Source organism: Porites lutea, chromosome 6 (genome assembly GCF_958299795.1).
Source record: "Porites lutea chromosome 6, jaPorLute2.1, whole genome shotgun sequence".
NCBI classification, from domain to species: domain Eukaryota; kingdom Metazoa; phylum Cnidaria; class Anthozoa; order Scleractinia; family Poritidae; genus Porites; species Porites lutea.
In genome coordinates this window covers 22,345,898-22,478,122 of record NC_133206.1, presented here as the reverse complement: position 1 = coordinate 22,478,122, position 132,225 = coordinate 22,345,898, and the positions used below count along the sequence as shown (strand labels likewise).

The 132,225-nt window shown below is 39.5% G+C and overlaps 5 protein-coding genes and 2 long non-coding RNA genes across 7 annotated transcripts in view; 3 read left to right on the top strand and 4 right to left on the bottom strand.

Annotated features, from left to right (window-relative positions):
- LOC140940524 (DNA damage-regulated autophagy modulator protein 2-like) overlaps positions 1 to 3,084 on the top strand; it is a 19,801-nt gene extending 16,717 nt beyond the window's left edge. The window contains exon 8 of the mRNA XM_073389510.1: positions 1 to 3,084. This exon is cut by the window's left edge and continues 369 nt beyond it. The gene's annotated coding sequence lies outside the window, so the exon portion shown is untranslated.
- An 8,646-nt stretch (positions 3,085 to 11,730) lies between these two features.
- On the top strand, positions 11,731 to 65,985 carry LOC140940282 (tectonin beta-propeller repeat-containing protein 1-like). The gene is made up of 18 exons (XM_073389209.1): positions 11,731 to 12,137; positions 17,392 to 17,538; positions 19,999 to 20,121; positions 20,628 to 20,750; positions 21,394 to 21,571; positions 23,278 to 23,393; positions 25,181 to 25,297; positions 43,792 to 43,969; positions 44,384 to 44,667; positions 47,617 to 48,293; positions 48,836 to 49,012; positions 50,044 to 50,100; positions 53,043 to 53,211; positions 59,027 to 59,162; positions 60,092 to 60,181; positions 61,832 to 61,938; positions 63,150 to 63,239; positions 63,723 to 65,985. The coding sequence occupies exons 1-18, from the start codon at positions 11,859 to 11,861 to the stop codon at positions 63,948 to 63,950; spliced, it is 3,276 nt and encodes a 1,091-aa protein (XP_073245310.1). The 5' UTR covers positions 11,731 to 11,858; the 3' UTR covers positions 63,951 to 65,985.
- Positions 28,756 to 33,514, bottom strand: LOC140940651 (uncharacterized). The gene is made up of 2 exons (XM_073389642.1): positions 32,047 to 33,514; positions 28,756 to 31,332 (listed from the first exon to the last, which is right to left on the bottom strand). Exons 1-2 carry the CDS (start codon positions 33,112 to 33,114, stop codon positions 28,771 to 28,773), a joined length of 3,630 nt encoding a protein of 1,209 aa, XP_073245743.1. The 5' UTR covers positions 33,115 to 33,514; the 3' UTR covers positions 28,756 to 28,770.
- On the bottom strand, positions 37,256 to 40,868 carry LOC140940285 (uncharacterized). The gene is made up of 3 exons (XR_012166335.1): positions 40,772 to 40,868; positions 40,012 to 40,051; positions 37,256 to 39,100 (listed from the first exon to the last, which is right to left on the bottom strand). It is a non-coding gene; the product is annotated as an uncharacterized lncRNA (long non-coding RNA).
- Positions 45,506 to 47,176, bottom strand: LOC140940284 (uncharacterized). The gene is made up of 3 exons (XR_012166334.1): positions 47,061 to 47,176; positions 46,814 to 46,966; positions 45,506 to 46,660 (listed from the first exon to the last, which is right to left on the bottom strand). It is a non-coding gene; the product is annotated as an uncharacterized lncRNA (long non-coding RNA).
- Positions 65,986 to 68,195: 2,210 nt separating the features above from the next.
- LOC140940959 (transmembrane protein 186-like) lies at positions 68,196 to 69,560 on the top strand. Its single transcript, XM_073389920.1, has one exon. It carries the CDS (start codon positions 68,218 to 68,220, stop codon positions 68,950 to 68,952), a length of 735 nt encoding a protein of 244 aa, XP_073246021.1. The 5' UTR covers positions 68,196 to 68,217; the 3' UTR covers positions 68,953 to 69,560.
- Positions 69,561 to 82,441: 12,881 nt separating this feature from the next.
- Positions 82,442 to 102,259, bottom strand: LOC140941288 (organic cation transporter protein-like). The gene is made up of 12 exons (XM_073390270.1): positions 102,146 to 102,259; positions 99,402 to 99,651; positions 98,569 to 98,715; positions 96,449 to 96,729; positions 92,455 to 92,697; positions 89,418 to 89,555; positions 88,732 to 88,811; positions 87,509 to 87,617; positions 87,020 to 87,092; positions 86,253 to 86,455; positions 84,818 to 84,907; positions 82,442 to 83,650 (listed from the first exon to the last, which is right to left on the bottom strand). The coding sequence occupies exons 1-12, from the start codon at positions 102,223 to 102,225 to the stop codon at positions 83,530 to 83,532; spliced, it is 1,815 nt and encodes a 604-aa protein (XP_073246371.1). The 5' UTR covers positions 102,226 to 102,259; the 3' UTR covers positions 82,442 to 83,529.
- Between the last annotated feature and the right edge of the window lie 29,966 nt (positions 102,260 to 132,225).

Genomic DNA, 132,225 nt, shown 5'->3' with positions numbered 1-132,225 from the left:
ACAAGGGTCGCGAGAAATTTTTGAACTGACGATTTTTTTACTTGGACAACCCGTGACACGGAACCGTACAAATTGAGTTCAAAAAAGATAAAGACAATTTTTGTTTTGTGTTCCCGTCCTGTATAAACCTGAAAATAGGAAAATTCACTGCATAGTTGTGCAACATCGGCAAAGAAATGTTAAAAAAACCGTAATGCACTACCGCCCCCCAAAATTGTTGTTTTGCTTATCTAAACTTGTGGTTTTTGCCGTCCTTTTTTCCGTCGCCGTCTTCGTTGCGTAAGCACAGGTACCCCAAGCTCACGAGTGACAATCGTTGTATTATAAGGGTTTGTATGGGGATTTAAGCGATCGTTATTCAGGGGTCAAAAATAGTAATAAAGATACATCAGAATTTCTGACCTTGTCTCCTTGTCTAAATTCATGGCTTTTTCTTAGCATTTTTGGCCGTTTCAGGGCGATTCAGCGAGTTTAAGTTCTGCCAAGGCAGAATCTCCATACAAATTCTTACAATATTTCTGTTACACTCACTCGTGTGCTTGGGGTACCTGTGGCGTAAGCTGCCTAATGTTACATTAACACTCACTTTGCTGATCTTAGTTATTTTTGTTCCATAACAAACTACGACTGCTCTATCAAACTGATTTAAAACGCCACTTTCCTGCAGTAAATGTACCAACCGCAAATTAATCAGCTAGGTTTGGCTCATGCGTGCCACTGCAACCAGGCCTGCATTCTGTTATGTTATTTCCAAAATAGAGACCTTTAGATTCAAGGACGAGAACAACTACGAGTACGAGATTTAGCTTAAAGTTTTTTCGCGTATTCTCAAAAAGTAGACACCCCGGAAAGCTTCATTGTACTTCTTTTCAGTAGAAAAAATAACACTGTTATCTACATTGGAGAAGGTTAAGCCTTCTCTCGACCGCAAAATGATAAAACTTCTAATATTTGATAACTCGTTTCCACCATTACGACATTCTCGCTAACACTCGTAATAGAATGACGACGGCTACCAAGTTTTCCCGCCTAAATGACGCTGGTTCACGCGCGCGCACTACTTACTATTGAGAAAATCTCGTCCTCGTGGTCTTACTCGTCTTAGAATCTAAAGGTCTCTAAACGATCTCTCCGATCGTCATTTTAGAGTTGAATGTCACACAGGAGTGCAGATGGTACAGTGCAATGAGCACCTGATCCGGACAAATTTTCGGAACGGACAAAAACTTGCACGGATCCGCCTTTCGTTAACAAGGGATCCACGGAACCGTGCAAGTTTTTGAACGGCAAACAGTACTGCAATTTGTAATAGAAATTGCACGGTTCTGTGTAAACGGGTTGCACTGATTAAAAAGTCGTCCGTTCAAAAATTTGGCCGGACTCATGTAAACGGACGCAACATTGTTGGCCAACAACTCCCAACATTGCTGGGAGTTGTTTCGTTCGTTTGCACGTAGCTTTAAAGACCAATAAATAAATTATAGATACTGTGTAAAACTTTGTGTTTAGGTACAAAAGAGTTTGTTTAAAAAGGCTACGTTCAGTCAATTCAGCGGAAAATTGTAGGGATTTATCCCTTCAAAGGATTTCAGTTAGCAGCAGACCGAAGTAAAACATTCCTAGTGACCTCCGTAATAGGAGTTTTAATTGAGTATTTATGTAGGATGATTAGAGAATAGAATATTTGTGTACACTACTTTTTAAACCAGGAGTGTTCCTATCTTATTGATAATATTATTCATGCCAAGGAAAGTAGAGAGATAGGAACTTTAAGGAGCAGTGCGCCGTTGTCCGGCATGCTGCTCGCAAATAGACCTTAGGATCGAGGCTTGGTCATTTTACTGCAAACGACAAACCATATTTGGGACTTAAGATTCGCGGGTGGTAGTTTGCGGCTGCCATGTTTCTTTTTATTCATCTACTTACTTCTATTTTAACTGATAAATTGTCTTCAAAATCGTGCGTTTTTTGAAATAGAATTCGATGGTTAATAAGCAAAAGAGTTCCAAAAAGTCGTATTTCTTCTCAAACGTGTGATTTGTGACGTTTTAGGTTGCAAAAAACCTTGCGGTAAATCACTTACCTCTGAAGCCTGGTCTAGCCGTATACAGTGTAAACGTGAACCTCAAACCGCAAACCTGACGGCAAGGCCCTGGTCACGTGACTTTTTGACCTTCGCGGTTCGCGGGAAACGCCGAAAAACCTCAATCTTAAGGTCTCTAATATACGGAAACAAACGAACGGGAGACTGATAACCCTAAACGAGTAAACTAGTAAACAATGGCCTTTACGAAGCCAGGCGCAAAGAATATCCGCCATGAATTCGATGTTATTTCAGTAACTTAGAAATTTTCAATGGCTTGGAAATTCCACTTAAATGCTTAGCAATGATTAAATTCTCAAAGAATTGATTTTTTTAAAAAAAATTATTTAGTAATTTTTAATCTGCGGCTTATAAACCAAAGATGACACCTTTTTTCGCTTACATGAGCAAATGAACATGTATCTTATGAGTAAGAAAAGCAAAATGTGAGAGCGATTGCTTGCCAATTTTCACTATTGAAAGAACTGAAGCGCATATTAAGCCAGGTATATGTGTGTGGATTGTACCGGCATGATTCAAAAACAAAAAGTGAAAAAGACACATTTGGGGATGCAAAAATTTTAGGAACATTTTATTTCAAAAACGCTCTCGTAGATTTTTTCCAATCTTGCCAAGGTAATGGCAACGGCCTAACTATCAGCACACTAGAGGATTTTAACAGATTATTGCTAGATTTCGAGACTCAATTCCCATGCCATCGTTATTTCGTTGCTAAGGAAGTAGCGATGTCAACAAAACATGCTCTAGAATTAAGTTCGATGTTAGTTAAATATGTGGTTATTAGTTTTTTATATCCAAACCTTGTTTGGTCTCTATGATTTGCTACTGTTATTTATGTTTATGAGTTTTTGAAATATTGCCTCAAAAACAAGTACAAAATTTTGAATTTTGAATGAGACAAAAAGGATATATCGTATCGCAGAAGTCTACCTCTGCCATAGGATTTCTTTTTAGACTGTTCATTAAACTAACACTTGGATTTAAAATGAATTCTGTTCTCAGACTTATTTTCTTTCTTGGTGATATTTTAGAGAGATCTGGACAGGTTATTGACTCCTTTCTTCTGTCTGCCCTATCTAAGCTGCGTCAAGAGAGAATAGGGAGCTTAAACAACGATGACAGTGACGTCAGCGAGAAGGGCAAAAAAGCAATAGGTTTAGATTGGCAAAACAACAACTCTGCACGTGAATCACGCTTTTTTGTACATTTCTTTGCCGTCACTGCACGACTACAACGTAAAAATGCCTAATTTCACGTTTTGTAGAGGACGTGAACACAATACAACGAATTTATTTTTCTTTTCCTGAATTTTATAATTCAACTCCAGCAAAAATTGCCAATATTCGACGAACTGAACGAGATGGAATAAGCACGATTAAGTTTGAAGCAGCGCGACTTCACTTTTTAAGTGACATTTTCGTAGCCGTAGCCGTCGCCATCGTTGTTGCTTAAGCTCTCTAATAATGGGACAGAGAGGGAACCTTAGGGTCTCGGCCGCGATAAGCGAATTTCACTTGATTTAATTTTTGAGGTTGTGATTAGACAGAAGTCTAATTACTGGGACGTCCGCAAATGATAATCGATAATCAAGTCCACGCTTGCTTTCACGCTTGCTTTCACGCTTGCTTTCACGACCTGCCTTCATTGTTAAACCACCTAACAGTGGATGATCAAACTATAAGTATTTGTTGGTGAAAAGGTAAGAGCAAAACGATTTTTTTAAATTCGTCTAATAATTCGTTTTTGTTGCACTTTCTCTGTGACTTGATCTTCCTGTAGATCATCTGGGTGAGTTGCTTCTACAGAAGGTAAATTAGGATTGATTTTGTTGTAAAATGTGACTCTGCTACTCGCATAGATCGCCCTCTCTTTCTTTGAATCCTCCGGAGTCCTGTGTTAGAGAAAAAGAAAGGAATGCTTCAGAATAAAGTAATGAAAGGGTCGGGGAGTTAAGATGCTTACGATGTGGAAAAAAAGAGGGTCTGGATGTCAGTTAGCCCCACCCAGACCCTCAAAAAAGGGGTCAAAGCTTTTTGGGTCCAATCGGTCGCAGATCGATTTGAGTCTAAGGCTCTCTGTATATCATATAAATGGAGTTTCCCTCAACTTACTTGTAAGACCTTTGGACTAGGCCCCATCTTTCAGGTTTCCAAACTGCATGAGACTTGAGAAGGAACCAACAACTAAAGGGACATGCACTATGTAGCCAATGGTTGTTTACCATTCATTTAGGCGAACTGGTCGGTTCACGGTTTGTGCAAATTCACTACATTTTCAATTTAGTCCCGGAAAAGCGTTTACCATTGTACAAGCAGTTCCATTTACCGAAAAAATGGCCTCGAAGGCCTGAAACTAGTATCAAAGATGGCTTTGAAGAAAATGGAACACGAATTTCCGTTTGGAACATTCCGTCCGGAAAAAAAAGAGGACTACCTTCTTCAGGAGTTCCATTGCTCTCGGAAATTTTCCACTGGAATGACCCAAAAAGTGGTGTTCCATTTACTTTCCAACCGGATTTTTCGGAATCTTTTTGTTAATGGTAAACCACCAATATCACCAGTAATTTTTCGCACGTACCATGAAAAGAAGACAATTTTTGAGACAGGTCGTCGATCCTCCGTCTCGTACGCAAAGTCGTACAGGGCGTAAAAGCATTCATCGCCCACAAAAAGTTTCAGAAAATCCCCATATGTTGATTGCTTGACTTTTTTCCACACTGCTATGTATTTTCTGTCCTCAGTCACTTTAAAAATAACGTATTTCCACTGTTTACGTTTTATCTCTTTAAAGGCTGCGACACACTCTTCTTTTACTAGGATTCCAGATGGATTCTACCGAAAAAAAGTAATTCCGTTTACAACATAAGTTACCCTTGACCATGTTTATATGGGAGGAGGTTATCTCTCCCAGAAGCTTATTAAGATCAAAAGGTAGCCTTCCTTGACTCTAAGACGGCTTATGAGGCTTACTACACAAGTCAAACCTGTCAAACCTGTCCTCTGTTCTACGGGAAGACTCCGTCCAACAACCCCTCACTCTTTTTCTATACCATTCTTGGAAGGATATGTACTCCTCCCGTATACTTTTCATTAAAACGTGGTACTCATTTCACTCACCTAGCTCTTATATTATTAAGTCGCCTGAAAAGAAACTCTTCTTGCCATTTTCATGTAGCATTTAATAAACTCTAATGATAAAGGTGCGTTTAGAGAAGATAATTTGTGATATTTTAGTTAAAGGCCCTTTTAAAAAAAACCTGAATGAGAGATTTTCCTACGTTTTCATATACCTGAACTTCTAGAATCCTTACTCTGTTAAATATATCTAGACAGGAGCCTATTAACCTTCTGACCTGAAGCCTGAAAAAAGTACCCCTTCCGGAGCCTCCCCGCATTGGAAGTGCCACGCCCCCATTCCCTGGAAACTGCCTCCTTGGTTCATTGCTAAACCTGGTGTTCATAAGATTGTTACAACTGCTGAAAAAAAGTCCAACGAAGGAAATGATGGTAGAGATCTTAATGACTTGAAATAATACTGAAGTCTATTTCGCGATGGCTTTGTCTTCACGATACCGCTGTAATCACTGCGACCGTTGAGGATGCACTTTCCTAATCTCGTACCCAGATCTCCTGTGGACAGAGTGAGATCTGGCTACGAGATAAGCACTTTCCTTACCAATCTTAGGCTGCGTTCACACGGCATTGGACTAATTTTTGACGGGATACTTCGTTCACACGAGAACGTTCAATATTTTAGCTCTGTTTCACAGAACTTTGAACGGCAAAGTGTCTGAATTTTCGAGCGGTTGAGATGGTTAATTCCGTGTGAAAGTAACATTTAAACGAACTCCGAGTTTTCAAACGGTAGAAAATTTGTCAGGCGCCGTGTGAACATAGCATTAGTCGCTGTTTTCTAATAGTTGTTTCCACTGATTTATTGGATGCGATTTCTGAATCTGTCCTACACTTATGGCACTGTTAGACCTCACAGGCCGGACCTCAGGTCCACGCAATAAGACTCCTCAGCTCTCCTATACATGCGAATAAGCAGCGCATTTACTTTAAGTGTATAAATTCAGACCCTGAAAACTAGCTAACTACCTGATTTTTGAGGTCAGAAACCTCTAAGATCAGGTTGGCCCGTAGTAGGATGTTGGAGTACGCCGGTAGAGAAAATGACTTTTTTAGGCCTCTGTGAAGCAAACAACAACACTGCTAGTGCATGCATGACACTGACACTTTTTAATAAATTTCGGTGCTGTGGATCGCTGCACGACTACAACTTTTAACTTCCTAATGCGACGATTTATAGAGGACTTTAAAACATAAAAGCAATATTTTAATTAATGCCTCTCTCTTTCCGAGCTTGGATTTGGTACCTAAATTAAAAAAATTAATTCTACGAAAATTCGCCTACATTTGACAAACTAAGGGAGTTAGAGGAGGCCCTCAGAAACTTCGGTGATCGAGTCAGAGAGCGCCGAGTCCCAAAATCACCGAAGAATAACTTTCCTTAAAAATTGCTCAGTCTTATAAGCCGCTCTTTAAAAGACAAGTTATGTTGTTATAATATTTTGCGCACATCATAAAGAAAATTCATCTTACCATTTTCACTTCAAACTGTCATTTCTTTGCAATAGGTAACAAAGTCTCTAACCACGCTCCCTCAGCGATTTGCAACAACATGACACTTCAGTACTGCATATGATTTGTCCTAAAAACTTTACCCAACAAAAGATACCCCATCGTAAAGTTAGTTAGAACTCCACACCTGCTGGGGAGCTATCCAGAGACTATAGGCAAAAACTAATTTACTTAGTTCAAGATTTCTGTAGTTACGCTCCACTGATTTGTTTGTATATGAGCCTAGTTGTGAAAACAGTTTGTAAAATCGTGTAGAAGGGGAAAACTTGATTATTTTGGATAACACATTATCACCAGTGGCTTGAGCGTACACTTAAGTTGCCTTAACTCATTAGTGCAGCAATCAGTCTATATTCTTGCAGAGCATGAAGTCTTTCCCTCATAGACTGCATAGATCAAAGTATCAATTGTTGCTACCATTTCATTGCCATTTGATTATAATAGGCATCTCTTATTTAGCTGCAAAACTCCCTGGAGAGCGATTTAATGCTAGGGATCATTTTAAAAGAGCTTTACAGTTACTCGTGCTGTTTTCTTTTGTTATTTATTGAAGTTTTATGTTTCGATACAAGATTGTTTTTAATTCTTCCTATTTTTGGCCTTCTACCCCTACGGAAAGCTCATGCAAAATAGAATGGTCTGCCTGTGACTTTAAATAAAAAAGAAACCCTTGTTGTGGCTGAAGCAAAATCAGAGAAATCACTTCTACATGTTTAATTAAGATCATTACAGATGCAGAATTTTAAAATGCAGCCGCTAAATAAGATTACATTAGTACTGTTGGATGGTAAATGTTGCGCCATGATGTACGACTCAGAAAATATATGCTGTACTAAGAAGAAAATAAGACAACGGTATAGTGGTGTCGTATCAGTATGGGCTGTGGGAATTAGCTGTACATAGTATGGAGTTGACTGTATGTTGTATGAATATTTATGTAAGGAGTTATATAAGAAGAGCGTAGCTCTAGCTGAGGAGGGCTAATTTTGTTAGCCAAAATATTGGCCCCATATAAATCAACCCTTTGCCGTATTACCAGTTTTGTTTTAAACGCTTTTCTTTGGCGTCTTGAAATCCACAAATGACCAAGCTTGTTTGTTCAAGATGGCTAGTGACATGTATGAGCTCCTGCTATAGTGACCATTGGCGTCGTTCTTCACTTTTTATTTATGGCGTTTTAAACGCAAAAAAGAACTTAATAATTATAGCCATAGTCAGCCATCCTGACCTCATGCTTGATGAGGGTAAAAACATGACACATGACTGAAGGTCCCGTCGTTTAAAAGTAAGAATTCTCTTGTATTCTGCACATGCATATAATCATAGAATACAGTCTACTCCCGATAAGACCGATAATTCGAACCTTCAAGGGAAATTGAAAAAAGTTCGAGTTATCGGAAGTTCGAGTTAGCGAGGGTAAAATTATATAGAAAATGATCTGAAGGGAAATGAAAATTGCTTCGAGTTAACGGAAGGTTCGAGACTGCATATCATTAGGCCGCCGTTATGAAAGAGGTCTATGTTGTCTTTTCACGTTCTTAGCGGTTATTGGTCTTATTTTTATGTTTCGCTCAGCTTGGCGGTGGTTCCTACTGTTTGAATTTTGATCAATTTCGTGACACAGCTCCTTAAGGCCAAACATCAAATGCAATACTTGTCACCTTCTTTGTCTATGTTGTATTATTGCTAATAACTCTGTCATGGGGATCGAGGAGCCCGGGGGGGGGGGGGTACTCCATATGATGGCCTATACGGGGAGGCTCCGCCCGAAAGGGGTATCTTTTTTAGGCCTCAGGTATATGAAAGGGTAGGGATTTTACTGGTTGAAGTATATGAAAGGGTAGAAACATCTGTCATTTGGACCTGTGAAAGGGCCCAAAAGGGTTAACAGATGAATTTTGTGGGCTTTATAAAGTCGAGAAAACGTTCTATTTTTGTGATTGATTCCTATTTAAATGACAGTGCATTCACAGCAGTTAAAAGGGATGCAACGTTATAAATAAGGTATGTGAAAGAGGTATCATTTGTCAATAGACGGTATATGAAAGGGGTACCTTTTTCGTGAAAAATGGTATATAAAAGGGTAAGGGGTTGGACTTGGACCTCGGGGCGGAGCCTCCCAGTACCAGTATAAACATTTTTTGAGACCCCACCCCTCCCCCGGCAAGGGCCTTCAAATAAGGCTAATTCCGCATCCTGAAAAATCTTTGGGGAACCTCATGACTCTTTAACATGATTCATTAAGGTTTAGTTTAACCTTTTAACCTTACTCAGGCTGAGGGGGGCTTTTGGAGCCCTCTGCGCTCCTCTCGAGAAAGTTGAGTACAGTCGAACCTCTCCACAACGGTCACCTTGGGGACAGATGAAAGTGACCGTTATGGGGAGGTAGGAAGTAATATGAAAATTTTTTCTGAGGAGTAAAACATGTTTATGGTGCTAGGTTCATGCTCACTTTTAGTATTCTCATAATGGTAATCCATTCAAATATAATAATTATATAGACATAAAGTACACAAAAACTTGACTAATGTTTTAAATCAAATTCATGTTCACGTGACAAAACGAGCAAGGTTCGCAACATTTGCCGTAAGTATCGTAGACAATTTATGCTCACTGCAGCAGTAGAAATAACAACACAATCAACTGACTATGATTGCCGCGATTGATCATCGGCGCGCCATACGGATCATATTTGATAACCATTTTCGACTTTTTCATCAGTCGATGAAAAAGCTGCCCGTTGTCGAGAGGTTATTTTGGCAGTTAGGGACATGCTATAGTGACCATTGCCGTTGTAGAGAGGTTTAAACAAGAGTCAATGTACTATATGAATTGTCCGCCGGGACGAAAAAAAGTGGCTGTTATGGAGAGGTGGCCGTTACTGGAGGTTCGACTGTAACTTGAAAACAGTTCAAGTTCTGACCACCAAAATTCGTGACTTCTCCTAAAAATTATCGAGAAACATTTTAAAGTCGTCGGGACGTGTACGTCAACTTGACGTTACCTTGGCAACAAAGCTTTTCTAGCCATGTTTTTAAAGTTTTCATTTTTTCTAAAAAAATAGGTTTTATTTCTATTTTCACTAACTGAATCATTATATTGCACTTAATTTAGCATCATTCTAACAAAGTTATTTTAATAGTTGATGAAATCAAGGCTTTTTAGTGACTAGTTTGAGAAAAAAACATGAGTTAGATATGACATGACCAAATGGCAAATGCTGAGTTTACTTTCAACAGTAGTATTTGATAGATCATACTTTTAAAGTATTCCACCTCTAATATTGTTTTACTAGGTGTTTTACGCATAGCTGGAAACATCAGCAGTTAATTTAAAAAGAATCTTCGTGAAAAAGCAAAAGCAGACACGCGAACGCCCAATTCGTGGCCGAAGCGCGACGTCCAGTCATAACAAAAATAACAAAATTCCAGTTTCCAGTGTATTTTTACCACGGATAATAGTCATGATTTTTGATATAGCGAAGGACTGTACAGAACGACTGTCTGCCGTTCGTGCGTCAGAGAAAAACAGGGAATCGAATGTTACAGATTGACAATGTTTATCGGCAACCTGTTTTACAAACAGTGACATCATCTCTGCTAGTTGTTTCACTAGTATTCTGAGCACACGACCTCCTGAAATCGCAACTATTAATCCCCAGCAAGAAAACCAGATTTTCACCATGGAAAATATAGTTCCCGCAAACATGAGCTCTACGGGAGTCTTGTTTTCCGATCCCCAAGACTCCACGCGGAGTCTTATTATAGGATTCATTACTTCTAGGGTATTTTCTGTTCAGCTGGCTTTCACCATCTGAGTCAAGCAACAGGGCTACTTCCAGATCTAGCTGCTGCTGGGTCGATAAAAAATAATTTTCTGTTTTGCGGCAATTTTTAGCGAGGCGTTAAAGTTTTTAAGGTCAAGTCACCCTAGACCGAACTTCCTAGATTGCTCGTTGAGGTAGGGAACATTTTCTTGTACGGTTAACTCTTTTTACCCTAGACATATTAAATTCTGCAAGCAGAATACTGCAACACTGATCGTACTACGTGAAAATTAACTCTGCAAGACATCCGACACCACACCGAAAGAACTCAAAACAGAGCGGGATTGTAGCTATAGACAGCTGTTTCGCCCTCTTTGGGGCTCGTGAGTATTTACGGTTAACGGTTAAAACTCTTCAATTTTTACGGCTACTGACTAAATTTTTGGCCGTTTTACGCCTATCGGTTAACCCCATAGAGACTCTCAGCTCTAGTGTGGACAGGGCCTAAGGCCCAGTTCAGACGTCGTGCTTCTGCCGTGCCGAACTAAATTCAGGAATTAAGTTCGACAAAAGCACGACAGAAGCACGACGTCTGAATCAAACTTTTGAATTAAGTTCGGCAAGCAATTAAGTTCGACAAGCGCTGCCGTGCTACACGGCTCTGCCACGGCAGCGATTCAAACGTCGTGCTTCTGCCGCCCTAAACAAAATTCATAAATATATTAATGCTGGCGAATTTTAATTTTGGCGAAATTGCGTTTCCACGGGGAGTTGGGAGAAGAATTGTTACGAGGCATCAGTAAATCCTGAATTTGGTTCAACTATGGCACGACGTCTGAATCAAAGTTGTTTTCCTGCCGTGCTACAGTCGAATCAAATTACCATTAAGTTCGGCACCGCAGAAGCAAGACGTCTGAACTGGGCCTAAGTTGTGCGTGAAACTCGAACCCCCTACTGTCCCAACCCCCCCTCCTACGCAGGCTACTCTCTCCCCGAAAAGGACTATTCTATGCGCTCTAAGGTACTCTTGAGGAAAATGAAAAGAAAAATGATGGAACTACTCATATCACAGAGTGAAAATGAAAATGTTTAGTTTTATAACTGAAACTGCGGTAGGACGTTTGTTGACCTGCGGAGTACACCAACCCCAGTATGCGCTTTCACTTTTTAGAGCAGTCCTGGGTTATGTTTGTGTTAAGGATCCGTTTCTCATTCATTTCCTCTGTAGGTATCAAATTTTACCTTTGTTCGAGGATGCTACACAAAAAGCATTTTGTATCCACTTACTTGAGCTCCTGCGGATTGTATCTTAACCTCACGACGCGGTTTTGAACTTTGCACAAAGATGGGAACCAGTCATTTATGGTTCATCGACCGAGACGGAAGAGTCTTCCTGTTTAATTTACGAGACAAATCCTGGCGCCATATCTCTACTCCCAAACTCGGATCAAGGAACTGTTTTAAGCGAATTTCAGCAGTAGAACAGTGCGCGTGGGCGATCAGCGCTAGCCAGCAGCCGTACCTGTTTGTTCACTCCACTGAACTACCGATCAGAGTGAAAGTACAAACATACGAGAATCAAAGATGGGGAATTTATGGAGGATGGAAAGCCACAGAGAAGTCGGTAAGACCCTTATTGCTCTTTTATGATTAAGTCTCTTAAGCTGCAGAGCCTGTGTATAAAAGTGGTACAGGCAATGGATTTCGGAGCTAGCACTTCGGAGTTCGAAGCTCGCCTATGCCACTTAATTTAGTCTCCTTTTTTATTTATTTGGAATCGAATGCTGTTATTCTGTAGAACTTTTGGCGACCGCAACCCACCCTCCCCTGCTTAGGGTTCCAATCAGGGCTCTAATATTCCTCAACAAGAAGACCAGTGCAGTAGTTTCACTTTCTTCAATGCAGGGGGTCTTCGCCGAGTATTCGCTTTGTAAACAGTCATGGAGGATTGAGGATTGCGACTGTAAGCTTTTACTGCCTTTGCTTTGATAATCGCGCAACCCCTGCACATCCCCGACAATAATATACAGAAGATTTAGGTTCAGAAATGTTTTTTGCTAAACCGAGTGTTATATTGTAGTCTTTGTATTCAGATTTTGGAAAAGGTATCTCGACGTTGTTAGTTTACCAGATTCAAGCAAGGATGAATTAGGATTTTAATCATAATCGAGACAAACGCAGTATAACCTTACCATGGAAATCCTCCATGATGCGCAACGTGGCGAAGACCCCCTGCGTTGAAGAAAGTGAAACCAATGTCTAAGTCTCCTTGCTGGAATATTGGAACCATAAGGAGGGTAGGGTGAGCTGCGTTCACCAAAACATATTCATAAGGAAAGTGACTGATATTGCATATACCTCCTACTTTTGCAATAATCATTCACATCCCCCACGTCCCTGTATTTAACGTCGCCGTCCCTGTCCCACACAACCCCGCATCCCATACTTGATGTCCCCAAGTCCTTCGTCTTGCTTCCCCAATTCCCAAGTCCCCATCCCACTTCTATACACAGCGTTAAAGCAGAGGACCAGTATTGACTGAAAGTGAAAACTTCCAATATCTTTCCCCAACTATATTTCTCTTGAACATTTTGGACCTAGTATTGTTCAGTTCTACTAATTTGGTCCCATATTCCTTTGGGTGGTTACTTTCATCCACTGATGAGCAGATTCAAGCTTTCATGTCGTTGATCACTAAGGGGTTGTAGTAGTCATAATTTGTACTGTTAGTGGCCTAGTCCCTACGCATTTTTGGTTCTTTCCAACTTGGATCCCCTTGTGATTGGAAATAATGTATCGGTCAAATCGAAGCCTCCCCCCCCTGGCAACCCCTCCAGGCGTTTGACTTTTTTAAAGATTATTGTTCAAATTCCCCCTCCCCGGAGCTAAAATGCCGTTCAAATGCCCCACACTAGGATCCATTCGGGTGATCAAATGCCCCTACTCTGGGGACATTTCACAGGTATAGAAGGACGGAAAAAACGCCTTCAAGTGTTGAACAAAATCTTAATAAATACAGCAAATAATTCACATTCAATATAATAAAAACTGAGAAACACTGTAGGTGTATGCAACATACAAAGCGTTCTATAAAAAAATCCAACCTACTGAGATCACTACATTCCATACATGCGATTTATGACTATTTCACTGATGTGCATCATAGCGGCACGTTATTAATAAACATACATGCGGGGCAGGCAGTGTGCGACAAACGCAGACTGCAGACTTGCATACTTGCAGGTAAACAAGGTAAACATTGTTGTGAAATGCTTTAAAAGATTCCCTATTCTAAATGTCTTCTAAAAATCTAGTTTAGGGAGAGGAAATCTGTTAGAGCATTTCACAACAATGTTTACCTCATTTACCTGCCAGTCTGTAAGTGTGCAGTCTATGTTTGTCGCACACCGCGTCCCTTCCATGATAGCTTGTCATGTGCAAAGCACTCAGAGATTTCACATGAAATTGAGACTACGGTTCAATTCCCCACCCCCTTCGCATGGGGTTCAAAGTACCCACCCCCTGGAAGACTCTGATAATCAAATTCCCTCCTCCCCGGGACGACAAAGGTGTCAAATGCGCAGGGTATGCCCGGGGGAGGGGGGGGATGTTGAAATGTTGAAGCTTCGATTTCCCTGATACATAATGTGACGTTACTATTATAAATAAATGCACCTCTCAGCGGCCATCCTGGTTATTGACCCTGGGGATTGACCCTTGGGACATACGTGAGCGTGGCATGGGATTTGTGATTTTCAACCATTAATATTACATAACCATTCTATAAAAGAAGTATTTTTAATAAAACAATAAGAAAATGTTATTGAAATTTGGAAGTGCCTTGGAATACTGTGCATTGTGACGTGAGCCTTTATCTGAACCAACTTTTGCCCCAGGGGGAACTTGTTTGTGGAGAAATGTTGTTCTTGGGTGGGGGGATTTGTAAACATTGTAGTGCAAATGCCTAGGGGTTCGTCAAGGGTGACTGCTGATAAAAGTGCATAAGAGAAACTTGAAGACCTCTTCGTGCCCTGATGAGTCAGCTGTACTGTAAGTAGTGAAGGCTAGCACTACAGGCTCTTATATTGGTTTATGTTTGGATGATACTTGGCCAAAGCTTAACCAATATACTCCATCAATCATTTCCGTCAACCACTGGTCAAGTGTTGTTTGAGTACTGGTTGATATATCTGCTATTACTTAGCGTCCTAGCAGGCCCTGGTTATTTTAGTTTAGGGTGAAGGGAGAAATTTATTACAATAGGAGAGGAGGCACTTGCTGCAGAGACCCTGGTTTCCCATTTATGCCCCCAATTTAATTTGTTTACTTGCATCAACTGTAGATTGAAAGCAGATCATCTAACAACATGAAATTGATATATGACCCGATGGAAAATAACCCTATGTATAAAGCAAACAATGCAAGTTTAAATTAGCAGCAAACATGCTTACGTCAGTCCTGTTCGTGCTTTCATTAACAAATATCTCTGCTCTATTTGTGTTAAAAAATGAGGGTTATTTTAATGAATTTGTAAAACTTATGTCTATCGCCACTTCAGCTGATGCTCATATGATGTGTTATACTTTCCTTTCTTTATTTCTCTTGAACAGTCTTGTTTTTCTTTCACCTCACAAGCTGACATTCCCGTAGAAGCAACCCCCCCCCCCTGCTTGATTAGCCTGCGTAGCAAGCATTTCCAATAGAATTATTGTGCAAAAGTTAGAGCGAGAGCAAAAAAAAAGGTGAAAGGGGAGGGGAAGGGGAGAAGAGGAAACGATTGCCTGCTAACCCCTCGATTCTGGAAAATGCCCCTTGATATTTCTCGGTTCGGTTCATTTGTAAATTGACAGTTTGTCAAAATAGAACTAACGAACAGATTACCCCTGGATTACCAGATTTGTAAAATTACTTTGTTCTTTAACAGAACATGTTCCAGGCGATTGCAAGAACCGTAATAAAAAAGGTTTACAATAAAAGAAAGTTAAAACTCTGAACAATTGCTGCAGAATTTCTTGTTTTTTGTTGTGTGGCTTTATCTCATCTGAAACCTAGACAAAATGTCAAAAATGATTTGTCCGGAACAATTCACTCCACCGGCTATAAGTTTTGCAGAGCAGCTGCTCTTCAGCCCGTGTCTCATGCGAAAAAAATGCGCGGAAACTCTTGCTACGCAGGCTACTGCTCGACCCCAAATTTTGCTTTGCAACGGTTGCAAAGCTGTTTCTGGTCTTTGGACACCAGTCAGTAGAACAAATAAGTGGAATATTTAAAACCTTTCTTTTGAACCTGTTATGAGATCTTTACCAAGGCCAAGATGGCACAATGCTTTTCATTGCGCCATCTTTGAACTAAACAATTCAAAAAGTCCCACCGCCATGCGCCATTGTCATCTGTTTCAGAAAACATGCCTCGAATTTCCACCAACTGACTAATAATGCATTGAGGTGACAGACTAATTCCCAAGAGTGAGTGGAATTCTACACACTGTCATAGAACTTAGAAAATGGAAAACTAGGGCCTTCAACCGCCACCTGATTGGCTCAGTTGGGAGAGCGCCGATCTGCTGAGTAGGAGGTCTGATAAGGACGAAAAACCATAGGTCCTGTCTCACAGCACTTACGCTTATCTGGTTCTTGTGGGACGTAAAAGAACCCACACCACTGTTCGCAAAAGAGTAGGGGACGTAGACCCCGGTGGTGGGCTCAACCTTCACACATCAGATCATATACATCATGGGATGGGTGGGTACAGTAAGCTCATAAATGACTGAGAGTGGCTGCCAGTGGCGCCTTTGTATGCCGACGTCAGAGCTTACTGTTCGCATGTTAAAATGTATTGTAAGAAGGCACGTCTGTTGTCCTCTCATACGGGGCTCTTCATTCATTCATTCATTCATTCATTCACTGCAGGCGACTCCTTTTCTCTTCGTGTGTTCTCCTCGTGAACTCTATAAAAACTCACCGAAAGAATAACCGGCACCTGCCAGGCAGGGTAGCCATTATGTCATAAACCAGGCAGCTGCTACTGATTAGACATCATTGATAGTCGAATAACAAACCATTTGTCTTTTGGGGATGGGCTCTCATTTGCTAGTTTTGCCAAGGTTGTCTGTGGGCGCTTATTTGGGAATGACATCTTGTTAGAGCGTAGGCAATATTATTGTTTGAGGAAAGATGGTAATGGAAAGTTATTGACCAAGAAGTAATATCAAGCTTCAGCCATATATTACAGGGCTGTCAGGGGACCAGTCCCCTGACTACTATTGTGACAGCAGCATGACCCCTCAGGCTGCTTTCAGAGGATATCTTTCATACATGAAGGATAAAAGACTGAATTATGGCACTATTACTTTACAAGCAAAAGATGAATCCAGAATAGTGCTTTACATGAGTTATAAGTAAAACAGCTCTGTAACCCATAGACCTTACCCTGGTGATACATATTTCTTTGTTGACCAGTTGAAAATTGTGTTTTATATTTTGCATGAATTAAAGCTGTGAAGGGGTAGTGACATCACTGGATGGCATTAATGCCCAGTGCTTTCAAATTTCTCTCTTGGGAGTGTGTGACTCAAGGAGATGCCTGAAATTCAGGCTAACCTTCTTCAAAATACAGTGTTATTTGATATCCTGTCTAATGTACATGTATCAAAAACAGCATGGTTGGAGCAATGTGAATTTTGAAGAGAGAAAGAGCACATAACAGGCCTTCATTTCTTTGAAGTGCTTTAATTATTGACAATTCTTAATGTTTCATATAGAAATGCGCATTTTATGTGTATTTATTTTTGCAAAAATATTACTTTAAATGTTTTTAATTATTGTCAATTCTCAATGTTTTAAATGGAAATCCACAACTTATGTGTATTATTCTTGCAGATATTGATGAAACACACAGATCGTTGGGGATGGAGCAGTAAAAATGGTAAACTACATTTACCCAAGGAATCTTTTCAGTTGCCATCTGTTGAGTGGATCTGGGAAGGTGACTGGTATATAGATCATGGAATTGAGGTGGACAATGAGGTACATGTAGATGTATTTTGCCATACTGAAACCTTTAAAACTAACTTTAAACTTTATTTTATGTAGAGGGGTGGAGGTTGGGGGGGGGGGGGGGGTAATTAACACTTTAAATAACTGATAAACCTGTGGCTCACTAAGTGTCCTCAACAGGAATTTGAGACACTTTCTAGATCACTTGGAATTTGGATACAGTCAGCTCTCTCTAAGATGAACACCTTCAGGACCGGCCTCTAGTGTCTGTCTTAGAGATATGTCAGGTTTATAGAGAGTCAAGGTAATGCGACTAATTATAAGAAAATAAAGCTGAACCTTTTGGCAATGTATACACATCGGTTTTACTTACTGTGCAAACAGTAAAAATCTGGAACAATGTAATAGAAAAGTGTTTTTGTGATTCTCCACGAGGTGTTTAGAATTGACAATAATGGTTTCAAGATTTGAGCTGTTTGAGATGAACTGTTTTTGGTATGTAAATTTCTTCCCCTAGTTGTAATTATTTTACTGTCATACAGAGCACCTACATTTCCTACTTCATAAATTAGCACTTTTTAAGTGTCAGTTGACAGTTTCAAAAGTGCCCATTGTCCATCTTAGAGAGGTGTCCGTCTCATAGAGAGTATTATTACAGTACAGTAAAATGACTGGAAAACAGCAGTGACCAACATCATGTCTACATCTTAGGAGGTGTCCATCTTAAAGAGGTGTTCATCAGGAAAGAGTTGACTGTATGTTGATTTTTGAGAAGAGGGGGAAACTGCAGTACGTGAAGAAAAACTTTTCAGATCATGCAGAGAAGAGTGCTAACAGCAAAATCTGATCCCAATAATGTTGTTGATGCCAGGATTCAAACCTGGTCCACATTGGTAGGATGCGAGTGCTCTGATCTTTGCACTAGGCAGCCTGCTTCCCCAAATCACTTCTCAAGATCCTTGCCTTGTTACAGAATTACACTTTATCATATGGCTGAATCCACGAGTGGGCATACCCGATCTTGCCCGCTCAGGATACCCTGCTTTGGTCTCATATGCTTGGTCAATAACACATATATATGTATTAAAGTTAGTAGCTGGAATTTGATCCTCCAGAAAAGAAATGTCCTGTATATACAGTGTGGGACTGTTGGTGACAGTGACAGTGTTAAAATGATGTAAGGAAGATCAAACCCAAAGTTTGAAGTTGTAGAAAGAAAGCTTGAAAAAATTCAGGTTTTTACGGGGCTGAGGTAAAGACAGACAATTTTTTTTTGGTGGAAATTTCATAGCCGCTCTTCTGATAGATTGTTTTAGTGGTAGGTCTCAGAAATCCGAGATAAACATCACGAAGGCTGCGTTCCCACGGCGCCAGTCAAATTTTCGACCGGTTTAAAAATTTGAGCGGACACTTAGTCACACGGAACCGCTCAATATTTTCGCTTTTTTCACACGTAATTTTGAACGGCTAAGCGTTTGAAGTTTTGTTCGGTTAAGGAACGTGAACGCACGAATTTTCAACCGGTCGAAAATATGTCAGGTGGCTGTCAAGGTTGTTTCCCTTGAACTTTTTTATGCTTTCTCAGCCTGGGACCTCGTAGCGGGGAAAAAGGGCGAATAACGGACTGAGGTAACCTATTTGAAGCCAATCTGTTACCTCAGCCATACCATGTATTTAGGACCCGTTTATATGGATAAAACCTATCATTAAAAAGAGCGCTGTTGTCAGCTCGTGGCTCGGGCAAAGGGGTCAACGGTTATCCATCTAAATGGGACCTTATTGCAGGCGGCAAGAGGGACCTGCAATGATAATCTTTAGTTTGCTGTTACGCATGCACGGCACGTACGTATATACCCAGCACCTAGCTTCGTTCGGACTTAAACTAAGAATGAATGGAATTCACAGGCACAGAACGCAATCTTATCTGAGGCGCGCGTTTTGACCCTCTATCTCTCCTAATTTTGAGCATCTATCACGCGAGTCTTACGCAAATCGCTTTGAGCAAAAGCGCTCGTCGATCGATGTCACCCGTAGTCTGTAACCTTTGGTTATTACTAGTTAAAGGGGCTGTGTCACGGCAGTCCAGTTCGTTTTGTTTAATTTTGCCAATTACTCGCCCTCAATCGCTATGGAACTTAAAGTAAGCAAAGAAATTACATGTAAATGACAAAATCAGAGATCCGAGACAAACAAATATGTCTCCTGAGCATTATGTTTGAAGTTGCAAGCAGCAGGAATCAACTTTGAAAAACTGTTAGGCTGAACAGTTTTCAAAAACCCTAACTTCAATCCGTTTCAGTCTTCCTCAGTTTTGCCCATCCGTGACACCTGTTGTTTCTGTTATGTTATTTTAACCTATCTTTAAAGTTTTAAGCGGTTATTTTTAATTTTCTCTTAATTTAACGGGCATTTTGTAATTTCCTAATTTGACTGAATTTCGTGACACAGGACTTTTAACAGTGTACGCTTTTTGTGTTTCATTTCCTTTAGGGATGGCAGTATGCGGTTGACTTTCCAGCAACTTACCGTCCAAAAAATTTCGCTTTGGCATGTGTACGAAGACGTTTATGGTCACGATGCTACAGATTCGATGGCTATGATCAGTGGATAAAGGTTGGCTGTCCCTGAAACGTCGCTTAAAAGTGAATTTGCACTGTTTTAATTGCTATTATTCCATTTTGTTTCAATTTTTTAAATATGGGCGAATTTTGTTGTAGTTTTCGCACTTAAGGACCGTATTCAGGTTTAGAAGAAGAAAGCAAAAATATTTATTTGTTTACGTCCTCCTTAAAAATCTCGTGTCGTTGTCGAGCACTGAAGGCTAAGAAAATGTTCAAAAAGCGTGATGCCGAAGCAAAATTATTTTTTGTTTTCTTATTAAACCTATTGCTTTTATGAAGTTCTCCTTGCCGTCACTGGTTTTGGTTGCGTAAACACCCTTACAGGCAAGGTGCGGAGGATTGAACTGTGAAGATTGCGTAACCACCCGTCTGGCACTCTTGATTCACGTGGGTTTCTTATAAATTGTACCCTTATCTCCCTAGCGTCTCTCTGTAAAGTTGAATATGTGACCGTGGGGTATGTGGGTACGAGATTAAGTAAGCATGTGATTGGTTTAGGTTCCTGGTTTGAGCGAGGACCCTGCTCAGCAGCCATTTCAAGATATCGCTGTGGGTGGTACAGCTATTCCCGGACAAGAGCCTGGTTACTTAGCTGTCTGGGCCGTCACGTTTCAAGGCAAGGTTGGTTGTATTTTGATTCTTCTCGCGCACATTCAGTGTGACACTGCTTTCGTTTGGTGAATAGTTGCCTGGAGAATTCCCACAGAGGCGACAGTAAAATGAAAGCGTCCCCTCTTCTGAAAAGAACCCTCTCTTCTTATCCTACCTATAAAGTAATCGCCTGGACGATAATTCCGCCTTTACCGTGTACATCATCCGCCGGCCGGTTAGCTCAATTGGATAAGCGCCTGTCTCCCGAGCGGGAGGTCGCGGGTTCATCCCCGGCCGGACCAACATTTAGGGTCTTAAATAAACTGAGGAGCCGGAATGTGCTGCCTTTGTTGTGACATCTACAAATGGTTAGCCATTCTAGTCTTTTTGGCTGAGGACGAAAAACCGTAGGCCCGTCTCACTGCTCTTTTACTGTTCTCATTCTTGTGCGACGTAAAAGAACCGATACTGCCGTCCGTAAACAGTAAAGGCGTAGTCCTCGGTGGTGTGGTACAACCTTTTATGGGTTGGGTGGATATTGAAGGGTTTGATATTCAATGGAAACGTAAGTCCTGTTTCATCCCCTGCCACCGTATTGAGTCACGGTGGTAAATTCAAGAAAGATAAAGATCGTTATAAATTCCTAACGTTTTCCTGGCCTCTTGTTATTCAGGTTGTATACCGATCAGGAATATCAGAAAAGTGTCCTGAGGGTGATAAGTGGTTCGAGATTCCCTCCCCACAAGTAAGCATCACGCAGCTTTCTGTGAGCCCGTCAGGGGTAGTATGGGGAGTCACCTGGGAGGGTGTGGCTGTTGTACGCAGTGGAGTCACTTGCTATGAACCCTTTGGTGAGTAGTGGCCACTTAAGGAACGAGAAGGAACGGAAGACTTCTGGGACTGTTACTGGGGACCGGAGAGGGGGGGGGGGGGGGGGGGTTGGGGGCGGAAAAGGACCATTAGCTGTCCGGCGCATCCCCATCTAGTAGCGATCCCAGGAAAAAATAGCGGGACACATTTTGCTCCAGTTCCCTCTCGTTTCTTTAATGGCGAATTCAGGCGAGTTGTTCCTCGAGAGCCGGCCTTATTTTCTCGAAGTAGTCAGAGACCCTCTGTGCGAGAGGTTGGGAGTTCGATTCCGACGTATGGCTTCAACCGGGGCGAGGCACTCCCTTATTTGGCCTAAACGGGTATGCCGCTGAATAGGCTATGGTTTTCTGGGTCTTGGATCTTGAACAGGGTGTCTTTTTGGAGTAAAAAGCTTTAAAAAAAAAGCTTTTCCCAAAAATACCTAATTCGTTAATGAATCGGGTCATCAAGAGTTATGAAATGAACGATTTTTTTTTCTTAAACAGGGTCAGAGTTTGAAGGCCTTGGTGGCCGCGGGCGCCTCAAATCCTTGTTTCCATTACTTTCTTTCCCGTGTAGCTTTAAGTAGATTTTGACACCAGTAAAATGGAGCACCGTCGGCCTTAGGTGTGGTAGGACCTGATTAGCCGGGCTGGTCCGCTTTGCCGAGATGACTTTTATCCCGTTATTACCCCATCTCGATAACAGCTAAACAGGCTGGCTGGGTTGTTATGTAATGACAAGTATGATTTTTGATGCATTTAGTTAACGTGACGCAATCTAGGTAAAGTCAGCCAACCCGGCAAACTAGGCCTGTCCACCTCAAGTAATTAAGCCCTTAGGTAATCCGGTTCACACTATACTAGGAGCCGCGTAATCGGCTCCTGACTACACCGGATACCTCTTGCGCTGATACGTAAACCATACCAGATAGGGCTTCTATTCACACATAAGAATGGTTATTTTGGCGCGATTTCTTTGACGGAGCAAAGGTACGCCGCACCGTTCTTGAAGGTGGATCGTCACCAAAAGTAAATAAGTAGGAGCGAGGACTGGAACCTACTGAGACGAAAAAATATTCAGAAGTAAGGACTGGAATTAAGTCCACAAAGCGCTCTTCGCCAATCGCCCTGGCACGATGTTCGATGCGTGTGAACGCCTTGTTTCAGTTCTGTAACGTCGCCGTTTATACTGTACGGATAGCTTTCCATGTCGACACGAAAAGCTATGCGGTAGAGATAATGACTATTTCGAGCTACCGACATTATGACATATATACCTTATCGAATACAGCGCGCCATTTTGAAATGGCTATGTAGGACACATGTATTTGTCCACTTTCGTACTAACGCAATGAGCCAAATGGCGAATTCGTAGGAAAGATAGCAAAATGCTAATCATGAGCTGTTTGATTAAATGACCTTTTTTATGTCAGAAACTTGAAAGTCGTTTAGACGCATTTAACGTCTGAGACGTTATAGTCGACTGGTGTAAAAACGGAACGCAGAAAAGTAGACGACAAAAAAGACACAGCAATGTCTTTTTCCAGTCGTCTCCGGACGAGTTGCCGCGTAAATGCGTCCCAGTTAATTTAAGACGTCCCCTTCTTTTACTAGATGCAATTAAGTCTTATATTTAAACGTCGCCTTACGTTAAATGCGTTTGGCTTAACAAAAACGGCCAACATGTTTGTGAATTTTGATTAAAGGGACAACGTGGGAGAAAGTTGCTTCACCAGACGTGCCACAAGAACTGGGTCCTTGTCGCTTGCTGCAAGTGTCTGCTGGACTGAACAGCGTTTGGGCTCTCACAAAGGATGGACAGGTACACACCTTAAAACGCTTTTCACGTCATGCGAAAAAATCGTTACAATTCAGCCATGTATATTTGCGTTATTGACCAAGCGTGAGGTCAAGATGCTGAGTCAAAAGATTGAACTTCCGAGCGAGTAGAATAGGTCCATCTGCCTGCTCGGGTAGTCAATCAGAACCAAGTTTGGCTTCGTCTTGCGCGCTGTTGTAGTCAACCATGAAATTTTTCGCGATTATTTCAACTCGTCCATTCCTCAAAGTGGGGAAATACGCTGGAGCCGAAGAGAGAGCCAGAGGGGTAGAGTACATTTATCCCCTAACCGTACACGTTTAAAGTGTACTTTAAAATTGGTCATTTCGCGTCGTAGCTGTGTAAGGAAGGCGAAGTAAGAGCGTGATGCACGTGCAGAATTGTTGTTTTGCTCACTTACGTATTGCTTTTTTGACGTTTTCGTTTGCGTCTTCGTCATAGTTTCGGCACTTTCCGTTTATAATCAGAAAATGGATGGTTAGAAATTCACTGTTAATCAGCAGTGTTGAGCTAGATCAATGTATCCATAAATAGTATGCACAGTAGTGATAAGTTTTTAGGGAGAACTCGCGAGAAAAGCCTTTGTCATTTTCAAAACGCTCTTCCTGGCCGGCAAGTTCTGACTTTTAGTAAGAAATTTATTGGTGCATTGGTTTTAACACTCTAAAGTCTTGTGGCGCTGTTCCTCCTGTAGTGACTTTTAAAATGATAGTCTGTTTACTTCTAGTTTATCGTTTACGTGATACAATACTATCTACCGTAACAAGCTCCAAAGTCTAGGGCGTCAAGCTGTCGTTTCCACCAGCCGAGATCTTGCTAAGCCGTCCAGCCTGCTTTCTCGTATAAACACAATGACAATTTTATGAGACAAGGGACCAAGCCAGCGCGGGTAAAGTGGGCCAGCCGGGCTAGCTCAACTCATATTAACAGGCCCTTAGTTAATAGAACAGTAGATTTTCGTCTTAACACTTTTTTTGCGTCAGTCAGTTTAAATGGCACTCTCTTGCTTTCTTTAGAACATCTGAAGCAGATTCGAGGACGTTTTACGTTTGCTTCCAGGCCCTTAAATGATAAGGACATATGTCCGAGTATGTAACAACTGTAGCCGAACAAACCAGAAAAGTTGATGGGCATCATTATATTGACGTGCAATTCTATGCAAATAAAATGGAAAGAGTAATTTTTACTCACCGGTGAAATAGGTACAGTTGAACCTCTCCAGAACGGCTACCTTGGGGACAGAAGAACGTGGCCCTTGTAGAGAGGTCTCCGTTGAGAGAGGTTTTATAAACAAGAGTCAATGTATAGACTGCCCGCCAAAAAAAAGGCTGTCACAAAGAGATGGTCGGTGTGGAAAGGTGGCCGTTAGTGGAGGTTCGACTGTTGTACGTACTATTATGAAATTAATTCCGTTGTCTTCTTTTTGTAGCTATTTCGTAGGTAGTATAGTAGGGATGTTTTACTCCTTTTTTGAAGTGAAATCTCGTTAATTTGAAGTGGAATACATTAAAAAATCAATGACTTCATAGGTGTTAATGTATTCCACTTCAAACTTCAAAAAGGAGCAAAACAACCTTTCTATACTACTTTGGTATCAGTTGTTATAACTGTTGTTAAATCGTTAGCTACAAAGTGATTGCTTGATATTTGATTCGTCCGATCATCACGTCCGACCACAGATAGGATTTCATTGTACGTGGGTAGAGTTTCCGTCGGACATTGTCCGATGTCTGTCTATTATTGCAGCTCTGTCTTTGATTTCTGTGCAGGTTTGGTTTAGGAAAGGTCTGTCAAGAGCAAATGGCCAAGAAAATGCGGTAACTGGATCAAAGTGGGTGGAAATGGTCGGAAAATTTTCTCTTATTACTGTTGGATTGAACGATCAGGTTAGTACTTTATGTATACCGATGCAGACGACATGGCAGCAGGGAGAACGGAAACACCGCTAGAGACTTTAAGCAACCAGGACGGCGACGGAGTTGGGGACGCCCCTTTCAAAGTGGGTGGTTTCTTGGTGTTGCGGACGTGTGCAATCACAAAATGACGTCATACAAAAGATTGAAAAAGCACTGAACAATACAGGCACCACAACACAAAAGCGAACCCACAATGGTTTCCGCAACACTAAGAAACACCCACAAAGTGCATGCGCATTCTTTGAAGATTAATAGTGGTTATTCCAACAGGCTCAATTGGTTAAATGAAGGCGGGTTTTCCTGGAGTTGAATTTTTAAGGAGCATACCAAAGTTAAAAAATAGGAAGAAAATTTTGTCGTCGAGTGTTTTCACGTCCTCTATAATACGTCACACTGGAAAGTTTCACGTCGTAGTCGTGCAGTGTCGGCGGAGAAATGTCAAAAAAGCGTGATGCATCTGAAGAGTTGTTGTTTGGTAATAGGTGCGTTTGTACTAGACCTGTTCCCCAAAGCTGCCCTTGCGGAAATGACTGGGTTTGGGTTCACCTTAGGTTTTGATTTCTTTCATGTTTGCGGTTACACAGTAATAATAATAATAATAATAATAATAATAATAATAATAATAATAATAATAATAATAATAATAATAATAATAATAATAATTTAATATTTATATTGCGCAAAATACATGTAAATATGATCAAATGCTTTGGTTTCCTATTAACCCATAGAACCAACGTCGAGAACTGTCATGGGTAATTCTTTCGTTCCAATTTCCCCGAGGCAATTTTTCCATAGGGAATTCGGTCACACAAAAAATTGCTTCCCCGTGGGTAAGAGCCATTTGCCTGTGGGTAAAACTGCTAGTGTGACCGCACCTTATTAAACCGATTGCTTTCCTCGTTGCCGTCGCCGTCGTGGTTGCTTAAACTCCCCTCTATTAATATAAATTTTGGTATTCTCCAATCAGTCAGTGTAAGACGAAGACTGCGGACTGCGGACTGTAGACTGTGGACCAGGGGTAAGATGTAGACTGCGTGTAAATTGCAGACTGCAGAAGTTTTAAACATTTGTGCTCCTTCTTCTCCAAATAGCTAGCTGGCACATTCGCCAGAAGTATTATTTAACATCCGAACAGCTAAAGTGTGCGGACCTTGATTTGCTTTTTTTTTTTATAGACGGTTATCCAGCAGAACATCTTTCTTTGTCGTTGGAATGATTTACTCCCTTTTTGATCGCCGTTATTCTTTCTGTACAGTAGCTTTTATTTAAGTGTAAACATCGTGGTGTTGTACCAATTCACGGTCACGTGTATCGAAAACTTGGAGCGTGAGGTCTCTAGAACGGAGAAAAGGTTCCAAGATTGCGATTGTGTTTTCGGGTCGTCGACGACGTTGAATGGATTTGTGAAAGCAGATGTCAAGTAAGTGATCGTTTACATGCATTTGTGGGATTTTTTTGCCCTTTAACTCTTCCGCGACTACAGTTTATGCTCGGTCTACATTTTACCCCAGTCAGCAGTCCTCATTCTGCATTTTGCACCCAGCCTGCGTTTTACTCTCAGTCTGCAGTCTGCATTTTACACTCAGTCAGCGTTTTACCCGTGGTCCGCAGTCTGCAGTCCACAGTCCACAATCTGCGTCTAACACCGGCCGATTCTCCAATCGCGATTATTTCGACTCGCTGAAACTGCCATTTATAGGAAATGTTTCGTAGTTGAATTCCCAGTGGCCTCACACATGTTTAGAAAAAAAAATGGTCATTTATATTTGGTGTTTACGTTCTCCATGAGACGTTAAGTAAAGAAATTTCGCTCGTTAGCAGTGTTGTGACAGTAAGGTAGTAAAAAAAAAGTGTAATGCATGAGCAGAGTTGTTGTTCTGCTTATTAAACCTATCATTTTTCTTCGTTATCTTCGCTATTTTATTTGGAGGAGCAGGAACTGAAAGAAGTGTTGTCATGCGTTGTTTTCCCATTCTTTGAAAGTTTATTTTTATTGTCTCTAACCTTTCTCAACTTTCTAAAATGAATTTAAGTTTAATAAATGAGCAAAAGCGCTTTGAGCCTTTAACACTCTCAAACAGTATCTCTTCCAATCTTTCGATTAGTAATACTTCAAACCGTCTTTTGCAGACAATCTGACTGGCAATTACTTGAAATTATTTAACGTCAATTAAAGGGGACTTACTTGAAATTTTTAAGAGGGACTACTGGCATGAGCCCGCTGAGGCGTCTCCTACTTGTCTTATTCAAAAACTGATTTGCAATAGGCAGCTTTCGGTATATTAAAATTCAGCATGATAGCGAGTCTTAGAGGACACAAGCAAAGAAAATGAATAAACATGAAGAATCATGATTTATTCATTTTCTTTGTTTGTGTCCTTTAAGACTCGCTATCATGCTGAATTTTAATATATCGAAAGTTGCCTGTTAAAAAGTTATTAGAAAATATAAAGTCATTTATTTATTTCACACTTAACATTTCCTTGCTAAAAATGGTAAATATGACTAGGCGGCGCTTTGTTTGAGCACTTAATGTTCTTCGATAAACAATTTCTTTTTCAAGTTTAAAATGTCGGGACCGTGTTCAACTGTGCTTACACTGATATATACATTTTATATGTACATTATGTGATCTTGTTGTTTAGAATTGTCTTTGAGTTATCGCTTGATTTACTTATCACGTGGTTTAATGTTCAATTTATCGATCGCCGCCTTGTAGGGAGAAACGTTTGCATTCACCAGTCACTTCTTGGACTTGGTCACTCGCCGAAAATGAGGCTGCGCTTCGGGACTGAGTTTCGTGACTTCCTGCTCTGAAAAATAAAAGTAATAATGATAAACAATAGCGTTCCTGAATTTTCTCATCCGAACACGCCCTCCACCTCTTAAGAAAATCTTTCTCCTTTCTTAACAACTCAATATTACGGCTAAATATTCACTGATAAACATGACTACTTTGAGACTTAGCATCCCAAATTCCAAATTGGGTACAGTTAGTCAGTCTTTTATACGCATTTTAATTTTAGTCAGCATTTTTTTCCTAGTCAGTAGTGTGCAATTTGAAATAATGTCCACGTCAAATGAGGCCCTATAGAAACTTTGTCATACCTGCAGACATATAGCGAGGAATGATAAACGTCTAGCCATTATCATTAACTAATTATTGCAGACTACAAGAGCAACTTTGTGGTTGTGATAGTGGCTTTATGTGCCAATCAAAACAAAAAATTGAATAAATAAAATACAAGCTTCTCCTCTAAGGGAACGTCTTTTCATTTAAGCGCAAAAATGTGGTTTTGTCTACGGAGTTGAAAGTAACCAAGGGCTAGTGCAGTTGAAATGATAAAACCAAACGTTTTTCTTCTAACTGGGCACGACCCAGCACCACAGTTAGTCAGCTGAGCCGGGACTGGACCATCTTCAAGTCCAACCTAGGGATGTCAATAAATGTCTACTAACCTTAACGTTTGAAAATCCAATGTCACGTTATCTCCAATCAGCATAAAAGGAGCCCATTGTTCAACGTCAGAGAAGCCGTTTTCTCTCATCCACTTCATTACCTGGTGAAGAGATTCACTGGCACTTTCCCCACGAACAAGGTGCTCGTAGAAACGACTCATAAACTGCATTGTCGCTTCGTCGTCTATGGCCCACAGTGCCACCAACACTGACCGTGCACCGGAACCTAAAAATGCTCGAGCAGTACCAACCACTCCCTCCGTCTTGATCTGTCCTTTTGCACTGTGACAACAGCTTAGGACTACCAGTTTTGCTCGCAGTCTAACTTGTGAAATGTCAGCCATTGTCAATAAGTAGTCTTCTTCTTGAGGTTTCCTATCAGTAAGAGGTGGAGGGGCAAGAACAATTTCTCCCCTTTCGGCATCGCCGTGACAAGCTAAATGTATCAGAGATACTGAATTTATGTTTTGAAGGACCGCCTTCTTTGTTGCCTGCTTTCCTAGCAGAGGTTGAATGCCGAGATGTTTTTCAATCATCTCTACTTCGTCGCCTGCAAAAGGCAGCCTCGATATTTGCTGAAGATTTCCCTTGTAAAGCACCTCACCCACATCAGGGTCCCCTACTATCAGTGCACCAGTGTGGCTGTGATAATCTGCTGGACTGTCCTGAATCATCTTGAGAGTTGTCAAAGAGGGAATGATGCGAATCCTGAAAGACTCGGATAAATACTTTCCTTTTTCGTCCTTTAACGCTGCAAATGGAACTGTGAAAAGCAAGCGATCAGGAACAATGATGATTTCGGGTTTATCAAGCAGTTCAGCTACAGGAGCGATGATCATTTTGTAACCATCGGCAAAAGTAAGGATGTGCTGCTGGTCGTCTTCACCCTCTTCTACAAGGCGGGACACTGTGAGACTATTTTCTTGAGATGACTTGCGCTTTTGGTGTGAGAAATCATTTGAAGGAAACCAGGATCGATCTTCGCATTGCTCCGGAGCTAAGCACTGTACCTTTCTGTAAATCTCGCTGGAAAAAACGTCAGCCACTCTGCTTGCTGATCGTTTGCCAGCGAAACAGTCATTGACGTTTTTGTGTCGCAAAATTAATTGGTGGTCTGCTTTAACAACAAACAAATTAATACAGTCCTCATAGTATGAAATGTAAAGACAAACACAGTTGTTTTCTTTCTTCATGATTCTCTGAATACCATCCCATGCCTGTGGACAGACTGATATTTCGTTTTGTGTGGAGTATTGGGCTGACATCAAGTCTGCTAGGGCTCTGCCTCGTCCAATTTCCTCTGTGTAAAGACCTACGTAAGGATTCCCAGTAAGACAAAGCAACTGACTCATAAGTCCATAGTAACTACTGGTCTTGTCAAAATACGATATCTTGAATTGGTCCTGATCTTTCAGAAAACGGCGAATAACTTCTCTGTTGTTGATGCTTGCAAAGAAATGTGATTTAGCTTCATGTGTGTTGTCGTTTATCGTGCAATATGAAATAGTTAAGTGGGTTATTAACTCTCGTTCTATCTCCCCAATGTCTTTATATATTGCGAGTTCTCTTTCTAAATAGTCTTTAGTCTTGACGACATGTTCTCTGCAAAACTGAAGTGCTAGAAGTCCATACCATTTTGCTTCTGTTTTCCTGTCGCCGATTTTTTCGGAGATTTCAATTGCTTTTTCTAAATATTCTTTAGCCTGGCCAAATTCTCCACGAATTTGAAAGATTACTCCTAGGTCTCCGTAGCATGTGGCTTCTGTTTTTCTGTCACCAACTTTTTTCGCGAATGTAAGTGCTCTTTCCAGGTATTCTTTAGCCTTAGTATATTTGTTGAGAGACTTAAAGACTTTTCCTAGGTTTGCATAGCATACGACTTCTGTTTTCCTGTCGCCAATTTCTTGTGCGATTGCGAGGGCTTTTTCAGAATATTCTTTAGCCTTGACATACTCACTGAGACAATGGAAGACTCCCCCTAGGCTTACATAGCCTCTTGCTTCTGTTTCCCTGTGGCCAATTTTTTCAGCGATTGCAAGTGCTTTTTCTTGACATTCTTTAGCCTTAACATATTCACCGAGAGAATGAAATACCATTCCTAGGTTTACATGGCACTGGGCTTCTGTTCCCCTGTCGCCAATTTTTTCTGCCATCGGTAATGCTTTTTCTTGATATTCTTTAGCCTTGACATATTCACCGAGAGAGTGAAAGACTCTTCCTAGGATTACATAGCATTTGGCTTCTGTTTCCCTGTCGCCACTTCTTTCAGTGATTGAGCGTGCTTTTCTAAGGTATTCTTTAGCCTTTGCATATTCACAGAGAGACTGAGCGATACTTCCTAGGTTTACATAGCATATGGCTTCTGTTTTCGTGGTGCCAATTTTTTCTGCGATTTCAAGCGCTTTTTCTTGATATGTTTTAGCCTGGTCGTATTCACCGAGAGACTGAAAGACAACTCCTAGGTTTCCATAGCGTTCGCCTTCTGTTTCCCTGTCGCCAATTTTTTCCCCTATCGCTATTGCTTTGTTGAGGTACTTTTTGGCCTTGTCATATTCAGCAAGAAACCAAGAGATACATCCTGGGTTTAAACAGCATTTGGCTTCTGTTTCTCTGTCGCCAATCTGTTCTGCTATTGCAAGTGCTTTTTCTTGATGTTCTTTAGCCTTGTTATATTCACAGAGGCCCTCGAAGACTCTTGCTCGGTTTACATAGCATTTCGCTTCTGTCTCCCGGTCTCCAATTTTTCTAGCGATTGTAAGTGCTTTTTCTTGATAGTCTTTAGCACTATCATATTCCCCGAGAAAAGGGTAGATACATCCTAGGTTCACATAGCACTTAACTACTGTTTGGCTGTCGCCAGTTTTTTCGGCGATTGAAAGTGCCTTTTCTTGAAATGTTTTAGCCTTGACATATTCACCGAGTGACTGAAATATGTTTCCTTGGATAACAAAGCATTTTGCTTCTGTTTCCTTGTCGCCAAATGTTTTTGCGATCGTAAGTGCCTTCTCTTGGTATTCCTTAGCTTTGTCATATTCAGAGGTACATATACATGCTAGGTTTATATAGCATTCGGCTTCTGTTTCCCTGTTGCAGGTTTTTTCTGCAATTGCAAGTGCTTTTTCTTGATACTCTTGAGCCTTGACATTTTCACCGAAAAAATTAAAGACTTTTCCTAGTTTTAGGTAACATGCGGCCTCTGTTTTTTTGTCACCATTTTTTTCTGCCATTGCAAGTAGTTTCTCGAGATATTCTTTAGCCTTTACGAATTCACCAAGGGACTGAAAGACTCTTCCTAGGTTTTCATAGCATGCTGCTTCTGTTTCCCTGTCGCCAATTTTTTCTGCTAACGCAAGTGCTTTTTGGAGACGTTCATTGGCCCTGGAATATTCACAGAGGCACTGAGAGATAGTTCCTAGGTGTGCGTAGCATTTGACTTGTGTTTCCTTGCTGTCAATTTTTAGTGCGATTGCAAGGGCTTTTTCTTGACATTGTTCAGCCTTGTCATATTCATGGAGAGACCGAAAGATACTTCCTAGGTTTACACAGCATTTAGCTTCTATTTCCTTGTCGTCGATCGTTTGTGCAATCGCAAGTGCCTTTTCTTGATATTCTTTAGCCTTGGCATGTTCACCAAGAGACTGAAGGATACTTCCTTGGATATCATAGCATTTGGCTTCTGTTTCCCTATCGCCAATTTTTTCTGCGATTGCTATTGCTGTCTCCTGATATTCTTTAGCCTTGACATATTCACCAAGAAACTGAACGGTAATTCCCAGGTTTCCATAGCAGTTGGCTTCTATTTCTCTATCGCCAATGTTTTCTGCGATTGCAAGTGCTTTTTCTTGACATTCTTTAGCCTTGACATATTCACCGAGAGACACAAAGATTCTTCCTAGGGTTACATAGCATCGTACTTCCACTTCTTTTTCTCCAGTCTCTATCCCAATGCTAATTGCTTTCAAGCAAAGCTCTTTTGCCTTACCGTACTCACGTTGGCATTTATATGATTCCGCCATGAAACAAATTACTTTTCCTTCTAATGTTTTGTTGCCAGTCTCTCTTGAAATGGCGAGAAGCCTTTTGCCACATTTGATTACATTCCTGTGATCCTTAATAAGACGGTACGCTTTAGACATCTGTACATATACCGTTAAATAAGTGCGCCTAACAAACTCCTTTTCATATTTTAGTGCTTTGTGGCCGAGAAGAAGTAAATGTTCTTTGCATAACTCGATGGATTTATGAACACGATTTGTGTTAAGGAGGTACAAAGAAACAAAAACTGTGACCTTGATGGCCCACATAACCTCTTCTATGCTGTACATGACAATATTTTAAGAGCTGAAAAAAAGACAAAAAAAAAAGAAAAGATAAAGAACGTAGACTAGACGAAAAAAAACTGAAATAATGTACAGTTGATTAAATCAATACTTGATCGAAATACCTTCGTGATCGCCTTATCATCATCATTAATTTTATAGTAGTGTCGTGAATGAAATTTTAAAAATGGAATCCTTTTTTTAAAGACGTCGCTGAAAATGATACATAATTATCGATGGCCAACTTTATCGTTCTTCAGAAAAAGTTCCGTCTTTATGCGGGTTTGCGTAGCGTTTAAAAGGAAAAATACAGCAAGGCTTTTATTGCATGTTTTAAGTAAAATGCCGATTGGTGCAGGTGAAGCCGGAAGTTTAAATAAATCGCTTGCTTGAGTTAAATATTGGGACTCTCAATCACTCATTCACCTGATAAACGAAACATTTTGTTAAAAAAAAAGCTAAATATTTGAAAGTAGGCTAAGAAACAGCCGACATAACGTAACGCCGCAACTGGTTTCCCCAACAAATGACGTCTGAGGAACGAGCGCAGAAATTCCATACTGATGACGCGTCACTATCCAGATCTGGGTAGTGCTTCTGATTGGTTGAATATTTTTTTCATCCAAATAGAAGAGGGTGTCTTATTTATTCATTTTTTATCAGAAGCAACACTCAGATCTGCGTAGTGAAGCGTTAGCTAACCTGAGATAACGCACTATTTTTGTTTCGCTTTGTAAATAACATTCCGGCGGGCAAGGCAAAACGAAAAGAGAACCTGATACAAACCTTCTACGAAATGTCTATCGCCCACTTTTTTGATTGATTGACGTTTGCCGAATCTGCCAACCAAAATTACTTTCGTTGCATGATTTTTAGTATGCAAATTTTTCATACGTGGGAAAATGCAGAAAATAGCTTTTATTTTTTTTACAACTAAAAATAAAACAGCACAGTTACATTTAACTTCTTGCGAGATTAAAGCAGATCTTGAAGGTTATTTTTGTGGGCGTAGAAGGTAAAACGTTTTCGAAAAGACGGCGACACGAGTTTTAACATTTTGGCTAGGTGTGCTCGATTTTTAAAATAATGAAATTTCTATTTTTCTTATTGTTCCCCGATTTTCACTTCATGAGTCAGAACAAACCAAACGAGTTCTCAAGTGCATTTAATTTAGTCCTGTGAGTACACTTGCAATTTGCGAATTTACTAAAAACAACCGCCTAGGAAAATATATTTTTCTGTAAATCCAGGTTAATACTATCTGCCTCTTTTGATAGACGAAACGACAATACTAAAACTACATGCGCAACGAAGCTATAAACAAAATGATAAACAACTATTACAAACACACTTTGTAGTTCGGTTGTGTTGTTGTTTGATGCAGTTCTGAAAAGCTCGCTAAATTTAATAACCTAAATTAGCAAACAGCCAACGAGCGAGGACAACAGTTTTTCTGGTTACTTTTTTACAAAAAGCGAAGGCAAACAACAAGTCTGTTACCTTACAACTATAACACTGGCTTTTAAATAATGCCTACAAAAATTCCTTGAACAGCGATGCGATATTTTTCGTCTAATACTTCACAGTTGGCGATTGAGGTTTCTTTGGCAGTGAGCCTCAGCTTGCATACCCCGTTCAGAGAAGTCATTCCCGACTAAACTTTCAAATGAAACCAGTTCTAAGATGGACAGTATTTCGACTTGCAGTCGTTTGTTGGTAAATCAAAACGCACTTTGTTCGACGTTCGAGGTCAACAACCTGCAGAGGGATTAGGCTCCGCGACACACTCACAACAGTTCCGTAAGTAGGCCACTTCCGAGTTCCACAACCTTTCTTGTGAAAATGAGTTTTATTTTCATGAGATTGAAAAATAATTTTCATATCAAAGGCTGAGCACGTACCCTCGTTTTGAAACAGAGGCCCGGGGGGACTCAGAAATGGCCTATTAAGCAAATCCTGAGAGGATATGGACAACATCTGAATTTTCTGAATTTCCATGGCACATATTAAGGTATATTTTCCAACCGGAAGACCGTAAAACAATAAAAAAGACAGCAAAATCCTTCTCTCCGCTCACGGCGGATCATTCGCGAAAACAACCACGCGAGGAATAATAGCTTTCAACTTCCGTTGATTCCAATAGTCAATCAGATCCTGTGGCAGCCAAAATCGGCCCCAGTAAGCATAAACGTGAGAGTTTGTATCGGGCGCAATTTTAGCGGGATTACGTAAGAGAGAATGTATTAGAATTCGCTAAAATTACCTGATCCCAGTTTGAGCGTTAGCTGTAGGTAATTTCTGCGGTCGTTCCTTAGACGGCATGACGCGGGGAGAGCAGTGGTGGCGTCCCGAAATGTCCGCTGTTTATACACGCTAAATTTTACGTTAAAAACCACTTGTCAACAGTATTGTTTAAATTGTTATGCGATGCAAAAATGTAATCATTGACAACAAGCTTTTGAGAAGAAAACTGGCGTGGCGAAATGTAATGGAAAACTACAAAATCTAGTTTCAGAGAGTAAAAATGGAAAACAAGACTAAAAACAGCATGATATGTCGAATCAACAGTGCGTAAAAGGCAGATTGAAGATCAATTCGAAAAACTACAACTTCTTCCCTGTTTTGCGTTAATACTTGAGCGGTTTTGACGGGTGATTTGTTTGGTTCTCTTTTCACCTATTTTTTCTGAATAATAAAATTCATTTGTTTCTAGCTACCTCACAACATGAATTTTTCGCGAATTTCGCGATACAGAAAAAAATCGCGAAATTTAAGTGACGCGAACAATAAGTGTTGCGAACACAACATGACGCGAAAATTAAGTGACTCGCATTTGTCCATAGTCAAGAAAGAACGAGTTTATTACGATCATATTTTTACTTTTCTGAGGAATTTTCAGTGTAAATGGATGTTGTGGTCAGTTGACTCAAGAACAATAATTCACGCACAGGCATGAACTGCTGGCGGACATTGTGAGAACTGCTTTGTTGTTACTGTTGACATTTAGTCCCGCTGTTACGTTTTTCTTAATTTTGACGATATTTTTCCTTTGATAAAGTCGTTTTATTTCATCAATTCAAAGGTATGTTAAATAACATTGCCTTTGAAATGAAAATCGTTGTACTCAAAAACGCGAAATTAAAGTTATCTATACTAATTACATCTTTAGCCCTTGAAAAATGTAAAAAAGAATGCAATATTCTTTAAATTATTCTGGTACAAGGTTTTTGTCCTCTGAAAATTAAAGTTTCTCAATTTCCTGGTGGATTCCATCTATCATGTGAATGAAGCCGCCAACGATTCCTTTCGAAGAAACGCCCGCTCCCGGAACCAATCAGTTTGTAGGATTTGGAGAATTCCGCCCGCTCTCAATGTACGAAAAACTACATATATCTGAATAAAACTTTCACAGAATAAATAGAAAAATAGATTGTACTTACCTGGATGCCTCTCACAGAACTTTGAAAAGTAAAGTCTTAACTGAATTTTCTCAACATACTAAACATGATGCTGAAGGCTTTTTTAGACGTCGTAAGACTATTTCTTTATATAGAAGAGCCTGTTAGGCTTGTTAGTAATATTTTAGTTTCGTCGAGGTAGAAATTGAAATTGAATCTTAAAAAAAGAAATGATGAAATCCGTCGTATCTGAGAAAGCATACATCGGAATCTTTGTTGAAAAAGGTTTCAATAATGGTGCCTTTTTAAAGAAATGTTAGCTGTTTGAGGCCTGTCGAGAGCTCTGAAACTAAAAGTCCAGCGAAACAATAAAAGCAAACCAACAATAACAAAAACCACCGCATCTATGTAAAACCAGTTTTTGGTTGTCTTTAATTCGTAGTCGTTGAAAATGAGGATCACTTTTCGGTTATTAACAAATTTAAAGGGATGTGAGCTTTTCAGTTTATGTTTATACCCATAGAATTGCTAGCAAGGAGACAAATAGCGACTTGCAAACTTAAGGTGATTCCCTGGTTTTGCATTGCGCATTCCCTACTGCGCATAACATTGCGACATCCAATATGGCGGAACAGAAAATTGCCGGCCCGTCTCGCGACAACAAAGGGCGCTTTCGCAGGTGCCTATCCATTCACGAAGCAGGTCGAAGAAAAAAACTTAGGCAAAATTTGGGAACATAAATCGCCAGACCGTGAAGAGGTGTGTTTTGAGAATATGACCAAAATAAGCGGTAGGCGTGTCGTCGAACTTGACTTACTCGCTGAAGCGTTGGATCGTGGATGCAACACTTGTGCCAAACCACTTCAATTATCCCGCATCACAGACGAAACAGTCTCTGGATTGGGTTCTTTCCTGTACATAATGTGCTCTAATCCAGATTGCGGAGAACTAAACATCTGTCAAACAAGTAAAACCCACAGGGTGCCTGGCAAGATGCGTGGACGTCCAATCTTCGACGTAAACACAAAGCTCGCCGCAGGTTTGTTACGTGACTTTGTAACTTATCACACTTACATTTGTACAGATTTGTACCAACTTTTTTCTCGATTATTTACTCTTTATTTACATTCACAGGAATGCTACATGCAGGAATGGGAGCAACACATGTAAATGCTCTATTATCCTCTTTAAACATCCCTCCTGTTCATGGGGACACATTAAAAGCCAGAGAACGAGAAATTGGTCCGGCCATCGAGGACATTGCTAACACATCCTGTGAACGTATGTTAGAGGAGGAAAAGAAACAGTGGGGAAGTACCGAACGTGTAAATGAAACAGTGCCTATTGGAGCGTCCTATGATATGGGGTGGCAGAAAAGAGAGAAGGGTCATAATAGTTTAACAGGTACTTGAAATAAGGTGCTAAGAATAAGAATATTGAATAACTTTCCCACAACATAACTATGTTGTAAACAGTAACCTAACAACTCATGTAAATAATTTGGGGATGGGGTGGCAGAAAGAGTTTATTTATTGAAGGGTGCCCTGAAGTTATCACAAACTAGTTTTAAAGATTTTTCCTTTCAGTAAGATGGCTTATTTATCTGCTGTTATCACAGTTGAAGTACTAATTCTTACCAAGACATCTGTCTAAAATTCTCAGGGAACTACATCCATGACCCAATCTTTCATGTGGCATACTTTTAGTTTTACTGCAGGGGGTATTGGGCAACTCGCTCAAAATACCTTAACAGGTATGTGCTACTCATTAGGCTAATTGAATGTGTTAGGAATACATGTATTAATCTGAAAAGAACAGGATTTCAAATAACTTGTGAATTGCCTCAAAGGGCATCATTTTGCATGTAAAATCCTTCTAAAGTAAGTCCAACACTTTAGGTCTGAGCAGCACATACCCATCCAAAATCTACATGAGGTCCACCCCCTTGATTACACCACTCAGGTTTTTTTTTCTTTGGTTTACTTTTTATATTGTCAGGAGTTGGTTCTCTGATTGGTGTAAAAACAGGCAAGGTGATTGGATTTGGAACAAGGACTAAGAGGTGTGCAACATGCGAAGCAGCGAGTAGAGCTGGAAAGAGGGCTCGCACGCACGACTGCAGATGTAACTGGGATGGCTCATCAAAGAGCATGGAAGCAGATGTATGTGCTCAGGTTGTGAAATCATGTGAGGAAAACGGTGAAGCCCAGATGGCAATCCTTGTGGGGGATGATGATTCTTCAACTATAAAGAAAGTGAGAGACACCCTTGACCATGACGTTGAAAAATGGTCTGACATTGTCCATGCAAAGAGAGCTTTTGCGTCTTCTCTTTATGGTTTACAGAAATCACACAAAAAGTTAACTGCTAAAGTGATTGACTATTTGCAGAAGTGCTTCAGCTATGCTGTTACACAAAACAAAAATGACCCCACTGGAGTAAAAAATGGCCTCCGAGCGATAGTTCCACATGCCTTTGGTGATCATGGCACTTGTTCCATCTCTTGGTGCAAGTACCTAAAAGATCCCGTCAGCTATCGTCACAGCACTCTACCCCATGGCAAAGATCTAGAGGGGGAAGACTTGAAAAAAGACCTGCAAGAAACCATCGAAATTTACTGTGACAATGCAGAAAAGTTGGCTCCACTTGGATCTAGCCAAGCCAATGAAGGACTAAATAATACCATAGGCAGCAAAGCCCCCAAAATCAGGCATTACGGCTCAAGTGAGAGCAATGACTATCGTGTGGCATGCGCAGTGAGCCAAAAGAATATTGGCCATTCATATGTGAGTGAGGTATGTAATGTGGACAAGTACAGTATTACTCCTTGTTACATACCAATACACATTTTGTGTGGCATTAGAAATAGGATCACCTAGGCTTTCTCACCACCAGGTGGTACACGATTAAATATCTTCTGCTTCCTTGTCATTTATTTGAATGCCACAGCTAAAATTTGCAGTTTTACTCCTTGTACTCTTGAGTATTCTACAATAATATATCATTACTTCCAATTAATACATAAAGCACTTAATTTTCAATACATACATGTACAGTGTACAACTAGACATAAGAATCTGTCTACATAAACACACACGTGCACTAAAAAAACACTCCTAATTTTGCACACAGGCCCTTCAGAAAATTCACCTTTCCCCTGGAACACAAGGGATAAAACACTTGACAAGAATGGATGCTAAGATGTCACACCAAAGGGCAAGGCAACAAACTAAAAAATTCAAGCAACAAAGAAGACGGCAGAAGGAGAAGAGGTACAGTGTGTTTGTAGACTTTAATAATATAATAATTATATTGTTTGAAAATATGATTTAGCCTACAATTTTGTCTATGTTCTGCAGATGTATTAACCTAGCCAATAAAACTGGAATCATTTTCATGCACATGCAGCAATTATAACAGACTATGAATTTACACAGGCTTTCAAAGACAAAGCAAACAGAAACCAGGGAGGGTTCCCAGTACAAGAGTGGCATGGGACATTTACCAGAGAATGATGCAGCAGAAATTCCTCCTCCTCCAAAACCCTGTGAATCAAGTACAAAGCAGTTGCGTCAACAAAACCTTACAAATATAGTATTTGATCTAGAGACATCATCTCGAGGTAATATACGGTAAATTATTTCAAATATGATTAAGAGAAATCGTCCAGCTTTACAGAATATATTATTATTGGAATGTGAATTCACATTGTTAATCATTTTTAAACCATTAAATTTTTGCTTTTCTAGCCTTTTCTTGCTCTAGGTTATAGTCGTAATTTTAAATAACATTGGTTGTACTTGTAAATTTTGTTTTTCTAGCCTTTTTAATAACATTAGTCTATTAATTTTGTAAGGCATTTTTCTATTTTAGGGCAGGTTATTATCTCTGTGAATTAGTACAATAGGGCATTTTATTATTTTTATGGATACACAGAGTGCAACATAAGTAATATTATTATTATTATTATTATTATTATTATTATAATTATATAAATGTCCTAACAACAGTAAAGGACATTTTTTCAGCAGGTTGAGGTTCTTGTAACCAGTATTTAGTTTGCATGCAAATGTTCCTGATAAACCTATCAACTATACCAAAATGTATACAATGTACCAAAACCACCAAACAGCTGCAGTTTCTTCTCTTCTGCAGGTAATGATACTGAAATACTGCAAATTGCAGCAACTGATGGGGCAGACGAGTTCGAGGTTTATGTACTTCCAACTAAACCCACCGGGTGCATCATCAGTAAATAAGCTTACCTTTCAGCGAGGCATTCTTTTTCACAAAGGCCGTCCTGTCCAGGCAGTTCCACTGGAGGAGGCATTATCTAGGATGATAGCGTGGCTCAAGCCCAAGTCTTCCTGCCTGTTGATAGCCCACAACTGTAAATGTTTCGATGCAAAGCATCTGATGAAAGACTTTGAGTCCACTGGATTATACAAAGAATTCTCAGCAATTGTTCCAGGGTTTTCTGACACATTAACAGCCTTTAGAGAACTCCTTCCTGCTCGTAAATCACACAGTCAAGAAAATCTGGTGCAAGACCTTCTACTCTGCAGCTATGAAGCCCATAATGCCATAGCTGATGTCCAGTCACTGTTTAAACTTGTCAGCAAGTTCTTAAATTCAAAGCTGCTTGGAAAACATAGCTTTTCTGTAGCATGGGTCAAGGAGCACAATATCCACCTTGCCAAGAGAAGTTTGCTTCAGCAAACACTTCAGCCTTTGATCAATGACAAGGCTATTTCTACTGGAATGGCTACAAAAATTGCTGATTCTGGGCTGGGAATGCAGCATTTGCAGCTGGCATTCCAAAGAGGGGGAGCAGATGGGCTGGAACTTATACTGAAGGAGAAATTTGATGGTAAAGCTCGAGTGACAGCAAACAGGCGGATTCTGTCTCAAATTGTAAACTATTTCTGTCACTGACTGTAACTAAGAACTTGAGCATAACTTGTAGTGATCTTTGGTACAAAATACTACAAATACGTATACCATGAGTGATACTTCAAAACTGTAACATAATTTCATTAGCAATAATAATGGTCAGTGAATTTTGGTGTCATTATTACATACAAATAAGGCTATTTCTTGTTTATACTGCTACCCAGGAAATTTCTGTAATATCATCCATTATTTTGTTTCCCAGGGCTTATTTGATTAGCTCTGATTTGTAAACTATGTGAAGGAAGGCATCTTAATCTCATCACAGAGCTTTTAAGTTTTTTCTTTCATTGAAAATCGTTCAAAATTTTGAACAGCAATAATAAATATTTCCCTAAGTAGGGGGGGAGGATCCTTATGAAAAAAACCTGTGACAAAAAAAATGCAAACAGCTGGAAAATGCAGAATACATACAAGCTAAGAAAATAAACATGCATATAAAGCAAACCAAATAAAAAATAAACGTACAAAGGAGAAACTCTAATCCTCCCACTCTTCCCCTTAACTTTTCTAGTTGTCCATCCCAAATTGCTTTGGGTCTGGTTCATATTTATGGATATGAATTGATTAAAATGTTATCTACGGCCAAACAGGAATGAAGCCACACCCTTGCGGTTTTTATTAAAGCAAATGACTAGCAGTAACAAGGAGATGACCCGCTTGAAGTATTAAAAATATTTACAAAAGGACAATGTTTAATAATATTCCTCGGGCCCCTGAAAGTAGCTGGGATAGTTTTCCTTTTTGTTAGTTCAATAACGACACAGCAGTTCAATAAGTACACAACAGATCAGTAACCACACCAGTAGTTCAATGACTACACATCAGTTCATTGAGCGTAAACTACATACAGCTGCGGGAAAAATAGCCACAAATACGTTAGTTATTTTTTAATAAGAATGCATAGCATTAAGTAAGTGGTAAATACTCATTTAGCTATGGTACGAGAACTAAAAAGATAAATAGCTATGTTACACTGTTATTAAGTTCTAGTGAGCTCACTAATATAGACGGGAACATAGACTGATGTTATTTTAAAAAATTTTAGTCCGCTCAGAAGGTCTGTCATTCTCATCAGGGGCACAGTGAACAGACCTGGAAAGAGAGTCAGCGCCGAAAGGGTAAAGCCAACTTGGCCCGGAGAAAACTTCAACTAAATAACCCGAACACGCGCGTTAATAAAGCAATAATGATTCCTTCCATGCACGTTCGATCGACGGTCGAGAGTCTCGACGGGTATTTCATAGAAACTCGCCCCAGTCCTCACTCAGAAATGGAAAAGTGGACAAAAGGTGGTGCGCACGGTGCGAACATCTTCAACTCTGGAGCACAAACGAGCACGGTGACCCCCATTTTTTATTTCATAATTTTGATAAGAACACGATTTTCAACTTGTGCAAAAAGAATCAGAGAATTTCTATGTTCAGATTTTTTATAAATTCAATTAAATCGTGCGGGGAATCCATAACGGGTCCAGAAGAACATACCCAAATTGAATCTATTTTGGAGCATAAAGTAATCAAGAACGCATTGAAATACATTTTTCTGACACGTAGGTGAATAAAGGAAAGAATAAAGTCAGATTCTACTTGATCTCACTGGTTGCATTTAAAACACTGAGTCTTTTTGCCCAAAATTGGGTGGGTGCGGCGATGGTCAAAAGGGGCAGTTTTAGCCTTATTCGTCAGCATCGTACTGCCGAAACGAGCACGGTGACCCCCCTTTTTTATTACATTTTTATCATCTCCTAGACTTGATACAACAGTGTGGAAATTGTCATCGGAATTCTATGTTAGGTTCTTTTACTAGGGAATCACCTTAAATCGTTTTTCAGTTTCGATGATTTTCATTAAAAATTAATAAAATATTCTTTGTTCTGTTTGATTAAACTTGTTCGCTTTTCAGGGCCTAAGTGACAGCTCTGAAACTAAAAGCTAAACGAAACAAAAAAACGTGCTTCAAAAAGAGCGCCTCAAGAAACTCTTGATAAAATTGCACATCGCGGGAACAATTTTATAAACATCGTACCTTTGCAAATCATTTCAAATTCGTTGTATTTTTGTAAAAAATAACGCCACTTTTCTAAACTATAAGGTTTCATTTTTTTTGCCTTGATATAACTCGAAATGGGGCTTTATTAAACCGCTTTCCCTTGTCCGCGATCTATTGATACGTCCAATATTTCTTGGTCATTTTTTGAACCAATAAATTGGAGCTAAACACTCAGCCGTGTGTTATTAGGAGAAAGGCACTAAAAAGTAATATAAAGTAGTCAAGAGTTTTCCTTCTTTTTTTTAAGTCCCGTAACTCATAAGCCTCCTAAACCCTTTTGCAGGTGTTTGCCCTTAGCACTCTTGGTGACCACATCTATTTTCGTACTGACGTGACACCAGACGAGCTTGTGGGAAGAACTTGGAAAGTGATTGATATTAGTAAGCCACAGATGCCTCGCAGTGAATCCACTGGCTCTGATATGGCCAGCTATGATGGCACCACGTTTGGAAACAATCAAAGTGAGACACTTTGTCTTGTGCTAGTTTTATAAACAAGTAGGAGTGTTTATGAAGTTTTAAACACGAGGTACAGCTGAGTGTTTCACACTCGATGAAACACGACATTCGAGAAAACGGAGAAATGTAAAGGTAATTTAAGGAAGGTTAACATTACGCCAATTTTGTCAGTGCTTGTACTCATCTGTGCACGCGAATTGCTCTCCTGCTAAAGGCTGGCCCTAGAATGTTACACCCTGTAACGGCTGATAGTTACAAACTACAATCCCAGAATACGCTGCGCGACTCGTGCTCATTCCCAGATTTCTTAAATCAGCCGACAAAATAGTACTTGATGCTAATTTTCGATTACGGCATTTAACATTATTCTAAATTTTTATCACGTGTCCTGTTTTTTTTTTCCTTCTCATTACTAAGGCTCCTTTACAGAGTCCGATGACAGCTATAGTGCCCAGTCCACTTCCAACCTGCCTTGTAATATAGAGTTCTTAACTTGGCTGAGCAGCGGCGCATGTCAAGTGGATGCTGCCTTTTTCACTGAGGTCAGCGGAAGCCTGTTGTCCTCTGCCTATAGCATGAGCCTGATTAGTCTTAGTAGTAGAGATGCTGCATGGAGGAAAACTGTCATACAGAGATTGCGTACAAGAGATGCCAAAGAAAGTCCCACATGTGACAAGTTGTATGAGGAAGCTGTTTCACAGGTGCGTTGAAATAGATAAACTTGCCGAGGCCTAAAAGCTGAGCTCCCTTTAAATGCTTATGCTCGAAACGGTGAACGTAAGACCAATTCATAGGCTAATAAACCTTATCTTGCTCTAAATTGTATTCGCTAATTACATCAAGTGATAAAGACCAGGATTAAGTTGCTCAAAGAAATCAACTCATATTTCCTGTTCGCAGTCAACCCTTGGAAAGCTAACTTACATGTAGCTCCGTGAGACTAGGTCCAGGTGATTTAATAGAATCATTTCAGGTAGAATCATCTTTACCCTCAGTTCTTTAAGTAATATGTATTCAGAGCCTGGAAACAATGTGTGGGTTTCTTTTGGCTAGCCTAGAGGTGACTCTAGGTTTCTTTACCAAGGCCAGTATAGTAAATTTGGTATGAGGAAACAATCTTTACTAGACGGACCGTACTAGGAAAGGAACTTTTCTTATTCCTTACATTTCTTTACATAATATGACTACAGCCTTTCAGTAACCTTGCTGAGCATGCGCGTCCATGTGCGCAAACTTAGCCTTGATGCTTTACTGAGGAGGTAAACTCATCTGATATAAAAATGTTACGTCTCTGGCAGAACAGGCGGGAATTATGTTTGTGTCAAGTAAACTTTAAGAGAGTATTCGGTTTTCGCTCCAAAACTGGGAAAGCTCAAGATAACTTTCCTTTACTTTTGTGAAGTCTTATATGAAGGTCAAGCGTGGTTAAAAATTTACGTCGTTACGAATTTACTATAATCTATTTAACCCTTAATAAAGAAAATAATAGCATAGATAAGAAGAAAGGAGCAGAGCGACAGACGTGTTTGGCTATGTGTACCATTATCACATTTGATTCCCCTTGGTGTGGATGTACGGACGTTCGGTCACACGACAATTGAAAAAATTCAGGGGCATAGATGCCCCATTTTCTCGCCTATTGTGCACTTAGCGAGGATGTTAGTTTTGGTTCTTCCCCCAACAAAATTTCAGATTTTTTCTGGCATAGAATTGTGTATTTGGTACTGGAACACAATACGTGAAGAATGTATTACAATGATTCTGACCTTTTACATCGAAAGCAGATTGAAAGTTGGTGTAGATTAAAACACGCTCAAAATGCAAACACATACTTGTAATAGTCTCAAAAAAGGTGTTTGAATTCTATTGCACTCAATATAAACGTCACCATACTTTAAAACGCGTTGTGACGCAACGGCAACCACTTAGAATATACAAAAGAATAACTAGCCTACGTATAACGCCCAGTCACATGTCTGTAAAATACAGATTAGGAAGTGAGCCTACGCTCTGCTTGCTCGGAAGATGCTGATTTTTTAAATCCCAAGGATCCAGCGTAGCATTAGATATCTTCTTGCCATTAGCATCCTTTTGCTTAAAAGTCTTTTCCTTGACAAGTTTGTGGAGAGATAAGTACTCTATTAAACGGTTAACTCTGTTACTGCCGGTGTTCCTTAAATTTTGATTTTTTTGGCCGAAGCCGAAACTCTTTTAGCGCGACGCAAGTAAATAAATGAATAAGTTTCTCGTACTTTGATGGCGACAATGGGATCTCTTTGAGAGGAGTTCTTTCATTACACGTAAATTTACGTCCTTGAACAAACAAATTGTTTACCGTGACTCAGGAGATATTGATACTGTTTAACTTTGCTGCTGATTTTCATTTGTCCCAATATCTCCCTTTCATTCATCAGCAGTGGAGATCATTGACAAACAGCGGCAGTTTCACGCCGTCGTTTTGGTGATCACATCGACTGTGATCTGATTGCAGTGGAGAATTACTTCAACGTCGAATCATAAGTAGACTGTTAGCAGCGTACAGCATACATGTTGTGTTTCTTCGCATTTCTGGAAATTCCAGCTGAACGTGAAACCCAACATTCCATATCTTCTAACATGTGATCAGAAATTTTCCCGAGAACTTATTTTCGCCATTTCCAGATTTTCTTTCGGTCCGGCTGTGAAAATTAGATCCTGTAAAATTTCAATTGTATCACACTTGTTAAAAGACTCACCGTTGTAGAGCTAGATTTCAGGAAGGGGGGTTCCAACACAAGTATCTCCGAGTGAATTTAACGGCGCAAAAAGCGAAAAACTGGGTAAAAGAATCTTGCTACGACCGTATACCTTAGCTATGGTCTTGAAGTCTTCTTTGCATCGCTCATTACAAGGTCATTTTCACGTTCAATGTTTCCCATGAGAGGTTCTAATTCGTCCTCCTTTTGAATTGGTGTTCTCTTGTTAAGGCTGTTGAGGTAGTTTCCGCGACGTTCGACTAACCTACAATGGAAATGAAAAGTGAAGTCGATTTTACTTTACTTTTGTTGAAAATTTTCTGTAATAGACATATTACTTTGACACGTTGCATTGTTACCGTTTTTCCTTTTCCTCCCTTTTGGCTTTGAACGAGCTCCAAGCTATCCCCATGTAACAATTCACATTATTCTGCGCAAAAGAACCTTACCTTGAACGTCGGTTGAAAACTGATTCTTTATTTTTTTTCAGAGTGACGTATGAATAGGCTGCTGGCGCGAGCTTTATCAGCCAATAGGAGGAGAATGCGTGCGCTAGTAACCAATAAGAACCAAGCGCGCGCTATTTCAGACAATGAATGAAAGGACGTGCTTCATTAGTCAAGAGGGTTCGAACCTGTACATTTAGTAACAAGTTGCTGAATGTACAGGTTTTGGTAGTTTGGTTTCGTGGGTAAAGGAGACTAGACGTTTTGATCCTGACAGTAAGATGATGCTGCTAAGTCCTCGCTATTTTTCTCCAAAGAAAGATCTGAGCACTTTCTTTTAGCAGGTTGATGCTTGATAGATATACGCCCCCTTTGGGGTTTGATTATACTTTCTATATCCTCTTCCCTAATCAAAAGTTTGCCAGGTGGCTGTAACGCCTTTGTCGTCTCATCTTCGTTTGTTTTACAGGGTGAATGGTGGAAGAAGGGCCACTTTCAGCTGCTCTTCGATGCCAACTCCAACATGTGGTGCGACTGTTTGTTTAAACTTGACCCAGGAGGAGAGGATCGACAGGGAGCGTTACTATGTTACTTCGAGAAAAACTCTAATTACGAAGAGATGCGGATTCCGCTACGTGACATCACATGCGTGTGCGTCCTTCATAAAATGTCACGCAATCACTGTTTGGCAATTCATACGCCTGTCAGAACTCAGCAGCGAAATCCTCTTGTGATTCACACAGGTAACGAAAAGGACCTTAACGACTGGGTTACGTCATTATCAGGGGCCGTCTCGCGGGTACATAACCACAAGGGCCCCGCTTCACCAAGGGCCATTTGGGCGACAACTCGTTACGGAGATGTCTTCTTTTGTGAGACACCCTTGGTCGAAAGTGAAGTGCAGCCAGCGCATCTGTTTTGGCACCAAATTGGCGGGCACATGGACAAGGTGGAAAGCGGGGCTGCTGGAGTTGTCTGGGGTATCAGTTTTGATGGTTTGCCTTTTTATTACACTGGGGGATACGGAGGAGGCATTTTTGCAGGGTTTGAAAGCAGCGTGTTAGGTATTCACCAGCAAGAGGATTACGAGTGGCATTATATTTTCGAGAATCAGCGGTGGAACCCATTAGAAGGATATTCAGACAGGTGAGTGACACATGTCAATAAAATTGATTGGCACTTCTCAGGATACTCTAAACAGAGGGGGAATTACGACAGGTAGAAGCGGGGCCGTGAAAAAGTGAGTGAGACATGTAAGTATGCAGGAATAGCGTTCTATTTGTTTCAGTAGTGACTTAATTCAAGCAAGTGAAAGGTGTTGTCAGATAACTTTGCTGTACATGTACATAAGTTGTGCTACGTTTTGAGTCCTTGGGTGAAATCCTATAGTGTGACCATTCAAAAGAAGGCTGCTTAGCAGTACTTTACGGTCGTACTGTTTATTATGCTGTACAAGGTGGTTCAAACTTTTGTGTCTGTGGATAAAATCCTAAAGTTTGACCATTCAAATAAAAGCTACTGAGCAGTACATTCCTTTGGTGCTGCTTAATATGCTACACAAGGCTTAACAAGTTTTAAGTCTGTGGATGAAATCCTACTCGGTTTTAGAGAGAAGACTGTATTTCAAATTTTCTTTAGTGATAACTGCTCTCGTGAATGAAATAGTTGACTATCACGTATGCTTACAGACGCCTTCCCAGCGACCGATGGAACTGGAGTGACGAGAGCGGAGTGTATGAGCGAACCAGAGAAGGGTACTCACTTCCGTCAAGCCAGTGGCAGTGGTCAGACGAACAGTGGACAGTGGAGACAAAACCTAATGTCACTGATAAGGATGGTTGGCAGTACGCTGTGGATTTTCCGAGGTTTGTAGCCTGCGAGAAAGCTGTCCAATTAGGTATTACGATAGAAGAGGTGTCACTCTCGTTTGGCTAATGAAGCAAAGCGAATAAGTTCGTGTTTTTCAATTATCGCCAAGAGGCGAGGCGCTAGAAAACTTAGACACCCTAATAAAGTTTAAGATGATGGTGATGATGATAATGATGATGGTGATGATGATGGAGATGATAATGAAACGGACTGTTTCGCGGAAGGTGCAGAAGAAATAGGCCTTTTTCTGACTTTCAAAATCTCTCCTTTATTAAACGAGGCTATGTGCAAAACCTTTCTTGTGAAAGTTAATTTTATTTGCATGAACATAAAAAATCATTTACATCAATAGCTTGGTACTTAGTCTCGCCTTGAAACAGAGGCTTGGGACAAATTGGAAATGGCGTATTAGCAATGGAGACGAGCGCACGGGCTCTAAAACGCAAAACGCGTTCTGTAAATATGACAGCGCTTCATTGCTTCGTCACGGAAGCAAGCTCGCGCCTTGAAACTAGAAATTATCTTGCTTTTGTAGACTTTTGCGTGCGCTGCTGTGGCCTCATTTCGTAGAACGTTACAAATCTGCCCAATTGGGGTCGGTGAACTATCGCACAAAGTGTTTTCTTTGGGGGGAGGGGGGCATATCTAATACTGCCGCACTGTTACGGACCGTTAAGAACAGGTGACGGATCGTACGCTCCGTAAAAACTGTCACCATTGCTAACAGCCCGTATTCTGGCCACATACGGAGCGTGCATCTCATTATTGCATCAGGGCACAGTCAGTGGGATATTTAGGACCTGTTCGTATTGGCTCGGTAGACCCAGATACTCGCGATGAAGTTTCAAAGAAGGCAATTGCATTTTATTGCTGACATTTTTAGCGCCATTGGTGTCGTTTTTCCGTAATGTAAGTCGAGGGGTTCTGCAAACAAAGTACCTCTTCCCCAGTCTTACTTGGCTTGTGCGGTTTGGTCGACTCTTGTTATCCTGACTGCTGACATGTTTCCCACTTTCAAATTTTGTAGGAGCTATCACCGAGAGCGTGGTTGGAATGATTACGTTAGAAGAAGACGCTGGAAAAGGTTTTTTTTCCCCATTTTTTATTACCTTCAGTAATTTAAACTACAGTCGAACCTCCTGCTTTCCCTCAGAAATTGTATAAAATAAATCCTCTTCAAATACGTACACATCGGCGGAGGAGAGTTTTGAAACGTGGGCGGGGAGGGGGCCCCCTCATTTTTCACCCAGCCATGCGCATATCCCTACTCAAATTTTACAAAATGCCCTTTGCGTTGTTCGTTGGCACAAGCAAACCTCTTTAAAATCTTCACAGTGCGTCAGTCCGTAAATCGATTTATGACAATGCATCAGTATGCAGTTGTTCAGGCGGTCCTGCTTCATGGTACTTCTTAGGGAGTTCTTGAGTCTTCTAAGGGCAGAAAATGTGCGCTTTGATTCGCCGATGTCACAGGTACCTCTGCTAACAGCGTTTTTTTGGCACCGATGTTTCCATTCACCCAAATTTTTGTTTGGGGTGGCTACGCTTCCCCTACCCCCCTGTTCAGCCGCCTATGGTACATGTGTCAGTAGGGTTTCCTCAGAGATTTCAAATGTTCTTACTCTTGACTTAAAGTGATCGGAAAATCTTTTTTTGTGTGTTGTTGCCTACGGAAGGTTCGTCAGCTCAAGTCTATTTTGTTTATTTCGAAGGTGAAAGTTAAGGATAAAGGCTGGTTTCGCTATAGTTTGTAACACTCTTCATCCTGAGATGTGATCGGAGGCTCTTTGCGTCGGACTAAATCTTATCCACGAAGATTCTAATGACTACAGTCAAATGTTGCCATTCATTTAACCGACTGCAGACCTTATGCCATGTTTATTTGGTGCGAAGTAAAGCCTGCTAGCAAGGCCTTTCTTTCGCTTGCTTCGTGTACTCGAGAAAGACTCTGCATGAATCGAGTAAGACTTCTGTAGAGCATGCGCGGCGCGTTGCTAGGATATAGCTTCGAACCCAGGCCTAGTGGCCATGCGCTTACTACAGCGAGCTCGGTTATTAACCATAAACGAATCCTCGCACTCGAAAAAAAACCAGTTTGACGAGATTGAACAAGATTGACTAGTCCAGAAGTTAGGGCTGCGGCGACCGACCGAGGTTTGACGCGATTCAGGCACAGCCTCCTTTTTCTCCTCACCACTGAAGAAGAGAAAAGGCGACTCTAATCGCAGGGTGGTATGAAGTTTGACTGAAGAATAAATAGAAAGCTTTAGATTGGAGCGCAAGTACTACAAGTACTACGAGTACGAAATTTTCTCAATAATAAGTACTGCGTGCGCGTGAGGCAGCGTCATTTTGGCGGGAAAACGTGGTAGCCGTCGTCATTCTACAACGGGTTTTAGCGAGAATACCGTAATTGTTGGAACAGGTCATAAAATGTAAGAAGTTTTTTTAATTTTGCTATCGAGAAAGGGCTTAACCTCTTTAAGTATATGAAAAACCGTACTAACTTTCTGTGGTGTCTTTTTTTTAGAACACACGCAAAAACGTTAAGTTAACTCTTGTACTCGCACTCGTTCTCTTCATCAATCTAAAGCTCTCTATTGACACTTGACAGGAGGAATAGTGTGTCACCGATTTGCCCCTTATCATCCCAGACAAACATCTCCATTTGAAATTACTTGGTCGGCAGTGTTACAATGGTTGGAAATGGGAGAGTTAAACGAGATTCTACTGTTCCCATAACCCAGACCGCATTCCGCATACCTGAGCAGATTCCGAGACAAAATGTTCCCGTATGTCGGCGACGTGACGGAGACCGTGGCCGACACGTATATTTCATAATTTATGCAAACCAGGGGTTAATTTCATAAAACTTTTACAAGTGTTATTTACAAGTCTAAACATTACTTAAGAGTCTACAAACAATAGCTTCACTTGTAAATGTTTTTTTTTTTAAATTGATTCTGGGTGTAAGGTTGTGAACACGCATTTGACATATTTGATACTTCAAATTCTTTTACGTGAGTGTAGAAAACTGGTTTAAAAAAAAAAATTACGTCTGTGCCTGCACTTAAGGCCACTCTGAACAAATACCATAATATTTTCTAATCTGCCGTTTTTATTAGGAGTTCGTGTAAGTCTAACAGTGAACTTACGCAACGGAACGGGAGAACTTGTGATAAGCGTGACAGTTATTTATTTTTGAAGGACTTTCCGTCAATTACATTCAACCTCTCTTTCAACGTATCTTTTTGTAAAAGCCCGGAAAACACCAATGGTAAGCGTAGATCACGACAAAACACGAAAGTAAAAGCCCTGTCACGTTTGTCACACACAAACATTCTGCTGTCCTCTTCTTTATGCCGTCCTGTTGCGGAAACTAACTAATTCGCAGACTCGGCAGAACTGCATACCTGTAAACAGGATTCCATGTTGGGCGGGGCGAAAAAGAAAATCGGCGAGCGTGGCCTGGGTGGGGTGCCTGTAGTCTTTGTTTTGATGCCGCCTATCCGCCCACTTCCAATTATCCTGTATGTCAATAACATGACAATAAGGTAATTAGGCCTGTCAAATTACGATGTTTTTTACGCTTGGGTGGATCGGCTTCAATAACATTCGCGCGCACGTGGGTATTTTCCGTGAGTATTCATCGCTCACTTGTCAACAGTCAGCGATCTGAAGAATCAGATCATGATACCAGAATTTGGTATCATGGATGGGCGCCACATCAAAGCAATGTCTACTGGCTCCCCCGCCTTTTTCCTCCCGGTCCCCAGGTTACGCTCGGCTCTCTTCATTCGTCGATTTTCTCTTTCGCCCCGCTCCATGCGAGCTTGTTTTCAAGCTAATGAAAGGAGCAGTGGTATCGTTACCATAAATCCTCAAGGGAATCATATCCTGGTGAGCAGTTGCATGCGGCTGCTTCAAACGCGAGGAAACAGAAAACTCAGTTGTGCTATCAGATCACAATAACTGACATTTATGTTTGAAAATACACTGAGAGCATTATTTCTCTTTCCACTGAAGAAAAGCTAAACTGACTACAACTGGTCCTTGGATGAACGTGACACCTCAAGTAAGGTTACGTGACGTATCTATCCAGATGGACGTGTACGATGGCTCTGTAGCAGTGTGGGCTGTAGGGACAAAAGGTGACGTGTTATATCGGCACGGAGTCACGGAAGATTGTCCACAGGTACATTTATTACCTTTTTGTAATAAAGTTCACATACAACCACAGCACTCTTAGTGGTTGAATAAGCGAGCTTAATGAGAGTATAAAACACGGAGCTAAAGCAATCACGCCATCTGCCAATAGTTTGTTTTGAAAACTAGAAAGTACTACTTCGGGAATTTAACGGATTCTTTATCATGAAACGAATAAAATAGCCTGACTCTGCCCTGTTCTGTTGTCAAGCACTTGGGAAGTGGTTAGAGTACTCGAGGAGTAGGAAGAAGCACTCGACTACATGTCGTGTTTTTCCGTGCTTTACAACAGAACAAAGTACAGTCAAGGCTTCTTTAAAATATTTCTGCATTTTTGATTGGCTCAAGTAGTTTGTCATTAATGAGATGTTGTAGATAGGATGAACGAGTTTTTCTGAAAATACAATGACTGAGTGTTCTTTCTTTTTGGACAGAAGCAAAGTGGTCGTATTAACCTCAGTTCCACTTTAGCAGCTGTTATCAGCTTTTAGCCGTGGTCTTTTGTTTTTATTCTGATAGAGAATGTTGTTTTACACCCTCCTTGCAGCAATACAGGACGTTTAGATTGCCATTGTTTTTTTAAACATTTGTTCATGCTGGTATAAGTCATTAGAAGCAGGAACAGAAAAAAAAAACATCTTTCGTTTGGTTTTTTTTTTCTTTGTCCTTATCAGTTTTAAACAAAACAAAGGAAAAGAGAGGTGAAACAGATATCATCGTGTTATCAGCGAACGAGAAATTTTAGCGCAGCCCTCAAATACGCGCGACACCGAGAAGAAAAATGATGAGTGTCAAGGTGCTTATTCGTGTACAACAACTCTGAAAGATTAGAAACTAAAAAATGATTGGAAAATCCCCATTTTTGTCGCAGCTTTGCTGCGTACGCAGGCCGTTCCCCCTGTCTAATCTAGAGCAATCCTTCCTCGCGCCAAAATACCAGGATCACGCATATCCTATCTGTTATATCGTAATTACGCTGCCTATTTACGGTTAGGAATATTATCGTCGGTTAGTTTTAAAAGATTTATTCGCTGAACCTTCGGAAAGATTTACAAGAGAACAATGTACATATCGTGAAGCTAGTAATTAAAATTACATTTTTCAAATGAGAAATATTACAATGGAAAACACCTTTTGCATTATAAATGGTTTAAAGGTAGAACTCAGATGGCTTATATAGCCATATGCCACCTCACTACAAGTATGTCTTTTTTTTTTTTCAATTTTTTTCGCCGCAATTCTAAGACCGACCTTATTCCTTAATAGTGCCGAAAATCTCAATTTTAAGGAGTTTCAAACGTCTTTTCGTCAAATACTGTAAGAGATTTCAATTCAATCGTAATGTGTTCTGATTTCGTACTCAGATTTAGTAGTTCGTTTCACGTAACGTATTTACTTATTTCTGGAAATTGGAAAAGAGTGGTCGAGTTGGCTGTGAGTAAATATTACGTAGCAATGGAGAAATAGCGTGTGCCACTCATGGCGGCATTTATATTATTATACACGGCAGATTGTTTGTTTGTGGAGATTTACATCGATCCTGCTTTTTGTTATGCCTGGATTAAGATATCGCTTGGAATGTTACTTGAACCGCTATTTCAGGTGTAAATCTATGAGCAGTAATCATTGCCGAACTCGCTTAGGTGATCCCTTTTTGGCAGCTTTTAAGTGAAGTTGTTATTAAAATTTTAAAAGAATCGGTTAGCTGAAGTTTGATCGATTCTGAACGCGAGAATTGAACTCAGTCTTAATTTGCTGGTTGCTTTCGTCACGGCAAATTATAAATCCAGTTTCAGCTAGAAAATTCTCTGAGTTATGACAGCTACGTTTAATCTGTGGTGATTTCTCTTATTCAAAAAAAAAAAACAGTCCTATTTTTACGAAACTATTCTCGAAACCCCCCATGGCGTTTATTTATATTATTTCAATTTCCTGAGAGAAAACAGAAAATATTTAAAATAACAATTAAACGTTTACGTTTATTGTTGCCATTAAACTGTTGTTCGTTTGCTAAAAAGATGTTCTAGAAACGTGAAATTATTTGGCCTCATTTCAATAAGCTTAAGCTGTTTTATATATGCGTTATTTATTTTGGTGTTTATAGCTAAACCCTTAGCAAATTTGCATGTTGCTAAGTCGTTGTAAAATGATTAAGCCGCTTTTAAGCGGTTTTGATGACAGATGCCCATCTTCGTTAGACTACTAAAAGCTTCGGGGGCTGTATTTACATCCAAATTCGCGAAAAACAGCGTAATTTAGGGACTTGTAGGAGTTGCTTTGTGGTGTGGTTAAGTGATATAAGCTGGAGGTTAATACGCTTTGAATGGCGAACTACACCATCTTTGACAAAACTGAGCAGGTAGTTGGCGCCGAGCAGTGCCCCGATGCTGATGAACTCTCAGGACGGTCGTCACTATTCTTTTTTGCCTTTATTTTTGCTTCAACGATAAACATTTTTTTGAGTTGCGCTGTTATAGTTGGAAATACTTTGATTGTTTGGGCTCTTCGCCTTGCAAACTCCATTCACCCTTCCTCGCGAACGCTGTTTTACTCGCTGGCTGGCAGTGATCTCTGCGTCGGCTTCGTGGTTCAACCATTCAACATAATCCACCTGGTAACCTCCGTTACAGGTGATTCAGCCCTCTGCTTGAGAACGCTGCCTTATCTTAATGTCATAGGGTTTGCATTGTGCGGCATATCGCTTTTGACCACATCAGAGATCAGTGTTGATAGACTGTTAGCGCTTCGATTGAAGTTCCGTTATCGATTTGTCATAACTCTCAACCGGGCTCGCTTTGTTGTACTTCTTACATGGCTCGCGAGCTTCGCTGCTGGATTAACAAGTCTTTGGAGCAAGGCAACATTCACTATTTTACAAATAATCGGCGTTTTCACCTGCATTGCTGTGTCATCAACCAGCTACATATGGATACACGTTATGCTTCGCCAACGAAATAAACAACGAAGAGAAAGACAGCTAGCTTGGGAACTACCAAGCTTTAGTGCCACGAATTCAAGTGGCTTTAACAGCGTAAAATATAAAAAGACCGTGTCTACAGCTCTCTGGGTTTACTGCACTTTGTTGCTTTGCTCTATGCCATACATGATTGTGGCGGCGCTCTGGGCAGTTTTCGGTGGAAGCGAAGCAATTCTTATCTGTCATGCTTTTACACTCAACCTACTATACTTTAATTCCGCGCTTAACCCCCTGTTATATTGTTGGAAGATTAGAGATGTTAGGCGTGGAGTGAAGGACATACTTAGTCGGCTTTCCTGTAGTCCATCCCATTAGAATTTTTCGAGGTTTCTGATAAATGGCATCAGCGCATTGAGCTGTCCTTCGTAACTGTGGTCAAACGTACCGATTTCATCCAGACATAAACGTTAGAATCAGTTTGGAAAAGTCTTGCCCAATAGTTTTGAGTTGAATGGTCACATGCACTCGGCATGATTTCCGATTCTCAGAGTCAATAGTTAAAACCACCTTGTGGAGCATAACAAACAGTACCACAGGATAGCACTGCTCAGTAACTTCAGTTTAAATGGTCACACTAAAGATTCTATCCACAGAATCAAAAGTAGAGAACCTTGTTATTTCTAAATAAGACCCGGCCGTGGCATCAAGAACTGCCCTGGCTGATATAATTTACTCTTGGTAAATAACGATAGCGGATCTGCGTCGTAACAGTTTGGAAACGTATTGTTTTTTAATAGCCATAGAAAAAGACAAGACCACAATTCCGCAGGTCTTCTAATTATTGCTCTTCTTGGTGGTATAAAAGTCTCTTAAAGGTAGTAAGCCCAAGTTCGCTGCGTTCTTACGTTGAAGCACACTAAGATATATCTGTTCATTTGGTGAATGTGGAAAAATGATAAATGTAAGTTAGTACCGTAGCACCGCCACAAAAACGTGCGTAAAAAAATGCATATGAAAAAGTAAATGAAGAGGAATTGCTGACTTCTGGCACCGCTTCTTCGCTTACTACATTTCCAATGTTTAATAATTAAACGCGCTTTTTTCCCAGCGGTATTAGAGGGTTACTCAGCTTATTGATGAATCGCCTGTAGCGCTAACGCTTGATCCGTAGGTTAATCTGATTTTTTGGGCTAGTAAGCTTCGGTTCTTTATCAAGCAATGAATTATCAAGAGTCATCTTGATTATTTGTTAATATTAAGAATTAAGTTAAAATTAAGTCAAAAAATACATTAAAAGCTGAATTTTTTTCCTTCCTTTCTTGTACTGACTAAAGAACGACTGTATTTAAACTTGAAAGTATTTAACATAAAATATGTCGCACGTTAAGGTTTTGGAGTGTGTGCTTTTTTTTTTTTAATATCGCAAATTTTCTGCAAGGAGGCTCCTTAAAATCGCAAACGCTCTTTAGATTTGATTTTGAAGAGGGTAGAAGAATTGTTGAAAAAATTGATTGACCTCAAGCGACAGGTGTTTCTATTTTTATGCGAGTGTCATAATAGAGGGCTGTTGGAAAATTTCTACTTTACTTGGAGCCAGCCAGTAATGCTTTCCCAAATTCGATATCATAAATGTTATACCGAATAAAATCAATTACTGGAAACTTATATTAATGTCTTAGATTTCATGGAAATTTGTTCCCCCATGACGGGAAGTCAAATCGTCCAATTTTTACTGTTCGAAGTAATAAAGAAATCAAACACAAAGATTTATCTGTTATCAAGACGTGATGAAGAGAAATTTTCCACACGTTTAGCAAACCTGAGGAAATTAATCTTCGTTAAGGTGTTCCGTTTTAAAACACATTCAATTTAATTCTTTTTCTTTTATTTGCTTTAGTCTTTTACGCTTGGTAAATATTTGGGTCTTCAAATGGAAGGCGGCGTAGCAATTGTCACGTTTGCATGAAAATTAACGTCGTCTTGTTTGACCATCTCCAAAATAATGTCATTTTGACTTAAAGATCGCACTTTAGGATTAATTCACAGACTCAAAAGTAAGAACCACCTTCTACAGCTTTATAAACAGCGTCGCAGGAAAGTGCCGCTCAGTAGCTTTCATTTGAATGGTCACACTTAAAGATTTCATCCACAGACTCGAAAGTTAGAACCACCTTTTGCAGCATAATAAACAGTGCCACAGAAAAGTACTGCTCAGTAGTTTTCATTTGAATAGACACACTTTGGGGTTTCATCCACAGACTCCAAAGTTAAAATCACCTTTTGCAGCATAATAAACAGTATCCCAGGAAAGTACTGCTCAGTACTAGCTTTCATTTTAATGTTCACACTCTTAAGATTTAATCCACAGACTCAAAAATTTGAACCTCCTTGCAGAACCCTGACAGGAAACTTAAGCTCAGTAGCTTCCATTCTAACGACCATTTTTCAGGAGTGTCAGCGACTCATCTTAAGGTATGGAGGTCTGTAAACACATGGTGTTATCTAGCCAGGACAACCGGCTGGAAAATCTCTATAAATATTCTATAAAAGTGTCCTGTAACGCAGGAATCGCCCTATGCAAGGGAATCTAGATTCCAGAATCCGGGAAATTATTGCTTGTACAATCCAGAACCCTGGGCTTTGAAATCCGGAATACAGCCCAAGGAATCCGGATCCCACTAACGATTAGATCCAGAATCTAAGTTCCACTGACAAAAAATCCGGAATCCAGTACCTGGAATCCGAAACCCACGGTGTGAAATCCAGAATCCTAGACTGTCTTGGATTCCATTTCATGGGGCGACAGGAAACAGCTTTCTAATCAGATAATTATCCGTAACTGATTAAGCGAGGTTAAGCTGTGCTCATTTTTCTCTTCTTGAAACAGGGCACAGCTTGGGAGCACATTTTGACCGACCTTCCGTTTATTAGTATCTCTGTTGGGTGCAAGCGAAGAGTCTGGGGGATAGCTGAGAACGGAACCGCTTATTTTAGAGCTGGCTTCGGAGAAAACAACATCACAGGTACAACGGTGACGAGCTAGTATTAGTGAAGTGTCAAGAATAAATAGCAATGCGTAGTATCGGTATCTTTTTCCCTTAAAGTTCCCATAGCCCTAAATATTTTATTTTGTTAACTGAAAGAAGACACTACTAAAAAGATGCGAAAACTGATTTTGCGTTTTTAACAAAAATCAGATTTTCTTTTAAAAAATTTTGCATTCTAAATTTCTTTGGCACACCCGTTCAGCTGATCATGAACTTGACGAGCTTATATGTGACGTCAAAAGACATAAATTCAGGAACTGAAAAAGCGGGCTTTGTGCATGCTTATCCCTCTCTTAGGATCACTTTTGTTAGCTTGGTTGACTTTGCAGGGCACAACCTTTCGTCGTATTCCTACCATTTTGAATTTACTGACCCATGGAACGTCTTAGTAAGTTACTCAGTCCAAATCTGTGCACAAACCAAGGATTGGGCACGGTCAAGGAGCTTCCAACCAATCAGCACATAAATAATTTTCGGGTTCCAAAAACCCTCACTTTCAAACCGAGCCTAAGTGTAAACCTCCTCTTGTGATCATAAGTTGTTTTTCCATGGGAATAAAAAATCATTTTCATATCAATAGTTTCTACCTTAGCCTCGCTTTGAAACAGAGGCTTAGGGAAACTTGGAAATGGCCAATTTGTCCTACTATTCACACTGTTTTCTGTCACGGGAGCGTTTTGAAATCTTTTCCCAGAATGGAGCAATTTGAAAACGCTAGTTGCGTGATGACACAAGGAACGACTGCGTAGGAGACAAGGATCGAGGCAGCGTTTTGTTTTCAGACTCGACCGCATTAGCGTTGACGTGTGTTGAGTTTTTGTGTTGCTGAGATTCTCACAATTGCTGCATTTCAATTGGTATCTCATCTAAGTTATATTATTCTTCCCTCCTTTCCCCTTGAACAGGGACAAGATGGTTCCACATTAGCGAAAAGCGTCCTCATCTATATCAAGTGTCCGCTGGAGCGACGTCAGTGTGGGCTCGTGAAAAAAACGGTAAGATTGCGCATCCTAAACACCAGGGGCCGAGTTGTTCAAAGCTGGGTTAAGATAACCCAGGGTTAGTGCGAGATTTGAATTCAGATTTGAAAGCTTAAAAAGCATTTCAGTTTTAATTCTTTTTGTCTACAAGTTGATGATTGGAAGCTCTAAAAATTACTGGGAAAATTATCCGAGAAAATACTTTTGAACACAAGAAAAAGGAAACCGGGGTTAAATTTAACCCCGGGTTAAGCGCTAATCGGCCTTTGAACAACTGGGCCCTGAGTTATACAAGACCAACACTACGCTTAAAAATTAAGCTGCAAGGTATAGTAAAAATGTGGCCAGCTCTGCTTGAATAGACAGTGACGTAATTCTTGTCAAACCTCACACTGTGTATTTTGCGTGGCTATAAATCTTCGTCTCGTTTTGATAGAATATACAAACTCGACGCGACTACTCGTATACATGTAGGTAATAGACCATTTTCATGATGACGTCATTTCGCGACTGCAACCAGTATCCTTCAGGGTTTTGCTTTCTTGTGCAAATTAGCGCTTTTGTCATTTAAACCTCACTGGGATTACCAAATTTAAATATGAAGGGAAAAAAGAAACGAAATGGCCACATGCACATTTCTCATAATGCACCTTATTTGCCCCCCCAAAGATTCTCGTGGGACGGTTGTAATACCCAGGACAAATGAAAAGTAAAGGTTGTGCAAAGTTTTGGGGGGCAAATAAGGTGCATTATGGGAGATGTGCAAGTGGCGAAGTTTTATCACTTGTTTGCCCCCGCGCCCCCGAAATACCACGTGACATTGCGAGCGTGCAAAGATGGCGGGTATCGTGAAAAAAGGTCTGATGCGAGAAAAAATTTTAAATCAAACTTTTCAGAAGCTGCAAAAAAACACTTTCAAGAATTTGCCCTTGCTATGCGCTTTTGTCAGACGCATTTCTTCATTATTGGATACCTTGATTTTAAACATTCCATCTCGTGTTTTTTATATCAAATAACGTAGAACTGTTACTTAAACAAATGTTTTGAAGCCGAGTAGCCGGCTCCTCCAAAGATTTGAGTTTTCCGTCGGTTTATTACGTTTTTCCCTTCTTTTTGTCTTTTTTTTTGCGCGCGCTTTATGCAAACGCTGAGTCATCGCCGCATTCTCGCTGTTTCAATGAAAAGCGTTCTTATTTTTTTAGGCCGATTGAATCAACCTCTTTAGCTCGTATGTTTTGTTTTCCCAATACAGGTCATGTGATAATACTCAAGAGAACTTTTCTTTTCAAATGTCATCTTATTCACGTTCATATGTATGCATAATTTATGAAAAGACAAAGGGCCAAGTTCCCCTGGGACCTCTATTGAGCCAGAACCGTGTATTCTTGGTTTGCAACCTTAACCACGTGACAAGGCGGCCACGTTGGGGGTCAATACAATAGATTATTTTCGCGAAGAATTTACTTGAAAATAGAGTTTAGTTCCAAGAGGAGAAAAATGCTTTTGTTCTTAACCACCAACATGGCCGCTTTGATGTCACGTGCAAACTAGCAATTGACAAGTGAAACTCCCATCGCTTCGAGGCGGCTTTTAGCTCTTGAAGCTATGTGGCTCTGAATACACTTGCTTCGTAACACTGCCTAAATGATTGTGATTTTTTCCCAGGTACATGCTGGTATCGTCAATACATCACTGACTCTTACCCAGAAGGCACCTCGTGGCTGTCTCAGCAATTTAAAGTGACGTCACTCTCAATAGGACCTAATAACCAGGTAAATGCAAACAAAATATACAGATGGGCAATAAGCTACTGCACAGTCCTGTGTTTTTTTTCTAAAAATCCCTCCCTTTGCAAGGCGCGTAATCTCGTACCCAGTTCTTTTATCGACTTCGTCGACAAGAGATCTGGGTACAAGATTACAAGGCGCGTGAAGCGAAGGGCTGGCGTGAAATTCTTGCCGGAAGGGTGCGACCCTCACACGCGAGCTCTCTGTTTTTGTACTCGCTCAAGATCTTTCGTTTGACGATTGCTTGCATTCTCTACCAAGGCAAAAATATGGTAAAGGGCCGACCATTTGACTTTTGAGGTGATTTGGTTCGGGCAAGAATCTTTAGTGGAGATAGAAATTTTTCCCCAACATACAACGGTGTATTTCGCGGTTAGAGACACTCTTTTCAGTGCAGATTTTTTTCCCTTGAAATCAGTCTGCAGGATATCAAGTGGTGAGTCCCTTCGTTTTCAGTTAAAGACGGTACAAAGTTTCAATAATCATTCTGGATACAGTATTTTTTCAGTTTGAGAACAATGTAAACTTCGTAAAACGCGATAATGACTTCACATCGCTATTCGGTTCAACAAGAAAAATGGGTTTAATTAGAAATAGGAGTTGTATTCAGTTCTACTACCTGACGATCGTTTCTGCTTCTTACTGAAACTTTTTCAACGGGAGATAAGTTTGTTGATTCAAATAGTTCCTATAGCTCAGGCACAGCTTTTCAGTTGTCCAGAAGGTGAGAATTGCTATTTACCAGAGACGTTTAAACGGACTGGGACCGTTCGTTACAAGGCAGTTTGGAGACACTGTGATGAAAGTGTTTGCACACCCTAGGAAACTTGAGATTCGCACGTGCTCTGGTCTTGAAACCGCGGGAAGTCTATGTGCCAGTCTCGCCAAGCAGCAATAGTTAGCCTGCGTAGCAAGCGTTTCGCATTGAGATATTGCGCGAAAGTTGGAGCGAGAGCAAAAGAAATGGAAGAAGAGAGGGGGGGGGGGAGGTTTTCTTTTCTGCCCTCCCCTTCCGGGGACATTCCTCTTTTCTTGCTCTCTCGTCCCAACTTTCTCGACCAACTCGCGCGGAAACGCTTGCTACGCAGGCAAAGCAATAATATGTCTTTCGTGGCCCAAAAACACACTGTTTAACTTATTTTCGGTTTTTCAATTTCATCTTGTTATATCTTTGATCTTTTCTTGCTTGCTTTCAGGCTTGGATGATTAACAGAAATGCTATTGAACGGCGTTACAAAGTGACTCAAATTGACCCATTAGGGAGGGGTTGGGAAGTCGTTTTGTCGGTAAGTTGGTAATGTAGCTACCCATTCTGAATCCAGACACTCGATTTTCTGTAGAAGGCTTCCTATGTTATTTTTAAGCCCCACGTTTGTTGAATTCATCTCTGCCTCTTCACAATGCAGCCATTAAGTCGCGAAATAAAAAGCCATGTATTCGGAGGAGGCTTCTTTGCGCTACACAAGGTGGTTCAAACTTTTGAGTCGGTGGATAACATCTTGAAGTATGACCATTCAAATGGAAGCTATTTAGCAATACCTTTTTGTGGTACTGTTTATTATGCTGTACAAGGTGGTTCTAACTTTTGAGCTTATGGATGAAATCATAAATTATAACCATTCAAATGAAAACCACTGAGCAGTCCTTTTCTGTGCCACTGTTTATTTTGCTACACAAGATGGTTCTAAATTTTAGGTGTGTAAATGAAATCATTTAGATGCTAAGTATTGATTGGTTTTAGTGTTAGGCCTTATTTTTCTTGTTAACAGGACCACTGGCGTCACATCAGCGTCAGAGCTGCTTTCGGAACAGAGGAATTTGGCGAAATTGACGAAGCAGAAGAAGCAATCAAAGAAGTTCAATTCTCGCAGCCTAATAGTTTACTGAATCCAGTTGATCTTAGTGAAGTAGATATTTACAGTATGTACAATCGGAATGACACACCGCGAACACCTGCCAGCGAGTTGGACGAGGATGAGTTATATGAGGATACTTAGAGTGAGAATAAATTAGCAAAAGGTGATGATTGAAAATGAGAGCGCATCAGCAATTATTATGAGGAATTTAATCAAGGATACGAATTGTAGCAATATAATGGCATTCATTTTAAAACAAGGGGTTGATGTCCCTCCGTATAACTGTAAGGCCTAAAATTTGAAACAGGTTCTTATTTTCTACAATCTAAAACAATTGTTTGCTATGTGATCAGTGCGTCACTTTTTCTTTCATAAAATACTTCTTAATTGCGCTTTATGGTACTTCGTTTTCTTCAGAAAATAAGGACCTGTTTTTCAAATAGCCTAATTTGCGATAATTACCATTTTTGTAACTAAGAACCTATTCCGTCAAATCGAGAAAGTGTAGTTTCTTACTGGCAGGGTAGTACTTTTTGCTGTTGTCACAATGGTGTCATATGGAATTAGTTATTTCGATCAGTGTGGCTTACATGAATATAGCCTTATTTGTTCCAAAGAATGGAATCCTGTTAATTCTGGGGCCAGCTATATAAATTCTCATTTGTTGCCTCTATACGTCCCCTTTAGAAGTACTGGGAGAGGTTCCTAAAGTATCAGTTAGATTTATCTTGTGTCGATAGGCCATTTGCACTAAGAGGTCATGTGACATCGTTTTTATGAAAATGAAAGTTATATGATTTTGCCTTCGAAAAACGATTAGTGGGTCACATCTTAAACAAAATAATAGTGATTCGGTTTTTCAAACCCGCACCATTTTCTTAAAATGAGTAAGTTCGTAGCTGGTCACGTGACCAAAATGTGATTTTTAAAATTATGAACTACCTCTTTCCGAACACAAATTTTGCACTTAAACTTCAAGGAAAATGTTGAAAAGATGATGTGGTAACGTTTACAGGACATCTGAGCGTAACTATCAAACGTTTAACAAGATAGAAGCAAAAAGTAGTTTTGGCCGCCATGTTGGAGGGCAAGAGTATGCCCTCCAACATGGCGGCCAATACAAATCATACTGCTTTGTTGAATAATCAAAGTGCCATAAAATATCTCCCTTAAAGGCATTTCCCCTCAAATTTCGGGTGTAAGATAATTTTTATGTGCTCAGTCAATTTTTGGCATCAGCAAGATTCCAACTCATCGTTTAAAGAAAGCATAGGTCACGTGACCTCTTAGTGCAACTGGCCTATTGTGTCCTCAGTTGTCACCACTAGTCTGTTGTATCACGCGTTGTGGATATGACAAGGAGAAATTTGATATTATCACTCTTAGTGCTTAAAAGGTTAACACTGAACGGAACAGGTGGATTCTGAAGTTCCGCCTGATGTGTTTTTGTGTGGATATCTGGCGGTCGGCTACTGGTATTAATTGTAAATCGAGAGCGAACAGGATGTGGTTTGGATTTTAGTTCCTCAACGGAAGTCCGTTTTATATTTAAGCCTTTAGGGAGCCTGGTAGGGAGCAGTATGTTGTTTCTCTCTAGTCAGCGTCGTATTGGCCTCTATTTCTTCCCATCTGTTAGCCTGTTCCAGGCTCCAAGATAGTAATGTGCAAAGAGTTTGGAAAACTGATGCAAAAAACTCTCGGGGGCTGGGGAAACAGGAGGCGAGGCCACCCCGTTTCTTGAGATCACGTGCGTCTTATTTTAACGACGTCCCTATATCTAAAGGACGTCCCTATCTAAGAGCCTGGCACAGATTACCCATCTTTGGGAGTGTGACGGTAGGCTCACAGACGAATCCACTTTTCCACATTCGAGTAAGTTTGCAAGAAAATCACGTTGGACAAAAAACAAGTATTTTTATAGTGCGAAAATGCATTTTATACGATAAAAATAGAGTTAGTTATAGTAATTAAAAATGTATTCGAATTTATTCCAAACCAATTGCAATGTTGTAAGAAACTAATAATTATTTATCAAGAAGCTTACTGTTGTACCACAAATTTAAAATATTTAGGTGTTGTAATAGAGCTATTTTCCTCGGTCATATTTTACAATAGATATCCAGCGTAAAATTTGTTAGGAAATAGAATAAAATATATTTCTTGAAGGAAAGTGAAACTTCTCGGTTAAGTTTGTAGTGGTTATTGAAAGAAGTGTGATCATCTTTTGCCTTTCGCGCTTACAATAGACCCCTTTAGCTTGTATGTTTGTTTTCACTATCAAGGTCCCAGGGGAATATGCCCCTTTGTCTTATCATGAATTATGCGTGCATTTGCACGTGAATAACTGACCAAACTTGAAAAAGAAACAGTTCTCTAGATAATTGTTGGCTTTACACTAGAGCTTCAAGTATAATGCAAGTATACGTGGAACCTACTAACTTTGAGGGTGAAATGTACCTGCTTCAGCTTTACTTGGTGACCATTGAGATTGACAGCTTGTACTTCAGGAAATTTACTTTGTCAACAATAGTGAAGCCGTGTTTTCTACAGAGCGACTTAAGATTTCCAAGTGCACTTGAATCAAGTTTTTACTTGAAACTGACTTCGCTTCTAGTACGAAGCCAACAAGTGACAGCTTTTACTTCAAGTAATATACTTTGTCAACAGGTGTGAAGCCATGTTTTCTACAGAGCGTCTTAAGATTTCCAAGTGCACTTAAATCAAGTGCTTACTTGAAACTAAACTCGCTTCTAGTGTGAAGCCAACGATTATTACATGACCTGCATTTGGAAAACAAAACATGCAAGCTAAATGGATCTAATCAACATAGTTGCAACATCTAGCTGTATTATATCGAAGACAACTGACACTCTTTTAACTGTTTCAATCCCCCTCAGACGCATTGCCACGGTTTTATTTGAAAATACCCCCCCCCCCCCCCAACACTTGAATCCTCAAAGTTGAAATAGAAATTCTCCCTTCTTTTCCCATGCATTTCCTACAGAAGAAGTTAGGAGAATTTGTTAAAATATCATGAGAATTAATCCTGAGTGATCATATCGGCTTAATTCTCTTGACCTTGAAGGGACAAATTAAATTCGGAGCAATCACTATTGGGGCTTAAAGGTGTAATGTGTTAATACAACTGAAATAGATCGGGAAATCCCTTCCTAAATGCTTGTTTGTTCCAAAGATCCCGCATTATCCTGGAGGAAGAGACGGGATGCTTCGCAGGTTTAGCTTTTGGGGCTCGGTAGGGTGAACCTCTCACCCTCAGGAACTGCTCTGAAAAAAAGCGTTCCCTGGCTGACAAAGGTCAAGATACAAGCTTCCATATGATGTTTCTCAGAGCGATTCTCGTATGACCGTGAAAAATGTTTCTTCAGCCATTGGAAGAAAAGGTCAAAACATGGACTCTTCGTTTTCCCGCCAAAGAAAACCCAAATATGGAGAAGGCATTGTTCGATTGACTAATCGTGTTGCAGTATGACGTCAAAGTTGATTTCTAGAAAGTTCTCGGGCATAAAGTTTTTTCACCCGAGCGTTCGCTTAACCAACTAAAAGCTACGTGCGTTTGTATCCGTCCCATCAACCAATCAAATTGCTCCCTTTCCGTTCGTTTGTTGTTTTTGTTTTGTTTGCGCGTTTTCTATTCAGGGTCATACGAAAATCGCTCTAACAAAATGACCCCGTTTAGGACAAAGGACAAACGCAGAATTATATTGAGGAGATAGAGGCCATTCGCTGTCCCGTGCCCAGAGTAGGCCACCTTAGATAGTGCCCCGCTGGGTCCTAAATCAAACATCATGAAGAGCTCCTCAGCAGAGCTCCTGACAGCATATCTTTGTCATTTTAGAAATATGCAAACGAAACGAAGATTTGAGGCTAGACTGAGTTCGTTACGAGGCCAAATGAAATAAAAAATCAAAAACAGTCTTAAAAGTAGAGAAGAAAGCAGGTTCGTGATAACTCTCGATTTGATGTCTTCTTTCAAGGGATATCACAAGCCAGCCTATGATTACGACCCGAAGTGCAAATAAAAAGACAAAGGCGTAAGTCAAGGAGGCATGAACTACTCCCCAACCCTAGTACCGAAACTTATAAACCTCCAAGCACAATTCGACCCGAAGTTGTGGTAGGGCCAGAGCATCAAATGGGTCCAAAGAAATGCCAAAAGACTGGAAGAAGAATCAAGCTCCATCTTTGTGCAAAGCCATTGTTTAATAAATTAATGGAATTAGCTTTGCCATCACTTTTTTTTGCTTTTCTATAGGCCTTTTGGCCTTCATAGCCCAAGACACAATATTTCGGGATACATGAAGAGTATAGGCGGCATGTTCTCTGTCAGCTGTACTGCGGGCTCCAGCACAAATCCCAAGTCGTGAAACAGTCGTGATTGTTTTTTGAAATGTTTCGAACCTCAAGAATTGCAACAAATTGTCTTCTTTTGAGACGCTCCTTGCAGTTTAAGACTTTCGACGGTTCTTCAAACTCCTATTTTAACTGTTTATGTGGACGAAAGCTGCATGTACCATCTAGAAGCATTTTAATTTTGTTATCATCGAACTTCGGTTGTGGACGCCGCCATGCTCGAACTGTTGAAGAAACATCCAGGAAATCTTTATCAACATTGACTCCCTCGCCAGAAGACAGTCTTCTACTTTATCGCTTTAAATGGATCAAACACTTACGCTTTATATCAAGAGTTAAGATCTTACACGTAGCTGTTGTTTCTGCTCTCACGTGGCCAATGAGCTACTGGTATTCCAGCGGGATTATATCTTTTCCAACTCTTGTTTGTGCTATTGCAGGAGCTGCAGGCACAACCGCTGGGTTAGTTGCTCTAAGTTTTTTCTTCCGTCGAGTTGTTGGAGAGATTTCATTCCATGAAGATTCGCAGTCAGTTATCATTTCCAGCTTGACTTTTTGGGGGAATCGACGCAATAGAATTCTTCCCCTCTCCAGCCTCGTTCCACTCTGCGACTCTGGAATTGACGTGAAGAACACTTTTCACAGGTTAGAGTTGTATGATTCCAAGGATATTTATCTTCTGAACTTGCGGCATTGCAAGATCTTTGATGAAGCTTTCTTTAGTGTCACTGGATTGCATGTAGACCAAACTGCAGCGACATTGAGAAAATAGCACATTTTTAGAAATGTGAAAATTTCAGACACTTGCTCTTCCAGAATTGCCATTGCTATTGTTTAATTTTTTGATTTGGCTGTTGAATTACCCACAAACAAACTCAGCAAGCCCAATGATAGTCCATTTTGGTGTATTTTTGAAGGCTAGTTTTGCTTCTGGGGGTAAAAGGAACACACATCTCCTTTTTAAATATCCAGGATGCAATCTGCATGCAATTCATGGATGAAAAAGGGTAGAAATTGACTGGTTGGTAACACTCTGTGACAGATATGAACCATATGGGCTGTGATATAAAATTATTGTAAATAGTGTTAAGTGGACTACAAGCGGGGAGCCTCTCATTTTCCCTCAGGGATAGTAGAGCGAGTAAAACGTGAGCACGTGTGAAAATCATCCCACTCGAGAAAGGCAAGATGTGGCAGGGTGATTTTCATGCGTGCTTGCATATCGCTCGCTCTACCATCCCTGAGGAAAAATGAGGGACTAAATCCTAGTCTAATAGTAAAGTGGAATATGAATCAATGGTCCAAGCTCGAATATTTTCAACATCACCTTTTGGTGTTGTAAAATTAGAAATGGCTGCTATTAATAAAACATTGGTAGCCCTGAAAAAAAAAGCACTATCATACACACTCAGGGACACTTTGTGTAATGTCTTGTGACAGGAACCTTATTCATGATACTCACTAGCCTGCATGAAAGTTAGAGCGGAAGCAAAAAAAAATGAAAGGGGAAGGGGAGAAGAGGAAAGGCTTGCCTGCAAACCCCACAATTCTGAAAAAAACGCCCCTTGATATTTCACGGTTTGGTTCATTTGTAAATTGATAGATAACAAATAGATTACCAGATTTGAAAAAAATTTTGTTCCCTAAAACATGCTCCATGCGATTGCAAAACTGTAATAAAAAGAAGCTTTACTTTGAAAGAAGGTTGAAACTCTAAGCGATTGCTGCAGAATTTCTTGTTCTTTAAAGCTGAGTTAAAATTTTAACGTTATGTGGCTTTATCTCATCTGAAACCTTGACAAAACGTCGCGAAGAAATGATTTGTCTGGAACAATTCACTCCGCCAGCTATGAGTTTTGCAGAGCAGCTGCTCTCCATAGGCCAGGCAGTGTCGAAAAGTTCATTACAATACATGCCGCTCAATTTCCAATCACTTGTCCATGGTGGCTCTAGCTGGTGTCTAGTACTTGATGTTCTGATTTACGTTGATGTTATCTCTAACAAACAGTCCATTTTTTCCAGTCAGATACGCACCCTGACATTCCCAATAAATTGGCCTTCACTAGTCTCCACTGCTCGATCTCCAGTGATACTTTTGATCGAAGAGACTTTGCACAAACATGATTCAAATAAATATCAGACCAAAGCATTTGTAATCTGTGACCACAAATCAGATCAGACCAGATCTGCGACACACGTAAACAAAACATACCTGGTTTGATTGATGTTTCGAGTGCTAAGTAATCAACACTACCAGTACCGCAACAATCAAAAGCTGCGTTCGTGGGTGAACGTAGTTTTTCAAAATCGTGCGGTTTGTGGGCAAGCGTTTCCTTCGCTCCCTTCCCCCTCCCCCATAATTTTTTTTTTTTTGCTCTCGTCCCAACTTTCTCGACAAACTCATGTGGAAACGTTTGCTGTGCAGGCTAGATACTCACCAACTTTGCACACACCTTAGGACTGATGGGATAAAAGCAATGTCACTTGGTTTCTCAGGGGGTAATACCTAGATGACAAGGCTCAAAGGGGCAAATTATAAAGAAAGTAGAGTGGAAGTAATATTTAAAGCAAATGTTAATCTCACTTACAACGTAAACTTTAGAAACTATAAACACCAACTAATTACAACACTTTGGCCCTCTATATGGCTGCTGGACAGAAGTCATTAAATTGGTGACTTTTACTACAATTTCAGTTGCAGTCAAACCCCAATAATAGGGATATTTAAGGGGCCATAGAAACTCACTGTATTAACAGGGTTTCCATATTAAGCATGTCATGAACTTTTAAAGTAAAAAAAATTCCTTTTATGGGAACAAAATAATACTAAAGAAATTGAAGACTGAGAACATAAGCATCCTCAAATTAAAAATCTCTAACCATAACAAAGCCAACATTCCCTGGACTGATTCCACAGAAACGCTCAAAAATCGCTCATCTCTATGAAACTTGATCAAAACAGCTTTCTATCGAACTTGTTTGATACCAGAAAAATAGTCTGAAATTCATGTCTACAAATCATCCTATCCGGTGTACTGTAGGACTGGGAACATCAAACATGCTTCAACTGAGTTTTTTTTATACCTTCACAGCAGACAATTGAAGTGTTCACATTAGCGAGGTTGACTTTCTATGAGAATCTGTGTATTGGGCAAGAAACAACATTGTCTGCATTAAAGGGAGTTCATATTAAGTGTGTTGATTTAGACAAAATGTAAAGACATTCGGCAAGGACAAAGAAAACTGTCCGTAATAACTAGGCGTCCTTGGAGATCCTGAATGTTTCTTAGAGAAACAAATAATATGCAAATTTCATTTTAAATTCAACCATGAAAGTGTACTAAATTTGGCCCTCGAGATGAGCTCTAGTTAGTTACTAATGTTATTGCTTTTTGTCTATTGTTTCGCTCACCCTCTCTCAGTCAATTGATTTAAGCAATACTGCTAAGCATAATGATTAAGTTAAAATTAAAAGATTTTTGAGTCGTAAAATGTCACTCTCTCTTCTGGATAATATCTTACTCATTCCTGCCTGGACTGGGTGGGAAACAGGTTGTTGTTGTAGTTTTTGTAGTAAAGTTAATGAAAATGTCTGTACTGGTTAAATCTAGTATTCTGTCATAAAACAAGATGACTTTTTTACTGAAAAGAAAATTCCAAATGAGAAAAAGGAAAGGAAATTTATGCCCTGCTTATGTTTCATTTTAAACGTATCACAATGTTTAACAGAATTTTAGTCTTAGTGAGTTTGCATGTTTCTTCCATTCTAATTAATCAAGATGAAAAATCTGTGCTAGAAGCAGAATTATTTTTTCTTTATTTTAATTTTTTAAAGTACTTCGAGTCATGTGTCACCTTGTTGAAATATATTTTTACTCCCGGACTGTCAACCATTGAAATCAGTATCATTTAAATCTTTCTGTACTTCGAGTTTAACAAATGTAACAGTTTTTCATTTGTCAAGTTCCTCCGTCACTTAAACGCTAGTTTATTTCAGCACTGACTTCAACTAATAGACTATCTCTCACCTAATCCTGGAAATTACGCACTGATAAGCTATTTAATTAAATGTGGAATAGAACCTTGAAACTGGAATTGTAATAGTAAACGGTGTAATTAAATGGATTACCAGCTACAAAGAAGAGAAAATTCAAATGATTTCGTTAAGGAACGAACTGCCCTAAGCGTGTACATAGGAGTAAATTAATTAAGTTAAGACGCATCGTAAATAGATTTCTAAGCCTTACTTAATTGAATAATAATAACTAAGCATTTAGCATGTTGTAGGCATTTTTTCTGATAATTACTAAGCATTATTTTAGCATGTAACCATTTTTGTCTGATTCTGCTTACAAGCCGCCAATTACTTAATTTTTGTATTCATATTTTTAAGCCTCGATGAATTAATTATGATTTATAAGTTTCAATTGTAACAGGTGTCAATGATTTTAAAGTATTATTGACATCAGGGGGGAACGTAAATAATATTGGACTTGTTATTTTTTTGCACGTTAAAATTTAGAGCTAGAGGCATTAATGATCAAACGTTTTGGAAACGATAGATAAAAATCCACACCAATTCAAAATGGATAGTTTAATAGACATACCACCTGAAGAAAATCCGGAAAATATGCCATCAGCCACTGAGGAACTGCTGCAAATTATGGAAGATTTTGCGGACTACATCGACAAATTTATGTTTGAAATTGTTACTTTACTGGCTGTTGTTGACTCCGCGATGGGGCTGATAAAAGACGTCTTGGGACTTTTTGGTTTCGAGGGTTGGAAAATGGCGTTTTTTCCTACGTTTTCTTTTATTGTGACAACTGGCGTGTTTCTCTTTGGCGCGAAAAAGAGAAAGGGAAAGCGAGACTCGCCTGAAGCGCCTGAAGGCCTGGCGGAGGCGTTTGACGCTATTGAGGATGTAATGGAGGTGGTCGAAGACGTGGCGGAAGGGTTGGAGGAAATAGAAAACGAAGGTGGCGGGGATGATGGGGATCTAGGTAAGGCTTTGGGAGATGTGGTAGGAAGTAGTGTTAGTCTTCCGATGGGAGCTTCAGTTGGAGATATCCAAGGAATAGTGAGCAGCGAGAATGGAAATGAGAATGGACAAGATGACCCAAACACTGTTAACACCCCTACTGATGGCAATCAAAATATTGCACGCAAGGTAATCGCGGTTGCTGTTCTTGCAGCTGGGATTTTAGCAAAGCTCAAGAAGAAAAGAGGTGAAGGCCAGGAGGAAGATGTGCCAACCACCGACGCACAAACCGGAGGTGAAGGAAGCTCTAGAGATGTTCAAGGACAGGAGGCGGGAGTCGGGCCGGAGATGCCGCAGAGAAATTTACAACAAGGTGAATGGCAGTCCGGGAAGGCGCCCGCAAAAACAGGTGCTTTAGATTTTACATCAGTTAACCACAATCTGCATGCTTCAAACACATGTGGGTTAAACGACTCGGTGGTTGTTGACTTAAATCCCTTAGAACATGGAAAAAGATTTGCGGAAATTGATTGGCAGAATGCAGCAAAAACGAATGTTATTTCCGCTGAACGGCATCTTAGATGGAGCTCCAGGCAGATAGCAAAAGGTGTTGAACAAGGTGCATCGGAGATTACGAGTGGTTTTGAAGGGACTTCATTACCAGAAACAAGCTTTAACTTGAAAGATAACTTTAGGAGTGCAACGCTCCTCGGCGAAGATACCCAAGTTTCGGAGCTTCTGAAGAAGAGCCCCGCTGAAATGGCGTCTGGAATGGTCCAGAATACCACTAATATGGCTGGCTCGGCTATACAAGGTGCAGATCAGCAGGCACGTAAAGGAATTGAGGAAACTCGAAAGAAGTCCGGAAGTATATTGCACATTGCCATTAGACTTGTTCGACTTGTTGTTCGGGTTGTAAACAAAAAGAAAGGAGGGTCGTCTGCTAGTAGTCAAAAAAGCGAGGATAGCACTGGGAAAGCTGGTTCGACTGACATAAAAGGATCGACTGTTTCCTTAGAAAGCGATTCAGTTTATTTTGATTGCGTTTCCACTACACCAGCACAAACACAGCGGTATGGAACTCGGTACGAGTCGTGCAAATCACTGATGTCCACAGGCACACAAACTGACCGCGATAACATACAGCCTCATTATCGAAGCGAGCCACATCTTTTGTTCCAGGATTCTATGGGAATGTTCGCCCATGAACCGAGAGTATCGCCCTGGGAAAACTTGCGCAGATCCTTTCTTAGCATGCCAGATAATGCATTGTTGGAAATGAGACACGCTGCCGATGAGGAGATGAAACTTAGAGGCGCAGCGAGCGAGCGGTTAAAACCGGTCAATAAGAATGTGGACCTGAGACCAGCTTGGCTAGGTTCTCGAGATGAAATGGCGCGCCGAGCCAATGAAACTCTTCTCCACATTTCCTCGCCTTTTCTAGGCCACGATCAGCCGGGTCCAAGCTCTGATGGCTACACAAGAGCTCAAAATCACGGCTTAGATGCACCGGTGATTTTGCATCGAGGTAAAGATTCAGAAACACCTACATGGGTGCAGAAAACAGCTACCCCAACATATTTACATGAACGAGACAAAGCAGAAAGCTATCCAGTGATAAGTTTTCGTGATGCTGAAAGACCGGCAGGAGAAGATAATGATGAGGTCAGAACTGAAGGCTCTGGTCATGGGAAATCACCTGTATGGGATCGAGGTAGAAGCCCAAGTAGACAGACCGATTACAGCAATGATCATACTTTCGAACGGAACTGGGATAACGACGCGAAGAGCTTAGATGATGGTTCTGATGTTTATAGAGATCGCGGAAAGCGTCCTCGAGAACGCAAAATGCCGAGTGCTCCGAATAAATGGCAGGGACCTGACTTAGATGACGAACCCTACGCAAAACCTCGTCGCCAGGATCGTGACATCAGGAGCCGAGACAAAGTCCCAAGAGAACATAACATTCGAAGTTCATCGTCATACGAAGGTTTAGAAGAATACGAAGATAGAAAAACACGTGAGCAATTTCACAGTGAGGACAGTCCAAAACGTCAGAGTGGTTCTCAGCGTATGAATGGCAAGCCTGATAAACTGCGGCGCTCAGTGTCTTATGATCTGACGGAAGATGAATTTGTATTAGAGGGTGAAGATTTGCGTCTAGATAGTGATCAGAGTTTAGGACGGTTCGCGTCCAATGCTAGGGTTTCTTCTAAATCAAACCACGGAAAACATCCTATGGAGGTGTCGCCCTCGAAATCTCGCCCTGTTGAACGTGTAACGTCACAAGAAGTAAGTCGTGACGGACAAGCTTATTTTTCCAAACCTCGGGAAACATATTCCCCAGCACCACCATCTGAATCGTCAGGAAGCGTAGAATCTGCGCGAAGTCAAAGGCGATCAAACATGTCTTTGTCAAGTGTACGCTTTGCAGACGAAGAGCCGTGTGCAAGAGCTGGAACTGACAGCCGCATAAGAAGAGACAAGAGTCAGCGAGGAAAGTACAATAGCAATTACTTATTCCAGCAACCTATGAAACAAGGTGGTCTACGCGACTCCCTAAAAAAACGCCGAAACGGACGATGGAACAGTGCGGTTTGTTTAACAGGTCACCAAAAAGCACCAGAGCTATACACGAAAGATGATTACATTTCTGACGAACCTGATTCACCTAGAGCTCGTTGTGGAAATCGTACAGGAATAAACAGGGGTCCGTCGTTTAACAGACTTAGTCGCGGTCCATCGACAATAATTCGGACTCGGTCGGCAAATTACCTCGGAGATGATGAATCGGAAGAGAGGGCATAGTTGTTTGGTTCGGGGGTTAAGTTCGAAGCTTAAGTTAAATTTTAACAAAACCCTAGCATTCGGTAAGGCATGGATGAGGCTGAACGACGAGCTTAAAGTGGCTATGTCACGAGGATAGTACTGTTTCAGATCAATTCTGTGCTATAGTCATTACTTAGTGCCTTTACCCATATTTTTTTTGAGGGTTGTCCAATGCTGTCGACTAGAATCCAGTCGTATCCCCTTGTTTTCCATCAGAAAACCGGACAAGTCCTACCAGGTGTATTGGATCTGTTGGACACGAATAGATTCCAATGGAAAAGTTCATTTTCTATTCACGACAGACTTAGACAAATTTCACTGGTGTCGGATGAGGGGGTGGAAAGTCGTTCCGATGGAGTCCATCGGATCCACTGGACACGAATAGATTGCCCTCCGTCGAAGCAGACAACAGGAAACAGTTTCAATGCCTAAATATAGTAACAAAACTGGACCATTATTTTTGGAACTCAGTTGATGCAAAGACAAGTTTTACCGTTTTAAAAAGATAGCAGATAGCGTGACAATAGCCCCTTTAACAGCAACAATGATCGCTTCCAATCATAGTTGCCATTATAGACACTACGATAAAAAGTTGTGCATTTTCTGTTGTCTAGAATAAACAAACTCGACCACAAGTTTTTGTATTGGTAGATTTACGCTTGAAAGGGTCTTGGCGCTGTTCACGTAACGTAAGAGGAATTTGTTCCAAATTTTTACACCACTTCTAGAAAAAGATAATAATAGCTGATCGCATGATTGAGTCTAGATCTCTGGACATAAAAATTACCTGCGGCAGAAAATCTGATATAATGAGAGGGGATCATATGTTAGAACGGACGAACAATTCAGAAATTATAGAAGGAGCCCGGTTATTGGAGATATCATGCATTAGGATAGCCGAATATTTAAAGTACAGCATATTCAGAGGCAAAACACCAGACCTGGCAAACAGAGGTATAGCATAAGCTCTGCTGTCAGAAAAGTACATTAACCGTAACATACAAGCTAGAAAGGTCTATAACCCAACAAGATCAAACAAGCAATTTTAAAATTTGGATTTAAAGTTCACGATTCCAAGGACTGTAAATAACGGATATTATGGTTTAAACTAATTTATGCAATTTAATTTGATCCGTTTATAAACAGCCAAAAAATAAAACTTGGTATTTTAAGTAGCCTGGCACCGTTTTCTAGTCACCTTTTGTCAAAAAAATAAATAAATAAATAAAAAATAGAGCGGCATAAAATGTTGTTTGCATGCGGGCTTTTGTTTTTTAGGTGTAAAAGTTGTCTATGATCGACACTTACAATTGATGGCATTATAACTGGTACAAAGGTAGTGGTACCACACCAAGAGTGGGATAATTTCTTAGGTTCACAATAGACCTCTTTAACTTGTATGTTTTGTTTTCCCAATACAGGTCCCAAGAGATCTTGACTATTTGTCTTTTCGTAAGTTACCATAAAATTCCGAAAATAAGCCCCGGGGCTTATATTTTTCAAAAGCCCTTTTTGAGGGGCGGCTTATCTATGGAGGGAAATTTTCGTTTCAAAATCGATTGGGCTAGCCTTATAGTTGAAAGTAAATTTATCGTTTTTGCTTTGTTTTACTTTGTATTTGAGGGTAATTTTCCAAGTACAAGCCCCCGGGGGCTTATATTTGGAGGGGGGATTTAACGGAGGGTTTTTTTGCGTTACCGGTTTGGGGGGCTTATACATGGAGGGGCTTATTTTCGGAATTTTACGGTATGCGCGGATATGCACGTGAATTAGACAGAGTTCTGTAGAGTATTATCACATGACCTGTAGTGGCAAAACAAAACTTTCAAGCTAAAGAGGTCTATAACAACATTATTTTTAGTAGTTTCTGGGGGGGGGGGGGGGGCAATGACGGCTATCATTAGTATGTGTAATCAAATGGTGACGAGTGAAATTAGGGAATAATTTCACGAGTATACCATTTGATTACCTATTAACATCATGGGTGACGAATTACGTTTAGCAATCTTGGATTTTTGACATGTTTATCCTGGATCGTATCGATCGAGAACTCCACTCTCTCAAATGTTTAGACCTTAAATTTGGCTTATAAAGTTCAGAATTTTTCAGACTATTTTGGCAAAATACCTGTTAGAATCCTTCTTGATGTTCTCTTGTGTGTTCAGGTTTTCTAAAGGGTCTTTTTGTGCCCTGACATCTTCATTCACGGCATTTTAAAACTTCATCGCCATCTTGACACTGAGACGTACGGAAGGTTGCCATGGCAATTTTGTAATTTCACATGTGAAATTACAAATTAACGCTGAAATTTCGTGCCAAAATTAAGGAGTAATTCGTCACCTATGATATTATGGTTTGAACATCCACTTAAGGGAGACAGCAAAAATTTTACCAGATAGCACAAAAGGCTGATAAACGGCACGGGAGGAAGATTTCAGCAATGTCATGTTAAAAAAAAAAACAACAAGAAAAAAAATTGTTAATATAAAAACGAAAAACTAATGAAGATTCCTTTCATTTCAATCTCAATCGAAAGTGATAGTTTTTAAATCATATTTGGTGCATTAAAATATATCACTTTACAACTCCTTCTAAATATTTCTCCGTTTCTGATTGGCTCATTAAATCCCACGGCTAATTCTTCATAACCAGCTAGCGTTGACCAAATTTAGAAGACTTTTGCGATATCCGGAAAATGACGTCAATAGTACAAGATAATTGCCAGAAAAAGGGACGACAACCGAGAAGCCCTTGGAACGAGGTTGCGTTGCTTTCGTACACCTGTTTAAAATGGCGGAACATTTCACACAATTCGCGAAGAAATAGCCGGACCGGCTACTGCCTGAAACATAGCAAGAACAGCAAGAATACATACCTTTATTAGCCCGGGCCACGACTAGAACTGGATATGTAGTTTCCTGTAATCTGATTGGCTCAGACCCTCAACTAAAACATTGAGTTGACTGCGAAAGGTCTAAGTTCGACATAAATGTCCCTACTTCGAAGCAGGGCACGCTTTGGCTACGATTTCCATGAAAATCAGCCGTAGCAATACGGAACCGATTAATCGAGACAATTTAATGTGCCATAGGTTTCGATTTACAAATATCAAGATGTTAATGATCAAAGAAGATTTCTGTAAAAATTCTTGGACTACTGATAATATGTCAAGAGACCCGAGGCAACTGTAAGGCACCGATCTAAAGGGAAGAATTAGGAATTTGACTGTACCGATACATTTTAAGTGGATACGTTTTTAAAAAGTCGTATATTAGGAGTACCGAGAAATAGGCAAACGAAGACGGGAACTTAAACATCGTTCGAAGTAAGCCTGTTTTAGCTTCTTTTTATACCGGGAATTATTTTGAATGAATAGTGAAACAGTTATTGGATTCGGCTTTTGTATGATCTGAAAAATTAAGAAGATCGCGGGGGGTGTTATTCGCCTTTGTCTTCGGCCTCGACGGATAAAACCCTCCTGAATCTGCATAATTCCTTCAGACCATACGCAGACTCATCGAATAATTTCTATAGTTTTTTGATTGTATTTGCTTAACCTTAGGCGTCTTGATCCCTGTCTACACGTATCCGGATATTTTTGAACCTGCAACTTTTTCTTTCCAGATTCAAAAATTTCCACGTCCACACGTATCCGTGTTCAAATCGAATTTGCCCGTCCACGACCGTCCATACGTATCCGACACGTATCCGGATTCACTCTAGTATCCAGGAATCCTCTGGGAATTTTGGCAACAGAGCATGGGTCGTAAGGCGCGTGATATGCCTTTCACGGCAAAGAACTGGGCTCGATCTTGTTACGTCACCGGATAAAAAAAACATCCGGATTTAGCGTCCACACGATTCCGGATTCATAGCGTATTCAAAAATTTCCACTCTGGAGAGCGGATTAAAAAAGATGCGGATTCGTATGGCGGATTAACCGGATACGTGTGGACGGAAGCTGAATCCGGAAAGAAAAAGTTGCGAATTTAAAAATATCCGGATACGTGTGGACCGAACCTCAGTATCACGCATATCTTCTCAGGACCCGACCTTGACATTTCTATTTAAGTTGCACTAATCTAGGCCCTGTCAAGTAACCTTCGCCTGCGCCAGGCTCTCAAGTAGGAACGTCGCGAAAATAAGACGCGTATGTTCTGGAGGCGCTGACCACCTCCTTTTTAACCAAACTAGCCCCCGCGGTTGCCCCTGCGTGTTTTTCGCATCACTATAGGGACTTTACGTTCCGACGACGCGATGGCAGCGAAAACCTCGCTTAAAAAGAGAATTTACGTTCTTTCAGCCTTGATGGCAATTATTCCTACCCATTTCCTTTATCAAAAGTAGGCGAGCCCCCTGGAGTTGAATTCTCAGGATCTCTATCCAAGTTCAGAGAGAGAAATTCTTCATTTGCAAAATGGCCTTTAATACACCTTGCTTGCCCCCCAGAACTTTGCATAATCACGCTGGGAAAAAAAGTGGTAAAAATCGGCCAAAAGATTGAGTGGGGGCGTGATAGGCACAAAACATTTTTGGAGTTCTTGGGGCTATAACTTTCTTTCCTTTAAGGGCATGACACTGAAATTAATACAGGCAACAATACTTCACTCCAGGAAAATTTTGGAATAGGCGTTTTGTTGGTAGAGAGTCACGTGACCCTCTAGTGGCCAATTAAAAAATCAAAATTCCCAAAGACTTCTCCTCCAAGAGAATTAAACCTGAAAGTGTGATACTTTGCACAAATATAGTGCACATAAAATTAAAGAACTTGTCCGATTTGGAATCTCAAATTTCATTTTTGTGACGTCACAACTGATGACGTCACAAAATGGACTTTTTGGTCATGCGCAGTACTAACCCAAAAAATGTAGAATTTGAAAGAAAAACTTAAGACAAATAGAAAGTGAAAGTCTCAACTCATTATCTTCTATAGTTTAAGAGATATTTGTGACATTCCACGCATATTTTTAAACAAACTTTGGACACATTTTGTGGCCGATTTTTAGCACTTTTTTTCCCAGCGTGAATCTTTGTTTGTCATTTCTGCTGGGTATTACATTCGTCTTAAGAGAAATGAAGAACAATGCTTTTCCAAAATTTGAAGGGGCAAACAAAGTGTATTATGGGTGATGTGCAAATAACGAATAAAATTTCGTCGTCGCTTGTTTACGTCCTCCATAAAATATAAAATTAGGCAATTTCACGTCGTGGTCGTGCAACAACGAAAAAGAAATGTACAAAACAGTATGATGCACGTGCAAAGTTGTTGTTTTACCTTCTAAGGCTATGTTCACACGATACCGAATAGCTTTTTGTGGCGCCACGAAAAGCTATATATCTAGTGTAGTGTGAACACCTACCCGATATGCGAATCTTCACTTTAGAGATCGCAGCAGCGCAGCTTCGCTCCGTCACAAAAATCGCACCGCTACAATTGTTCTGGTGTGTGAACAGAAGCCCTATCCGGTATGATTTCGTGGCGGGGCAAAAGCTATACGGCATCGGGTGATCATGCCTAAACGTCGCCGTCGGATCGTAAGTCCTCAGTTTTCGCGATCTCTTCACACATTACTATCTTGAAGCCTGGAACAAGCTATGGGACCTGTCACAGTTTCTACGATTTCGGTGTCTCGTGATAGCATGCGCTGGTTCATGGGTGGAACTTGACCCTATAATACATCTGGGAGCAACATTGTTATGTGGGTGATAATACTGTAAGTGTTTGTTGAAACAAACATCTACTGGGAAGTGTACAAGAGGTGGTGGAGGATAGGGTTCAGTGCCCGGGGGCGGGGGGCACTCCCTATAATGGCTTATAGTGGGAGGCTCCGCCAGAAAGGGGTACCTTTTGAGGCTTCTGATATAGGAAAGGGTAGGAACTTCACTACAGTTGAACCTCTCCAAAACGGACACCTCGCCCCATGTAAGGGAATCCAAGACAGTCTAGGATTCAGGATTCCAAACCGGATTCTAGGTACTGGATTCCAGGTCCTTTTCAGTGGAACTTGGATTCTGGATTCCAATTGTTAGTGGGATTCCCGATGGATTCTAAGGCCCAGGATTCCGGATTCCACATGCTAAAATTTCCCGGATGCCGGAATCACAATTCCCTTACATGAGGCGAGACACCTATAAGCAAACGCTTGTGGTTTCTCTAGTTTGGGTCTAAAAAGTATTTTTCGCAGTGAATAATAAGGCAGCAACATTAAGGAATTGTGTTTCGCTTGTTTTTATTTGTTCCAACCGGTGCATGAAGATACAAGTCTGCCGCTGCACTGTTAACCTAAGATTTTTGTTGGCTATAAGGTATTTTTCCTTCCCTCTAGACGTATCTTACCGTATGCAATAGATTCGTCGACAAAGCACCAAAAATACCAATACACAAAATACCTTTTTTATTGCTTTCTCAATACTTACAAAAACTCCAACATAATCTATCAGACTGTGCAGTTGAATTCAATAATAACAATAATAATTCCTAAGATAATTAAATATCGTGGACAAAAAACGAATGGAAAAATTCGTTTATTAACAGGGCAAGTGATTAGTTAATAGATTTCTCTCTTTTTTCCACATCTTTTTGCAAGTTATGCAGAAAACTATTACTAACACGTTGTATAAATTGTAAAAATGTATAAATTAATGGAATTGGTTTCTCTGGCTACATACAAAATGTATACAAATGTCCTTGTCTTAAGCCGTACATTATATTTTCTCCCAAGGGAGGATAATAGTAGCCTGTGGACTGGTCCTTTGGAGGACTTTAGGGTGAGAAAGCGTGAGCAGACAATGAGGGGAGGGGTGAGGCACCCACATCCCTTTCCATTAGCCTCCACACCATTCTCCCCCAAGGGCCTGTTCACCGACTGGGTTAAAAGACCTTTTTAACTTGAAAGTTTTATTTTCTCAATTCAGACCACGTGATGTTCTCAAGGGAATTTCTCTTTTGTCTTTTCATTAGCTACACACCCGTGTGCATGTGGATTGCGCTTGATTTGAAAGAAACAGTACTCGGGGGTAGGATCACGTGGTCTGGTATGGGAAAACAACACACAAGCTAGAAAGGTCTATTTCATCCTCCTCAGGGCTTTTATGTTAGGAAATGGGTTTTCTATGGGAAAAGCCGAGCAACGGAATTGGTTTAACAGCTATGCTTTCGTCTATTTTTTATCTTCCTTGCATAAATTTTCGGGGCCGACCATTTTGACTGGGAAAGACCGGGATTGGGTGATTTGGTTACGGCAAGAATATTTTTTTTTTTTATCGGAGCCAATTATTGTGATCGACTTTTTACGTAACTTTCTACAACTTTTAACTCCATGCAATAATTTTTTCGTTCCCATTTTCTTTTTGTATCCTAACCATTGTTTAACAGCCCTAGGATATTGTTAAGGGTCAAAACGTAGGATATGTATTTTCTCGAGAGCTCTTCGTGACTCCTGACCGAGGTTCCAAGCAGACGAAAGTCCTATCAGGTTTGATTTTAAAGGCGATCGACCCACCTGCGGCCCTGTGTGAAGAGGCTAAGGGATTTTAGACTTAAGAAATTAAAGGCGCATTTTCAATAGCATATTCGCCTCTGTCGGATTCCACGTCAGAGCTTGGTTCCCCGTTTGGTACTGGTACATGTGCTGTACGAGTTAATTCTCCGGTTGAAAACCTTAAAATCAATAAGTGGTTTGTTAGATCCTGAATGTAAACTAGGTTATCAACAAAGCAAATAATTACTAAACTCCCTAGTCAATGTTAGGTCGCAGGAGGAACACGTTCAGTTGAGTGAGGTTCAACTTTTATGTGTAGAGGCCACTTTCCATACATTGCCTCTATTTTATTTATGCGCGTACGTAAATAAAAATCACGCGACAGCAGAAATCCACCCTAACACTGCGCAGATTACGTCATTATTTTTTTTTCCCATTTGTCCATACGCAAGACGGTGTTTTGAAAACTTTCCACGCTAAAGGGAAGTTTCGTTTTCAGTGACTGTTTTTTTCGGATACGTGTAGACGTTTTCAAAGAGAAAAAAATACGGATGGGCGAAACCTTATTTTCAATCTGTTGTCTTTTAATGGTTTCAAAATTTTCCCGTGGAATTTAACTACGATAATTTACATAATTTTAATACCCGCCTTGGCACATGTGTTTCGACTGGAAGCCGTCAGACCACTCAAACCCTTTGATTTTGTGTGCAGGAATGCACCTCACATTAAAAACTTCATGAGCAGACACTTCAGAGAGGTACACTAAAAATTCTGCAGGGTGCCATGACAGGAGCAGATTTTAAAATACGGCTTTTACAGAAAGGCAGGAGGTATCAGATACAGCAATGACAAATTTTGCTTAAATGCACGTAATAATTTTCCAGCAAAGTTTAAGCCAAGAAATCTCCCTCTGTCATGACATGTGAAAGGTTTTCACTGATAGTTTATTGATAGAATCATTTTGCTAATCCCTTTTCTACCAGCATAGAGACGCTCCTGTGCGCGGTGCGTGCCAACTGATGAAGCTTGACAGCTCTGCCAAGAGCGTAGGCTCGATTTCCGCCGTCTCCCGGGTCCGGTCTTTGATCCTCCCCGAACAGCGGCTGGTAATCGAGCCTACCAAGAGCGTAAAGAAAAAAATAAGAGGAAGGAGTGGGAGAGGTTCCCTTTTCTGCACTCTCCCCTCCCCACTTACTTATTTTTGCACTCTAACTTTCGCACCCTTTCCCACGCAAGTTCACTCGCGAATACTTGTAATGCATACTAATTTCCTCAATCTTAACTCATTCTTAATCCTCTAAAGCTGGTGCTTTTCAATTGATCAAACTAATGTTGCAAAATAGTACCTTAAAACATTGTCACCGAGCTCCTGTAAAAGCCTTGGCTCCTCCGAGGTGGTATGGGACCTAAAGTGAGTCAGCTTCATACAAAAAACCCTTTGGAGAAGCAAAGTAATTCGTTTTCAACTCGGAACGGTTAGCTGAAAATGAAGAGTGTATTTTCCACACTCCGCATTTCAGCTCTCTCTCAAACATTAACTTGACCAAACCAAACAAAATTTTTTTTTTGGAATTTTGGACCACAATTCAAGACACAAAATTTATTTATTAGATTTCTTATAAAAGCTTTATCGAGTCGTGCGTTAAGAAAAATAGGAAATCAATCAAACAAAAAAAAAATTGTCGTCAACCGCAAAATCAATGTTAACGTGCAACTTACAACAACAACAAAACAAATTTATTTATTGTACCCAAAGTAGAATATTATAGTTATTTTACAAGTTGTTTAATTAATCAATTAACTAAAAGGGGTACTGACTTTCTGAAATAACTAATAAGTTATAAATGCCAAGAAGCCAGATTCAGTAACATAATTTAAATAAGTTTATTGTGAGGGGTACAATACGGCAGCATATCAGACTGTATACACACAAACACACAGATACAGCTAAAATAAAAAAGGTTACTTTGGTAATTGGTCATTGATAATTGCACATTGGGCATTTGGGCATATGGAACAATGCAATGGTTTACTTGAGTGACCACCAAACAATAGCTTCCCAATGTACAATTCTCAATGCCCAAAGCAACCTTTATTGAATCAGCTATATACACATTTAGTAAAATCCAACTAGTGGTCTATTATCAATGCTGCGTTCTGATTGGTTGAGCTACTACTAGGCTATACGTTATAGCCCACTAGTAGCGAAAAGCTCCGGCTTTGAAAACCAAAACAATGGCGGCTGAATCGCGTTTTGCTAGCTAAAGTTGTTTTATCTCGATATTTTTGACCAACTAGTTGGATTTTAGTAAAACAATTATTCCTCTGGCCCTCATGGCCTCTGAGTCAATAGCCCATTCGGCCTTCGGCCTCTTGGGCTATTGACTCAAAGCCCATTCGGGGTCGAGGAATAATTGTTAAATACACTAGCACGTATTACTGTAAGAAGGGCGAAAAAGTAGGATGGAAGTTACGAAGTACTTTTCGTGGAAAGTCGCTCGTAGTTCTTCCACAGTTATATGATTTGCAGACATATTAACACAGAAATGACAAAAACACAGACTTACACGACAGAAAAATAAGTAAAATACTGAAAATTGCGTTAGAATATCGCACGAAGAAAAATCGCGGCCATCTTGTTTCACCACCAGAGACCCGTACACGTACGAGGAAAGAAATAGTGGGGATAAATATTTAAATTAATAAGTTAATTGTTTAATGCTGTCTTTGACTCCTCAATACAATTTGACTTGTTTCAGAGTATTTCTCGCAATATCCCACCTCAAACACGGAAATGGGTTTCCAACTCGCTTTCCCATCCACATAAATCCATAATACTCTTTCGCAATGTTTGCTTCCTCTATCGTCTGACACATGTTTGAATTGAGGGTCTCCGGGAGCCTGAGTATCATTAGGCCAGCGCATAAAGACAGAATACCGAAAATAACCATGGGAAGGGTGACGCTGAGTTCTGGTAACTGAGACTTAAAAAGGAAAAAAAACTCGATGTTAAAGGAGCTATGTAAAGCGGGGACTTCGGTCGTTTCGACACAAAGTCGTTTCCATACAAGTCGCTTCGATACGAACTCAAGCAGTGATATTGCAGAAAAATTCCGAAATCTTCAAGTATATAGTTTGCGGGTGATCATTTAAAAACATTTTGGGTGAATATTCTTCGTTCTTTAAGCCAAGTAAACCTAAACTGAATAGACTCGTATCGAGACGACTGGTATCGAAACGACTTTGTATCGAAACGACCGTAAATCCTCAAAAGGATATTGCTGTTTAAGTCAATTCTGTGCTGAAGACATCACTTAGTGCCTTTTCCCATACTCAAAATGCTATTCAAACTATTTTCATCAGGGAGCATTTACCATAATAATGTTTTTGGTGATTTTTGCAGAGATGGCATTAAAACTTTGAAAAAGTTGGCCCAATTTTATTTTAGATTGGCCCCTTGGGCTCTTAGACCTTGCAGAGACATAAGATAAGAAAAGTTTCAAACTTGGAGTAATTAACTTCACTACACAAAAAGTGGTTTTTCTTACCAGCATCACGATATAAGGAGCTATCATAGAACCAATGCGAGCGGAAAGCGAACACACACCCACAGCAATATTCCTGCAAAAAGCAATTTATAAGTTGAGCCATAGATCGAGCTTTTTCGCCGATTTATCGTCTTCCATGTACAAGGGTGCTAGAAACTAACAGGATCAGATTTTAATAGTATCTACAAAACGAGCCTCCCCGTCCCCAACACCCTAAATTTTCTTGCGCTTCGGTCAACAAATAAACAAATGGAAATGTTGGTTTTTGAGGAAAGAGGATAACCGGAGTACACGGAGAAAACCAACGACAAACTCAACCTCATACATGGCATTGACGCCGGGATTTGAACCCAGGCCACTTTGGTGGGAGGCAATGCTTGCTCGTCGAAATTGATCATTACCTAACAGCAGCATGTTTCCAAAACTTCTATGTGGTGAAAGAATTGGAGAACGACCGTCCTCAAAAAACAATTACGATGTTCTCTATACCTGATTGAGGTAGGGTACAGCTCGCTACTGAAAAGGTACAAAATGCCAAAAGACATGGTAACAAACGCTCGTCCAATGAACGCCAACACTCTGCTGATATGCGTCATGTCTGCACAAACAAGCGATAAACAATAGTTGTTAAAGCAAATGATGTTTTATCTTTTACGTCCGGAGCGAAAAGTGAACACTCAATAAGCAGTAGAGTCGTACCTTCAGAAAGCGACCACAAGAAGAATTTAGTGGTCGCCTACAGGAGATCGCCACTTGCGAGAATCGAATTAAATAGGGTCTCTTCCGGGAAGAGGTCATCTACTTTTTGCAAAAAAAAAAAAGTGTATGCGATTTGTGTGTTACGATATGTGTAGTTTCATGTTGTCACCAAAAGTTCTTTGTAAACTCTGATTGGTGCAGTACATACAGTGAACAAAGAGATCAGGTCATGCTTCAAGTGGTCGCTTACACGTTGACGAGATTAAAAGCAAAGGAAAATTGTAAAACCGTCAGTACAAAAAGTGCTCGCGGTCGCTTACTAGAGGGGGTTGTTTAAGAGAGGTTCTAACTATAGCCCTTTAACTGGAAGTTTTAGTGTTTTGCTGAGTAGGCGGTCACTTATGGGAGGTGGTCGCTTACGGGCGGTGGTCGCAGATGCAGGTTCGACTGTATCTCCTTTCCGCCGGTTTTCACTAGCCACGAGGTCGAAGTCGGGGTCGTAATCAAATCGTAGAAAGTTGTAGTAGTAGTAAGAGGTAGATTATCAGAGTATAAGTAGAAGCGGAAGAACTAAACCAATAACAACGCTTTAAAACGAGCACTGTGATTAGACGGTTAATCCTTCCGCTTTTGCTTCCGACTCCGACAATCTATTTTTCACTAGATCTTAAGAGACGTACGGAGTCGTAAACAGAGTCGGAAGAAGATAGAAGTTCTGATTCGTCCGACTCCGATTCTATGACTCCGCTTTCGACTCCGATTTTTTATTTTTACCAGGTTTTCAGCACTCTTAAGACTCCATTAACTCTTATACTAACTGCAGAACCTTTTTTCTGAGGAGTCACCCATAAAGTGAGCACACAGTTACCGATGGGACACATTACTAAGGACAACGACGCAACCTTAACGTTGTCCGTTTAATCACGCTCTAAAAGAACACGTCAAATCTTACTGAGACGACAGGTGTAAGAGATGCGTTCAGCTCTAAAAGATTAATTAGAGTTAGTACATACCCTTTGGTACAATTAGGACAAGAAGGCAGGCGAGACCACCAGTTATCATAAACAAACAGAAAGGGATACGGCGTCCAAATCTGTAAAAATGAGAATACTCAAATTAAAACTTTAGTCAATCGACAAGTACAATTGACAGGAAACGATAAAGCCATACACGTTAAGTTTCCGGCAACATTTGTTGATCAACACATGCTGCACAAGTTGCACATTTCCTTTCGACTCAGATTGCCACCGGAACCGGAAATGAGCACAAGACGCTCTGATTAGTGGTACCGGAAGTAAGGTGTTAAACATGACCGAGAGGGCCAGAAAATTATTGTCGCAGACAGACTCGATCAGTAAGTCGGGTTGTTTATGACGCTCTGTTTATGTGTATTGGACAACCCACATAAGCATGAGCCTCATAAAATGAGAAATAACAATAGTTCTGGAACCAAACTCGATGCAAGATGGCGTATTCCATTTGCTACTTAAGCTTTAAACTTTGTTGGAGGTAAAATCTGGACCAGCCACAACGCCCTTTGGAAGAAAACGATACTTTCAGTAGCAAACTGTCAACTAAAATTTGTCGCAAGCAAAGAAACACTGAAATTCGCCTTTTAAATGTTAGCCTTCCAGAGTTGCAAGAAACCGGTCTATGATGAATTAACTTTTAAAACAATAACCACTCTGCTGAATCTTACTTTTGTATCACTATCCACGATAGTATGGTACCTGGCACATCACTAACAACGAACATAATCACCAAATTCAGATAAGGGTCTCCCTCTATATCTGATATATACAACAGAAATCCGTAAAACACCAGGCTTGCTACACACCTGTAAAATGAAAAAAAAAAAGCGAAATATCGGAGTCAGAAATTCTCATTAAAAATAAGTAAACTTATTTATTATATATCTCAGTTGATACGCGCCCTATGACTAGTAAGTTTAGTAAGGGGTATATATAAATATATAAATAAATAGTAATGATAATATCTATTGTAAAAATATTAAATCAAAACAGAGAGGAAAAAGAAAAATTCAGCCTCTAGAACAACTCATAGGACAGAAAAACTCTCCAAGTCGCAATCAATGAGAACCCAGGATATATCAACACGCAGACATGCCTGAGATGATGACGCCACATTCACCCTTGAAAAAATTTGATTTGAAAGTTCTCCTGGCCCCGTCTGCAAGAATCCGCTATGCAGATCGAGATTTTCCAAAGAAAGAAATCGTTGGCGAGAGAAAAATATTTCAAAGGAAACTAATTAATATTTGTTAATGCAAATAAGGCGTTAAAGCGCCGGGGCAAATTTCCACGTGATGTTTTCAACTGTTTTTACAACGTCATTTTTTGTTTGTCCTGTTCATGGTAATGCACCGCTTCGGCAGTTGTAGCAAGAAGTGTCATGGGTTGGAAGAAACGAAGAGACTTGTCGAGGGAAAACTTGCCGTATTTTTTCATCTCCAATATCAGGAAAAACTTAACAAGGGAACTTCTGTCTGGGCAAAACTTGCTGGTACGTGTAAACGTAGTATAAATTACTGGTAGAGTCGTAACAAGCTTCATCATTTGACACGTTAACAGGAACTTGCATTGGCTATGTTTACCGCTTTTCTGACCGGTTGAAAATTCGCACCCTAATGTCACGGCAGTTAATATCGCCAATTACGCGTCTGTATTCGCCAAGGAACTTTACGTTAACGAAGAAACTACTCCAAAACGACAAAATCACGGCTTCTTCTCCAACAAAAATACTTCCCAAGCATTGTAATATCAACTCATACGAACAGCACAGGGGCACCCAACGGCAGTTTTCGGGAAAATATCTGTTCGGAAGACAATTTGAGATCTAGAATTTTCGGAGCATTTGTTGTAAAATTTCTTGCTTGCCTGCCTCTCCTAGGATTTTCTAACATCTACAAAATGGTATAATTACCCATTTTTAACGGATTTTGACCCTAAAAAAGGCCACCTAGAATTTTCGGGAGCCTTTTTCTGGCTGAAATTTTCGAGAAGGTAAGTTTTTATCCCTATAATTTTCGGATCACTAGACTTTCAGCTAGGAAATCCGAACAGATGAAAAGTTTTTAGGGGATAAAAATATGCCTATATCTACCGTTTAAAAACTAAAATACGTTCAACAATGCTATGTTAAGTGGTTTTGAAGTATATCCTCGTTGGGTGCCCCTGACAGCAAAAGTGAAAACTGTTGGGCTAAGTAGTTTTCACCAACCCACAATTTCAATCCGTTTTAGTCTTCTTCAAGTTTGTTTATTACATGTTATTAGTACTTTTGTATTTGTTGCGTTATTAACACCCTCTTTTAATTTTTTTTAAGCGATTATTTCCACAGTTAACTCAATTTGGTGGCAGTTCATACTGTAATTTTTTGATAAAATTCGCGTCAAAGCTAGCCTCCCACGCAGACTTTCTTAGGGGTTCGTCACGTATTCCTGCCCCCACGAACAGTTCGTGGGGTAGGAACGCGTGACGAACCCCTAAGAACGTCTACGTGGGAGGCTACGTCGAACCCTCTTTTAACCGTACAGAAATTTTAACGCCAAGCCGTTCCAGATTTGAGCGCCAAAAACGTGCTAACATTTTTCAGCCGATACGTTCGAAAATTTGACCGACGCGGTATGAACACTCTAACCGACTTCATGGATGCGTGGTGACTCAACTACGAGACGCCATTTTGAATTTGCAAAAGTAGCGCTCTACCCACGCGCAGATGGTAAAACCGAAAATCCCTCAATTGTTGGTTTTTAGTGTCACGCCATTCAAAATAGATCAAAATAAAAATCAAAACTGTTCAATAGATAAATGTCCAGAATCTGGAAAATGAAAGGAGGTAAAGATACAAAGACCCTCGCCAAGATTTAGGTCAGAGGAATATTTCGTATACGAGATATACGAGGAAATGTTTTCACAAAATTAATAGAAATTTGAATGAAGACGCCATGCTGGTGCCCATCCGGATGAGCACCAACATGGCGGACGGAAACCAACAGAAACATCTGGTACCGAGTTTTGCTACAAAAGCGTGAATTTATTCTTCGAGGAACTCCTAAACTTTAAAGTAATACTTTTTCTAATACATGAACTGTTTAGAGAGCAGAATTCCCTGAAATAAGTAATTTTTTGCTTTATAAGCAAAACAACAACTTTGCACGTGCATCAAACTTGTTTGTACATTTCGTTTCCCATTTTTGCACAACTACGACGTGAAATGCCTAATTTCGCGTTTCCTGGAGAACGTAAACAAGCTACGACGAAATTTGAATTTCTCTTTCTGAACTTAGATATGGTTCCTAGGGATTCACCTCCAGGAGGGTTCACCTACATTTGACAAAGTAAGTGGGTAGGAATAATTGCGATAAAGACTGAAAGAACGCAAATAATATTTACTTTTATGTGACGTTCTCGTTGCCGTCGCGTCGTTGGATCTTAAAGTCCCATTAAGCAAACACGACGGCTATACGCGTATGCCGCTGGCCTGTTCTGAATTTGTGCTACACTCTAATGTTTAAACGCCTGGAAAAGACTATGGCCCCAAACAAAAATTGTTGGGGTAAAGGACCTGCTGCTACCGCTGCAAACTACGAGTACCGCGGAAAACAAACTTAATTGTGTATCTCAGGTTTGCAACAAACTTGCTGGAGAAATTGCGCAGGAAATTGGTGTAACCACGGCTACTTTGTTTTGTACTTGTGAACGGAAAATGCCTACCAACAGAAACAAAGGATGACGCTTCTTCTTCGCATGCGTGATGTCCGTAAAAGATCAAGAGGCGAATGACTTGTTTTTCCTGTCCTTGACTCAGCAACACCTTGCCGGCATCTTTCCAGGGCATTTCTCAAAAAATCAGAGGTTACAGGTGCTGAATTTTTCTCGGCAAATTTCATCAGAATACGATGAGCTTCGTCCAAACGATTTTGAACGACAAGCCATCTTGCAGACTCTGGTAGTGCTCTGAAATGACAAAGAAATGATAACAATAATTATTGTTATTATCATTATAGCAATAATAATAGGGAGTTTACGCAAAGACGTTTATAAGCGATGCACGTCAACCGGAAGACATCACTGTACTTTTTGCAATTAATATTCGGCTGTGGCCTCGCCTTAATGTTTGGGCAAGTGGTCGGCTCTATTACAGCAAAGATATCAGGCATTACAAATTTGGTAGCATCACGATACACGTATATTAAAAGGAAAACGCCTCATTTCCAGTTGACGTGCACCATTTAAAAACGCCCTTCAGGATTTATTCTAGAAATTGGCCAATGAGGGTCAAATGGGCCCCCTTCTGTAATTTTAGGGTGTCCTTTTTCAAGAAAGAGGGTCCAAGAAAGAGGGCACCAAATCCAAAGAAAATGAGTGCTTTTTTAGACTTTTGACGATTCAACATTGGCCGGACTCGCCGGACACTTTGCCGCCATTTTGGAACATTCTGGGCAACTGAAAAAACCTGGGATCGAATCAAAACTGCAGAATCCCGGATGTTTGTCTGGTGAAATAATGACTCAAACGAAGAAGAGAAAGGCAATTGAGACAGTAAGAGGCTATAAAAGTTCAAAGTAAGTTTATCGAGCGGCCGTCAGATGAGTGTTGTTGTCATTGATGTTTTCGAATACTGTACTTTATTTTAAAAAAAATAGTACTTATCCTTGGGTCTATTTTTTATTATATCATTTTTTTGACTATTATTTTTCTTTGACACGGCAACTTGCGGCATAGTTTTTCCAAATTGAGGAAATCCCGCAAGGCCACACTCTAGAATAAACCCTGTCTTTGCTCAAATAATCATTATTATCGTCGTCATCATCATCATCATCAACATATCATCACTACCAACATCATTATCGTCGTCGTCATCATCATTTAATCGTCATGACATGGTAGTATTACTAAGAACAGCCTCCAAAGAATTAAACGATTAACAATGTTCAAAATAGAGCCATTAATATGAGGATAAAGAAGACGCGAACTTTACCATTTATACGGGCACGTCTCGAATAATACGCGAACAGGTCGCTTAAATGGCTCGCGTCTTATTTCTTGGAATGGACTCGATATCGCGTGCATGTTGCCTGTCGCAACGTCATTCCATCACGTCACGTGTTAAAATAACACTTGCGCAACTATGCATTCGCGTCTTGCAAGAGACGAGGGTCATTTATACGAGGTTTTCTTTTCCTTAGCTAAGAACAGGTGTTACGAGCTGTTCTTAGACAAAAAGCGTATTAGCTGAGTCCTGTCTTACTAAAAAGGATATTTAAATGAAGATCAACCTCGTTCCCAGGTTCTCTCTCCTACTCGTCGAGAGATCCTGGTTTGGTCTGGTCACGTGTCTCCCAGAATCTGGGAGATTACAAACGAACGATTTGGGGGAGGGGCAGATAAGGTGAGATTTGTCTCTGCAGAGAGTAGATGTAAAGTGCAGCCATGAAACTGTGTACGTGACCTTGTCTTAAAGGTCATGACTAGCCAAGACAAAACCTCGAACGCCGAAAATAATGCACAAAATTCCTTGACAGCGAAAGCGTAACGAACTTCAGAATATCTGGATGTTTATCTGTCGGGGATGCTGTCCTCTTCAAATTGGCGCATGCAGAGGAAATCGAGGATTCAGTCACCGCTTGTGCAGTCAAAAATAAATTACGCAGAGGTATTCATACCGATCGAAACGCACTGGATTTGAATTGCCATTTCTATGTTGTGGAGGCCACATTAGAAAACAATTACGATTATATAGTTCGAAGGGCGCCGAAAAGATGTATCAACCGTCGCCTCCTCACTGACCTCGAAAATGAGGTCAAGCAACAGGAAGAGAGAATACGCCGCCCGGACACAGTTTGATTGCTCAAATGAAGAAAGGTAAACAAAATCTTGAAAGAGTATATTTTTATCTATGGCTCTGTGTCTTTCAGCTTTTTTCGTTGTCGTTTAAAATCAACCGAATGGCCGTAAGCATCTTTGTTAAAAATTGGCTTGTACGACCGCCAACCGTTTATTGTTCCTTTTTTATTTTTCTGGAGGGTTAGGTATGCTTAGCTTTAGAGGATTTTAAGAAATCACCTGGCTGCATGTGTTTTCTAATAACGTTTTTATATGGACCAGGTACAAGAAAGCCTTTCGCTTGGAAGGTTATGTTGTCTGTTTTGTCTCTGCTTACACTGCATGATTTCCTGTTGTCATCTGTCGCGTTCTGGTCACTGACTCGTCCCCAGTCGACGAACGACTAGGGACGAGTCAGTACTATATATATCTCTATCGACCACTAAAAGCGATACGTTTTTCCATTGCCCATCATAACAAAGGTTGGGGGCTGGAGAAGGCTGACATTTCATTTCAGACTATAGCTATCCGTTAAGTCAACAGATCTAAAATATTATTTTGACGGTTCAGCAAATATGAATTCCCTGCTCAGACAGCTAATGGTGTAGGCTTTGCAGTATACTAATTCGGCCCGATTAAAAGCAGCCGCTGTGAAGCAAACATTGATACTTTCCATGATGTAAGGTTAATAAAGAGAGACTTTCCCTTCAGTATAAACACGCTTGTGTAGAACTCAAGATCGTCGATCTTTATTTGCGATTGGTGTCGTCGATTGAACTGCGACAACGCGAGTTTTTGCTTTCTCCTCTGGTATCGCGTGAGATTCGTTCTATTACAGATCTAGGGATTTTTAAGCGCCATCTGAAAACGTACCTCTTTAGGGAAGCTTTTTGTTAATTTGTTAATTTTTAATTTTTATCACGACAATTGCTGGTATTTTAACATATGTTGTATATTTTAATTTTATCATAGTATATTTTAAATAATTAGTAGTTACATACCCTTTATTAAGTTTTTATATATAGAAATCATGTAATGCGCGCTTGATCATTTCATGGAAAGCGCGCAATATAAGAATTAAATTATTATTATTATTATTGGTAAATCATAAACTTGTTTATCTAGTGGCAGTTCTGTTTGGTCAGAAATTTTCCATGTTTTCAGTTATAGTGGTAGGTCTTGCCCTTGCGGACCTTCGCGATCATTGCGTGAACGAGACACAAAATTGGGAGACAAAGGACTCCTCCCTCAGAATACATTTTGTTCTGGAGCCACATGACCAGACCCAACCGGGGTCTTTCTCTCTCTCTCTCTCTCTCTCTCTCTCTCGCGCGCTCCGTAGTGACGGGTAGGAGAGAACCCTGGGAACGAGGTAATATGACAATTTATTTAGAGAGTGAAAAACACGTTTATTGTGCCAACTTCAGGCTTACTTTATCTCACCATGGTAATCAAATCATATATAATAATTATATAGAGATCAAATACACAAAACTTGGTCAACCCTTTAAGCCCAAATATCCACATACAAATTCTCCAGATAAATTTCCCTACATTTTCTTGAAAAATTAGTTGAGATAATTTATTAAAAGATCAAAGCACTTTTTCGCTGGTGATCATTTTATTAATTCTGTAACCTTTGTACCTGATGTTGTATTGATATGGTTCGCAGAAAACAGATCTTGGTCATTCTTGGGACAAAAGGTTAATGGAACCTTTTTTGCATGTGTGTGTTTTTTTAGGGTTGCAATCACGCAGATATTCTTTGAGGTTGTCAAACATTCCCCTCCACCCGCCAACTGATCATGGATAAGAACTGCTTCATGCAACTAGCTAAAGAAGATCTGCGTAGGAGACTGATTTGAAATGGCAGCAAACTTACGTGTAGAAGACAACAAACAGTAGAGGAGGGAAGCTGGCCACTAGCAACAGTGTCCGCCAGTAGCGGATGTTGTAGGCTAGTAAGGCAGATGCACCTGATCCAATGGCCCAAAAAAACCCTGAGCCCTTCCCAGACATGGTGCGGAAACTTGGTCCAACAAGCTCGAGGATGTATACATACTGGACGACAAAGAAACCAGTCAAGGATGCTGCTGTGGCAAAGCGAAGGATTGCAAAAAGGATTATGTTATGGGAGAAAGAAGCACCAACACTGAATGCTGCCTGGAGGGACAACAATAAAAGTCGTAAGTAATTAAAAATAGTAATTATGATAATAATAATAATTAACAATCAAAATTTAATGTAGGTCTTTTGATACTGTTCAAAATTTAATTGATGGTGAGCCTGGAATGAATTGCAGTTATAGTGACTGATCACCCCATTCTGTAACTCATGTTGGTGGCCCTTACACCATCAAGATACTTCCACATTACCCAATAACGTGAGCCTGCTCACAGGATACTAGAACAAAATTCTCCAAGGTTCCATTTGTTCTACAGGGTACAGTGTATCTGACTGAACTTAAGTAAACATTGCTTCAGCGAGTGTCCACAAGTCCTCAGCTAACTATGTCCTTGGTACATGTACCAAAACTTTGACCCTCCCCAGCCAGGACACTAGGTGACTGTCTGTGCCTCCCACTGAGCTCTGCAATTATCATGATAATTATTCTCAGAAGAGGCCTGGTACAGCTGGCTAGGGCAAAGTAAGAACAAGGTGCTTGCCAGCCAAAGCCTCTGGTAAACACTGCTCCTTACAGTGAAGGGGTGGTGTCAAAATAGCCCCCTCCCTACCCCAGTCGTTCCCCCCCCCCCCAGGCCTAATTTACCCACCCAGTGTTAAAGCAGTCCCTGGGCTATTCATCTGTACCAACCACACTGGCATGGAGCCGAGCTGCACCTGATGCCAGGTGAAAACCTAGTGGCCACTTTTTAACAAAAACAGACAGATAAACATGCAGGGGCAATTTGTCATCAGATCAGGACTCATTGAAAGCTTTATTCCATGCAACCCTCCAGTTCTTCTCTTATAAAAACAAGAACAATAATTTCAGTATCACTTGCACTCAGCTATGAAATGATAAAAACTGCATTATAACTTGGGAGGTTTAATAAGGCTGAGGACCACTGAATAGTGGTGTGCCAATCATTGATTATAATCAATCACGGATTGAAACCTTAAGCAAAGCAATATTAAACTATTATCGAAAATTTCCAGTTGATTATTGCAAAAAAAAAATTAAAAATTAAAATTATAAAATTTTTGAAAAAAAAATATATTGAAACTTGTATGTTGTCTTTTCAATGGACTAAGTAATAATGACGTCACTAAAATCCATTGATGACCCTTTTTCTTATATAATTTCGTGTGTTCTTATTGTTGTCTTAAAGTGATTGTCAGAATAAAAATGGTCTACTGTTAAAAAAAATCAAAAGTTTATACTATGACTTTACGCTTGTTCACAGGTGAAAAATAAATGGCCTTCTATATTATATAAGGAGATTGTTTTGATTACAGTCAATGATGAAAACTGTGGGTCAATTTGATTATTTCTGATGATTGATTATGACATATCAGCTAATTCTCAACACTACTACTGTACTTTATTGACTAAAACCAAGTGCCTCCTGAGATTGCTAGTCTGTGATAATGTTTCCTGTTTATGACTGCTTCCCAAATATTCCACCAAATGTGTACCACAAGCATAATACTGATCGCTAGCTTTCAACCAGCTGTAAAACCATGCAGTTATTCATCATTGAGGAAGGATTACATTGCGTGACAACCAAAAAGAAGGTCATTCAACTTTCCTTGCCCCTTGAAACCATGGTGATTATAATGAATGATGCACACTATCAAAACGCGAACAAAAAAACACCCTAGGTGACTTCTTTTGTGTATTAACTGCTTAATTATCCTTTCATATTGCCTTGATTTTGCTTGTGATTGAAAGGAGAATTTGACAATACATAAGTTGTTTAGAGCTTTATGAGGAACCGTTCCAAATTCGTTATGATCAAACAAAGTGCGTTGACATACCGGTAAATAAAGAATACTTACTGTAAGCACTGAACAAAGTAGCATGCAAAATCGTCTGCCATAAAAATCAGAGATGGCCCCAAAGAGGAAAGATCCAACCAAACATCCAGCAGAAAATGCAGCTTGTATACTTGCAGCTATAAAGGCTCGGTCACAGATGAGGTTGTACTAAGAAAATTAAGGAAAAAAAAAAGAAAAACTACTGCTTACATTCTGAGGATTATATTGATGGGATAGAGATATAGTAGATGTGTGCTATGACTTAATTGTAAAGGCTTATACAATAATCAGGGTTATCAATAGGATTTGAAGTAGGTGTCTGCCCAACCTTAAAGAGGCAGCTGTGACAAAAGGAGGGGCCAGGTCTGAGGCATATCCCAAAGAAAACTTTTAAACATGGAAGCTCTGCATGCAATTTTGAGGCCATTTTGGGCATCAACTACAACTATTACAGAATAATGACCCACCACATTCTGTCAACTTAATAGCAAGTATAAGGGCAAGAACCTGAAAAACCAAACAAAATAGACTGGACTGCCATGACACAGCCCCATTTAACTTTTGACAAATAAATTGAGGTCATAACATTTTGCAGAAAAAAGGAAGAGCATTAGCTAGGCCCTCCACTGTATCAAACCACACAGGCAGCCAACACCTGTCTACTAAGTGTATCAAAGCCATGAATATAAATATATGCATTAATTTTATAGCTCTTTTTTGAATTCTCTCTAAATACTGCTGCACACATGCAGGCCTGTGCAGCCAGCACGCCCCAATTGTTAGTCCTTTTTGTATTGTAAATGAACACAAGATACAGACAAACATAATACGCAAGGGAAGGTAAACATGCCTACCTCTGTCACTGCACTGGTAAATGTTGTAAACTGATACTTGGTACAGTTGGTGCAGCATTTATTTAAATCACACTTCACGTCAGGTGTTATGCAATGAAACTCAGGTGTACCAGTGAGAAAAAAACCTCCAGCAAACTGAATACCACTTGGTATGATGACAACTGCACAGCAGAGAATGTAAATAACCCTTTGCCGTGGACCAAACTCACCAATGGAGTGCAAAATGTCATCAAACTGCAATGCTGAGGGGCTAACAATCACAAAATTTATAACAATCATTATTTTATAAGTCAATTATATTGATAATATATAATAATAATTGTTTACACTTCCACAAACCAAAAAGAGTTGAACACAAAGATAAAGTTATTGTTTAGAACAATCCTAGATAGACAGCAAAACTTTATCTTATTTGCGCAGTCAAGAACCCGTGAACAGTCAATGAGCTCTGCTGCAACACTGTAGCGCTTCGCACTATTGACAAGGTAGCTTTTCATCCCGCCACGAAAAGCTAACCGGTATATTGTGAGCACCCATATATCAAAATGTGGATTGTCACGGTGCAGCTTCTCGTTGTCACAGAAATCGCGCCACCATAAGCGTTCTTGTGTATGAACAGAAGCCCCATCTGATATGGTTTTCATGGGAGGGTGGGGGCAAGTTATCAGTCTGATGTAGTGTGAGCATAGCCAAAGTATTTTAAAACTATATGATTACCATCTGAATTGCACTCCAAAAAATTTCATTTCTTGCTTTGTATTTCTTCCTTCTTATTTCAATAATAACTGCACTCTTCTCAGTCAACAGTTTTGTGTTTTGCTGCCAGCAATCACCTTTTAGCAGACCACTCAGGAAACATAATAATGTTTTCTTAATGGATACAAAACGTCTGTGGGTTGTAATAATAAAACTGGTAGATTCCCCAAACTAGCCTTACATGTCTTACACACGTCTTATTATGAATATAGCAATCTCATAATATTTCACAAAAAAAGGTTAAGGCCCTGTCTGTAGGAATCCAGACAGTTTTGTCACCACAAATTTGTTTTCCTGAGTCTGTGAGGAAGGGGTCTTAAACCACTCTGAAACATGCTGTTTTGGTGAGCGGAATCTACTGGTTTTTAATGGATGAAAGGCAGATTCATGTAAAAAAATTATATTATATATATGCAGTTTCAAAATTATTCAGATTCGTGTGCAAGGGGCCTAAACGAATAGAGTCAAAACATGTGTATGCATTATAACTTTATTCTGCAGAGCAGAAATCTTATTCCCTTACGGGGAATAACAGCAATGAAACTAAAACAACAAAGTGACCCACGGACCAAATGCTTTCAAATATGACTTTATAAAACAATGATTTCAAAGCTTGTGGGTCACCCACTTTTCGAATTTGATGCCAAAGAAACTCAAAACTGTTTTTATGCATCTTGACAATGATTATGCCAAATATATAAGTTAAGTTTTGTTAGATCCTACAACAACAGTTATAAGTGTAAGTCACAGCCACTATCTAAATATTACTGGCTTTCAGCTCAGTTCACAGCAGCTATGCTGGTGAACAAGAAGGAGGGTCTCAGTGGGGTGATAGCTGATTTGACGGTTGATGGTTAAATTTGAGAGCTTTTGATGGTTGACAGTTGTTAGAAATAGGAATTTAGGCCAAAAGTTTAAGTAAATATTAATTTGTGTTTACGTAACTTACTATTACAGTTGTAACCTTTCTGTCTTGGAGGTTGTCTTGGCCGAAATTCCTGCATTCCAGCTCCTTTTTCAGGAAAATCCCAGGTTACATCCCCCATTTTTTTCATGGTAAAGAATCCCGCATTCCATGCCCAAATATTTGTGAATCCCACTCCCAGGTTGCAATCAAATCCCCTTTCCTGTTAAGTTTTTTTGCGTTTGCCTAAGTCCTGCACCGTATTTTGGTCAAATCCTGTATTCCAAAAATACCCTTCTAGACCCTATTTGACAGTTAAATTTTAGGCCGCTTGACGGCTGACAGTTAATTCCATCAAGACCCTCCAAGAACAAAAGGAGGAACAAAGCGCTTTCTTCACGCAAAGGAAAAGGAAAACGGATACCTGAGGAAGGGGTGTTGAAGAGAAAGAAGAGAGTATTGGTCTCCTGTTCATATTCAAAGCATTAAAATGAAATGTGTTTACAATTACTTTGTACAGAACTGATGTGATGTTTATGCGCCGATTCTGTCAATCTGCAAACAATCAATACCAATTGACATCAATTTATCTATCAATTGTTATTGAAAATCAATACCAATGCACAACCACACAAATCTTCACCATCGATTGGTCATTGATTATCAGTAGGGTTGGATTATCAATATCGATTGGTATTGATTGATATCCATTGTCATCAATTATCGATTTCATCGATTGGATACGCCGGGGATGATGGAAGGAATGCATGGACTCTGTTATGTTCATACAATCATAATGTATTCTATGAACGAAAAAGAAAAGAAAGTTTCACAAATTTTAGAACAAGGTGCTAAAACGATAAAAACAAACTTTAATCCGCTCATTAACCCACTAACTGATGATTTCCCTGAGGGTTTTCCTTACTACAAATAAACAACCTGCGTTGTAATAATAATGTTTCGGAATCCCTAGTAATATAATGCATAAAGCTGGCAACATGCGGTAGTAATATACACAATCACAATCTTCCCAGCGATCATTGACAAACACAGTTGAATTTTGATAAAGTGACAATACGATTACCTGTTTACGCTAACAAGAGCTCCATCAACTTGGTTTCCTTCGGTTATGTCATCTTCAAAGCTCGACGAACTGTCCGTCATCCTGTCATGATCGATAGCTCGAATGGGCTCATCATGTACTTCATGTAAACAACAAAAAAGCGAGACTCTTTCTGATCCAGGATTAGGCCTGGGCGCTAGAGCAGATATCGGCGAATGAAAATCCGCTGTGTCTAGCCATCGTGACGTCACGTTCAAGCCGGCCCGGGAAGGTTTGAAAGAAGGTACAACAAAAATGCTTGTCGTGAAAAGTTCACGGTCCAATGTCTCAGTAACAGTAGAGCAAATCATTTCTACAACTAGAAGCGAAGCTGCAGATGTTATCATATGAAGTATCAATAACGCAATTTCAACATGAAAACAAAAAACAGGCTGGTGATTCGACTCGAAAGTGTTGACAAATGCTACCGATCGATAAAAATCATCACCAAGATCATCTTTAATGGCCTGTAACTCAGAAACCCCACAATACTGCGCTTGGAGACAAACGTATAACTTACATAGGTCAAAACTTTCTCATTTTTGAAAAAGTAAATCTCATAACAATTTCATAAAAATGATCAGTGGCTTTAAACACTACTTTCCGCAGGTACCTTGCGAGTCAGCATTCATCCTCAGTAAAATTCGCCTACATGACCCGTGAAAGTACCCGAATTTTCCTTAATTAACGACGTTTCTCTACCTCTTCGTCTCAGCACTCTTTAATAAGACTCAAGATGGCGGAGATAGACGCCATATTGTATGACGTCACAAATAAGTCCTCAACAGCGTCATGGAAAATCAACCGTGCCTTGGAGAGCAACCCATTATCGGTGAGAAAAGTGTGTTCCGAATACAATGTCGTTAATGTAGCATGCGAACGGCAGACGTCTCTCCTCGCTCATCGCCGCTGAGGAACGTTTCACGAGGAAACATCCCAAACGCAACGTGCCCAACTTCCCCCCCCCCCCCCCCCCCGCTAAAAAAAAGTGTTGTTATCATTACAGTATATAAGAAACTATATCGGAAAAATCACCCAGACGCGACGAGGTCAGTGCACACACTGGAACATTTCTCGAAATTGTGTCTCAAAATGTACCGGATTGCATCACAGCGCATATTCATTTCAAAAAATTTCCAGGGGAGCATGTTCCCGGACCCCCCGAGGAAGCTCGCCGCCTTGGGCCACTCGGGACTTCTCCCCCAACCGATAAATCGTAAATATAGACAGTATAATAATGGTTCCTGAAGAAGAAATGTTTAATTAATTGGTAGGGAATTAAGAATAAGGGAAGCCAATTAAGCAGGAAACTACACTGATGTATCGTGATCAGGGAGTTTATTTTTTTCATTACTACTTTTATATATTGTTTTGGAGACTCAGAAATACAATAGAATATAGACTCTGCCATTACGTATGCAGTTGTTCAACTTGAGAATAGCTCGAAGTCAGGCAGCCGCGGGACACCTTGTTCTCGACAGTTTTAAGTTCAAGAAAGTACCCTCTCTCTCTCCCTCTGGGTATGAAAGCTAGTTGCTGGTCACTTTTCTGAGGCATGATACTGTTTTTATCATGCTGTATGCTTAGAATACTAAAATTGAAACACTGGGATCGGGTACAGGTACGTAAATCAGAGCAGTTCCATCGTGCTTTTCTGTTATTTTATAGTCACATGATTATGTCACTTAGTTGTCCACTCACATTGTTGACTCAAGCTAAGCAAATAGTGGCTCTGGATCACAAACCCCATTCAGTTTAGGCAGTTAGGAAACTTCATTCATTTTGTGTCCAGTGCAAATTCTTAATCCCAACCAATTTTGAGAGGATATTAAAATGTGCCATTTCCACCTACCCGCATCTTTTTTTCCAGTTGTTTATTTTATTTTAACCTTGACCGGCAAGCAACCACGTAGTACTGAAGGCTTTTGACAATATGCCAAAGGGTAGCCAAATAAGACTGCCACAAAGGGGTGACTTATTTTGCTGGTTAAGACGATTTTAGGCTATATTTAACGTTCAATTTCCTGTTTTACAATCCCTGAGGGAAGGTCCAAGACTCACCGCCAATCAAGTGACTGACAGGTTGAAAACAAGCAAAAACCACTCTCACGTTCACAGCCTCAAAAGGGCGTGTTATTTCTTGATACCAAAACCGCTATCATCATGCAATTCAAGCTTTATAGGTTATCGTCAGTTTAAAACAGTATAGTTGATTAACATTATATCCTATCTGTTTCTCTGAAAGCGCCCACCCTTTGTAACAATCCATTAAAATTGCAGGCTTGGCATTTTGCTTGCATGTTCCGAAACAAATTTCCTGTGCTGCTGTTTTTTCTCTCTGTTGAAGGTAGTCCTAACATTATGTGAATGGATCCTAAAGGGTGACTATTAACTGATGAAACAGACTTGTGCTACTGTTTATTATAACTCCAGGTGGTTCTTACTTTTGAGTCTGTGGATGGTATCCTAAAGTGTGATTTTAAGCTGCTGAGCAATTAGTTCTTTCCTGTGGTATCGTCTATCATAAAAGGAAAAGTGTGGCTTCTAACTTTTTAGTCTGTAGAGGACATCCTTTAGTAACCATTGAAATGAAAGTTACTGATCAGTACCTTCCTTTGGAGCTGTTAATTATCCTGTGAAAGGTGGCCTTGACTGTTGAGTCCTGTAGAAGTGGTCCTGAATTGTGACCATTGAAATGAAAGCTACAGAGCATGCGGTACTTCACTGAGATGCTATTTACTACATGTATACGTTAGATTTTAATTTGTGGTTCTTTTTCTCTTATTAGATAAAAATACTACAATGCAACTGAATGTTATGGTTTAATTTTATTCTTTGTTTGGGTTCCTTTGTTTTTGTGCATGGCAATGTATCATAATGGGCTTGCAAAAAAGAAGTAGAATCCGGTTATTAACCAGGAGAAAATCAACCACTACAAAGACGCAAAAATACACAACAGCAACAATACAACTCTTTAACTCAAAGCTGGTCGCCGAGATATAATGTCCTTTAATGTCTATTTCCTTTCAAATCCACATTAAATCTAGCTCCGAGTCTTCGGTCTTCACAAATGTATAACTTGTAAATTCATGGAAATGAAAGTTACACTTTCTTCTATCAGATTGCTTTTTGTTTGACTTCCTTCATTATAATCAGGAATGCAATTAGCTGGTCGCCGAGATATAATTTCTTTTTATGTCTATGCCATTGCAAATTCTCATTAAATCTAGCTCTGAGTCCTCGGTCTTCACAACGAAATGTATAACTTGTACATTCATGGAAATGAAAGTTACACTGACTTTCTTCTATTGCTTTTTGTTAGACTAGTACCGCCATTATAATCAGGGATGCAATTAACTGGCCGCCGAGATATAATGTCTTTTGCTGTCTGTCCCATTACAAATCATCACATTAGATCCAGCTATGAGTCCTCGGTCTTCACAAGGGTATTGAAAGTTACTTAGTAACATTTTGTTCTGTTGCTTTTTGGTAGACTGACACCATTATAATCAGTGTATAGTTTGATGCTTCGTAATGTTGAGCTTTATGCAAGTGTGGCACGCTCTAACTAGATGGAGTGGGACCATTTCAAATAACTATAATTGCAAAGTACCCTCTTAGGCACTACTGCCGATAATTTTTTTAATTACAATAGGCCCTGCAGTAAGATTTATAGTGAATAGTGAGTTCATTCTTCTGTGTAAATGCCTCAGTTGCTATAATTTCAACTAGTGGATGTACTGATTTTAATATCTTCTTGATAGACTGGTATGAGATGGTTCCCACCACTTCCCACCCATCAATGGCAATCTTGTATTTTTATCTTTTGAAGACAAATCTAATTGATAATTAATTTTTGTTGTTGTTCAGTTACATCTGCAAAATTTTGTGCCATTGTGACAATTCTCTTCTTAGCTGCTACTGCATCAGTGTTATATATCATTTCCTTTTGGGTCGTCGCTGAGATCCAAACCGTGCAACTCCGGTAAAACAGCGGTAAGGCAGCACGAACCAACGTCCACTGATATTTCTTTTCAGAACTTTGCCCTTACAAAGACGCAAAGCCTTGGAATTAGAAACCACTAAGCTTATCTGTCCTATTGACGTTGTAAAATTAGCTATTCATCATGGACAGAATTATAAGCTACTCAGGTCTATTTTGGCTTTTTGTCTTGGTCACACTTGCGAACTGATTGCCGGAAAGCGTGGAAAGTCTGTCTCAATACCACATACCTGGTGACGTACGAGACCTGCCTAGAACAAAACAACACTTAATTTGTACGAAAAAGGAGAGATTTTCATTCACATCATGTTTCTAATGAGAATTTTGCATCACGCAGGGTGTCAGGCGATGTTCTGTGTCATTTGATGTACAAGTTCTTTCTTTCTTTTTAAACTTTTTTGTTAGTTTGTTTAAAAATGTTTGAACAATTTGTCTTAAAACAATTTATAGCTAGTTTTGCTTAGCGTTGTACTTTAACTGTGCATGTATTACTTAAAGTTTAGAAATAAAAAATGCCAGCATGCGATTCAATTGCATTGCCTTTCTAACTGCTTGTATCAGCCTTTTTTCCGGAGTAGAACACAAGTAGGTATAAACGGCATGAACATGGGGAGTAGCAAAAATATCTTACATTATTTTTGAGAGCAAAATTTGCAGCTTAATTGACGAATTAGTCTAGTAAATGGAGCGCGACACTAAGCTGCTTTAGTTTGTACCACAAAGCTACCTTTGTTTGCTTTGCAGACGATTTTTTGTTTTAAGAAACGACAATAATGTTTAATCTCTTACAAATGTCCGGTTTCCAAAAATACATAGTTAATCGCGAGGGACCTGTGTTCTTAACGTATATATCTTATTTTAAGAACAGATTAGTAGGCAATTTATCAGTGATTTTATTTATAAGTGAAGCATATGTCATGGTTAAAAAAGGTCTAAACAATTTACCAGTGGAATGCCGTGTATACTGCAGTTCTTCAAATCCTTATATAACAGGTTCACTGCTGCAAGAGTACTATGATTAAATGAACATACTGTATCGTCACACCGGCTTAAGGATTTCACTGATCCACCGACAGTCAAAATCTTAAACCATTTTCTACAGCATAACAAACAGTGTCACAGCAAAGTACTGCTCAGTAGCTTTCACATTCACAGACAGTCAAACGTTTAAATCGCCTTATGCAGCATAATAAAGGGTACGACACAGACAAACTGTAACGTAAGAAAAAAATACTGTTGTTCATTAGGGTCCTAATCTAACACGTTCATCGAATTAAAGTTCGAAACGCATTGAAGTCCCCCCCCACGCAAAGTCTGGACACTTCATGTAGTGTGCATGACGATCACCTGTTTTTGCTTTCACGATAGGATTTAGATCTTCAGCAGCTTATCAACTTAAGACAGCTACGTGGCAGTTGTCTTTCCAGACAGAATGAAGTATATTATACTCCATTTACGTGAAAGCCAATATTGAAGTACCGTATTTCCGAGTACATCCTTTTTACAGACGGTAGCCGGAAGTAGATTATTGGCAACACCGTAGAATACGTCGGCGGAGCAGCGTGTCAGGAGCGTATCAGGCTCACGTCTGAGATCGAACATACAACGTCTTTTTCCTCAGTTTCACATAACATACAAGGCAAGATTACCCAAGCCATTTAGCATAAAGCGAATGCTATGCTTTGACTGTTAAATTGTCAAAATCCCCATTTTATTTATTTTTGAGGTACTAAGTATGAGTCAAAAGATATGGGGGCGTTTGGCAAAAGGCGTAACGGTGTAAATGTTTATTAAACAATTCAATTTACGGACGGGGAATTCGTTATCTTACCCCGGGCGCAGAAATGGCTTTTTACTGCTTGGGCTTCAAACACACAGGCTTACAAACCATAAAATAACTTTGAATTAAAGGATGCAACATAAATACCCCACAATTTAAATTTTCTCACCATTATCTAATTTCTATTTGACATAACCTCCAGATATAATCATCAAGTGGAATTTTCTTGCTTGGTCACGGTACTGGGAACGACCCACGCACAATGTACAGTATAGCAATCACGTAGACTTAAGCAACTAGTAAACGTTCTTAAGTTACCGTCTTCAGTGATACCTAAACAGGAATCAATGCAAAGAAGACAGCACCAAGAAAAGAAACATTTGCTTTAAAGGATCCTTTGTTTCTATTTGGTTACATCACTTGCGGGTTATTGTTTCAAAATCAAGTGGCTTTGTTCGTAATACAAGTCAAGACGACGACCTTCGCACTTGGCACGGAAAGCAGATTTTTATGGTACTGGCTAAAAACTGGGGAGTAGTAAGTAAAATTAAGAGCTCATGTAAAGTGCTTAAACAAGAGTTCTAAACGGCTAAATAATTGACTTATGTATACTATCTAACACTTTTTCGTTATTTACGTATCGAAATAATTGTTACATATTCGGCGATATGTTATAATGATTTAGTAGGAGGAATTCTGTAATTTTTTCTCCAAGAATTTATTATCATTGATCGATATAAAGGTGCCATACCATGTCGAAATCATAGTTTAATGTAGAGAAATTTTAACTGTATTTCTCCAAGGTATTAAACTTTCTATGCTCGCGATCTTTTCATGAGCGATAGAATGCAAATGCGACGGATAAAATTCTACTGTCTTTTGATAAGTCCAACTGTTTTTATATGATGCAAAAATTCCAAAAGTTTCTAAAGATTTGTCTTTGTTCGGCAACTAAATAGAGTATTCCTTCTGCCAAGAAGTTTTAGAACTCGAGTTTAAGGTAGTCGCTTTCAAGACCTTTTTATAGTGGATATACAAGTCCATCCCAAGCTTGTAATAAAACTAACTTGTAGAGAACACTGAAAACCCCAAACCCCGACTTTCAAAAGGGTATATTGCCCTTAGCTATTGACATCCCCCGCTCATAATCACTTAATGGAAGAAGCGTGAACCCTAGGAAGAAGTTCTAAATATGCCGAATATATTTATCAGTATTTGTTATATTCACGTCGATCGAGTGTGGTAATGCAACCCTGTTAAGAGACGTTCAGATCGGTAGAGTGTGGATGGAGGGAAAGAAGTTTAACACCTTACGTATCATTGTAAGACATCATTTAACAGACCTCACCTATATAAAAAAACACAATAAGTGAAGCTTTTGTGAACCTCGAAAAGAGCCACCATTTTATTATCAGAGGGGCTGGGCTCTAGTAAACAATGTAAACAAAGAAAACCGCTGGAAAGTCATACAAAGGCAACTAAAACTCGTGAAAATTGCTTTCAAAACAAAGGAAGCTATAGCAAAAAATATTACATATTTTAAGAAAACTTGTTTTTTAGCAATCTAGAATAAGAAAAAAAGTTATCTTTGTTTTCAGATAACTTGCTGTAAACGGTGAAATAGTCAATGAGTGATGCAACACTGATTTTTAGACAAAATGATGAAAGCCACTTAAATTGTATGATTTGACGACCGATTTCGGAAACAGCTCCTATATATCTTTCCTCCTTCGTTTACAGTCAGAGAAATCGAGACAATTATCTTGCTGGCACTGGGAAGTTTATTATTTTGATTTTAACACTAAAGTTTTCGTTATTTGATTGCGAAAAGATGAAATGAATCGTCGTATAAATGATGATTTCTAAACCGGCTGGAGTGTCTTTTCATACTCTCTTGTAAGAAGTCAATGCCTCGTTGTGTCTTTTCTTAGCATTTACTTTAATAACCGTAATTAGAATAGTCTGCTTGTTTGTTTTATTACTATCTTGACTTTTAGAAATTGCATGTTTTTATCATGTTTATAATGTTCCAAACTTTGCAAACAAAGGTGACTAATGCCACACATAGGATTATTGATTCAATTCGTAACATGCTTATGGAACTCAAACATTTTAATTTCTCGCAATATTGTTGGCTAGTACATTTTATTTTTTGCATATAAGTGCAGTTTGCATGTTGAGAGTTGTTATAACTTTATTCAAGTTGCCTATATTATATATGTATTTATTTTGTTTAAATAGAACTCTTTCGATCGATAGATACTGCCTTTGACATTCTAATAACCCATCAAAAATTACTCGGAAAAAGTTGTTCAGAAAGGTTATTGCTTTCGATTAATATTGCTATTCAGGACATTATAACTCCAAATTGCTTTGTTTGGTTTCGTTTTATATTCTCAGTCTCTTAACGAAGTTAGCACTAAATATGATTATATAACTTGTTAGGGTAATTAATAAACCACCTGCATTCCTTCCACTATCAGGTGTCCACCCTACGTCTTGTTTGCTAACGAACTAAGGCCCGAACTTAAGTACAGTAAAAACCCGCCATAAACAACCTACATTTTCCCAAGTCAGCTTTAACAGGTCCTTACATAAATGGTAATCAGCACAAATTTAAGCTATTTAGGTTCTTAAAAAGGTCCATATTTTCTGAAGGAAAAAAAGGTAGCTAGGAGTCATTAGATGGTACTCAGCTTATTCTTTATATAAAATCTGCAAACCAAATTAGTATTTATATAGAATGACTATGAGAAAAAGGACTGATTGACGCACTGACCACATGGCTTTTGAAGTCCTTTAGCCCAAGTATACAGAATGTTTTTGTAGATTTGAGAATATATTAAAAAAGAAGCCTGTTTCAAATTTTAGGCTGAACAGGTTCTTGTACAGAGGGGGCCTAACTGGCAAATTTTAGCCCAACAGGTTCGTAGAAACCAGGTTCTTAGTCGCGGGTTTTTACTGCTCTAGATGCTACATCATGTTCTCCTCCTATGGCCTTAAATACGTTCACCTAAGTTACAGAAAAATGATTAGCTCAGGGTAAACAAAGTCTTAGTATCTATTTCAAGGGTTGTTTAACACTAGAATTTTGAATTGGAGTGCAATAAACTTTGTTTGCATTCTTTAATGTATAACAATTTAAATAAATGGCCACTAATTCGTGGACCACAACATATATAAAGTTATTGAGCATTTTACTTACAGAAGCTGTAAGTTACCCTCACAGGAAAAATATAATTATATTATATTACAACATGGTCTGTTATCCCCATGGTGAATTTGTTTTCATGAATAGCACACAGCACTAAAAAGCTAAATTTTGGGTCAGGTAGCTCATTAAAAATCTGACACATTGAGGAGTTTTGTACAACAAATAGAAAAAAAGTAGTTGCATGTAGTTGTCTGACACAACTGGCGCTAACCTTTATCATTTCCACAAGAACGGTTGATTTTGCGTTTCCGTCACGAAAATAATATTATCTGTAAGAAATAATCGACAGTATCGTCCACCTGCCTCTCTAAGTTAACGCTACACTGTAAACTGTGGCAGGATATTTCAGAAACTGTCTCCCAGTTTGCTATTTTCATTGGCACTGAATCTCAGTGATATTAAATAAAATACGTACATTGTGCAAGCAGCCAACTTTTTATCACTGAATCGAAAGTCGAACCACGGAATAAAAAGTTGTTCTTGCTACAAACAAGTTGTGACAAAAGTTATGTACCTTATCAATCCGGCAACACTTAACGTTCTTGAGTTTGAGTTTTTGAGTCTAGAGACACTGGATTGAGATCAACATATTGGTAGGTTAACATTTTAAATTGGGTGTTACTCTCTATTCTTTGTAGGGATTTTTAAACTCCCAAGTATTCTACAGTTCCTTACATGAGTGGATGTATCTTCTTTATATGAGACGATCGATGGTCGGAGCGACTAAAAGATCTCCCACAAAGCGGACATACGTAGGGTTTTTCTCCAGTATGTCTTCGAAAGTGTCGCTTGAGTTCGTCGGAACGTCGGAAACACCACCCACAGTCTTCCCACGGACACAGGAAGGGTTTTTCACCTGTATAAAGCCGTTTGTGAGTACCAAAGTGCGAACTTTTTGCGTAGCGCTTTTCACAGCCGGGAAAATCGCAAAGGAACCCGTCATCGTAATTTAGTTCCAGTTCCTTGTAGTTCGAGGAAGATGTTGAGAAGGTTTGCCCTCTGGTCGCGAAACCCAAGTCTACAGCTCCATTTGTCGATGTACTGACTGCAGTTGTTTGGGCTGGGGTTGTCACTTGTGGCCATCTGTGTGTTAGACTGAAGGAAGGCGCACACTGGGACTGTACTACTGTGTACATGTTTGGCGCTGAATCTGGAAATCGGCAGTCTCTCTTCCCTGACATTTGTTCGAACTTTGGCAGTGGAGTGCTTACGTAATTTGCTGGTGTTTCCATAGGAGTTGATACGGGAGAAGATGACCACAAGTAGCTATAATCCATTTCGTGGAGAGTCTGTCAACAAGATGAAGAATACGGATTGGGTATTACTATCTATAATCGATCATCACACCATAGCATAAATAAAATGATAAGAAACGGCGTTCATTGCACTGTTAGTTAACGACGACTTTGGTAGGATTTGCAAGCAGTAAACACTTCTCGCAGTTTAAGAATTTGAACGGACCCCGATCTTGACGTTGCAATTGTCTCGCCTTCACGGCCCATAATTTTAGTTCAACTAGAGCAATTTAACTTCGTCGCGATAACAGAAAAGAACATAGCCTTTTTTGCGTGATGTTATCAAAATAACCAGTCGTTATTATATAACATTTTTGAAGATTGAGGACTAAGGGACCTTCATTTATTGCATGCCCAGAGAAAAGGAAATCATTCGTGGGTGCAGTTTCCGTCTCGAAATCTCAAGGATCCGTGTTTGAGAAGTCACGATAGTCGAAGTAGCTTTACCAGTTTTAGATATCTACTTCCAAATATATTCTAAAATCTATTTTCAGAATGACTGATTTGATTCACGCTATCATGATATAGTTACTCTTTGGTATAACGTCTTGCATTTTAACTTGTTCCTTTTCAAAGCCAGTGTCTTGTAATTCGACTGCACGACACTGGTGTAGGCCTTTGCAAGAGAGAATTGTCAAGAACGTTTGGGATAATTGAAAATAACTCACCTGTTGTATTTCTTCCTCTGTGCTAAAGTTCACAGGGACCGATCATGCAGACGCATCCTCGTTCCTAGGGTTATGTCTTGAAGCAAGAAAGAGAACTCTGGGAACGAGGTAAGGGTATCCATGCAAATTGGAAAAAGCCTCCTAAGTGGGTATTTAGGCGTGGCTCAGGCATTATTTTGTCCAACAATAACAACTACAACAATTTTATTAGCATCTGGGCTTATACAGAAACGGTATTGCATTAAAATATAATTACAATTTAACTGAAAAAAATGATAATAAAAATTCTCAGTAATCTCTATTTCACATGCTTTTATTTTATTTTAATAACTACTTCTGAGGTGAAATGATTCGTAAACAAATAACTAAGTTTTTTTCAGTAAAAACAAACGGATCAACACTGTTAAAAAGAAATAGAACTTTGTTCGAATTATTCAAGTCTGTGAAGCTGGAGTACTCAATAGTATGACGACATTTATTATTTTTATTTAAGAATTTCCCTTGTACGTACAAGGCAAATTGGCACCTTTATGGGTAAAAATAATGATTCTCCGTCCTGAACACTCTAATTGAGACTAACAGTAGCCTGTTCGAAGTTTTCTGATGGTGGGGACGGCGCGAAAAAAAAAGTGGGCAGGAAAAAAACAGCGAGGGAGGTGGGGGGGGGGAGGTAGGAAGAGAGGGTGAAGTGAAGAGTAGAACAGAAACAAAACATCATGGCATGGCGTTCACACGGCACGAAAATAACAAAAATAGGTCTCTATGAGGTAGATACACTTATTAATACCTTTTTATCTGTATTTTTGATGTACTGTTGAAGTAACTATTAATTCTCAGAAAAATCCTTATATTTTGGTCTCGAAGAGTTTGTTTTGCGGCTGGGTGCCCTGTGATATGAGTTATTCTAAGTTTTCACTAAAGCAATTTAAAACATGCAAATTCCTGCTTTGACTGGTAACAGCCGGGCGCAATTTGTTCTCGAAAAGCCTGCCACGCATGAATCTTATCATGTAGAGTAAATCGACCACTTACACTGGCTACTACTATAGAGAAGAGAAGTGTGACGTCACGTTACCATGGTAGCAAAATTTCAGGATCACAAGAATAGGGAGTTTCTGCAACGGCGACGGGCTAACAGCAAAAATGCAATATGTTTAGATTGGCAATAGAACAACTTTGCACGTGCATCTTGCTTTTTTGTAGATTTCTTAACCGCTGCTGCAATTTCACGCACCCTCTTTATGGAGTAGGTGAACACAACGCAAAAAATTTCTTTTGCTTTTTCTAAACTTAGATATGGTACTTTTGGCATCAACGCACAAAATTTCGCCAACATTTGACAAATTAAATGAAATTAAATAAGATCAATGAAGTTTGAAACAGTGCGAATCCACTTTTTAAGTGACGTTTTGGCTTGTTGTTATCCAGAAATTTTGCTACCATGAAAACGTGATGTAGCGACTTCTCTCTATTAATGACAAATTCGTTTGGTTTGGCCAGTTTCATACATGCACAAACTGGTCCTACTCTGTATACAGTAGGTACTTCCTAACCGACAGTTGCCACTAGATCTATTTGTATAGAGATGTTTCTGCTTGACAGCGGAAGGGGAACTTGGGGGCTCTGTTTGGGTTTGGACGTTATCATTAATGCAATATCGTAAACCTTCGACCATCCCCCAACCCCACCCCCACAGTTATTGGCCCATCTAACTGTAAGCAAAAACATAATACATCCGATTATACGATCCCTGGGATATAAGGCCCAATCTAGCTCCAGTTATAAGCCTCCCTCTGAATTCGATATTTCATTATGACGTTTTGAAGTTTAATTAAAAACCAGTAAATGCAAAACGTATTTTGATCAGTACTGCTATAGCTTGATTCGAAGCGCTTTTTCTAACCCGGTTATAGGCCCACTAAGATATAAATCCCTCTGTTTATAAGTCCTCCTAAAACCTCTTGCGAAGATGTAATGGCCCAGGGCTTACACGCCTGCATAGCAGGCTTTAAACTCTAACCAGAAAAACTAACCGGCGCCTACCGCGCAGGCTAAGGGCTGAGGCAGTTTACAGTATTAGAATAGGAAGATACGGAGGGGGAGTGGGGAAGCGATTTCACTGCTTTCACTACATGATCATTCACGTGATTTAGCCACGCAAAAACATAGATACCAGTTCCCGGTAGAGAAAAAGCAACTGAAAAATAATTGAGCGGGGACAACAAAAGTGGCGTCGAAACAGAGGAAAGGTCGATGTAATTGTTGTAATATAGGTATTATAATCTAATTTTAAAGAAAAAGGTGATCAAAGAAATTAAAATTTAATGAGTGTTATAAAATCTGCTAAACCCCAGCTGGGTTAGTTTTTTTCTGATCCAATTTTCAAAACTCAAACAAATCTTGCAAAGATGAACAGATCTATCCTAGCCGTTCAATTCAACGAGTCTTATCCAGTTTTCATAACTCATGATCAATAACAATAAATGGCCTATTAGCCAAGCCCACCCCCCCCCCTCCCCCACCCCGCATAAGATGGCGAAAATTAGTCACGTGCATACATCTTTATACCCGGTTAAGACTAATGGTCTTTCTGAAAAAATCATTTAAGGTTTTGATTGCCAGCCTCGAGGCAAATCGGGGTTCAATAAAGAAACAACTGAAAGAGAACGAAATTATCAATAAAAATATTTAGACAGTCCGTTATATAAAAAGCACGGTTGTGCATGTAAAATTAGCTTCAATATTACCATGTGAAAATATCAGGCAAATACGAGTGATTTTTATTGATTTTTTTAAAAAGGGGACCAAAATCTCCGTTTTCAAACATAAGCATTGTTTACAAACTGAGTAGTTCATTGGGTGAAAACAAAAATGGGTATGCATTAGCTATACGCTGAAGCTATATTTAAAATACTTTGTTTAACAACGTAATGGCGTCACTTCTATTGCCCTCTTTCAAATGGTACTGCAATCCACAGCAGATTCCACCGGCTGTACAAACTTCTTCGAGTATCAGAACACTCTCCATCCTCTTTAAACACTTCCTGGACGAGCTTTGTGCGCCAAAGCTCAAGGGTTCTGTGTTTTTATTTAAAATAGCCGTTTCAAAATTTTGACTCAGATTTTGCGCGTCCAGTTCGATTCGAAAACATGCTTCTATTATCTCAATCCACAATCTTCAACAAAATATCGAGAAAAAATAACAAGCACGTTTTCAAACTGAACATATTATAATTTATGATACTCTAATTTGTTTCTATTATACCCTAATGCAGGAGTTTAATTTTGATTGTTAAACACTTGGGATGTTTTAAAGTCGATAAAACACTGCTATTTGTGTTTTAAACATAACGTAAAAGATGGTTTTAACACCGGTCTTGAATTGATTTGAACAAGTTGCTTCCAAAACATGGCCTGCATGCTTTGCAGATGAACAATATCGTTGAAATCACCTAAAACTAAACATTTACACTGATATCCTGATGACCTTGCATGATGTATTCAGCTATATTTTAATCAAACTATTCTAAAAGAGGAACAAAGTCGACAAAAATTTGACATCCGCACAATTCCTTTCGCCCTGAATCACCTGCACAACCTACATAACTTCTGCTAAGAAATTCAAATTACAGTGGGATTCGCAACTATATTTTCAACCATATTTGCGGCATCAGGACTGAAGTACTTCTTTGTAGTGTAAACAATGTTTTTGCATTGCAATAAACGAAAAGTCTGCATAATTTGAAATGTGGCTGAAACACTGACATGCTTACTAGTTAAACAATGCTCTTTTGTCGAGCAGAATTTATTTACTTTTTTGACCACCAACCAAGAAAAACTCATTTTTTTCTTACCCTTAAATTGTTCCAGCGCTAAAAAACTGAATCATAAGCTTTGTACTAATTGAAAAGGGATTTTCTCATTAACTGCTCCATCGCAGCAAAGGAACTAGACAGCTTTATTTCTATAAGGCCTGATAGCAAATTGTCATGCATACAAAGCATTGTTAGCTAGTCCCTGTATTATGTGAAACTTTTTATCAGAAAAAAAAAGATGTGCATTTTACTTTTGATTATGGATGATAGACGAGATTTGGTGTGACCATTGATGTACTTTTTTGAGTATTAAGTGAGACTGTAGTAATTGAAATACGAAACTATAGCTAGCACTTCCAAGGACAATTTAAGACTAATAATTAATATAAGAACGTTGGCTATGCTGCGCTGTACAAAATTATAGTTTTACCTTCATGATGTAACTCATGGATATAAATTTGAGGTATAAAGGGTTATCTATATTGTGAGTTTATTTGTCAAATTAATGATCACGAAAGGCCAATACAGCCAGAGGAATTTTGGTGCCATATATGAAGAAATATTCTTCTGTAGCACTGATTTTGTGTAAGATGGTTCTGGGATTGTGATTTCTTGTTAGTCAGGTAACTACATCAGTTTTGAGTTCATTTTCCAGTGTAAGAATAATGAAATTCGAAAGTATATTGCCACTGCCAGGGATGACTTGAAGAAGGTAGCAATTGCAGCAAAGTGATGACTCATTTGTAACACAGACAGGACGAGAAGAGAAACACATTTCCCAGGTAATAAGCTTTCAAGAATTTCCATTGCTCCACCGACATTACTCTTGTTACATAGAAAGCAAAAAAATGTGAGTTTAATACTGACAAACAGCTGACGTACAAAAAAACACTTTTTATCATGAAATTCGTCAATCGAGGCGATACATTGCAATCTTGATCGCGTATCAATAACTGTTGAAATTGTGACCATAGGATAATTAAACGTCAGGGTTGTTTTATATCATTGCAAGGTTATTATTAGTACTAATAACCGCCTAACCAACAGCCTTTTAATTTCCATGCCAGCTTTATATATTGACCTTAAACCTCAACAACAAATGTGAGTTCATTGGTCAAATAGATTCTGTACCAGCAATAAAATGAGCGAATGTCGTTGAGTTTTAGTGAGCTTTGCGAATTTAATTGGCTGGAAGTCAATTACGTATGTACCACTACCTTCTCACCTATTTTTTATTCAGGTATTTGGCAGTATGGTACTTTTTGCTCAGTTTGGTCACTGCTCAAAGAGATTGCATGAGGTAAAGCTACTGAGTAGACTACTTTCCAGTGGGATACTATTTATTATGCTGCACAAGGTGGTCCTAACTTTTGAATCTATAGTTGAAATCCTAAAGTGTGCAGTCCCATATAAATTCCAATTGAATTTACTGAGCAGTACAGTTTCCTCGTCCTACAGGCAGTATATTTATGCTTAATAAGAGCGGTTTTAACTTCTGACTGAACCTGCAATAAAAAAAAGTAGGACCCAAAGCTTGAGTGGTAGTTTACTGTTTTACTGTATAATCGGAGTTAAAAAAGCTTTTCAAGTTTGTTCTAGCCGTTTTGTCTGAATTAGAAGATAGAGTTGGTAGTTGCTACCTTAACTACTGCAGAATTAAAAGCTCTGAAAGCTACTGAGTGTTAAAGGAACTTCTTGAGGACGAACTTAAAAGTAGGTACGAAATGATGAGGATCCTTTCTTCTTTGACCAGCTTTATCGGTTAAAAAGTTCACTGCTTGCAATTGATGGCTTACAATTCTCACCGATGAATGTAACACTTTTTTCTATTGACCAGAAAATCCACTTCCTACCACTAAGGAGTATCTACTGCCAAAATGCGATTAAAACCCCGAGGAAATAAGCCAAAAATGGTATAAAATAGAGATTGCTTTCATTTCTAGGAAACTACTGTTAAAAGGTTGTGCTGAGCACTAAAAACATGAAACTATGTAATATTCCGGCTTAATGTAATCATGCAGGGCTATGTAAAAAGAACAACTGTTTTACACTAAATTCACGACAATAGAACAGACCGTTCATATTGGCCACTATTTTAAACTTCAAGGTTGTATACTAGCGTTTTGCAAATTAACAAGTTATGCTCATAGTACTCCATCAATTTTAAACATAAACCAGAACTGATTAAAACCAAAGATCTGTTAGCTGAACTTTGCATGGCTTGAATTACTTTACGGTGGTTTTGGTTTATACTATGCTTTGCAGGGTGATGTAATTTTGTGAATAAAATACTTGTATTGCTACGACTCAAATGAAACCTGAGTATGATGCAAACTCTTGGTAAGTTCTATCTTAAGTTAACTTAAGTTTGTGGAATTTGTGGAAGGTAGGTACTTGACTGTAGGCTTTTTATTCCTAAGAAAAGGTTGTCAAGCCATTTTAGTAGTTGCTCCCCCCGCCCTGCGTGGTGACTGACGAAATGCATAAAGGGCAATGCCTGGATTGTTACACAGAACGAAAAATTTATGGGAATCAACTATTGAGAGACGATAGCTACGACTTCAAGAATCAACGTGACGTCTTAAGACGGACTTGGACGTAGACGGCAATTTTTTTTTCCTTGCCCTCAGCCACCTTTTTTTACCATGCTTAGCACGTGCTCTCGACCCATTCATCCTCAGTAAAATTCGCCTACATTTTTCTTTTTGGGTGAATTGGTATATTCGCAATGACCCGTGAAGGTACGCCAATTTTCCTTAATTAACGATGTTTCCCTGCCCTTTCGTCGTTCTCCTTCAGTTTCAGCACTCTTTGATAAGATTCAAGATGGCGGAGATAGACGCCATCTTGTATGACGTCATAAATAAGTCTCTAGCAACGTCATGAAAAATCAACGTTGCCTTGGAGAGCAACCGAGTATCGGTGAAAAATGTGTTCAAATACAACTCAGCAGATACCCAAAACAAGTTGTCAGTTTAACCCCACTGTCTACTGGACGTGTACCCGCGGCTAGATGGGAGAACATTTTGACAGCTGGATATTAATTTTAAAATATAAATAGGCTGCATATATGAGTTCAATACAAACACGATTGCTTTCGATCGTTAGAATTAAAGAGAAAAACAAACACAAAGTGGCTTCGGTGTTTTGAAGGGATCGACTTTTTTACAATGTACTCCCATTTACAATGACCCTTTTGCATGTTTATGTCAGACGAGCAAATTTCACCACCAAGCTTCGTTTTGCAGTTTAAAAGTTGCCAAGTTGCACATAAATGAATTCCCAAATCAGAACAGTTGAAAAGAATATGGTATGGTATTTTTCACAACACTTGGTAGAGTTTGGAAAGGAGGTCAGACACCTCCCTGCAGGGTTCTATCTAGGGTATTTGAGGGGTAGAAGCTTCCCCCCCCAAAATGTCTAACTTCCCACCTCCCAAAAAAGTATTGTTATCATTACAATACTGACATAAGTAACTATATCGGAAATATCATCTAGACGCGACGAGGTCAGTGCACACACTGTAACATTTCTCGAAATTGTGTCTCAAAATGTACCTGATTTCATCTCAGCGCATATTCATTTCAAAAAATTTGAGGGGAAACATGTCCCCGGACCCGCCGAGGAAGCTCGTCGCCTTCGGCCACTCGGGACTTCTCCCCCAAACGATAAATCGTAAATAGAACCCTGATTAGGGTTAGACAGTGTAGTAATGGTTACCTGAAGAAGAAACTTTTAGTTGGTAGGAAATTAAGAATAATGGAAGCCAATTAAGCAGGAAAACAAGTAAGGAAATAGAGCTGCGATTGTACTTTGCACTGATGTATCGTGATTAGCGAGTATATTTTTTTATTACTACTTTTATATACTGTTTTGGAAACTCAGAAATACAATAGAATATAGAATCTTCCATTACGTATACAGTTGCTCAACTTGAGAATAGCTCCTAGTCAGGCAGCCGCGGGGCACCTTGTTCTCGACAGTTTTAAGTTTTAGAAATTACCCTCTCTTTCTCTCTCTCCCTCTGGGTATGAAAGCTATATAGTTGCTGGTCACTTTTTTGAGGCATGATGCTGTTTTTATCATTCTGTACGTTTATAACACTAAAAACTGAAACACTGGGATCGGGTACAGGTACGCAAATCAGAGCATTTGCGTGGTACTTTTCTGGGTTTTTTTAGTCACATGATTATGTCATAAAGTTGTCCACTTACATTGTTGACTCAAGCAGGATAGTGGCTGCGGATCACAAACCCCATTCAGTTTAGGCAGTTAGGAAACTTCACGCGTTTTGTGTCCAGTGCAAATTCTTATTCCCAACCAATTTGAGAGGATATTAAAATGCGCCATTTCCACCTTCCCTCATCTGTTGTTCCGGTTTTTTTTTTTTTTAAATTTTATCCTCGACCGGTAAGCAAACACGTAGTACTGGAGGCTTTTGACAATATGCCAGAGGGTAGCCAAACAAGACTGCCACAACGGGGTGACTTATTTTCTTGGTTAAGACGATTTTAGGCTAAATTTAAAGTTCAATTTCCTGTTTTACAACCTTGAGGGAGGTCCAATACCCACCGCCAATCAAGTGACTGACAGGTTGAAAACAGGCAAAAATCACTCTCACGTTCATAGCCTCAAAAGGGCGTGTTATTTCTTGATACCAAAACCGCTATCATCATGCAAGCTTTATAGGTTATCGTCAGTTTAACACAGTATAGTTGATTAACGTTAAATCCTGTCTGTTTCTCTGAAAGCGCCCACATTTTGTAATAATCCATTAAAATTAAAGGCTTGGCATTTCACTTGCATGATGTTTCGAAACAATACTTTCCTGTGCTGCTGTTTTTTTTCCCCTCCGTTCAAGCTAGTCCTAACATTATGTGAATGGATCCTAAACTGTGACCATTAACTGATGAAACAGACTTGTGCCACCGTTTATTACAATTCCAGGTGGTTCTTACTTTTGAGTCTGTGGATGGAATCATAAAGTGCGATTTTGATCTCCTGAGCAGTTAGTACTTTCCTGTGGTACGTTTATTATAAAAGGGAAAGTGTGGGTTCTAACTTTTTAGTCTGTAGAGGACATCCTTTAGTAACCATTGAAATGAAAATTACTGATCAGTACTTAATTTCCTTTGGAGCTGTTAATTATCCTGTGCAAGGTGGTCCTAACTTTTGAGTCCTGTAGAGGAGTTCCTGAATTGTGACCATTGAAATGAAAGCTGCAGAGCATGCAGTTCTTAACGGAGATGCTATTTACTACATGTATGCGTTAGATTTTAATTGGTGGTTCTTTTGCCTTATTGGATGAAATACCACAATACAACTGCATGTTATGGTTTAAATTTATTCTTGGTTTAATCGAGTTTGGGTTCCTTTGCTTTTGTGCATGGTAATGTATGATAATGAACTTGGAACATAAGAAACCGGTTAGTAACCGGGAGAAAATCAACCACAACAAAGACGCGAAAATACACAACAGCAACAATACAACTCTTTAACACAAAGCTGGTCGTCGAGATATAATGTCCTTTAATGTCTATTCCCTTGCAAATTCACATTAAATCTAGCTCTGAGCCTTCGGTCTTCACAAATGAACATTCACGGAAATGAAAGTTACACTTTCTTCTATTGCTTTTTGGCAGACTACCGCCATTATAATCAAGAATGCAATTAGTTGCTCGCCGAGATATAATGTCTTTTTGTGTCTATTCCGTTGCAAAATTCACATTAAATCTAGCTCTGAGTCCTCGGTCTTCACAACGAAATGTATAACTTGTGTCTATTCCATTGCAAATTCACATTAAATGTAGCTCCGAGTCCTCGGTCTTCACAACGAAATGTATAACTTGTACATTCATGAAAATGAAAGTTACTTAGTAACATTTTGTTCTATTGCTATTGCCACCATTATAATCAGTGTATAAATTAGATGGTTCGTAATGTTGAGTTTTATACAAGTTTGTAAAACACGCTCTAACTAGATGGAGTGGGACCATTTCAAACAACTATTGCAAAGTACCCTCTTAGGCAATACTACCGATTATTTTTTTAATTACAATATAAGCCCTGCCGTAAGATTTGTAGTGAATAGTGAGTTAATTCTTCTGGGTAAATGCCTCAGTTGCCATAACTTCAACTAGTGGATGTACTGATTTTAATATCTTCTTGATACACTGGTATGAGATGGTTCCCACCACTTCCCACCCATCAATGGCAATCTTGTATTTTTATCCTTTGATGAGTAATCTAATTGATTATTAATTTATTTTGTTGTTCAATTTCATCGGCGAAATTTTGTGCCATTGTGGCAATTCTCTTTCTAGCTGCTACTGCATGTTATATATCATTTCCTGAAAGGCGTGGGACTCGGACTTTGTTACGTATTTTCTTAGCTGCTAATCTTCGCACATACAACTGAATACAACAGGCTTTAGACCAGGTGAATGGTGCCGATAAATCTACTGGGTCCCTGGATGAAATACTCAATTATTTGGCAATTTGAAGGCTATTTATTTCTTTCTATACTTTGTCCACAAGCCCTATTCAGTTGTCTCGTTATTTAAAAATGTAAAATGATCATGTACTTGCTGCTAATTTTCTGTCGAGGTATACGACTTTATCTTGATAGACTTTAAGGCCTTTAAACTGGGAACTTCTAAGCGAATAAATCAAACTTGCTGCTTTTGTCCAAGAATTTAAAAATGCAAATTCATTAAAAAATACCTAATACCGCTTTGCAATGTATTTCAAACAAAATTGTGCCATCCAAAGTACTGACAGAAAGGTTTTAAATTGTCACATCATAGAGTTTCCATTTAAAGTTCAAGTGTCCATAATTGACCAAGAGGTGTACTTCTAAATGGTGGTTTCCAGTCACCCTCTGCAGGCATCAGTTAACTCAAGAGTTGGAAGTGTGCCATTGAAATGTGGTTGGCTTTTCCCGAGACGATAGAAATTAAATAGGGGCAGTTGCCTTTTGGCCGGAAAAAGTGATTTGAACCATAGAATAATCTTTTGGGTCGTCGCTGAGATCCAAACCGTGCAATTAGAAACCACCAAGCTTATCTGTCTCCTTGACGTTGTAAAAGTAGCTATTCATCATGGACAGAATTATAAGCTACTTAGGTTTAATTTTTGCTTTTTGTCTTGGCCACACTTGCGAACTGATTGCCGGAAGCGTGGAAAGTCTGTCTCAATACCACATGCCTGGTGACGTTCGAGACCTGCCTAAGAGAAAACAACACTTTATTTGTACGAAAAAGGAGAGATATTCATTCACATCATGTTTGCAGTGAGAATTTTGCATCACGCGGGGTGTCAGTCGATGTTCTGTGTAATTTGATGTACAAGCTCTTTCTTTCTTTTAAAACTTTATTGTTAGTTTGTTTAAAAATGTTTGAACAATTTGTCTTAAACTGAAAAATTTATGGCAAGTTTTGCGTAGCCTTAAACTTTAACTGTATTACCTAATTATAAAGTTTAGAAATAAAAAATGCCAGCATGCAATTCAATTGCATTGCCTTTCTAACTACTTGTATCAGCCTTTTTCCGGAGTAGAACACAAGTAGGTATAAACGGCATGAACATGGGGGGCAGCAAAAATATCATACATTATTTTTGAGAGCAAAATGTGCAGCTTAATTGACGGATTAGTCTAGTAAATGGAGTGCGACACTAAGCTGCTTTAGTTTGTACCACAAAACTACCTTTGATTGCTTTGCAGACGATGTTTTGTTTTAAGAAACGACCATAATGTTTACTGTCTTACAAATGTCCGGTTTCCAAAAATACATAGTTAATCGCGAGGGACTTGAGTTCTAAACGCATATATCTTATTTCAAGAACAGATTAGTAGGCAATTTATCAGTGATTTTATAAGTGAAGCATTGTTATGGTTAAAAAAGGTCTAAACAATTTACCAGTGGAATGCCGTGTATACTGCAATTCTTCAAATTCCTAACAGGTTCACTGCTTCAAGAGTACTATAATTAGATGAACAAACTGTATCGTCACACCGGCTTAAGGATTTCACTGATTCACCGACAGTCAAAATCTTAAACCATTTTCTACAGCATAAAAAACAGTGCCACAGTAAAGTACTGCTCAGTAGCTTTCACATTCACAGACAGTCAAACGTTTAAACCTCCTTCTGCAGCATAATAGAAGGTACGACACAGACAAACTGTAACGTAAGAAAAAAATACTGTTGTTCATTAGGGTCCTAATCTAACACGTTCATCGACAGAATTAAAGTTCGAAACGCATTGAAGTCCCCCCAACGCAAAGCCTGGACACTTCATGTAGTGTGCATGACGATCACCTGGTTTTGCTTTCACGATAGGATTTAGATCGTCAGCAGCTTATAAACTTAAGACAGCTACGTTACAGTTGTCTTTCCAGACAGAATGAAGTATATTATACTCCATTTACGTGAAAGCCAATATTGAAGTACCGTATTTCCGAGTACATCCTTTTTACAGTCGGTAGCCGGAAGTAGATTATTGGCAACACCGTAGAATATATACGTTGGAGGAGTAGCGTGTCAGGAGCGTATCAGGCCCACGACTGAGATCGAACGTACCACGTCTTTTTCCTCAGTTTCACATCACATACAAGGCAAGACTACCCAAGCCATTTGGCATAAAGCTAATTCTATGCTTTGACTGTTAAATTGTCAAAATCCCCATTTTATTTAGTTTTGAGGTACTAAGTATGAGCCAAAAGATATGGGGGCGTTTGGCAAAAGGCGTAACGGTGTAAATGTTTATTAGACAATTCAATTTACGGAGGGGAAATCCGTTATCTTACGCCGGGCGTAAAAATTGCTTTTTACTGCGTGGGCTTCAAACACACAGGCTTACGAACCATACAATAACTTTGAATTATATAACGAATGCAACATAAATACCCCACAATTCAAATTTTGTCACCATTGTCTGGTTTCTATTTGACATAATCTCCAGATATAATCATCAATAAGTGGAATTTTCTTTAAAAAAAAGAAGTGCTATACTTATACAAAGTCTTACAATACCCCAAAATTTTGTATTGTTACAGAGATTTTACTCCAAAGATTAAAACTGTATTACGTGTCTCCATATCCTTGCTTAGTCACGGTACTGGGAAATACCCACGCATTATGTACAGTATAGCAATCACGTAGACTTAAGCAACTAGTAAACGTTCTTAAATTACCGTCTTCAGTGATACCTAAACAGGAATCAATGCAAAGAAGACAGCACCAAGAAAAGAAACATTTGCTTTAAAGGATCCGCTGTTTATATTTGGTTACATCACTTGCGGGTTATTGTTTCAAAATCAAGTGGCTTTGTTCGTAATACAAGTCAAGACGACGACCTTCGCACTTGGCACGGAAAGCAGATTTTTATGGTACTGGCTAAAAACTGGGGAGTAGTAAGTAAAATTAAGAGCTCGATCATGTAAAGTGCTTAAACAAGAGTTCTAAACGGCTAAATAATTGACTTATGTATACTATCTAACAATTTTTCGTTACTTATGTATGTATCGAAATCATTGTTACATATTCGGCGATATGTTATAATGATTTAGTAGGAGGAATTCTGTAATTTTTTCTCGAGGAATTTATTATCATTGATCGATGTAAAGGTACCATACCATGTTGAAATCATAGTCTTTAATGTAGAGAAATTTTAACGGTATTTCTCCAAGGTATTAAACTTTCTATGCTCGCGATCTTTTCATGAGCGATAGAATGCAAATGCGAAGGATAAAATTCTGCTGTCTTTTGATAAGTCCAACTGTTTTTATATGATGCAAAAATTCCAAAAGTTTTTAAAGATTTGTCCTTGTTTTGCAAGTAGTGTATTTCTTCTGGCAAAAAGTTTTAGAACCTGAGTTGAAGGTACGCTTTCGAGACCTTTTTAGAGTGGATATACAAGTCCATCCCAAGCTTGTAATAAAACTAACTTGTAGAGAACACTGAAAACCCCAAACCCCGACTTTCTAAAGGGTATATTGCCCTTAGCTATTGACATACCCAGCTCATAATCAGTTAATGGAAGAAGCGTGAACCCTAGGAAGAAGTTCTCAATATGCCGAATATATTTATCAGTATTTGTTATATTCATGTCGATCGAGTGTGGTAATGCAACCCTGTTAATAGACGTTCAGATCGGTAGAGCGTGGATGGAGGGAAACAAGTTTAATACCTTGCGTATCATTGTTAGACATCATTTAACAGACCTCACGTATATAAAAAAAAACACAATAAGCGAAGCTTTTGTGAACCTCGAAAAGAGCCACCACTTTATTATCAGAGGGGCTGGGCTCTAGTAAACAATGTAAACAAAGAAAACCGCTGGAAAGTCATACAAAGGCAACTAAAACTCGTGAAAATTGCCTTCGAAACAAAGGAAGCTATAGCAAAAAATATTACATATTTTAAGAAAACTTGTTTGTCAGCAATCTAGAATAAGAGAAAAAGTTATCTTTGTTTTCAGATAACTTGCTGTAAACGGTAAAACAGTCAATGAGGGGTGAAACACTGATTTTTAGACAAAATAATGAAAGCCACTTAAATTGTATGATTTGACGACCGATTTCAGAAACAGCTCCTATATATCTTTCCTCCTTAGTTTACAGTCAGAGAAATCGAGACAATTATCTTGCTGGCACTGGGAAGTTTATTATTTTGATTTTAACAGTGAATTTTTCGTTATTTGATTGCGAAAAGATGAAATGAATCGTCGTATAAATGATGATTTCTAAACCGGCTGGAGTGTCTTTTCATACTCTCTTGTAAGAAGTCAATGCTTCGTTGTGTCTTTTCTTAACATTACTTTAATAACCGTAATTAGAATAGTCTGCTTGTTTGTTTTATTACTATCTTGACTTTTAGAAATTGCATGTTTTTATAGTGTTTATAATGTTCCAAACTTTGCAAACAAAGTTCACTTATGCCACATAGGATTATTGATTGAATTTGTAACATGCTTATGGAACTCAAACATTTTAATTTCTCGCAATATTGTTGGCTAGTACATTTTATTTTTTTGCATAAAAGTGCCGTTTGCATGTTGAGAGTTGTTATAACTTTATTCAAGATGCCAATATTATATATGTATTTATTTTGTTTAAATAGAACTCTTTCGATCGATAGATACTGCCTTTGACATTCTAATAACCCATCAACAATTACTCGGAAAAAGTTGTTCAGAAAGGTTATTGCTTTCGATTAAAGTTGCTATTCAGGACATTATAACTCCGGATTGCTTTGTTTGGTTTCGTTTTATATTCACAGACTCTTAACAAAATTAGCACTAAATATGATTAAATAACTTGTTAGAGTAATTAATAAACCACCTGCATTCCTTCCACTATCAGGTGTCCACCCTACGTCTTGTTCGCTAACGAACTAAGGCCCGAACTTAAGTACAGTAAAAACCCGCGATAAACAACCTACATTTTCCCAAGTCAGCCTTAGCAGGTCCTTACATAAATGGTAATCAACACAAATTTAAGCTATTTAGGTTCTTAAAGAGGTTCTTATTTTCTGAAGGAAAAAAAGGTAGCTATGAGTCATTAGATGGTACTCAGCTTATTCTTTATATAAAATCTGCAAACCAAATTAGTATTTATGTAATATGACTATGCGAAAAAGGACTGATTGAAGCACTGACTACATGGCTTTTGAAGTCCTTTAGCCCAAGTATACAGAATTTCTTTGTAGATTTTAGAATATAAGAAGCCTGTTTCAAATTTTAGGCTGAACAGGTTCTTGTACAGAGGGGGCCTAACTGGCAAATTTTAGCCCAACAGGTTCTTAGAAACCAGGTTCTTAGTCGCGGGTTTTTACTGCTCTAGATGCTACATCATTTTCTCCTCCTATGGCCTTAAATACGTTCACCTAAGTTACAGAAAAATGATTAGCTCAGGGTAAACAAAGTCTTAGTATCTATTTCAAAGGTTGTTTAACACTAGAATTTTGAATTGAAGTGCAATAAACTTTGTTTGCATTCTTTAATGTATAACAGTTTAAATAAATGGCCACTAATTCGTGGATCACAACATATATAAAGTTATTGAGCATTTTACTTACAGAAGCAGTAAGTTACCCTCAAAGGAAAAATATAATTATATTATATTACAACATGGTCGGTTATCCCCATGGTGAATTTGTTTTCATGAATAGCACACAGCACTGAAAAGCCACATTTTGGGTCAGCTAGCTCATAAAAAATCTGACACATTGAGGAGTTTTGTACAACAAATAGAAAAGAAGTAGTTGTATGTAGTTGTCTGACACAACTGGAGTTAACCTTTATCATTTCCACAAGAACGGTTGATTTTGCGTTTCCGTCACGAAAATAATATTATCTGTAAGAAATAATCGACAGTATCGTCCACCTGCGTCTCTAAGTTAACGCTACACTGTAAACTGTGGCAGGATATTTCAGAAACTGTCTCCCAGTTTGCTGTTTTCATTGGCACTGAATCTCAGTGATATTAAATAAAAAACGTACATAGTGCAAGCAGCCAACTTTTTATCACTGAATCGAAAGTCGAACCACGGAATAAAAAGTTGTTCTTGCTACAAACAAGTTATGACAAAAGTTATGTACCTTATCAATCCGGCAACACTTAACGTTCTTGAGTTTGAGATTTTGAGTCTGGAGACACTGGATTGAGATCAACATATTGGTAGGTTAACATTTTAACTTGGGTGTTGCTCTCTATTCTTTGTAGGGATTTTTAAACTCCCAAGTATTGTACAGTTCCTTACATGAGTGGATGTATTTTCTTTATATGAGACGATCGATGGTCGGAGCGGCTAAAAGATCTCCCACAAAGCGGACATACGTAGGGTTTTTCTCCAGTATGTCTTCGAAAGTGTCGCTTGAGTTCGTCGGAACGTCGGAAACACCATCCACAGTCTTCCCACGGACACAGGAAGGGTTTTTCACCTGTATAAAGCCGTTTGTGAGTACCAAAGTGCGAACTTTTCGCGTAGCGCTTTTCACAGCCGGGGAAATCGCAAAGGAACCCGTCATCGTGATTTAGTTCCAGTTCCTTGTAGGTCGAGGAAGATTTTGGGAAGGTTTGCCCTCTGGTCGCGAAACCCAAGTCTATGACTCCATTTGTCGATGTACTGACTGCAGTTGTTTCGGCTGGGGTTGCCACTCGTGGCCATCTGTGTGTTAGACTGAAGGAAGGCGCACACTGGGACTGTACAACTGTGTACATGTTTGGCGCTGGATCTGGAAATCGGCAGTCTCTCTTCCCTGACATTTGTTCGAACTTTGGCAGTGGAGTGCTTACGTAATTTGCTGATGTTTCCATATGAGTTGATACGGGAGAAGATGACCACAAGTAGCTATAATCCATTTCGTGGAGAGTCTGTCAACAAGGTGAAGAATACGAATTGGGTATTACTATCTATAATCGATCATCACACCATAGCATGAATAAAATGATAAGAAACGGCGTTCATTGCACTGCTAGTTAACGAGGAAGGGACTTTCGACTTTGGCAGGATTTGCAAGCAGTAAACACTTCTCGCAGTTTAAGAACTTGAACGGACCCCCGATCTTGACGTTGCAATTGTCTCGCCTTCACGGCCCATAATTTTAGTTAAACTAGAGCAATTTAACTTCGTCGCGATAAAAGAAAAGAACATAGCCTTTTTTGCGTGATGTTACCAAAATAACCAGTCGTTGTTGTATAACATTTTTGAAGATTGAGGACTAAGGGACCTTCATTTATTGCAATGCTCAGAGACATTAAGGAAATCATTCGTGGGTGCAGTTTCCGTCTCGAAATCTCAAGGATCCGTGTTTGAGAAGTCACGATAGTCGAAGTAGCTTTACCAGTTTTAGATATCTACTTCCAAATATATTCTAAAATCTATTTTCAGAATGACAGATTATATAATATATAGTTACTCTTTGGTATAACGTCTTGCATTTTAACTTGTTCCTTTTCAAAGCCAGTGTCTTGTGATTCGACTGCACGACACTTGTGTAGGCCTTTGCAAGAGAGAATTGCCAAGAACGTTTGGGATAATTCAAAATAACTCACCTGTTGTATTTCTTCCTCTGTGCTTAAGTTCACAGGGACCGATCATGCAGACGCATCCTCGTTCCTAGGGTTATGTCTTGAAGCAAGAAAGAGAACTCTGGGAACGAGGTAAGGGTATCCATGCAAATTGGAAAAAGCCTCCTAAGTGGGTATTTAGGCGTGGCTCAGGCATTATTTTGTCCAACAATAACAACTACAACAATTTTATTAGCATCTGGGCTTATACAGAAACGGTATTGCATTAAAATATAATTACAATTTAACTGAAAAAAATGATAATAAAAATTCTCAGTAATCTCTATTTCACATGCTTTTATTTTATTTTAATAACTACTTCTGAGGTGAAATGATTCGTAAACAAATAATCAAGTTTTTTCAGTAGAAACGAACGGATCAACACTGTTAAAAAGAAATAGAACTTTGTCCGAATTATTCAAGTCTGTGAAGCTGGAGTACTCCATAGTATGACGACATTTATTATTTTCATCTAAGAATTTCTCCAGTACGTACAAGCCAAATTGGCACCTTTAGGGGTAAAAATAATGATTCTCCGTCCTGAACAGTCTAATTGAGACTACCAGTAACCTGTTCGAAGCTTTCTGATGGTGGAGACGGCGCCAAAAAAAAGTGGGTAGGGAAAAAATAGCAAGGGAGGTGGAGGGGGGGGGGGGGGGGGGTAGGGGGGGGAAGGTAGAAAGGGTGATGTGAAGAGTAGAACAGAAACAGAACATCATGGCATGGCGTTCACACGGCACGAAAATAACAAAAATAGGTCTCTATGAGGTAGGTACACTTATTAATACCTTTTTATCTGAATTTTTGATGTACTGTTGAAGTAACTATTAATTCTCAGAAAAATCGTTATATTTTGGTCTCGAAGAGTTTGTTATGGGCCTGGGCTCCCTGTGATGAGTTATTCTAAATTTTCACTAAAACAATTTAAAACATGCAAATTACTGCTCTGACTTGTAACAGCTGGGCGCGATTTGTTCTCGAAAAGCCTGCCACGCATGAATCGTATCATGTAGAGTAAATCGACCACTTACACTGGCTACTACTATAGAGAAGAGAAGTGTGACGTCACGTTACCATGGTAGCAAAATTTCAGGATCACAAGAATAGGGAGTTTCTGCAACGGCGACGGGCGAACAGCAAAAACGCAATAGGTGTAGATTGGCAATAGAACAACTTTGCACGTGCATCTTGCTTTTTTGTACATTTCTTAGCCG

Excerpts from the sequence above, each read along its gene's own strand:
- LOC140941288 (XM_073390270.1), bottom strand. The coding sequence starts at position 102,225 with ATGACGGACAGTTCGTCGAGCTTTGAAGATGACATAACCGAAGGAAAC. Across the intron at positions 88,812-89,417 it reads TCGTGGATAGTGATACAAAA|ATTTGGACGCCGTATCCCTT; the intron begins GTAAGATTCAGC and ends TCATTTTTACAG. Across the intron at positions 87,093-87,508 it reads CTGTACCCTACCTCAATCAG|GAATATTGCTGTGGGTGTGT; the intron begins GTATAGAGAACA and ends TGCTTTTTGCAG.
- LOC140940651 (XM_073389642.1), bottom strand. The coding sequence starts at position 33,114 with ATGTACAGCATAGAAGAGGTTATGTGGGCCATCAAGGTCACAGTTTTT. Across the intron at positions 31,333-32,046 it reads CCCTTGGTGAATTCGTAAAG|GCCAAAAAGTACCTCAACAA; the intron begins GCTAAAGAATAT and ends GAATATGACAAG.
- LOC140940959 (XM_073389920.1), top strand. The coding sequence starts at position 68,218 with ATGTTTCGAACCTCAAGAATTGCAACAAATTGTCTTCTTTTGAGACGC.
- LOC140940282 (XM_073389209.1), top strand. The coding sequence starts at position 11,859 with ATGGGAACCAGTCATTTATGGTTCATCGACCGAGACGGAAGAGTCTTC. Across the intron at positions 20,122-20,627 it reads GCTATGATCAGTGGATAAAG|GTTCCTGGTTTGAGCGAGGA; the intron begins GTTGGCTGTCCC and ends TGATTGGTTTAG. Across the intron at positions 21,572-23,277 it reads CACTTGCTATGAACCCTTTG|GGACAACGTGGGAGAAAGTT; the intron begins GTGAGTAGTGGC and ends TTTTGATTAAAG.